Source organism: Anguilla rostrata, chromosome 4, assembly GCF_018555375.3.
Source record: "Anguilla rostrata isolate EN2019 chromosome 4, ASM1855537v3, whole genome shotgun sequence".
NCBI classification, from domain to species: Eukaryota; Metazoa; Chordata; class Actinopteri; order Anguilliformes; family Anguillidae; genus Anguilla; species Anguilla rostrata.
This window is the reverse complement of record NC_057936.1, coordinates 39,660,570-39,791,335: the sequence shown is the minus strand read 5'-3', so window position 1 is coordinate 39,791,335 and position 130,766 is coordinate 39,660,570. Positions and strand designations below refer to the sequence as shown.

The 130,766-nt window shown below is 42.8% G+C and overlaps 5 protein-coding genes across 19 annotated transcripts; 3 read left to right on the top strand and 2 right to left on the bottom strand.

Moving 5' to 3' along the window:
* Positions 1-6,291: 6,291 nt before the first annotated feature.
* cldn11b (claudin 11b) lies at positions 6,292-9,972 on the bottom strand. Its single transcript, XM_064332619.1, has 3 exons — positions 9,429-9,972; positions 8,630-8,794; positions 6,292-7,368 (listed from the first exon to the last, which is right to left on the bottom strand). Exons 1-3 carry the CDS (start codon positions 9,652-9,654, stop codon positions 7,106-7,108), a joined length of 654 nt encoding a protein of 217 aa, XP_064188689.1. The 5' UTR covers positions 9,655-9,972; the 3' UTR covers positions 6,292-7,105.
* A 2,343-nt stretch (positions 9,973-12,315) lies between these two features.
* LOC135253386 (polyhomeotic-like protein 3) lies at positions 12,316-40,505 on the bottom strand. Of its 15 annotated transcripts, none has more exons than XM_064332604.1 (14): positions 40,044-40,505; positions 27,147-27,323; positions 25,073-25,174; positions 23,814-23,963; positions 22,797-22,886; positions 21,523-21,649; positions 19,887-20,653; positions 18,253-18,460; positions 17,348-17,649; positions 16,872-17,022; positions 16,415-16,529; positions 15,389-15,512; positions 15,074-15,278; positions 12,316-14,075 (listed from the first exon to the last, which is right to left on the bottom strand). In XM_064332604.1, exons 2-14 carry the CDS (start codon positions 27,294-27,296, stop codon positions 13,921-13,923), a joined length of 2,646 nt encoding a protein of 881 aa, XP_064188674.1. In that variant the 5' UTR covers positions 27,297-27,323; positions 40,044-40,505; the 3' UTR covers positions 12,316-13,920. The 15 variants fall into 15 exon arrangements, with proteins under 15 accessions (XP_064188674.1, XP_064188671.1, XP_064188676.1 ...); XM_064332601.1 differs by lacking the exon at positions 40,044-40,505 and adding an exon at positions 30,995-31,150; XM_064332606.1 differs by lacking the exon at positions 40,044-40,505 and adding an exon at positions 30,995-31,150 and having other exon boundaries at positions 17,396-17,649.
* On the top strand, positions 38,900-71,143 carry LOC135253387 (protein kinase C iota type-like). The gene is made up of 18 exons (XM_064332618.1): positions 38,900-39,699; positions 55,284-55,405; positions 55,675-55,764; positions 57,678-57,728; positions 57,898-57,983; positions 59,664-59,801; positions 60,075-60,132; positions 60,540-60,589; positions 62,575-62,751; positions 63,434-63,531; positions 63,883-63,969; positions 64,120-64,255; positions 64,565-64,652; positions 64,821-64,946; positions 65,033-65,112; positions 65,406-65,495; positions 66,758-66,873; positions 67,972-71,143. Exons 1-18 carry the CDS (start codon positions 39,620-39,622, stop codon positions 68,057-68,059), a joined length of 1,761 nt encoding a protein of 586 aa, XP_064188688.1. The 5' UTR covers positions 38,900-39,619; the 3' UTR covers positions 68,060-71,143.
* A 7,713-nt stretch (positions 71,144-78,856) lies between these two features.
* Positions 78,857-106,968, top strand: LOC135253390 (ski-like protein). The gene is made up of 8 exons (XM_064332621.1): positions 78,857-78,969; positions 81,333-82,690; positions 98,564-98,653; positions 99,437-99,528; positions 99,907-100,097; positions 100,386-100,594; positions 101,387-102,091; positions 102,800-106,968. The coding sequence occupies exons 2-8, from the start codon at positions 81,521-81,523 to the stop codon at positions 102,998-103,000; spliced, it is 2,658 nt and encodes an 885-aa protein (XP_064188691.1). The 5' UTR covers positions 78,857-78,969; positions 81,333-81,520; the 3' UTR covers positions 103,001-106,968.
* Positions 106,969-114,894: 7,926 nt separating this feature from the next.
* On the top strand, positions 114,895-120,603 carry LOC135253385 (probable G-protein coupled receptor 160). The gene is made up of 3 exons (XM_064332600.1): positions 114,895-116,483; positions 118,059-118,187; positions 119,152-120,603. Exon 3 carries the CDS (start codon positions 119,176-119,178, stop codon positions 120,046-120,048), a length of 873 nt encoding a protein of 290 aa, XP_064188670.1. The 5' UTR covers positions 114,895-116,483; positions 118,059-118,187; positions 119,152-119,175; the 3' UTR covers positions 120,049-120,603.
* Positions 120,604-130,766: the final 10,163 nt, after the last annotated feature.

Below are 130,766 nucleotides of genomic sequence, written 5' to 3'. Positions count from 1 at the left end.
ATTACAGTGATGTTATGAGTGCACATTATATGTCAGCCAATTTTCATCCAGAGCAGGAGGTCACAATCTCTGTGATTGCTGAAGATTATCTTTGAAAATTGACAAGCTGACAAGTTGGCATGCTCAACTATGTGTTTAGCCAGAAAACAGTGTGTATGTATGACTGAATGGGAAACAGGACAGGACTTGATTAACATTGTTCTTGATGTTCTGACATTACAGTAGGGGGATTGTTACAGTATAACGGAAGTTTACAACATCTACACCCTTACAGTAAAGGTGTGTTTCAGGAATGGTTTTGGACAGTTGAATGGTAATGAAGGGTTCAGTGCATAATGTCCAGACAGTATACTAAAAGATACAAATTGCTGGTCTCTTGAAAAATGCTCACACCCTTATCTGTTTTTATGGAATCCTTCCAAGAAGTAAACCAAAGTTGGAAATCCATTTGTCAAAACATAACCTGATTAATTTCCATTAAATTCCAGTTAGGTACAGCAAAGAAACTGTTGGATGCAATAGAATTAGCAATCAGAACACTACAAATGGGTGGAGCTACCATATTCTACCAGTAATTCATTGATTTGTACCAATGATTTATTATTTTTTGTTAAGATTAAAATATGTTTATTGGTTTAAACAAATCAGTGACTGACAGGATATTGTAACTCCACCCATTGTGATTCCTCATTTTCCCATTAGTAGAAGAGACCTTTGTCTTTGGGTAACATGGGGTGCGAGTGATCACTGTGTTGGGTGGATTTTGGTGAGAATGTATTAGAAAACATTTTGGACTGCGCCCCACTTGCCCAAGCTCCCTGTAAAGAGAAAAAAGCTTATTTTTAATAGTCTTTCCTGGGGGACAGTATAAACCTCCAATGAAAACATTTTTTCTACCTGATTACAGAACCCAGATTTTTCCAAATGGAAAGAATTTAAGTGAAACAGACAAATAAACTTGTGTAAGCATACAAACCTATTTTGTTACTGATCATTAAATGAAAATGTTAAAAAACACTTGTCACTATTGGTTTTAAAGTCAGCTACTAAAAACTCCAAAAAAGACAAAGAAAATATACAGTATGTATGTCTTACCGTTGTCATCTTTGTTTGGCTTCCCCATTAAATTTAATGTGTTTTTGCTGTATATTTTGTGAATCTGGAATGAATTTGCTGTATGCTGATTTGTTGGATTTTTTCCCTTGTGTGGTTTTGCCCCCGTGGTTCATATAAAGACATGTTGAAGCTGCCTTCATGCAACAATGAAATTTATTTATTGCAGATATGTTATCAAGTGTATAGTGTGTCTCTTACTTTACCATTGTTTGATCACAATATATCATAAACACTTGAAATAAATATTTCATAAAAATGTGTATATTTTACTAAAGCAATCACCAGCCCAGATCTCTTCCTTACTGTGTGTCAGTGTGTGAATTTGCAATAAACCATAGCTTTACCATTCAGAATTTTCACACAGAAGAATCACTTTTTCATGAACGTGGTAAAAGAGAGGTTATTCATTCTGACAAGTTACTGTCGATGTTTCCAATGCAAATCAGGCTGACTCTAAGTATCTTACTTCAGTCCATAAACACAGTTTACCAGGGCCTTTTGGAATTAATGTGATCAATTGTATGACCATCAGAACTACCTCATATTTGCGTGTCATTAAGGTGATGAAAATACTATGGGATAAATAGCACTTGCTACTTTGTAGTCCAAATCAGGTAGAATATTACAGCTAATTAATTGATTAAGAACTTACTTCTATTTCCTCTTTTTAATATGTAATATTTTAAGTGTTATGAGAAGAGAATTTCAGCTTTCTTTGATGCTCCTTACAGATTCAGATTCATTTATTCAACCCTTGTGCTAGTACAAGCACTGCTAACCATAACCAGGTTGGTTATCTAAACAATGATATCAAGTAATGACATCATATTTTCAGTGGGGTAGTCCATACACATGCAGCTTTGGCTCACCTGTCTCCCACAGATGGTAATTAGTGTCTTATATTCTCCTTGTAGCTATTCAGCTCCAGCCAATCAGGTTTACTAAAGACGTAATCATATCCTGTCAGAAAGACAAATGTATACTAACGTCTCAGGTATAATACTGAATGCAATCTGTGCATTGAATTTACAGAGGCTTGACTTTTGGAATTGGAATTACATATCTGCAACACACTTCACGTAAATGGAATGGCCTCAGAGAATTACATTAGAAAAACTCAAGTTCAAGTTTGTTGAGAGATAATGTATGCATTAATTATAAGTGCCAAATAATTATGCACACTTCCTGGAATCAATATAGATTAGTCATGGCAGTTAGGTTACATCTGATACATTTGTGTGCTAGTTTCCTTTATAAATTTGATTATATGCTTATCGCAGGGGAGACACAGGAGACAGTGAGTGGGCGATATATATATATATATATTCTTTTCCAATGAAATTATACTGACTGCCACTGAGAACCGGGGCCAGATAAATTGTGTAAAATTATCATAAAATGGTGCCCAAGATGGCTGCCTTATGTGCATTGAGTTTTGGAGTGTGAACCCAATAAATACATTTTTTAGAGGTGCCATTAGGTTGCTATCTTTATAGTTTTATATTTATGCTTGGCAGTTTTTTGGCTGCATATTGACTGACTGAGTTTTTTTTTTATAGTGAGTTTGCCCTTTATATGAGGAAATAGTAGAAATGCCACCTGTCCTGAATATCACTATGGAATTCCTTGAGAGCTTCAAGCAATCAGCTTTTCCAGCAAGCCCCCAGATAAGGAAGATCTTAACCAAAGAGGGGGTTATTTGGACGTCAATCAAAAGAGGATGTTGAGGGTGTAAAACACCATGCACAAAATTAATATTATTGTTGGCAGAAGATTTGACCTTGTTAGGCCTCAACCTCGATCTTAGAATGTTAATGACTCTAAACTAACCAGAGTCAAGATAGTGAACAACATATCAGCCAACCATGCTAGGTTCACAACTGTCCTCATGGCAAACCCCAGATAGCTTCTAAACCCCTTAACTCCAAGAATTTATAAAAGTAATTTCCACCTGGTTTGCACTACTCATAAATAAAGCCTTACTTTACTTAACTTACAACAAAACACAGAAGAGAGATTGTGGCATTATTTAAAGGGCACAAGTGTACCATCAAGATTATGCATCAAAATTTAGGAAATATGTGAATGGCTGGACCTATTGGGCCAGTCCCAAACAGACCCATTTGAGCTTGCAGTCTACAGATTAAAAGGGTGCATTCCAACCACTTATTTTTTACCTTCTTGCTTCCTTTCTTTGCCTCCTTTCCTAATATGGAAGGTCAAACGGGTCAAAAATACATGAAATTGACATCTGGAACCATACGTTTTCAATATGGGTGCATTCCAATCGCTTATTTTTTTTCTCTGAGGTCCTTGAATGACCCAGAAATTGATCGAGGTGTGCCATCTTTAAGGACATTCCAACCTGTTAAATGCTCCTTCAAGGAGCTAGGAGCTAGTATGCAAGGTCAAACAGGTCAAAAATACATGAAACTGACATCGGGTATAACAGGTTGTCAACATCAACTCATTCCATTCTCTTATTTTATCTTCTTGCTTCCAAGGAAAGGACACAGGGATGAAGGAATCAAGGAAACTTTTGTTAGGCAATTGGATTGTAATGTAATGTAATGTAATGGATCGTCCTGGCTCTTTCAAGCGTCAGTTTGAAGCCACATCAATTACAGATGTGGCAGATGGGGAGAGGTGGATCCACAAGTTGATCATTATACATTGTACATCACACGTTCTGAAAAAATACTGTACTTCCACAAAGGATGCACTCATGTTTCCTTGCTGAAGAATTCATCAGGAACATTTAACGGGTTGGAATGTCCACAAAGATGAGATACCTTGATCGATTTCCGGGTCAGCCAAGGACCATGGAGACAAAGGACTAATAAAATTGGAAGGCATCCATGTTGACAACGTGTCATTCCAGATGTCAATTTATCATATTTTTTTACTCATTTGACCTCCCATACTAGGAAAGGAAAGGAAGCAAAAAGGTAAAAAAAAAAAGTAAGCAGTTGGAATGCACCCTTTAAACTTGGCTTCTCGCCTCCTCCTGCGAAGGATACGTCGATGGATGTATGCTACTGCAGAAGTGTTTTCATTATTTCTAGGAGACATCATCATGCTTACACCCAAAGGGATTGAAATACCAACCCACAGAAACTGACATAATCCAAACTTTAGAGCAGAGATGGCAGAGAACTTGCATTTTCCCCAATAATGGAAGCTATTTAGCCAAATTTGTGTGTGGTTCAGTACATTATCAGACTTCCTACCCAATAACTAGATAACCAACAAGAGATAACAAAATGTAAGTTTTTTTTTTTTTGTGGCCCATATCCTACAAATTCTGCAATTTAAGAAGTGGAAGCAGGTTAAGTTATTTGCTTGTACATGGATGTTATAAACAAGCATGACTCTAGACATAAATAATCAGGAAGCTGCTAAAGTCCAACTTCAGAGTTTGGCATTTTTATACATTTTCGTTTGGTTTATTCAGTAGCCCCCATTTCAGGGCACCATAGTGTTTGGGAGAAACAGTTTCTGATTAGTCAGGTGTGTTCAATTATTTCTTTAGTGTAGGTATAAGAGAGCTTTCAGGATCTAGGATTCTAGGCTTCTGATTTCCTCTGGAGCCACTTATTAGCATTTGTCAAAATGAAGACCAGAGTTGTGCCAGTGAAAGTCAAGGAAGCCATTATGTCAGGGCAGTGTAACATTTGGAACATATTAATGTTAAGCAAATGAAAGTCCTGTTTAGTACTTAGTTGCATGTCCGTTGCATGCAATGACTGCTTGAAGCCTGTAACCCACAGACATGACCAGGTGCTCAGTATTTTCTCTGGCGATACTCTGCCAGGCCTGTACTTCAGGCATCTTTAGCTTTTGCTTGTTTTGGGGGCTAGTTGCTTTCAGTTTTCTCTTCAGCATATGAAATGCATGTTCAGCTGGATGACTTTTCAGTTTTTGGCTTTAAAAAACCCTTGTTTTGGATCATTGTCCTTGCTGTAGGATGGAGCATCGTCCAATGATTTTGAATGCATTTGCTTTAACTTGAGCAGATTAGCTGCTTCTGTACACTTCATAATTGATTCTGCTGCTGCTATCAGCAGTTATATCATACACCATACCACCATGCATACCCAAACCATAACATCCCCGCCACCATGTTTCACAGAGAATGGGGGGGGGGGGGTGCATTTGATCTTGGGCAGTTCCTCTTGGCCTGCACACTTTTCTCTTGCAATTTCTCTGAAACAAGTTAATTTTGGTCTCCTCTGTACACAAGACCTTTTTCCAGAATTCTGCAGAATATTTTAGGTGCTTCTCAGCAAACCTTAACCAGTCCATCCTGTTTTTGTGACTAGCTAGTGGTTTGCATCTTGCAGTGTAGCCCCTGTAGTTCTGTTTGTAAAGTCTTCTGTGGACATTAGTCACAGACATATCCACGCCTGCCTCATGAAGAGTGTTTCTGATCTGTTTTGGGGTTTTTCTAAATTAAGGTGAGAATTCTTCAGTCATCAATTGTAGAGGTCTTCCTTAGCCCACCAGGCCCTTTACGATTACTGAGCTCCCCAGTGCTATAGTTTCCTTTTAATGATGTTCCAAACAGTTGATTTTGGTAGGCCCATGTCTCTGAGTTTTCTTATTTCTCAGCCTTATAATGGCTATCTTCACTTTCATTGACAGTTCTCCTGTCCTTATGTTGTCAAATGTTAATAAAAGACTCCAAAGGCTATCAAAAGCCTAGAATCAAGACACAGAAAGCTTTCTTATATTTGCACTAAGGAAGCAATTGAACATACCTGACTAATCAGAAATGCCTGTAAATCCATTTGCCCCAAACATAATTATTGTGAAGCCCTGAATTGGTGGGAGGAGGGGGAGGGGGGGCTATATATAAAAAAGTGGTGTAAATTCTACATGGTGAACTGAAATGTAAAGATACCCTATAATAAAACGTGAGAATCTGCACTTAACCACATATGAATTGTGGAGTACAGAGCCAAACATTACTACTATATATATATCACTATATATAGGATAATACAGACACAGTGTGTATATGCAATATAGAAGCAATCAATTATTACAATTATGAACCTATTTCTCCACTCGTGGATATGTAAAAAACATACAAACTAAAATGTAAATGGGTCTAGAGCATATGCAAATATATATTTAGCCACACGCCTACAATAAAAAAACACTGCTATTGCAGTTTTTTGAGAAACATATCTTTAATAAAAGAAACAACATACTGAGCGTAACTGGGCTAGACATATTGCAATAAATAACGCCCTTCTTGGATGTAAAATTCAGAAAAAAAAGTTGAAGAGGAAACGTCTTTTGTAAGTGAGTCGCTCCAATAGACTGTCTCCTGTACGAAGCACTGGCACCACACCCACTAGAGCTATGTGTCAGTCATGGGTCAGACAGTGCTGATTATGGTAATTTTCCACACAGAGACACAAATACAAGCAAAGTCCTCCATGGTGGGAAGTTCCCAAATGTATCACTTAAATCAATTAAACTGCAGCTATTCAAACTGTACATATTTTATCATTTGCATTCACAATAACTGGTTTAAACATAAAATTATACATTCATAAAAAAACAAATATTTCCAATGGAAAGTTAACATTTATGACAAAAATATACATTTGTATCAAAATGCAACAGTCAGGAGAAAACTGAAGTTTTTGATAAGTTCCCTTTAAAATGTGCACCCCCCAATGCCATGTAGATACCAGTTCAATGGGCGGACCAAGATGCCGGTGTGAGTGATCACATAAAGTCTGTTGGGGGTGAATGTCAAATCAAACACCTTTTACCAGAAGTCTGACGTAGTTAAACAGATCTTCCAGAAAAGTGTGGAGGTGGGGGGATATAGTCTCTGCATTTCAGTTCGCTGTACATACCATTCATATGTACAATGGTTCTCCATAATTCCACAGGCTCCTGACCCATGAAGTTCATTTTCCCTTTGAATGGGAGGTGTTTAGGTTGACTCAACCCACCCCGCCCATCCAGCTCAGACGTGTGCACTCTTGGCGTGGTTGGCAGAGGAGGAGGAGGTGGGGGCGAAGTTGGCTCCACCCTGCTTGGAGTAGTAGAAGCGGTTCTCTGCATACTGGACAGGGCGGTCACTGGAGCAACAGCTGATCACCGAGCCCCCCAGCAGACAGAAGGCGGAGCCTACCCAGCCAGCGTACAGGGAGAAGCCAAAGGACATAAGGCCTTGCTCATGGTGCGCACCAATTGGGAACCACACGGTCGACACAATCCCACATAGAGCTAGGCAGAAGGGCACAGACAAAAAGGCATTACCAATCAATCCCTGAACTGCGGGCCATCTTAAAGTTTCACACATCACTGCCTCTCTGTCTTTTTTGGCTAACTTTCACTTTGCTTTAGCCATTATGGCCATGATTCAAACAAAATGTGTCCTTAATTTTGATTAACACTGAACTCCACAGTTTTTTGTGGCTTCTTCCCTGTAGTAGTCTGGGGAAAAATCTGTTTACATTGTGGGGAAATAGAACATTTCTGTATGCACTTGTAAGTCAACAATAAAATAAACATTGACTTAATCTAGGCCTGTGGTCCCTTGTGCTTGTCCCCCACCTACCCTTCTTACTGAGAAAGTTCCCTCTATTTTACTTAAAGATTTGATTACTGACAATCAACACAGTTGGTTTTCTGTCTGAAAGACTACAGCCTAAATGCAGTCAACATTTACCATGAACTTTGGCTTTAAAATAATATCAAACATCAGTATTTTTCTTAATGGACGGTTTTGCAAGTTCTGCAGCCACCAACATTAATTCAGCAGTCTGAATTTAAGAAAAATAAAGAAATACTCACATGTATTCCTAAGTCAAAAGACAAAGGACACATTTACGGTTTGCATAAATGCCACTTTACAGATGAAGTAACATTTTCATTTTGAGATGAGTTTAACAGTTAGCATCAATCATTCCCTCAGAGAAGGTGGTACAATAGTTCCAGTGTGGTAAAACTCAACGGCCCCTGGACTAATAAAAGTTTGAACCACACATTCACAGTATGCGCTATTCAGGTCCAGTGAAGTTTAACCTGATCATGCATTTATGATTAGGAAACCTCTCTCTTTATGAAACAGGATGTAGGAAGCCCGTGGCTCATTTGGGACTGAGTAACAGGTCATCGACTACAGTTCAAGGCTTAAGGTGGGGCAGTGATGAGAGAAGGCCTCCGGTAGGAGACAGCTGGGGTGGCAATTAGGAGGGTTAAAAAAAAAAAAAATAATTAAAAAAAAAAATATATATATATATATAATTAAAGCATATGCCTTCAAACTGGTATTATAGGTGTCTATGGCTTTTAAATCTACTGAGGATATTACAAAATATAAAAACAAAGGTGCTTTTTAATTGAATAGCTTAACTAAATTCCTATATATGTATATATAAAATGTACAAAATTATGCATGCATAGCTAAAGGCCGGGTAAGGATGAAAGCGACGCAAATATAAAGACATAACAAGCAGCATCCTGTAGTGAAAGGCGGGCTCACCCATTAGGAGAATCAATACCCCTCCCAGAACCGAACGCCTGTGCTTGGCGCTCTCGTGTTCATTTCCCAGGTTAATGCAGGGCATGGCCATCAGCACGAGCACCATGGCGGGCAGCCCGAGAATGGAAGCCGTGATCATCAGTGCGCGAGATGTCTGGATGTACGCTGCGAACAAAATCGGGTGCAAAAGGTTTTTTTCAACTGAACCCAGTTTTAATGAAAATCTCACAAAATTTATGGGTCCTATCTCATTTTTCAGAGTGAATATGAAGCTATAAGGGTTCACGGAAAAATGGGTGATCTATAAGAAAAGTTACCATTAGGCCTACTCGCAATTATCAACAGCAATTATATAAGAAAGGTTTCTGCAAACCCATGCTGTGATTTTTGTATTGCAAGTAGCCTAACCTCAAGTACACGCAGTACAAACACAAAAACCACAAAAGGTAAGCACCACAATAAAGGTTTGTGTACAAAAAAGTTCTAAACTATTTGCAAAGGAATACGTTTTTATGAGAGCTGGAATAAATAAACTTCCATCTCCCCTTAAATGCATGTAGGCTAAAGGAAGATGATTAGCTGAACTCGTTTCGAAATTAAGATTTTTCACCAAATGTATTAACAGCCCAATAACGGGGACAATGCTTTTTCTTTATCATTTATTTTAATTAAAATACTATTAAAAAAATAAAGTTTAATAAATTAGTCCACATTTAAAATTAGGCGAATGATATTTGCTTGCTCAGAACGCAATGCCCTCATTGAGATGAAAAGGTTAAAAGTAGGTTAAAATTCTTACCAGGTAAGGTGAGGATCTGATTTAAAGCAATGCAGTGATATAGGTCCGTAGAAATGACACAATCGGCCCATAAACCTTTGGCGCCCAATTCGTCCATCTTCTTGCAGGTGTGCATGCCATATTTACAGGTCACAACCCAGTCGTTGGTGGCAGTCGCGATAATTATTCCGACCCAGCCTATACAGCTCACAGTAAAACCGCTGAATTGCAGACAGCTTTGCGACATGTTGCTGCTGGACACTAAGGGGGTATACTGTAGTCAATACACTCGGTAGCCTAGGTGTTTTTTTTTTTTTTTTTTTTTTTGTTTTTTGTTCTTTTTTGGACAAATGCTGTGGAAAATGATGTCTGAAATCTCCAAATACAGATAGAGGAAATATTTCAGATACTGGTAATATTTAAATAAGTGGATATTGCGACGAAAAGCCTATAGTATCCTTCCAGAGTCCGTCCAAGTCAGGAATATACAACTGCAGTATTGGGTCGTGATAATTCCATTCGATGAAACCCGTGCAAAGACAAAAAGTTTTTCTTCTCTTGAAATATAATATCACGGCTTTTATACCCAACCGGAGACTCGACAAAGCCCCCAAAACTTTCTGCCAATAGGATTGAAGAGAGAAAGATGTTAACGGTTATGCCTTTCTCCCTCCGGTTTTTTAAATATATATATTTTTTGGTTTTCCATAGCCTACGTGTTTGTAATACAAATAAAAACCAGCAGGGCAAGTTCATATTTTAACTGTACTCCAAATTATTTAGACTCAAAACTGTATAGGCCTATTTTATTTCAATGTCATGTAGGCTAAACTCTAAAGCACAAGCATCATACTGTTTTCCCACTGGATTTTCTCAGTATTTCGTCTTGTTTTTTGCACAACAGCTTGAATTGATCAAAATCATTATTTTAGCAAAATAGCTCATCTGTTCCTCCCAATTCTGTCACTAGAATAACCAATAGTGAAATTTATTTAAAGATCCCGTGCTTTTCAGTGAAATAACATCTTGAGGAGTGGACTTCTACAGATGTTTTATCCATTCTTTAAGCACGGCTACCATCTAGCGGCTGAAGCCTATAGCCGCAGCCTGCGTCTGTGGCACTATCTGAAGTTACCGTTGCACATTTTATGAAGGCTTTTATAAGTGCTTTATTACGTATTTAAACTTAGACTACGGACTTGTGCCATGCTCGGAATGGCGCGATCAATTAGAAACACCTATTTATTTCAAATTGACATAAATTGTTTTCCTTCTCTTTCTATTCTATTTCGTTATTAGCTGATTGATTAAAGCACTTATACAGGACTCCTGTAACCCCCTGAGACCCGGCAGAAAATAAGTTAAAATAGCCATTTTTAAAAAATATAATACAAGACACGCTGAAGTGAAAATATTTTCAAAAATATTAGTTGCTTGAATTTTTATAAAATGTTCCTAGCAGTGTATGATTCAGCAGAGTGTATTGTTGTTGAAATTAAGACCAGACACACATGCCCCCCAAATGTGACAAAGAATAATTGCCGTGTTTTAAGTGGGCAATACAAGTAATCGAGGCCTAATAACAAGCAACAGGAATCAATGACTGTGTTAATGTGAGTGAAGAAGAAAAAACCTGGGTTCTTGGAAAAGTTTTTTGAAAGTAAATTATATTTCCACTGATGTAAAGAAAAATAATCTTGCCAGACATCAAGTGACTGAGCAGACAGATTATTTTCATTAGCTCATTTGTAGGTCGGTCTATTGTTCTTCCACAAACCGCAGTATCCGTAGTTTTCATTTGTCCTGTCTCCGGAGAAGGATGACTCACGTGATACCAGTACGTTTCCTTAGGAAGTGTTTTCTTCTTCAAAATGACGTGCGCTGATGTTACGCAACTGTTTGATTTTAGCTCGTGATTAGAAAAAATGTGAGTATAAACTAAATTTTCTTTCATTCCCACAGACAAAAGGGAAGATAATAAGAAGCATATAAACATAGGCTATGGCCTTTATTAAGTAATATTTTTAAATCCACCTCATAAAGTCTGTTATTACTTTCGGATTAATGTTAAATTTCTAGTTCTTTGGACAAATATCTGGTTCTAAAAATGTTTTACTGTCTACCTACTATACTGCAATTTCAAATAAGTAAATAAATAATTAGAAGTGTATTTATTTATTGTGTAAATAAATAGAGTGTTTTAAATAAAGTATGCTGCCATTTTAATCTTGGAAACCCGAGAAAAGCAATTCTCTGTTCTACCTGATATGAGCGGCTTATGAAGTTATTTTATGTAAGCCAGACATTCAAGAAAATGAGTGTTTGTAAGGAATACTTGCTTAAACAGTAAAGGCGATGCATTTAATGACATATTAATTAAACTGTAACCAAAGCACTATTAGCAGTATAAAAAACTGTACTTGGAAATCTTTTTAAAAAGTAATCTGTATTTGGATATTTTACTTACTTAATCCCCCTGTCCACGCTCCGTATAGGACTTATTTTTCTGAAGGAGCACATTGCTCAACACACACTCTCAGGCCCATAAATACACAAAACACACACTAACAGGCACAGGATTTCTCATTCTCTCAAAGACACACACATGTACACAAGCATGCCCCCACACCTAGATGAGCATGGACACGTGCAATCATGATGATCAGATCCATTTTCATAAACGCACAGATGACCCCCCCAAAAAAAGTACTCCAGCCAGGATACGACTGATCAGTTTTCATGTTGTGTGAATTACCCTGACCATGCAGCCTCAGGCAAGATGTCACAGATTTTACTACAAAACTGTACATAACTGTTGTAACATAGTGACAGCTGTGATAGGAGAGGTTAACACAAAATTAAGTGGATATTGTAGTAAAACAAGATACAATGAAGACAACCATTAAAATATTGTATAATATATATTTAATGATTAAATAAATGCATGCATTTTTATTTCATGAAATCTTTTGAGGAAGCAAGGCAGATATTGTGCTCAGTACCTCTTTCAAGCTTTAGAGCTGGTGCCATGCTGAACTGGAACCAGGCTGGGGCCTAGCTGACTGCCCTCGTACAGTATGACTGCCTTTCCAAGCCATTACCTGTAACCACGGTAACTGCACATGATGTCACATTATTCTGTGTCAATTATTATGCACTGAATACTATGTACTAAAATGCAATTATGATATTTTATGATCTCTCTATTCTTACCATCAACCACCCTAAGCAAGTATTCTGTAAATGCAAGTTATTTTTTCAAAACAAAAAGCATGTTTCTTCTGAAAATATATATTATAAATTCTTCACTCGTGATATATGTCTACACACACAAATCCACTGCCTTGGCTTATATACAGACAAATGCATATGCATTATAGAAAAATAATATCTGCAGGGGTCTGGAAAGGGTATTGAATAATATTTACAGGACAACTAGCTGGTGTCCAAAGCTGCCAAATAGAAAACCCAAAGCTATGAACCCAAGTAGACGGGTCCGCTGCTGAAGCCAAAAATGCCGGTAATAATTTATTACAAATCACAAGGCGTATTTTTCTTAATGAAAACACACTTTACACTGCAGGAGCTCAATGTTTATGTTTTCTCTTTAGAATATGCACAAATAAAGGTAAAGAGAATCAGTGAGAATCAGTGGCTGGTTCAGGGTGACACAAATACAATTTGGATTAATGATGTAATTAAAGTGCACAAAATGGCTCTGCTATACTGAGACCCAAAAGTGGATCTAGAAGGGCCAAAAACTTCAAGCTAGCTGCTCATATCATCTCTATAATCTTACATATCATCTCTTTACTTTTATAGAATGTAGATTCAGAACGAAGAAAATGGTGCAATTTAAGAAAAATAAATAATATGAATTTTGTGCATCACACACTTCAAATGTTTTGCATAAAACACTACAATTTCCACCTAGTGCTACATTGGAAACACGCAGAGGTAACAGTTTGGCGTAAATGGCATTGTGGCAGCTGTTCCAAGCGTACTTAATGCTGTCATGTGTTTGCACCATGCCTTAATATCTTGACCGTCCAAACACAAGGTAGGAGACAAACTGAAGGATTTTGATCCAATGAGGCAAGCCCTCCGTCTGCAGACATGCTCTCCCTGAGGACCCGCCTACATTCTCAGTGGACACTCCCTCTATATTGCTGTGGACACACCCTCTTTTTGTGGACATGCTTTCTAAGACAAGCACACATTGTCAGTGGACACATTTTCACTCACTCACACACACACAAACACGCAGACAGACACTCACTCTCTCTCTCTCCCTCTGTCTCCCTCCCTCTCCCACCCTTCCTTTGTGCCCTCTGTGGCAGTGCTGCTTCTGTTTCAGCTGATGCATAAGCACAGTAATTCAGCCAAGCCTCACTCACTACCTCAGGGTGAGAATAGGAGCATTTTGAGGGGTTTAGACCTAAGGACACCCCAAGTGGAGACATGGGGAGAGGATGCTGAGGGGAGAGGATGGGGTTTTGGTCTCTCTCTTTCTCTAGGCTTCCTTAAGAGAGTTGATGCGGGCACAGATCTTGAGTGCGGGCCCCAGCCGGATGTTCATGGTGCTCATTAGGTGATCCTCGGTTAGCAGCAGAAGGGCCTGGCCATCGATCTCCTGTGAGCGGAACTCCTCAGCGATGTCCTGGCAACCTGCAGGGAAACCAGGGTGGTGGTAGCCAGTTGTCAATTTTAGTAATAATAATAATAATAATAATAATGTTATTGTTATTTTTTTCTTCTTTTCTTCTTTCTTATAATTCTGCCTATAATAATTATAAGCAAAATTATAAGAAGAAAAACAACAGCATATTATAGTTTAGCTGACACTTGTATTAGTTTTAGAAAAAAGTAAAGTAATGTAGAGTAATACTGAGCCAGGGACTCACAATATTATTATTAATCTGGGCGGACGACGCTCTACCCCTATACGAATACCCTCGTGTGAACAGGGATTCGATTCCCCACCAGTACTGTGATCCTACCTACATCTGAAACCCTTTCTGCTTTCATCTTGCCTGAATAAAGTTCAAAAAGTGCATGAGGATTGTGGATTGACAGCATAAGTTTAAAAACGAAAGAAAAAAGAAATTGCTATTCTAAGGCTATTTCCCAGTTATAGAACTACATCAGCAGTGGTGGAACCTAATAGTTAGTTATCGTTCACTCACATTTTTGCTCGAAGGAAGCTTACTTCAGTTTGGCTTAAAATTGCTCCATCCAAGTAGTCTGTCTGTTAATTTGTGCTCATTCATTGCTTTTTTAATTGCCTCTTTAGAGTTAAGAGTTCTGTTGTAATGTGAAAGTTGCAAAGTTTTTGGCACTTAAAATTTAAACAAATGAGCAACTGTCAATTAACCATTAATGGTTAAATTACTTGTCCAAGGCTCCATTCAACAGCTAATTACACTTAGTCAATAATTCTGAACGTATGTCTGTATTGCTAATTTGTTTACAAAGCTTAAATGAATAAACACGACTTGCTTATTTGCTTCTGTTAGCGCAAACCCATCTCCCCCAACCCCTGTCTTTAACACAGAACTAATGGCTGACAAATGACATTGATTTCAAATCCAGAACCGTGTTTACTTAAATTAATTTACAATGAGACCTAAAGGAGCGGGAGTTTGGCGGGAAACATGCGGGCGCACCTGGCAGCGTGTACACGAAGGCGCACACTTGGTCCACGGTCCACAGCACAGGGCTAGATGGCGAGGTGGGCGGGCTCCCGCCACTGTCCGCCGTTTCTCTCTCACGCTCCAGCTCCGCCTGCCGCCGGAGTCTGGTTGTCATGGGAACGGGAGGGTCCTCCTCCTCCTCCGCTTCCATCGGCCACCAACTGGTGCTCTGGGCAGCCTGGAACACAGTGTAGGATTCCTGGTCCATTATTGTGATTCACACTCCCCAACACTTATCAGTTGAGCAGGACTTGCCCCCCCCCCCCCCCCAATTTCTGACTGATTTACCTGTCTGTGAAAATGCTCCCTGGAGCTGCTGGGCCTCCGGCTCCGCCCCCGTCTGCGGTCCTTCCCACGGCCGGTCCGATTGGCTTTCAGCGCGCTGATGCGTCTGGTGTTGCTGACGTTAAACCTGAAAGGGCAGAGCAAGCAGGGTTCCAGATACAGCAGTCGAGAGTCTGAAACCTCCCTCACACACCCTCTCTCGCTTTACTTTTCTCTCTCCATCTTTTTCTCTCTCCTTCCGCTCTCTCTGAACTTTTTTAAAATCAGAAAAACAGAAGTTTTGGATATAACTTATATATATATATATATAATTATATATATATAATTTAAGTATTTTTGGTGGGTTTGCATACATGCGTGGGTCTCTGTAGGTCCTTCAAGACCAAACTTGACGCATACATCCTCTCTAAAGTCAAGTCAGCGAAGATGGATTGAATGGCCTGCCTTCATCAGCATGCTTTCTCATGTCCTTAAAGCAAAACTACTTGGGTGAGTTTTAAAATGAGAACAACTATTCATATAGCTAGCATCCATGTAACACCACAAAACATGCTATTACAAACCTAAGAGCAACACATGAACAAAAAGTGGGAAGTCTATGAAAATTGAAACCTTATTACTCCCAGGGGTAACACAACGATACCCCCAAAATTTCATTTCTTTGCAGGCTCTTCTGATGTCAGCATTGTGAACAAACATGAGCTGCAGTGGAACCATTCCTCTGAAATCACCACGAGACGCCAAAGAATATGGCTGTGCATATGCTAGTTCCATTTTGGGCTATTTCTAATGTATTTAATTTGAACTCTTGATGTTTTCATTCATTTTTAAGGGCTGCGAGTCTTAAATTACCTTAAATTATTTTAAAAATCAGTCAGACATCCTAAAATGTTGCAGATCTCCTTTAAAGTCCACTATCACACTCTGTTCGGTTCTGGACTCAAGAGGCTGAAGCAGTTTTGGGCTCAAACCCTATGAAAGCCCCAGGCTTGGGCGTGGCTTTGATTTTCCAGCAGGAGTAGGGCTCACCTTCGCACACATGTGGTAGAACAGAAGCGGTTTGCCCTCAGGAAGGTGTGGGCATAGCCCCTCTTTCCACAGAACTCACAGTGCAACATGTCCACCAGCACCTCGTCCATACCATCTATGATGAAAGAAAGAGAGAGGGGAGGGAGGGAGAGAGAGAGAGAGAGATAGGGAAAGAGGGAGAGAGATGAGAGATGAGGGAGAGAGATGAGAGAGTAGGGAAAAGGTTGAAATAGACAGGAAAGAAGTAGGAAAGCAAGAAACAGAGACAGTAACCAGAATCATTCATAAAATACAGCATTGAACATTTTACATATATTGGCTGGTCTTGAAGCCAGTTTGAAGTTGACAATGCTGTACAAAATGAGAACAGCACTACGCCCAGCAGGGAAACATACCCATCTGTACCATTATGGGAAGTGATGAAGGTGGCAAGTGATTGCATCCAAGGGTAACTAACCGTCTGTGGCAAAGTCATCCATGTCAGTGTCTGTGGAGTTCCAGGGGTGCTCCACGTCCATCATGGGGCTAGTGACCTCACTCCCCCTCATCTCATGGAGGGCCCCAGGATGTTTGGCCTGCTTCTCCACCATCAGTGAGGAGCGGTTCACCTGGGGGGGATGAAGCAGGACACAGTGTCACGAGGGCACCTTCCAAAAACTTACAATAACTTTCAATCACGCCACCATCTTTTAGGTTGTGACATTCCCCCTGTGGCTCTGGTGTCTGCAGGAGCTCTGTGTGTAAAACTGCTCTCATTCAGTTACTCACTAACGTATCCAAAATGCTTTCCCGTTAATTATTTTTATTCATGACTGGGAAATGCACACTGGACATTGTATTACACTTTGGGTGCAAAAAAATAAGGAAGTGTAGACATAATTCCATCATATTTAGGTCATGTGGGCAATTTTTTCACGGTTTTTGGAAAGAAACCTGCAGATTGCCTCCATGTCCTCTTGACAGCTGTTCCACTGGACGTACCGGAAACGGCTTCAGCCCCTCCTGGATTACGAAGCCCTCGATGAGATGTGTGAGGACCTGGGGTTTGATGATGGCCTGTGGGAGCTGGCTCTCAGCAGCACCCCCGAGGTGACTGGCAGGGGGGGGCAGGCTGCCGCTTGGCCCCCCGGCAGGTGGGAGGGAAGCTTGGGAAGAGCTTGTGTGAAGGGCCTCCACAGAAGAGTTCTCCGTGTGGGCATCGCCTTTTGGCTCTGTGCTCGATTGGCCAGTGCCAGCTGCGTGCCCAGAACAAAGGAAAAGATCAAAGGCTTCCAACCCAGGTCCTGTAGACCTTTGTTGGAATGTGTTTGACGCAAACCTGAGTGTTAAAACAATAATAACCTAAAACGGCATTTCCCAAACATAGCCCAGGGGGCATACTGTCTACTGCTGCATTTAATAAAGTTTGATTGACTTCTTATCTGAAGACCAATCTTTATTTGGCATCCTCTGCGTTTGTTCCTTGTGAAAGACAGGAGCTGGTGGAGTCATGTTTGTATTAATTAAAAAGACAAAGTTGTTTGTTCAGCACACTCACTGTAATATTTGTGTCCCTGAACAAATTCAGGTTTCTCAGATACACTGATCTAGATCCCACTATCAATAAGTGATGCTTAATTTACTTATTAAATTATAAATTATACTTATAATTTGCCTGTACCACTGTCTGTTCTTATCATTTGTTTTCGAGACTCAAATAGAAATAACATGTTGAAATTCCTTTCAATATGAGATGCTATCGTATTAATCTAACTTATGCACAGGCCTAAGTTTTCATGTAGGATCCTAAATGAGTGAACAATAAAAAATGACTTAATTGACATCAAATACTACAATACCCATACTGGTTAAGTCAGTGGAGGTGTCTCTACAGTCTCCCTCCTGTCCAGCAGGTGGCAGCAGAGTGGGATGTATCTGGGTACTGTTCCCAAGTGGAGGCTCCATGAGGTTTGGCATCTCCTCATTGCCTGGCTCTTCCTGTTCTCCATTGCGCAATGCACTGTCCATTTCACGCCGGGACACCATTTGATATACTGTGGACAAGTCCTGAAAACATAATCAGAGTAATTACTCATCAATTGCAGAAGTAATTTTTGATTATCTATTCCAAAAATACAACAGAAATGCCTGAAAGGCATATTTCACTTTGGTATAACACAAGTAATTGTGTTGACCTTACCCTATTGTATTTGCTTAGTGTGAATGCCAGCAACATTAGATGTCCCTGTTGACCACAAACGGCAGCATAATTTCTCTCGGTTTTCCGGTTCCCATTCATTTTCGAACCACATTGAAATTAATAGTTTCAAAGCACAAACTAACTACGGAGAATAAAAGGTTGGTAAAAGAGAGTAGGCCTACAATGTCGTAAGATCTGAAGTTTTTCGAGCTGATGGCTGTTTTCAAGTTAAGGTTAGCTATAAAAAGAGAAACTACTTTCAGATTGACTATTGTGTAGAAATACAGCAAGCCGTAGTAAGATTTTTTAAATGCATGTGCCCATATGAATACTTTATCATGCCCAAGGATACGTCATTTGGCTAAAATAACTGTTTCCGGATCTTCTTTTTCTTTTATAAGGCAATAGAGTGTTACAGTTTGTAGTCCTATTTTGTAGTCCCATTTTTGAGCCATGGGTTCGCTTGGCAGACTCCAATGTTTTTTTCCATAGTGATTTCGTTTTCTGCAGAAAATAAGGTCTGTGGTTAATGTAAACCTAAGAGTGCTTCACGTTTTGTTCTACGAGATAAATTACGACCATTATTATCTCAACCGTGAATTTTGAAGCCGTTATGTGCTTTAAAACAGTAAGTTGCGAACAAGTTGCAACACAAACTACAACAATTACGTAGTAATTTATCTCGTAGAACAAAACGTGAAATGCTCTTAGGTTTACATTAACCACAGATTTTCTGTAGAAAACAAAAATCCCTGTGAGAAAAAAGCACTGGAAATTTGCAGAGGGAACCCATGGCAGAAGAAACTTCCAAGCTGGCCTACAAAAAGACGTTATCACTGTAACACTGAATTCACCCGCAATGGGGGCTCCAAGGGATAATTGTGGGCAAGCCACAGAAAATCCACATGGGGGCCCACAGGTGAAAAAACACTGTGGGCCCAGCACCGAATATTCAAAAGACCTTATTTATGATGTTAGTACTTTTATCGACCTATTATCCTCCGAAAAAACAGGAGGAACAGCGCTGCCGTTAATGGAAAACAGAGACATTTGATGTTGCCAGTATTCACACGATGCAAATACAATGGAGTAAGCTCCACAAACTTACTTGTGTTATATCTAAGTCATTGTACTGTACTCATTTTAAGGTCATGTGTGTCTATAATTATTGAATTATAAGCTGTTTTTGTGTTTCTTGGCATTTATTTCCAGTTTTTCAGGTGAGAAAACATAACCTCCCACTTGCTGTGTTGTGGAGGGTCCAGCTGTGCTTCGAGCTGTGGGGTGACGCACCTTCGGGAGCTCAGATGGAGCTGCCAAATGGGTTTGCGGGTCCTTGACGACCCTTTGCGGAGGGGGCGGGTCCTGATGGGGCACCTGGACCAGCGTCTTGGCTGCTGGGGTCTCCTCTGAGGATTGCATCTGTCCTGTCAGCCCCTGCACTGACGCAGGGGACAGGGGCTTCAGTGGGCGGGGTGAAGTGGGTCGTGAGGGTGAGGACGCGAAGGTCCTAGGGCAGGGGGCAGACTGGAGGCCTGTGCAGGAAGCTGGCAGGGAGGGAGCAGGAGAAAGACTGGGGGGCTTGTGGACAGGGCCATGCGCAGGTAGCTGGGCAGGGCGAACAAGCTGCCGGGGAGGAGACTCCGGTAAGGCTGAAGGCAGGGATTGGACGAGATTTTCAGGTTGGGTGACAACAGGAGCTGGAGACTGGCTGGTGGGGGACTGGGTTGCCACAGGGAATGTGGCAGGAGCCTTGTGTTGAGCAGCCACCTCACTTTGCTTGGTGGAGGAAGAGGGGGCTGAAGGGAGAGTTCGTGTGGTAGCGCAGTGCTGGGATTGGACGTCGAACACAGAAGACACAGGGGTCCCTGGGGTCTGACTGGATAAGAAGAGTTGGGAGGTGGGCAGAGAACCCGCCTGGAGAGAAACTGAGTGAACCAGACTGTGGCCCTCAGCGGGCTTTGGGTTGATGAGTCGGTTGCGGTGCGCCATCTTGTGGCTCAGTCTGCATCGCAGCTTGTGCATCATCAGGGTGTGTGACGGGACCGAAGAGTACAGTCCTGAAAGAACAATATACAAAAAAGATCTGAATAAGTACATATGTGTAAAGTTGGTGTCAACCATCTGTGTTTTTGGTGATGTTGCTTGAACTCTGCCAGCAGGTTTTTTTTTCATTTTCACTAAGTTTCATTAAAGGAGTTCTGAGGTATTTCTATAAAATAAGAAATAAGGGAGTAAGGGAGTATCATTTTCAAATATTTCATCCTTGTCTGAACAGCTATCCATACTCTCCCCCGCATGCTTATTTAAGACATGGGTACGCAGGTCAAATTTACATTCACATAGCTATGTCCTGCATACTCATGGAAATACATTACAAAACACATGCATGTCATAACTTCACCAACATTAAAACTCACGTAACATCACAGTCCATGTCAGAGTTACAAGTAGTAGCCTCCACAGTGAGCATGTATACAAGATTATAAAAATAGAAGGACTGTCTACAATTGGGAGGTCAGTTTGCGTTTAAGAAACAGTATCATTTTTTGGAATAAATTAAGACAATATCTTGATTAAGATTAAACATAAAATTCAGCTTGCACTTTCCAACAAAGACAAAGTTTAGTGCATAAACAAGCATCAGTCATCATCTTTCATTTATTAAAATTTTAGATATTTTTACTTATTTCTTCTTTTGTGTGTATCTTTGTTCCTGATTTTACTGTTCCCTCAACACCTTCATTGCAGGAAAATGTGGGGCAATGACTACATAAATAAAATGTATGTAATACATTATTAAACATAATAATAATCATAATTATCATTCTATTATTTTTTTGCTGTGGTAAGTCACTCAGACAAGGGGTTAGTTATGTGGGGTTAGGGTTAGGTTAGTGTTAGGTGCAAGGCTTGCTGGCCGTCCCACCTTCTTTGGATGCATCTGATTGCTGGGTGGGCTTTGGGGGGCACAGAGACATCCTGTGGTGTGCAGGGGTTTTGGAGGGAAGACTCTGCACGGCAGGACGGTTGGTCTGCTCAGCCTGATTTTGCTCCTGAAGGGGAAGTTAATCAGGTTTCAGATTCAGTCACATCATTTTTGATGTAATACGAGCATCCAGGATAACAAAAACATGTTGCAGTGAAATTGTTTCAAAAAATATAATTTATTTGTTTATTGAATGTCCCTTGTAGTGTAGGTTTCAGTAGAATCTTTAGTTCTTGAGATTAAGATCAGAGAATCATGTACCCTATAGGAGACAAAAATTAATTGCTGGGTCTCACAGTAACAGATTAAGTAAGATCATGGCTGATGGTGTATTTTTAAATATATGCTTTCCTTCATTTGAATGCCCAATCGTATTTTTATGAACGCTCCCCTATCGATTTGAGAGACTGCGGACGAGCGCATGCTCTCCTCAGAAGTGCGCAATGACAGCTGTCGCATCTTATCACACTGCAGCCCGAGCTTGCGAGACGGATGGCTACGATTTAAGGGCAACTCAACAGGCGGACCAGAAAGTGCCTGTTCCACCTGCCGGTGTGCTGTGAGAGGCTGTCATCCTGGATGACTCAAACCCTCCCATCCCTGGGCAACGCTGGAGCCAACGGTGTGTTGCTCTGTGGAACTGCCAGCTGGTCAGCACTCTCTTGCTGTATTTATGTCTTGTTCATAGATCTGTATATGATTGTTTTTATACTGAAAGCACAAAAGCTGAATCTTCATTGTCCGTTAAACATGTGTTTAATGGGTGCTGAAAGTTTCTATTTTATTGTAATTACATATGCATTGGTGTGTAGGAAAATAATTCCGATCTTATTCCCAGCTATTGGTCCATTGAAAAGGACTGAATTAAAGAACACAAAACACACAGCTGATGTGCGGCACAATGATAGGAATCTTATGAGACCTGTGTTTTGTAGTTGTTCCAATGACCTTCGGTATGGACTTATTGTACGTCACTTTAGTTAAAAGCATCTGCCAAATAAATGCAATGTAATTATTGTAACTGGCCAGGACTGGACTGGACAGTGCTGTTCCACTCCAATGGATTTGTAAACTAACTCCAGTTTTGGATTTACACATTTCAAATGTCTAATCTTGATCACTTGCTGACAATGCTCTCGCTATTATACTCACCTAACCACACCCCCCCTCTCCCCAACACACCCCCAAGCCACACCCGATGGGTACTGGCTCACCTGTGCAGAGGGGGAACGGGTTGAGGCAGAGGTGAAAATAGGCAGATCGGGCTGTGCCACACCCGCAGAGCTGGCGGGAGTGAAAATCAACTGCCAGAGACCAGGATAAAAGGAGAGAGAAGAAGAGAGAGAGAGATGCGAAAAGAACGAGAGAATTAGAGGCCGCCTGAGAAGTCACAAGAATGACAAATAACGACCAGAGGTGAGAATGACAGAGAAGAACAGAACGTAGGAGATAATGTGAGAAAGAAAACCACAAAGACCATGAAAAAGGAAATGACAGAATGAGAGAGTGCTTGAGAGTGGGGGTGGGGCGGGAGGGAGAGAGAGATGCAGGCAGCGAGCTGAGGACGTTCAGGTGGAGAAGAGCAAAGAGAGTAGGCTAAATCAAAAGCGTGCATGTCAGCCGTGGCTTCTTCGACTGCGCCTTTGATCGAAGCAGCCACGACTACTTCATTCACACATCAAACGAGTTTTGGATGCGAACTAGAGATTCTCGGAAAGATAGAAAGAAAACAAAAACTTTTTGTTGTGGTGCAAGAAAGTGCATCTGCTTCAGAGGTAGAGTCAGCGAGTAAGCACATAAAGACTCAGCTTGTTTTCTCGCAGATTTGCAGCAAACCTTTTCTCACTAATGTATATGACTGAGTTTTATCTGTAACAACATATCCCACCCCTGGCTTAAAACCTATAATCTGTTTTTCTAAATGTTAGGGCATTGATCACTAGTCCAAACTACTGACTGTGCTGCTATAATACTCATTACATTACAAATTTCATGACCAGAGTCCAGCATTGTAACCATTACTCCAGTTATATCCAATTTATTACAGCACTGTTGGAGCAGTTACTGGAAAGGGGGAGGGGGTGAGTCTATTTATTTATTTATCCTTTGTTTTATCAGGAGAGTCCCATTGAGATTAATGTCTGTTTTAAAAGAGTGTCCTGGCCAAGCGGCAGCAAGCAAGACAATAGTAATTAAGTAAGACAATACAAGACAATGTTCCTCTTCCTTACCATCTGGGCATGCAGATACACATGGGCCTGGTTGGTGCTGGAAGAGCCATTCCCTGCTAGCCAGGCCTGCTGGGATATCATGCTCCTGCTGGTTGTGGAGCAGGAGACCTGGGCGCGGCTGTCCGGCTGAGCTGTGGGGGGCAGTGCTACCTGGGGGAGAGTGACAGGGAGGTGATAGGAAAGAGAGAGGGGAAAGGGAGGGGTGCATAAAGAGAGAATGGTGTGATGGTGTGAGGGAAAGAAAGGTGAAGTTTGTATGGAGGAATAGTTGATGTGTAAAAAAGAGGGATTTGCACAGAAAGAGCGAGGAACAGAAAGAATGAAGAGGGAGGTGGCAATGTAGTATATTTACTGTTAAATTGCAAGTTGTGTTATGAGTGCAACAGTATCCACCTGGTACACTGCACACAGATGGACACTTGTGCTCATTTGAATGTTTTTTGTAGTGTGTACATTTGATATTCCATCCATGATCACTTTCCTTCTTTTCACTCCCCCTGTATTAGGTCAACCAATGTTTTTTATAAATATCACAAATACAGCCACTCAATCGTATAAATTAGAATGTGCCTTTCCAGTGTCTGCACAGACCCCTGGAGGATACCAATTCAACTACTTGGTTTACATCCCTGCAGGTCACAAAAATAGGGCTGTAATTAAGCAATAAAGCACCTAAAAACTGAAAGAGAAAAACTGAGAATGAGAGACAGCTATGTGCCAACATGCAAACCGCTTCACATAATGCAACATTTCCAAAATAAGTACACCCTTTTGTCTCTTTGCCTACAGCATATTAAATACTCAGAAGTGCAGATAGTTGCATTGCATTTGCTGACAGCGTACAGCCACTCACTTCCTGAGTAGAGTTTCTGCTTGGGTGGCACCTGCTGACATGAAACCTGGCAGAGAATGTTCTTCGAAGGCCTCGAACAACAAACAAGGGTCCTGTTACACTAGGAAATTGCATAGACCTCTGCGCTTAAATCATAAATCACCCGACAGACAAAGCAATCCATAATTGTCTTTGCCATTTGAGAGACGGCTTTGGAAGAGAGACTCACCTCCAGGTCCTTCATGTCTGGTGTCAGGAGCCCAGAATTTGCTTGTTGGTTTGAGAGCAGGATGCTGCTAATGCGCTGTGGGGTTTGAGGCTCTCACGCTTGTGAACAGGAGGCACAGGGGGGAGGGGTGTGAAAGCGCCTCGCCGGCGTGCCTGTTGGTCAGAGTGCAGGGGTGTAGAGGAGTGGGGGTGTACTTACTGAATGCTCAGATGTATTGGGTGACTGAGAAATGCTCCCTTTGAGTGAGGAGGAAGAGGAGGGGGAGGAAGAAAGCAGTCGTCTGTTTCCTGACCCCATGGCCTAAAAGAGCGACACCCACATTCATTAGAGAGGATTGGTACCCTCTCACGCACATGCATGCATGCACATACACACAAACACAGGCGTGCATGCACAAAAAAACACACTGGGGTATCATACGCCGGGTGTGATAGACAGGAAGTGACATTTGCACTAGGTTTTGATGTGATGCTTGCAGATGCAGATGCACCTCACCTGCTGTGCCCCACTTCCTCTCCACATCAGCCACTGCACATACCTGTCTGTATTCACACACTGAGTATACCTATCTCTACTCACCCACTGAGTATACCTGTCTCAACCCACACATTGAGTAAACCTGTCTGAACTCACACACTGTGCAAAGCTGTTTATATTAACAGACTATACGTCTCTCCTCACACACAGACTGTATACAACTCTTAAAGCACAGAGGAAACCTGTCTCTACTCTACTCACTCACCGAGTATACCTCTCCACTCACACACTGATTATAACTCTTTCTACTCACTCACTGAGCATAACTCTTTACTCACTCACTGAGTATACCTATCTCTACTCACTCACAGAGTATACCTCTCTCTACTCACACACAGAGTATACCTCTCTCTACTGACATACTGAGTATACCTCTCTCTACTCACACACTGAGCATACCTATCTCTACTCACTCAATCACTGAGTATACCTCTCCCTACTCACTCGCTGAGTATACCTCTCTACTCACACAATGAGTATACCTCTCTCTACTCACACATTGAGTATACCTCTCTCTACTGACACACTGAGTATACCTCTCTCTACTCACACAGAGTATACCTCTCTCTACTCACACAATGAGTATACCTCTCTCTACTGACATACTGAGTATACCCCTCTCTACTCACACAGAGTATACCTCGCTCTACTCACACACTGAGTATACCTCTCTACTCACACACTGAGTACACCACTCTACTCACACAGAGTGTACCTCTCTCTGCTCACACACTGAGTACACTGCTCTACTCACTCACAGAGTATACCTCTCTCCACTCACACACAGAGTATACCTCTCTCTACTCACACACTGAGTATACCTCTCTCTACTCACACATTGAGTATACCTCTCTCTACTGACATACTGAGTATACCCCTCTCTACTCACACACTGAATATACCTTCAGACAGAACCTGGCCTGTGTTCATCCCCAAGCTCCCAGCACTCCCGAGAGAAGCAGTCACTGGATTTGGGGGAAGCTGAAGCAATGTGAGACACACAGTAAGAAGAGCCATGCAGAGGCTATGTCAGCTGTTTCTCATCCCTTACCCACCCACCCCACATCTGCCAAGCAGTGGCCTGGACCAGAAGCCGGTGCTCCTGGGCTGTGCATGCCTGCCGCAAGTACTGTGCGGCCATGCCCAGAATCCGTGGCACAACCTGCTGGATCACCTGCAGGAGGAGGAGGAGGAGCAACACACCAGCACTACAGCGGGGCAACAGTCTCCCTGCCAACAAGCAAGCACACAGCCAGAGATCCCACAAGATGGAAAGCACACAACACAGTGGAGCGTGGCACAACAGCAGTAACATTATAATATTACACAAGCTAGCAGTATAACAAACAGCACCACCTACTGCATGGATGACTAAGTTATTAGTCGGGCGTGTTATTTCATCTAATGTTCAGTAAAAGAACATGACAGTTACCACATGTGGCTATTTGCAGATTTGCGGAACTTCAATGATGTGGATTATGGGAGTCATGAGTGGAACATGCTCATGGAACTAGATGCTCCTAATTTAAATAAACTATCTCTGCAAGTGCTTTTCTTTTCTTTAACATTTTCCTCTTTTTTAGTGAATGGGGATTCTCATGAGGGCGTGAAAAAGTGTCAATGGTATAATGTTGTTATGCCCCTTATTTTTTATTTCTTCGTTATTTTTACTTTATGTCTCCTGATTTAGTTCAGTATCTTAGTTAAAAAACATTTGGGTGGAAGGTGTTGCTACCTGGACTGTGTGCCTGTTGCTGAGGGTGCTGCAGGGGAAGATGGGAGGAGCCTGGGTGCTGCAAGGGGAGGATATGCTGGCAGGGGCCGTCTCCCTGTCCGTTTCTCCTGAGCCCTGCTCATCTGTCTGCCCGGAGCCCCCTCTGTCCATCTCTTCAGGGTAGGTGGGCCAGGGGGGCTAAGCAGCAGGGATGGGGAGAGAGGGATTAGCTCTCCATCTGTGCCATTCAGTTCTGGTTATGGGCTGACTGATGTTGCCTAAATTAATTGATCCATTGATTGCTCCTTTGCTTTGCTATGACACTCAAAATTGAGCTCAGGTGCATCCTGTTTCTATTGATCATACTTGAGATGTTTCTACAACTTGATTGGAGTCCACCTGTGGTAAATTCCATTGATTGGACATGATTTGGAAAGGCACACACCTGTCTATATGTAAGGTGCCACAGTTGACAGTGCATGTCAGAGCAAAAACCAAGCCATGAAGTCGAAAGAATTGTCCGTAGACCTCTGAGACAAAATTGTGTCGAGGTACAGATCTGCGGAAGGGTACAAAAAAAATTTCTGCAGCATTGAACACAGTGGCCTCCATCATTCTTAAATGGAAGAAGTTTGGAACCACCAGGAATCTTCCTACAGCTGGCCGCCTGGCCAAACTGAGCAATCGGGGGAGAAGGGCCTTAGTCAGGGAGGTGACCCAGAACCTAGAGTGGCCAGACGGAAGACACTCCTCAGTAAAAGGCACATGACGGCCTGCTTGAAGTTTGCCAAAAGGCACCTTAAGGACTCTCAGACCATGAGAAACAAGATTCTATGGTCTGATGAAACCATGATTGAACTCTTTGGCCACAATGCCAAGTGTCATGTCTGGAGGAAACCAGGCACCGCTCATCACCTGGCTAATACCATCCCTATGGTGAAGCATGGTGGTGGCAGCATCATGCTGTGGGGATGTTTTTCAGTGACAGGAACTGGGAGACTAGTCAGGATCGAGGGAAGGATGAACGGAGCAAAGTACAGAAAGATCCTTGATGAAAACCTGCACCAGAGTGCTCAGGACCTCAGACTTGGGCAAAGGTTTACCTTCCAACAGGACAATGACCCTAAGCATGCAGCCAAGACAACGCAGGAGTGGCTTCGGACAAGTCTGTGAATGTCCTTGAGTGGCCCAGTCATAGCCCGACTTGAACCCTTTCGAACATCTCTGGAGAGACCGCAAAATAGCTGTGCAGCAATGCTACCCATCCAACCTGACAGAGCTTGAGAGGATCTGCAGAGAAAACCCCAAATACAGGTGTGCCAAGCTTGTAGCGTCATACCGAAGAAGACTCGAGGCTGTAGTGTAATCGCTGCCAAAGGTGCCTCAACAAAGTACTGGGTAAAGGGTCTGAATACTTAAGTAAATGTGATATTTCAGTTTTTTATTTTTAATAAATTAGATAAAATTTCTAAACCTGTTTTTGCTTTGTCATTATGGGGTATTGTGTGTAGATTGATGAGAATAAAAATGAATTTAATCCATTTTATAATAAGGCTGTAACATAATAGTGAAAATAGTGAAGGGGTCTGAATACTTTCCGAAGGTACTGTGTGTGTGTGTGTGTGTATGTGTGTGTATATATATATATATATATATATATACATACACACACACACACACACACACACATATATATATATATATCTGTGTGTATATATATATATATATATATATATATATATGGCCCGCATTTTTCATTTTCATATCAATATTGAATTTTATTTCATGCATGCATAGTATCTGACAAATGTGGTTAGAGGGTAAAGCCTAACATAACACTATTTAAAATTAGCAGTTTGTAAATTTCTGGGATTGCAGCTGTGGTTGACAAACTTTATAATGGCCCAGACGGTTGAAACACTGGCTTTAAGTAAGTCACACGGAAAGTCATGATGTGCAACAGTGATATGGTATACTCATGTTATTCATTAATTATCTTCAGCCATGCAGAACTGGATTAAATGCACATGTGCTAGCTAATTTATTTATGTCTTTACCTCTTCTGAAGAGGGTAGGCACGAGTTTCTATAAGGTTTCTGTTATATATTTTTCTCCATTGCAGCCCGAAAAAGTATTCGGAGAAATAAAGATTTATCTTATTTCAGCTAAGACAAATAGGCGTGAGTGTTTATATCGGCCTCTTGCGTAATGAACAGCCAACAATTTCCTTCTTTTTAGGGGAAAACAATAACCGGTTTATGTTATATTTTGAAAGACAATCTGATAATTCAGTGTTAAATTTCAATTGGTACATATATGTATGAACAGTATTATTAGGATATACTAATAATTATAATTATGTATCCATTATAATTTATCTCTAAAATGCATCGGTATGCAAGTCGATTCATTCATATTGAGTTTGCCGACTCTGTGAGATAGGCTAGATCCAGCTATTCCATCGCAAACTCAATTTCTGTTCATTAAAAATGTCAATTAATTAGACTATTAATTATCAGATATGAACTGCAGACTTAAGAAAGCCTATAGGATACATTGCAACTAAATTAATGATCTAGTAAACATGCATTAAAAAAATAAATCTGTGGAATCTGAAAGATAGGTCTATAGCGATTTAGCTAATAAACGCATAACTAGCCTAAAAAGGCTAACTTTCAATTAAATCATCTGCCCGTTGCAACATATTCTACTCATGTTACATTATAAAAACTGCACATAAAAGGAAAATATGATTTTATATGTGTCATTTAGCATTGGTCAGTCGTGCAAATGTTTTTTTTTTTATTTATTATTTTAAATGTAGGCCTATTATAGGCCTACTTTAAGAGATTGAGTGGCATCATTCCATGCGGCGTACATGCGCTACGGAATATTTTAAAACCCTGTGCAAATGTTCATAGCCTAAATGTGCACAGGGTTTTAGAATATATACCCATAGAATTTAGTTATTTGGACCTCATATCATGACAAACGGAAACGCCAGAAACTAAACATATAGCAACAGCTCAAATATGTATTTCAATTCATAGACCGATGGAATGAAATAAGTTAAGGTAGAACACAGGCTATATTGTTACGGATGTTACTGAGGTGCTAACTGCGGGAAGTGTTCAATCAGTAGTAGCCTATACATGAAATTATGTTAAGTGGACAGCTTTTTTTTTGTAAAATACCGCATTATTTCGCAAAGACAGCAACCATGTATGTCCTTCATTGAAGATGGTCGTATAACTTTAATAATAATAACAATAATAATAATAATAATGTTGGTATTATTATTATTATTATTGAAATTCTGAGTAGGCCTATATACCCCCGATAAGGAAATATCGTCTAGTCAACATTAGTAAAAAGGTGTTCGTTTTGTTTTAAACTAAATCATGTCAATAGTTACCAAAAAAATTCACATGGGCACACTCATAGCGATAGCCAGCGCCAATCCCCCGTAATTTTCATAATCCAAAAATATGTCATGCCTGTTCATAGTTTTGCCAAATAGCCTCCTATTAAACTACTATTGGATAAAAAATGGGCGTGTCTAAACATTTCTCACTCATTTCCTTGTAGTCGCGCATCAGCAGATATAAAAGCACAGCCATGGCGATTCGTTACCCTCCCAGAAAATAATAATAATTATAATAATAATAATACAAAGTATAGCCTATAGCTACAGTATCATATATGGCTTACGTCCCCTCTTATAATAGCTACCTTTAATAGGAAGTCGCGTTAACACACGCACGGTATGTCTAGGGTAGGCGATATTCAGAAGAACGACTGCGCATCAATGACAGCTTTCAAAGCACAAACATTAAGTTTCCTCACATTGTTTTTTTTTTTTTTTTTACCTGTCCGACATTAATGTAGGACACGGTCCATTTCAAAGTGGCTGCAAAGCTGTAAAGCTGCCGTTTCAGTCCTTCGCGGTACCAGATATACAAATGCGTCAATGTTCTCTAAAATGGAGATTAAAAAAAAAAATAAAAAAATCTGGCACAGCAAGAATAAAACAGACACAGCACCGCTTGCAGTGTAGGAGGACTTTATACATGCTCACACATTCAAGTTTTTAATGCAGGCAAGAACCTTCATTTCCACTCGAGACAGTTTGAGCTCTCTCTCTCTCTCTCTCTCTCAATTCAAATGGCACTTTGTTGGAATGAAAAATAACAGTGTTACCAAAATATAGTACACCGTTTTACAAACGTAAATAAAAAACAATAAAGAACAATTAACAATAGCTTGCATGTTGAAAAGAATTCTATACAATACACATATATACCTAAACACACATATGTAAATATTATATATGCATACATGCATATACACATGCACACACCATACCACACACATATACGTGCATGTGTATTGTAGTATTCATGAACACATACACACATACTACAAGGCACACCATACACAGTGCAATATACTCTTTAATATGAATACTGTAAAATATACAGTAAGTAGTTGGCAGCAATTAGCTTGTAAGTTACTGTAATACATTTCACAGAATGTTTACTGTAATAACAACTACATTACTGAAATGATTCCTGTAATAACAATTACAGTAAACATACTGACAAATATATTAAAGTAACTTACAAGCTAATTTTGCTTACTGTTACAGCAAGTTACTGTAAATTTTTACAGTAACTTGCTGGCCGGCAGACTGGTCGCCAATCCACCGCACACCATTCACTCAATCTACAAGCAATTTAGAGTCTACAATAAGCTTAACTTGCATGTCCTTGGGCTGTGGGAGGACATCAGAGTAAACCCACACAGACACAGGGAGAACATGCAAACACAAAGAATCCCACATGGGATTTGAACCAGGGACCGTTACGCTGTTAGGCGACAGTGGTATCCACTACACCACCCCAACTGCCCCTGTAATACCCCTGTCGGATGACTGACAGGTCTTTTGAAAATGAAAATGTAAAGGTGAGTTTGCATTATTTTAAAAATTTTGTCTGGATAGATGCGTGACAACACGGAAGTAAAATTTTAAGTGGCAGAACTACAGCCAATTTTAATTTATATCAGCCTCGTACCATGAGAAGTTGGTTGGCCTTCAAAAATGAAAAGATGACCAAGTGGAATTATCATCAATCATGTGGTCACAAGAAAGAAATGTTACTTCAAGCATACAGATTTTATGATTTCCGGTTGCATTTTAATTATGATACGGTTGTGTCATATACAGTATGGTATGAAAAATGAAAAGTCAAATGAATTTAAATGTGTGATGTAGTATGATCACATGACAGTTATTTTTTCATGTTACTGCCACCTGCTGGTAGAAGTTTGTAATTTTCACTAGGTCTGGAAAGGGTTATTACAGTTGCACAAAATCTGTCTACCCTAACACCAATCTAATTCAGCAGGGCAACGTGCACATTGAGTCGAACAAAAAACCAACACAGGGCTTCTCCCACATAATAAAAATATCACTGTATCTACACATTTATACAAGTGTTTGTGATTTTAAAATTAGTCCTCAAAAAATCACAATGTTGTTACAGCTGTTACAATTATGCATCCTCTGAGTTCCTATAACTAACAACATGCTTTTTTGCTGGTTTATGTTTACAGAATGCCATCTAAAGAAAAAATGAGAGGGTTGGTACTCAGGGAGGTCATTGCGAGGGCTTCAGATTTGGAGATTAGGGACACTAGATGGTGTTGAAAACCATCTACATGTAGTGCCATTTTGGAAAGACATTATGCATTTTATATGGTGTTTAATATTTGTCAAAGTAATTAATTGTACTTATCAACATGTATGACTTTGTTAATGTTCAGCTAATTTTCTTGCTGCATTGACATAGCATCATCTTCTGGATGCTCCAAGTGATTAATGGAAAAGAAACACCCTGGTCACAAGCATTAACAATAAGCGCACACCAGACTGTTCAGTAGGCTATTTGCTTTGGTGTTAAGGAACAAAGCCAGCACCTGTGGCAGCCATACATGACCAAACTATAACACCCCACAACCATGTTTCACGGATGAGGGGGGATGATTGGGATCTTGGGGATCTTGACCCGCACACTTTGCTCTTGCCATTACTGTGATATAAGTGAGCCTTGATCTCATCTGTCCACGAGACCTTTTTTGAGAAATCTGCAGGCTCTTTTATGTGCCTTTAGCTAGGCCTTCCTGGTTTGCGGCTAATTAGTGCTACGCATCTTGCAGCGTAGTCTCTGTATTTCTATTTGTGAAGTCTTCTATAGACAGCAGTCAATGGCACATCCACACCTGCCTCCTGAAGAGTGTTTTTGAACTGCCAAACAGGTGTTCCCAATAGGCCTGTCAGAAAACTTAGGTAATCGATTGGAACAAAAGTCAGCATGCAACCCAGCCCTCCGGGACGGGAGTTAGGCTATGCAATGTACATAAACTCCTCAAAAAAATGTTTGGAAATTTGTGATTGGTCGATCATATCTCTGTTGTCACTGTATTATTAGCATTGTATCTTATATCATTGGAAAGCCTGTTCATTTCCCTTTACAATGATGTCCCATTTGTAAGGATCATGCATTTGTGGGATGAGCAGCACAGCTGATTATGTGGGTGAGGTCCCAAGTGAAATGTGGCAAATTTCCCTGCCAATGCCAAACAGTGTATTCTCCTGTTGGTGTTGACCCTATTGTTTTGAGCTGTTTGGGGGATTAGATGATTGAACTCTCTATCAGTAACAAGGAAGAAACAAGACATATTGGTAATTTTATGCTTTGTTCATTGAACAAACAGTCTGGAGCCTCAGTAGTGGGTGTAAGAACCATAAGCAGCCACCATACGCAGCCACTACACTAACCCCATCCTCCAAGATGACAACGCTCGCCCCCACAGAGCCAGGGTTATCACAGACTACCTCCAGAATGTGGGAGTAGAGAGAATGGAATGGCCTGCCAACAGCCCAGACCTCAACCCAACTGAACACTTGTGGGATCATCTCGGGTGTGCTGTACGTGCTAGAGTGACCAACGCAACCACGTTGGCTGACCTGCGATGAATCCTGGTTGAGGAATGGAATGCCATCCCACAGCAACTCGTGACCAGGCTGGTGACCAGCATGAGGAGGAGGTGCCAGGCTGTTGTGGCTGCGTATGGTTCTTCCACCCGCTAGTCAGGGGCAATTCCAGGATTTTTTAAAATGAGGTGGCACAGGGGGGACCAAGAACCAGTCAGGGGGCATGGGAAATCTGAAAATTCTATCAGAAATAAATACAGCATTGAAAATTGGCTTAGAAAACACTGGGCACGATTTTAGAAACACTGTGCCCTAATACAGGTGGTATTACATGAATCAGGCAGCGATTGACAGCAATCAAATCCAGTGGCGTTGGGCAAATGTCAGATTGACAGTACTCTAGCCCAATGGCGTTGGGGGGGGCACCAGGGGGGGCCAATAATATTTCAGGGGGGGTTGGTGCCAACCCGTGCCACCCCTTTGGACACGCCTCTGCCGCTACTGAGGCTCCAGACTGTTTGTTCAATGAATAAAGTGTAAAATTACCAATATGTCTTGTTTCTTCCTTGTTACTGATAGAAAGTTCAATCATCCAATCCCCCAAACAACTCAAAACAATAGAGTCAATACCAACAGGAGAATACACTATTTGGCATTGGCAGGGAAATTTGCCACATTTCATTTGGGACCCCACCCACATAATCAGCTGTGCTGCTCATCCCACAAATGCATGATCTTTACAAATGAGACATCATTGTAAATGGAAATGAACAGGCTTCCCAATGATATAAGATACAATGCTAATAATACAATAACAACAGAGATATGATCGACCAAACACAAATTTCCAAACTTTTTTTGAGGAGTTTAGAATAAACTTCAACGCCCAGTATGCTTTGCGAAAGTAAACTTCACGTTAATCTGTTTAGCTACCGTCGTCAAGGTGTAATTTAACCCGATTAACCATGGCGTCCTAAACCCAGCAACTGGTATCACGGAATAAGAGCAAATGATCGGGAAATTCGTTTAATTAGGGATATGAAAAAAGCAGACGTAGGCTTAAAAATATATAGGTATAAGCGACAGTAAAAACTATAAACGCGTTAGACTAGACTAGATGGTAAACATTAGGCTACTATGTTAACCGTTGGTGCTCAAAGATTAATTAGAAACCAGCTGTGCGTATTCTACTATTGCTAGAATGTCAAACGCAAAAGTTAGTACATCTAAAAATGTCCGAATTAAAACAAGATCTACTGAAACAAAAGTGAGAACTTTAGAAACTAAACCAAAAGGGAAGACGGACCCCCGCGAAAAGAGGGCATCGAGTTGTCAAAGGTGTCACCATAGCAACGAATCCGAAGCCAAGAAGACACCTGATGACCATAGGATAAAAAATGTAAGGAAAACCGAACCTACGGTGGCTTCCAAAAAACATAAAAACACAGCATCTGATCATAAAGAGCATCAAGTGCACAAAACAGCGTATGCATTTCCAAGGTAAGAATACGTAGTCTATTCCGCTTTATTGCTGTAAAAAATTGACAACAATCTGTTACTAATTTTGAGTGAGTCTAATTCATAAATTAAATTGTCAAAGTTAATTTGTCACAGGCCATGTTTTTAAAGGGTTCTGACTTTCGTCTGAAGTAGAGATTTATTTTTACGCATAGAACGCATTTAAATACACGTGAGACAAGTTTTGGGCTCATAACGAGACGTGTGAGTTGGGTTGAAAAGCCTTAATTAGCCTATATTACAGGGTAACTTACGTGTGTTGAGGATCCTTACGATATTTTAATTTTTTAAAACTTTTTTGTGCCGCAGTCAGAAGGCCTATACGGTTATTGCTCCAAACCCAAAGAAAAGGAATGAGATACAGCGAAGTAAGTGGCATTGTGTTCTATTGTCATTTATTTCTTTGCCCAGGCGTTGTATGCAATGTGCCACCACTCGCCAGTCTGTGAAGTCCACGTTGTGTTCACGCGTTTGGACTTTGTAGTACACACACGATAAATACAGCTAGGGATGCTTGTTTGGGTGTAATGTAGCGGAAGATTTATTATCATCATCATAGTAACAATATAGAGTACATAGCAGGTTAGCTATAGTGAAACGTTAGGCATAGGCTATTATTGTTCTCGTCACTTTTGCTTTTTCAGAGGCCGAGGCTGAGCTGACAGCTCTGGAAGATTTCAAACTGAGACACGCGATGGGCTACGTGTCTATCGCCCCCAGAAGAGTAGGTAAGCTTAATTCCAGGCTAGAACACTTAGGCCTACATCGTTAGTAAAGTTGTTGCAGTGATTCGCAATTAATTCGAAATTAATTTATTATCTGATATGTATAATATATTTTACTTTATCGCAATATCACAAATTTTAAACTGCTACCTTCTGGATCTGCTCCAGTGTTATTTTCCTACTTAAAGCCACCGCAAAAAGTGATCGTGAAGCTGGAGTAATGTTAGCTTTCTAACATTTCTAATTTGTAATTTCCCAAAGAAGCTTGTATGTATGGGCAGTTGGGCACAGGTGCATGTTCAATGTGGTATCTAAACTGACCAGTTAAGAATAAGCTGTCCAGTATGCATTATAGCATAGCAGATTTTAAGTTCACTGCCTTTGCAAAATCTTAATTAAAATATATGCTTACAATCAGTGATTAAACACAAAAGCTTATGTGAAGAATTGTACATTACCTAAACCAGACAGATGTTTGTATCAGTCTTGATAAACCGAGGACAGGTGAAATCGAAATTTGAACGTGTAATACTGAAAATCCCCACAGCGTTGCGCAGTAATGCAACCTCCCAACCATTAACTTCGTTATTAAAATGAAAGGCAAAGTGTTATATTTTACTTTGATTTAAATTAGCTGCAATATTCATGAAGTAAGCTGAATCTAAGTCAGCACCAAATTAAGTTTCAGCCTGTGGTCTCTATCCAAATAATGAGTGTGGTGCTACTGTGGGTCTTCTGAGTGACACTTGTCCAGTTTAATAGTTTTGGATTGTTTTGCTATTTCAGGAGGATGCTTAACTTTGGAAGAGGTTCGGAACAAACAACAGAAAGAAATGCAAATGAGCCAAAAGTGAAAACAGGTATCATTATGATAACACAATGATAAAAAATTCCCTAACACGTTTCTCACATTGAACTAATTTATTTACATGATTATTTATCAGAATACTCATAGTCTTTACACATTTTCAGCGCATTACAAATGCAGTGCAGCAACTGTTTAATTGCAATAGGCCCTACTATCTTCAGCACACAACTATCTTAACAAACCATTGTAAAGAGATTAATTAATGAAGCATAATATATATATATATATATATATATATATATATATATATTATTTATTTATTTTTTTACAGTAGTTTTTAACAATGTCATTAACATAATAAACTTTGATTTGTGTCTTTTTTTTCAGGTGAAAGGATTTATGACTAAAGCTGTCCTACATAAATGATAAATGAGGTTTTAACAGCAAGTTTAACTCACTGTGGGAAAAGGAAAAAAGAGTGTGTACATCAGGGCTTATAATATTTCTCAAACTTGGTCCAACAAATCCCTGAATTACTGAATTACGATTTTTATTTTACATCTCCACAATTTAATCAGTATATAAATTCTTTAAAGAAATCCACTAAGGCTGTTTGTGCTAATATTTTTCCACATTTTTGTTAATATATGCACCTCCTGAAAACTTTGCTAAGTTTACTTTGTTGTCCAGTAATTTGGTTATTGTCGCACTGAAAAATGTTTTCTTTTAATTGATATCCTTACATCCTGATTGGGATTCCATTGCCAGATCAATCAAAACTGATAAATTGATAAATTGACTGATAAAAAGCTGGACCAAAAACTAGGATATACTGTGGTCTTTGTACAAGAATGAGAAATGCAGATTTGTACATACATGTAACATTCTGTTTCAGTTGTTTCATCACAATGACCAGTTTGCTTACAAAAACATACTATCCTACATACATGGTGAGATTATAATTAAGTAATGCAGCCTTGTATGACATACAATGCTGCATTTCTTAATTATATCACCATAGGTATAAATTAATACAATGGCAAATATATATTAAAGAAGCACAGATTGTATTGTAATACTGAGGTTATCTTCTATTATTGTGCTAAATTGTTTTGCTATGAAGGCTTAAGTGTCCTTCTTAGTTGCACTTGTACTTTTGAGTAAGTCCTGTAAATTATAACAGCTAATAAGGGATTCGTATGGACTGAATCTTTTGTAATGTGTTAAACAGTGTTATATCTTGCGCTGTTGTAATAATTTCATCTTTTTATTATTGTTATTGAATTATGAACATTTAATCCATTTAACATTTAATCCATGTACTGTACAAGGATAAATACCAATTAGCACTGCACAAGGATAAATATCAATTTGCTTGTGTCTGAGTGAGAATATTTGAAAGGTTGTAATTGCAACTGTAAAATAATATGGTTAACCAAATCGTTCCAACTTTTTCAATGGGACAAAAAAATAAAATTAATTTGGTTCTCCTGCAATTTCTCACCTTTTACATAGGAGCCTTATAGGAGTGCTGATAGACATCCTTGGTTTCACATGAATTAACACAACACGTTAGTTAACCTCGAAAAAGTTTTGAACGGGAAAGTAACTGTGATATGAGGTATGATTTATAATTTGCACAACGGTCCTAAACGAGTTAGATATGAAATGTCAATTCAATGTATTGTTGTTTTACTAGTAAACTACAATACCCAGAAGTCAGGAAGGACACTGGACACTGCAGCGGAATGTTTTGCTTCCAGAATTTGTCATTGACTAAAGAACGCAATTCCCCAAATATTACATTAGCTAGATATAAATCACATTTGCATACTTAATATTTTTGTTTTCATATACATGTAACAAAATGTATTTCATTTGTTTGATCTACGATACTTTATATTCATAGTTTGATGTAGCTACCTAACGAACTGCTAGTTAGCTAGTTGAATAGCTACTATCCATATTGGCGCAGAGTGACACGACAGCCCACGTGTATTCGTTGTTGTGTTATTGTTTTTGTTGTTATCACTTATTAATTGTTTACGTTAATGAATAGTTAGGTAATTTAGTTGGGTAGCCATCCGTTATTAGTTTCAGGTACAGCCCTCCTCCCGTCGCATTCCAGTGTTCGATTGGCTAATGTTACTTGAGAGGCCTCTGCTCTTGAGTTGGGAGTGTCTTGCTAGCTGCCAACCCGAAACTTAAGAAACAACCTGGGCTTCCAAACAAATAGTTAATTAGACAGCATATTGAACATCAGTTTTAGAGGGGCTTTGCTCACTTTCTGTCATTGTTTTTTTAGCTAGCCTACGCTAAACTGCTATCACAGCTCTCTGAAGACTCACGTCAGAACGGCGTGCGTTGTAAGGTGCTGTCTGAAGTAAGAACTTCCTCGATTCCGTTAACGTTGGCTAGCTATTGTTAGCTACTAGCGGAGTTAAAGATGCCAACGTTGCGGGACAGCACTATGTCCCACCCCGGCGACAATCCTCATCAGGTCCGAGTGAAAGCTTACTATAAGGGGTAAGTGGAAACCGCGCTTGACGGTGGCTGCGTCTGTGTGTGGGACACTAGTTGACTTGGCTGCTAGCTACGTGCTATGTGAAACGACCACTGCTGCTTAGCTACCTTGCTGGCGACCTAGCCAGAAGTATCTAACGAGAAAGTTGGCCAGTAATTAACGAGGTAACTAGTCAGACGAAATTGAACTTGACTAACGCAACTGATTTCTTAATTTACCTCGTTAGCCATGTAACGTTAATGTTGCTAAGCCTCACGTAATCACCACTGTACTGTAACGTTAACCCCTAGCACCAGGCTAGCTAATGTTTGTTGAACTGTTAGTACAAAGCCTTTTATTTACTTACCTGGCACTGATTGCAAGTGGGTAGGCTACTTCATATGAAAGGGAAGTCCCATAAGAATTTATGCGTAACTAACTATGGATTGGCTGCTATCTGTTCAAATAATATGTTAGTTAATAGCTAACGTTATTTCTATGTAGCATAGTAACAAGTCATATTTTGTTATGCTTGTAACGTTGACAAAGGGTAACTCTTGGTAGTCTATTAGCTAACTAGTCTTAACGTTTGAGGTAATTATGTTAAGCTAGCACCACCGAGGTATTGATATGAAACCAATGACTAGTTGGCTCGTTATGCTACTATGCTGGCTTTGGTTCTCCTGTCTTTCTCATTTCATCATTGGAAAAGTCGCTGCTGGTCACAATGATACCACATTCCACTCTTTCATTTCTTAAAGCTATGTGTGAAAAGTCCCATATGCAGCCTGAAATGGCTTGCATTTATTTAGACATCACAGGTCGCCCACGTACGCGACTCCATGCTACCGTTACTGTCAATGACAGTGATGGCTGTGGTCTGTGGGCTAACTAGTCCGGAATACACCACTGCAAGGCGTCACTACATAGTTAGTGTTATGGTCTTCAGCGACTTGTTAATATCCTTAAGAGCAGGGAAGAATATTCCATAAGGGAAGTACTATTCAATAAAATCCAATGAGGTCTTCTATTCTGAGCTGACAGATAAAATCAGGGAGTGTTCGGTTTGACAAACGAACTAATTTAACTAACTAACACGTTGTCTCACAAGGACTGCCAGCTTAATGATTACTGTTATTGACCTAGGTGAACTGGGCTGCAGTCTTTCTTAATTATCTAATTATCAGAACAGCATCATATTAGTAGAGTAGCTAAGAGAGTTGGAAACCATCTCACCGCTAACTTGCTAGGGTGTGACCTCATGACATTGCGTGGGGTTATGCGTAAAGAAGGATTATAATTCTTTGTAGAATAATTATATTCTGAAATGGAAGTCATCTGTATATGACGTCTGGCTATTGACTGTCATCTGTGTGTAAAGATTGCGTTCATGTTTTGCCGGAACTGGACAAACCAGTAATGCCAGAGGGTGTGTTCTCCAATGGTCCTGACACACACACACCCACGCTCACTCTCTCACTCACTTGCATGTGATTTTCTGAACGGAATCATCTAGCTATCGCTGGTACACTGGCTGAAAGAAATTTCAGCTATGCCTGCAATGCGCTGTTAATCACTGACTTCCATTTGTGCAAGGGTTCATTCGTTTGTTGTCCCTGTCTTTTTTTTCTGCTGTGAATCGTGAAGTTGTGTATGTTTGAATCATTTTTCAATTAGGCACTTTTGGATTGGAGGCCCATTTGTTGTAATAAAAGTGCAATGACATGTTGGCTGTAAATTTAATAGGAAGGTGAATAAATTTGTCTCCACATTTCTTGAACTTCTGGCTTCAGTTAATGGGATTCATTTGAATAACCTTTTACCTAGGTTTGTGGGCTACTCATGGAGTGAGCGTGAATATTAAAGCTATTAATACTCTTGTTTCTGTGTGTGTGTGTGTGTGTGTGTGTGTGTTTCATGTTAGACTTAGTCAGTTGTGCAGACTGCAGAGGGCAGAATAGTTAATTACCTTCCAAAATTATTTATAATTACTCAGTTTATTTTTCCTCAGAAAACATTATTTGCCTTCAGGGTTTGAGATGTCAGTCCTGTTATAACGGTTGCTTTTCTTTTCCCATTTGTTACGTAAGCTACTGTTGGCCATTATCCATTAAGTGACATAATTGTTTGTTGCGTACAGTTTTAAAATACAAGTTTGTGAAAAAACATTTTTCAGAATCATGAAATCTTTCAGGACGGCACAGTGGTGCAGTGGGTGACACTGTCGCCTCACAGCAAGAAGATCGTTGGTTTCAAATCTCGGCTTGGGGCCTTTCTGTGTGGAGTTTGCCTGTTCTCCCCGTGTCCGCGTGGGTTTCCTCCGCGTAATCCTGTTTCCTCCCACAGTCCAAAGACACGCAGGTAGGCTGATTGGAGACTCTAAATTGCCCATAGGTATAAGTGTGTGAGTGAATGGTGTGTGTGCCCTGCGATAGATTGGCGGCCTGTCCAGGGTGTATTCCTGCCTCTCGCCAAATGTACACTGGGATAGGCTCCAGCACCCCTCATGACCCTGCTCAGGATGAGCAGGTATAGATAATGGATGGATGGATGAAATCTTCCACTTTCTGAATGGTTAGAAGAAAGAAGTTAAAATCTTTGACCTGGTCTTATCGCTTTCCACACAGGGTATGAATTAGTGAGGAGTCCTTATCAGCATTTACATGTAGTTTACTTCGACTCCATCTCTCTGTTTTCCCCGCAGAGATTTGGCGCATTTTCCAGGAACATTTCGAGTGTGTATTTGAGACACTTGTGAGAATGTGGATGCACCTCATACCCTCTCAAACCCTTACATTCTCATGGTTACGCTCTTTATTCGCTTGGCAGATGCTCTTGTATCGAGCGAGCCTTTAGCCTACTGTTCGTCTGTGGATACGGCGAGATCGAGGCGTCCGGTGGAGACCTTGTGGGAGGCCGGTGGCCCAGCTGAGCGCTGGCAGACGTCGGAGAGCAGGGAGCATCCCAAAAACAAGCGGAGTACCTGCCAGGCTTCTCAGAAGAGGCAGCTGCTGCTCTCACAGAAACCCTCTCCCATTGGAGAGGTGCTAGAGCCTGCCCTGTGCGTGGCTCAAGTGGCTTCTGTGAAGCACAAAGGCCCCCTCTCATGGCCCTTACCCACCAGCTTGTAGGAACTGAAAGAAGGCAGGAAATATCCACAACGGAGACCAGTCACTACACGATTTCTGGAGCATGTTCATGTTTGCTGCCCCACCGCACCTCGAATACCGTGAAGATTAGGCCAGGAGGAAGTGGCAGTAAATGTAACTTGTTACAGTTACATTTACAGTTAAGACGTCTATTTTTTTGTAATCCTGCTTCAGTTTTTAAAATATTTTTCGGGGGCACTATTTAACTGAGTGGTTCATGCCCAGTTCAGCTAAACACAGAAATCTTTTGGCAGACCTTTTCGTTACAGGGTCTGACTCAAACTTTCTCTGAATGTCGTCCTATGACCAGATACTGATTGAAGCTGGCACCTCGTTGTTGTTGGCACCTCGTTTCTCTGTTTTACTTTTCCATTTCCATTTAAACTTTTTATGAAGACTCGCTTACTCTCTACCTGCTGCTCTTTAAATGTTGCTGGTACTTAAAAATAGTGCTTGGTCTGCTTGGCGATTCTCTCAAATATTGTTTTCCACTGATGCAAATCGGTGGTGTTCAGTTCTTGGGTTCTGGAAAAGGTTCCCCCATTGGAAAAGGGCCATTGTACTTTCTATCCACAGTGTTCAAGGGCACTTCATTGTACCTCCCCCTCCCCCCCCACTGCATGGGTTTTTGAAGGTCTGTTTTTTGCATTTACAAGGGCATATTCACCATACCCCCCACCCCTCCCCCCACCTATGAGTGTGAGCAGCTGGGTGCTGTGAATTTGATCGCACGCACGCTTTCGCCCGCACACCCCCTTCCTCATTGTGGCCCGCCAGGCCTGATGCGTTGTGTTTCCTGCGTGCTGATTGGCTGTCGATGGAGAGGCTTCTCTCCACCCAGCACTGTCTCCTTAATGACAGCTCTTTGCAGGAGTGGACACAAAAGATAGTGTTTTAGCCGTGGTGAATGTGCAGGGTGGCTGCCTCCTGTCCTCATCCATGGCTTTATCTGGGAGTCAGAGCCCGGAGCTCTAAAGGGAGGAGAACAGAGGCAATGTGCTGCTGTGTGACGCTGCATTGTCGTTGCTCTGTCAGCGTGAGAGCGTGCGTATGCATCAGTTTGTTTGTGTGCGTGTGCGCGTGCAAGAGCGAGCATATGTGAATATGCGCTTATGCAAAGTGGATGTGTACTTATGCCAGCAGTAGCACTGTGTGTGTAGGCGCTTGTTTGTGTTGGTTGTGTCTTTGCCTTTGTTAGAATGTGTGTTTGAGAATGTGTGTGTGTGTGTGAGACTGTCTGAATCTGAGTTTCCATATTGGGTGTATACTTACATCAGCGGTAGGTGTGTGTGTGTCGCTGCCTCTACTTGTCACTTAAAGCACAGCACAGTAGATGTCCAAACTTTACACGCAGTGCAATGGTGCCCCCGGTGGCTGTTGTGGACCACTGCAGCTTTAATCTCCGGAAGCTGGCTGCGTTGTCGTAGCGACTTCCCCGGCTTTGCAGCCCTATGCTCGGCAGATGAGGTGACAGAGCTCCAGAGGCTGAATTAGGCACTGTGGGCCTCATGCCTCCCTGGCTTTTACGAGCTTATCAAACACCACACCCAGCCACGCCCCCTCTACTACTGGCCGTCCAGGCCAGTCGTGCTGCTGGTATTCATTCTTTCCCTCTAATCAGGACTGATTTAAACCTGATGCACCAGGTGAGTTAAATCTCTGGCCCAGTCAGTGGCATTAATCGATCAATTAACTATCCGGTAGAAGAAAAAACCAGCAGTTTTACTCGCCGCAAGGGCCAAAGTCCCACACTCTGTCACCCTGCCTGTGTGCTGCCTCGGCACCGAGCCCAGAAGGTGTTCAGCCTTGAGGGCTGGGGCATCACACACAGTGTGAAACAGCTGGAGGAGGCGGCGGCGGCGGGGGGGGTTCTGCTTGATGTCTTATGCGGAGGAGGGAAGGGAGGAGGAAGAGGAAATGGTGGAGGTGCGGGCAGATGGAAACGTGCAGTGCATTGTGATGCGCTTTAATGCCGTCATGGAGCTGCTGCTCCTCGCCAGCGGTCACGGTCTCGGTCTCGGTCCCGGTCCCGGTCCCGGTTTCCCTGGTTGGCCAGTTGGTCCCGTTCACTTGCCAAAGACTGTAATGAATAAGATTAAATGCACCCCCCGCCCCACTTTGAACGGCTAGTACGCTGCCTAGGAAACTTGTGCCGTCGGCAGTCGCTGCCATGACATTACTGGGTGTTATTTTTCCAAGCAATGCGCCAGATAAAACTGAAAAACAGCTATACCCCCCCCCCCCTCCTTTCTAATCAGACCTGAGTCTGATGTCACCTGCCCAGTCAGCGACATTACTCAGTCAATGAACTGTCAGGTACAATAGAAAGAGCGGCAGTGCTACTGGCCTTAAGGGCTAGATTAGCCTATCTCTGCTGGTGTACTGTGGTGTTTTATTAAGCACTGCTGCTTGTGATGAAGGCTGTTCTGAAATTCCACTCCTCTCAATCAAAACCATAGATTCCACTGGAACTGTGCGTGTATTGAAGCCAGTGTTCCCACAGGTCCCTGAAAACCTTGAAAATGCTCTATTTTGTATTCAAGGTTGTGTTTAAAGGCGCTTGACATTCTGTTGGTCTATGCATTTTGCATTTTTTTTCATTTTTCCCCCTGCTTTGTCCCCAGCTGTACATATCCTGCGTGATGAAAATCCAATCTTGCAAATAAGGTGACAGTAATATTCAGTTTTTTCTTGAATGGTTAGCCTACATTGTGAGGGTGGGGATTTTGTCAATTTGACAAATTCTTGTTTGATTTTTACTAATATGATCAGTTATTTACAAATGACTGTGAAAACTCACAAAACATCCTTGAATAATATTAACCTCTTAAGGCACAAGCCAAATTTTGCCAATCCTTGCCCATTTAGGGGGTACCCTATTTAAAGCTTTATAACTCCAGATGTGAACACCACAGAGACTTGAAAATGGCTTAAATGAAGCAAGACATTTGTACAATTTACAATACTAACACAGATTAGTTTATATTCATAATTTTGGAAGAAATAAAGTGCCACAAATGCAATTGTTTTGACAAAAAATCCAAAATAAATTTGCACTTTTTAAGTTCGCAATGAAATACTGCGAGATTGAATATATGCAGGAGGTTAAACTATACATGTGCTAGGTCAAAAACTTCTTGACCACAAGTTCATAAAATCTAAGGGTGGATATGTAGAACTACTATAGATGTATGAAGCAAAAACTAAGCAGTGTACCCAGCATCTCCAAATCTATCCAAAATGTCTAAATTATGCATTGCTGTAAATCATAACATATCCATGTATTTCACTACAAATCAACTGTTTTGACTCAAGAAAATCACTGTTGCATAATTTTCAAATGGGAATTACAAGCTTTCAGTCAGTACAGTGGTCTAAAATAGCTAGGTGTCCAGAAACATATCCAAAATGTCTCCAAAATTGAATAAAATGTTTTTTGTCCATTATAAAGCATATAAATGAGCCCCTTATGAGGGTTTAAGATGAAACATTGCTATCAGATTAAAAAAATAATGCAAAAACATTGTCACACAATGCGGTACAGTACCTAAATGTGTAATAATTAACTCGTGTGTATTTCTATACTCTGTACTCTCGTATGTTTTATTGTATGGGGATGAGACAACATGAAAACAATTTTCACCCGTCCACCACGTTTTGGCAATGTTCCAGCTCTGTCATCACTGTTGCATGCTTCACAAAAACTCTTACACTTCCGTCTAACGCTTACATTACAGTGTGAAATATTTACATTATATAACACCACTAACCTATTTAAAAATACTCAATTTCAAAAAGAACGTATATAACCGAAATATTTTGAACGATAATACTTACATAGCAATGGTGAAATCTCCTCTATGTTCAGTAGATAGAGACAGAGAGACAGTATCAATTATATTGTTCTATTCGCTTCTGTTTTTCTCCAGAAAACGATGTCAGCTAGGTCTATCAGCAAACATATGGCTTAGCTATGTTCAGAAGTCCTCAATAATAATAGTATTTTTCAAGAAATTACGAAATATCCTTGAACATGTTTCGTTAGGTGCATCGTATTTGTCTGCTAACAGAGTGTGATTGCGTAAGTGAATGCTATGCTAAGAATATTTTCTGTTACGCTGACCTATAAAACGCTATTCCGAAAGCAGAATTAGACATGTTATACATCGTTAGAAAGCTTATACTCTCGCCTACCGAATAAATGAATTGTAAATCTAGTCAGACTGTACTAAAAAGTGCGACGACGCCGTAAACAACAGGTGTGGTGTTACGCACAGCTATTTTGGAAGATACCCAGGCGTCACAGATGCGCCTATATTTCCCAAACGGATTGTCCAAGACAATATATGACCACGCAGTCTCAAAAGGGACATCTCTACACGTACTACTAATGAAACTGAAACAACGCGTTTCTGTTTTCATCTCACACTTTGGTTGCAGTAGCACCGAATGTTTGAGTTTAGTAATTTAGGCACGCGGGCGTGCCCACCACTAGGGGCTGTGCGCTAAGAGGTTAATAACTTTATATATCACTTCTCATACAATAGTCTGCAGCCCAAAGTGCTTCACAGAAGAACGTTTGAATGAAAAAAATGGGGGGGGGGGCAAAAAAAGAAATGGAAAAAATAATAACAGAAACAACACAATGATGAGAGGCAATGTGCATAAAATAGGAGAATGGTAAGATAATAAATAAATCATTATAAATAAATAATAAATAATCCAACATAAAATCCATAATAAAAACAAATGTACTAATTAAAAGCCAACGTAAATAAGTGTGTTTTCAGCAGAAGACTCTCAAACTTGAAGGTCCAGGCCTGGTCCAGGCCCGGTCCAGGCCCGGTCCAGGCCTGGTCCAGGCCTGGTCCAGGCCCGGTTCAGGCCCGGTTCAGGCCTGGTCCAGGCCCGGTTCAGGCCCGGTCCAGGCCTGGTTCAGGCCCGGTTAAAGCCCGGTTCAGGTCCGGTTCAGGCCTGGTTCAGGCTCAGTTCAGGCCTGGTTCAGGCTCGGTTCAGGCCCGGTTCAGGCCCGGTTCAAGCCTGGTTCAGGCCCGGTTCCGGACGGAGCGTCTGGTCAGAGCCGCAAGGCCGGGAGACCCAGGGCTCAGCCGCCTGCTCGTATTCAGTGATTTCATCACTAAGGCAACGTTCATTACTTCAGCTTTACACAAGATGGAGGAGGATTTGTCCATTTCTTTTTCCCTACTACTCAAAATTGCAGTTTGCAGTTTTTTTTGTTGCTGTGGGCAAAAGAGAAGGAAATGCATTTTGGTAGATCACTGGCTAAATAATAATATATATAAAAGAATTATTTAGAAAATATATAAAATATCTATTCATACTGTGAATCTTCAAAGGAAATTTTACCCCTGTTCCATTTCCTATGTTTACCATATGTTCATGTTGTTTCAGTCACTCCAGTAAGGGCAAAGGGAAGCATAGGAAATAGAATATGGGTAGAATTTCCTTTTAAGGTCCACAGTATAGGCTACATCCTTTCAGAGGAGATGCCTTATGTGTGGAAATGCACATGAAGGCAGCAGAAGACCCCTCTCTGCATCCCCTCAGCGTTTCCTGCAGCACGCCCTCCTGTCAGGGTCACTGGGCAGACTAACGCTTTTACCCCTCTGCTTATTTCACTGCTCTTTTCCCCCCTCTCCGTTTTACAGCCATTCTTTAATGAAGTCCGGTGTGTGGAAGTGCAGGTTCCCTTAATGAAGGGGACATAAAGAGTTTGTGGGGCTCTGCCCAGGGATATGGCTCCTTTTTATGAGCTCCCGCGTCCCTCGCCAAGCCCCCTCCCTCCTCTGCAGTGCAGCTGCTGTTTGTTTTGCTTTTCATCAACCGTCAAGCGAAAGACATGCTAATTCACAAGCGTTTTCCTGGCGTCCGGGCCCAGTGCTCCATTTTCCCGGAACGTCTTTCAGCCGAATATTCCCAGGGAATAGTTTGTCGTTTTTAGTCTCTCCCCCCCCCATCCCATTGGCTCCCTGGTTTTCCCGGGTTTTTTTAATCCCCTCTGGAAAAGGTACGCTGTCAGCTGCTTCGCGATGGCGCAGTTGTTAAAATGCACTATAGCAAATAAACGCTGATTGATAGATGGAAGGATTTATTGGTAGGCGCTGGCCCCTTGTAAATGCGGGGCCTCGTAAAAGGCGAGCAGGGGGGCAGGAGCCTCGTTCCCCGTCCTGGCCCACGCGTGGCCTCCGTGCACCCCCATCGCCGCGGTTACGGCAGCGCTTTCTGAACCCGGGCTATCCCAGCACCCCCGCGCGTCTGTAGCCGTGGCTTCAGAAAACAGTCTCCTCAGATTCAGTGTGGAATTCTTTGCTCACACCTTTCGTTTGGTGAACACCGCTGCGTTAGCCTTGTGAATCCCTGTGCCGCTGTGCAGCCTTGCTAACCTACCCGCTGAAAGGGCGTAGTGCGATAAAACGGGTTTACGGTCTGCTTTTCGTTGAGCGAATTGGCCCCCCTCCCAGCTGTAAGTCCCGCTACAGCAATGACCCCAGATGGCGAGTGAGGCAGGGTGGTTGTGTGGGGGGGAGCGGTTTAAGGGAGGAACTGGGTGTCTATGGCTGCGGCTTCATGTTCCCATGCAATCCTGCCATTTTGTCCTTGAGCAAGAAACATCTGACTAGCCTATAGACGGGCATGGCGTACACCAAGTTCCTAATTGACTCCTAAACCTTCCTGCTAGACCAGGTATACTCAAATCTGGCCGTCCAGGCCAGTAGTGCTGCTGGTATTCATTCTTTACCTCTAATCAGGACTGATTTAAACCTGATGCACCAGGTGAGTTAAATCTCTGGCCCAGTCAGTGGCATTAATCGATCAATTAACTATCCGGTAGAAGAAAAAACCAGCAGTTTTACTCGCCGCAAGGGGCAAATTTGAGTGTCCCTCCCTCAAGACGGTACCATTTAGATTTGTGTGTTTACTTGTCCCTGTATAAGGATATCCTGAAACTAAGTTTAGAGAATACAAGCCTAAGATTAGAGGCTGGTTAGACCCTTGAATACTCACTGCAGAGGTCCTACAGAATACTCGCCCAGGATCCATTTATCTGAGCATGGCGCCTGCGCGTTGGGTGCAGAGGGCAGAGGAGAGAGGGCACCAGGTAAAGGATGATGGGATAGCAGCGGTGTTCCTGTCCACCTTCCCGTGAGGCAACAGAGGAATGTGCTGAACTGAAATGAAAGCATGTACAGACTTTTCATTTGGGCTTTCCTGGCTGTCACGATGGCGATAAGATGGGAGGTGGCAGAAAAGTGGCTTGATACTAAGAACATGCTTTATATTTTACCAACGGAAAGTGTGTTCCATATACTTTTATAACCTCTTTAGCTGTTTTACTTTGTGAGGGGCCTGTGTTTGATGCCAGTAAAGTAGGCTATCACAACGACCGGCGCTCCTTTGAGCAACTAGGCCCTAGGAGATGGTTTAAGGTACCAGTTCGGAACACAGAGTTAACCACCTGAGTAACATGGGGAATGCCGTTCTTCTGCCTCCATGAATAAACTGCTTCATCGCCCCCTGGTGGTTGGCCTGCTTTTCTTTTGTTTTTGTTAGGGTGGTTTGTGTTTGGTTTATCCATTTCGAACTTGCTATTAGCCTGGGCTGACACAACTGATTCCCCTGTCTCTGTACATTCTCATCACTGCTGCCTATTAGATATATGGTCTGCTGATTTGGTGCACATTAATTCTACCCCTGGTACTGGTTAGAGCTCTGCGCCTGTTTTATTTAGATTGTTACAGCTTGGTTTGGGTTTGCTAACCAGGATTTCCTGGCTCAAAATCTCTGAAAGTCACAACATGTTCTGTGCCTTCTTCTGGCCCATGCACCATATCTGTGCAGCTAGAAAATCAATCACTGAACATGTATCACAACTTTCTCTATTTGAACATAACCAAAAGCTGCAACAGTTTGGCAGAGAGATGACCTAAATATGGTTTATGCAAATCAATAGTTTAATACATTTAGGAGTAAAAATGTATTGTGAAGTGGGTTATCAATTTAGGGTTTAAATTTTTTTTTTTTTTTTTACTAAGTAGTCCCAATACAATGTACTGTGATGTAACAGGAATTTACTAAGGAAAGCCTGTCATTTTCTAAAGATGGGGCTGCAGTGTAATATCATTTTGTCGCATTTTGCGACCGTTTGACTTTGCCGTGCCAGTAAACTTTTTATTTTATCACACAGAAGTGAGTTGCAGACTCCAGCTGGTCAGTTGCACTTTTTTTCTGTCTACACTAAAGCCTGTGAGTTTAATTCCAATACAGATTCTCATTTCAAGTCAGTGACACAGAACAGTGACATGTGGGTAAGATAATGATACTGCATCAACCCATGTTGCTTGGATACAGATATTGTGTAGTGCATTCTGAATCCTTGCTGCCAAGACGTCATTGTAAGGTGTAACAGTTTCTTGATTTTGATAGGAGCTGTTAGAAATAGCTGCCATTGGTGGATGGCTGGCTGTTCGCTCACTCCTGCTTGTCCAGATCAGGTCTATAAAACCGGTTGTTACCCTGCTAAATAAAATGATGCTGATGTGGCTGTGATTAACTTTTTTTGCCTGGAAAACATTATAGTAAAATGAAAATTGTTCAGGAGTTGCGGCAATAAAACATTTAGCCTATTATTTAAGCTACATCAAAGGATATCCCTTTTGTGTTATGTGCTGGGTTATGGATGAAGTCAACACCGATAGGATCATAAAAACCCTATCTAAATGCCAATTTAGTATTGGTCTGCTGAAAACCAAGATTCTCCCTGGAAGATCACCTGATTGGCGTTACTGATTGGCATTCATGTCTGACAGTATTAACAAACACACAAATAATCTAAAAACTGTTTTTTTTTCTACTGATAGTCTGATTGAATCCTCTTTTTGCAATCTCTTTTGATCTTTTCCCCACTACTAAGTGTAATGCATTTGCTGCTGCCTTTAATGATAAGACTATATAGACATCACAGTCAATATCTGCAAAACATGACTATACTCAAATGCTGAGTTCCCATCTCCATTTGTGGAGGTGCTTCTCATGATAGTCTGACACAAGTTACCATAGTTGATTTGAAAATGCTTTGTGAAGTTTTGTCTCTGTTGAGCCCTTCATCCTGTCCCCCCATTCCTATGACCTTTTTAAAACCCTTTTAACTGTGTCAGAGGATGTGTTTAACATAGTGAATTGCTCTTTACAAGCTGGCACTTTTCCAAGCTCATGATTGTTAGACATTTGTTAAAGAAAGATAATCTTGACTCGTTGGTAATTAGTAATTGTATACCTATCTCCAACCTTTATTTTCTCTGCAGAATACTTGAACAAGTGGTGTTAAATGATTTTTTTTAACACTCACTGTAATTATGAAAAATTCAAATCTGGATTCCATGCTCACAATATCAGAGAGACTGCATTGGTTAGGGTGGTAAATGATTTAAGAATCAATGCAGACTGGAACCCGCTTTTTATCGTGGTGCTGCTGGATCTGAGTGCCACTTTCGATATGACTGACCGAAAAAAAAATTTAAAATATTGTGTGGGGTTCATCAGGGGTCTGTTCTTGGGCACCTCTTGTTTAATTTGTATATGCTTCCTCTAGGCGATGAAGCATAACATTAATTTTACCTGATGTCTTGGGTTCTCTGAGTTCTTTATTACATTGTATTGAAGATATAACATTATGAATGTCCCACTACTTTTTACAACTTAACAGATAAAACATCCTGGTCCTTTGTGCATAAGCTTTGAGAGGGAAAACTATGGCTATCTAGGCTCTTTGCAAAGTGCAAGTTAGAAATTTAGGAGTAAGCCTAGACTCTGACCTTGATTTTGAAGCTCATGTTATAAAGGTGACTGCTTTCTATCAGTTAAAAAACATTGCTAATTTGCAAAGCTTCATTTCAAATGCCAATGCAGCAAAACTTGTATAAGCTTTTATTTCAAGTTGACTAGACTGTTGTAATGTTCTTTTCTCAGGTCTCTCTAAGAAAATTATTGGTTGTCTGCAGCTGCTACAGAATTCAGCGGCACGGGTTTTAACAAAAATAAGAAAGACTGAACTCATTACACCGGAAATTGATTTTAAAATTATTTTATTAGTTTACAAATCCCTTAATGGCCTAGCACCGAAGTACATATGTGATGTGCTCTTAGCTCTTTTCAGTGCAGCTTTTGATTAAGGAAATAAAATTGGTTTTATTTTGATATTATGGTGTTTGCGTTACTATTACTGTCTTTGTTGTATGGTTTAAATTTTTTTAATGTTGTATCTGAACTGCTTGTGTGTAGCTCATTGAATTGTGTCCTGTATGAAATGTGCTGTATAAATAAAATTTGATTTGATTTGACTTGATTTAGGATAAGCTATCTAACTAACCTGCAAGCTAAAACTGCATTATGCACATTTATACGTTTATACACTAACAGAGCTTATACATTTATTTATAGCAACAGGTTAAATGTAATGAAGGCAGCACATAGCTTCCTTCTTCATTGTGATCACCTTGTCTTGTGTCTGTTAGTGTTGTTTACGCTACAGCACCACTTCGGAATGATGCTGCCATTTCATGTTCAAATGATAGTAATCCACTGTGTGCAATGCTTTTGTAATAGTCTTTAATATTGCCGACACCGGTCACATTTTTGTCAAGGCCGAATGGAAAATGGTCAAGGTGGCCGCTCTGATTCTGTACATAGGGGGCGGAATCTACTCTAGACACTGGGAAAAGGTCAGTGTTGGAGAGGTTGGGTTGTTGGATGGCCAGCTATTGCCTGAATTCTGTCCAGAACACCGATCCTCGGGCCCTGGTCCTGGAGTGCCACAGAGTCTGCTGGCTGTTGGTTTTGCCTTAAGATCAGCCACCGATTCAGACCCAAGAAACCAGGTGACCTGATTTAGCGGTGTAATCAACTGTTTGGACTGATCAGTCTGCTGTTGTGCTAAGAACAAACCCTGTGGCTCACCAAGACCTGGATTGAGGACCACTGGCCCATAGATTGCTAGCGTAATGGCAGATCGACCGTGGGAAAATGGGAGACATTGCGGGTGTACTGTTTGTATGGCGCATGTGTGCATGTGCGTTATTTAAACATGACTGGTGAGTGTTGTCATGGGCTTTCCCATGCTGGCCATGCAGTTTCTCAGTCCAGTAATATAGGGTCTGATAGAGATATGGGCTAACTGAATAATTGAATTTCATATGCTTGGTATTTCATCTCCTGTTTACGCTTTGCGATACACAAGCACTGCCAGAGGTGTATCTGGCATCAGTGTCTAGGCTAGATAAAGTTATGTATCCTACATGGCCTAGGCCCCATTGAGCCACTGATTACTCCCAGTCAATGCCATTGAGTACCTGTCCACCTGGCTAATTTGTTGAGAGGGATCAGAGGGATTGTAATAACCTACCGAGACACTTAACTTCAATCCTTCTATTACGCCGAACGCGCTCTTACATTTGTAATGAGCTGGGGAAATCCAAACCTGTTTTTAGTGAACAGCTCAATCAAAAGCAGTTACCTGAGTTGCCAGCTGGAATTGATGCCAGTAGACACAGTGTGCACTTGTAATGTTTTTATTATATAGGCCTAAAAAGGCACAGAAGAGAGTTGTACCATCCTACTGTCTGTCTGCTATCAGGAAAGTGGGATTTTGTCCAAATTTAGGGCATGACAGTAATTTCTAATCATCCCCTTTTAGCAGATTACCCTTCTGAATGGAAACCCAATGGAACAGGCAAGAAAAGACTCCTAATTGGTGTGCATGTGTTTGCAATTTTTTTTCAAACTTTCAGTCGAAAGGCAATAATGGCCCTGTGGTATGGTACAGCTGCGCTGTGCCCTGATTTTCTGAATAGCTTTGTGCTCTGGTGTTTCTGCGAAACCTGCGGGAGAGGAGACGTCGCAGCACCTTTGATTTGTTTGCGTATAAGAGTCTCGGTGTGTCTTTATTTGCCTCAGGAATACCCGTGAATGTTTGAGGAAGGCTGAGAGAAATCATCAGGCATGGACTGATGCTCACAGAATGGACCATGAACAGATGGAATGTATTAAAACATATTCTCTCTCTCAAATGACATATTCTAAATAGGAAGCACTGTCCTGCTGGCTGAAATGCAATTTGAGGAAAAAATGCTGTACTTACTTACTCATTTATTTATTATTTATTTACTATATGATTAAACAGGACTCTACAGTGCTCCAATTTTAGGAGCATTTGGTCCTGGAAATGGATGTTTGTTGACTGGAAAAATAATTTAGGAACATATCTACTAATTGGGATGCATTAGTGTGCTCCTAAATTGTTAAACTCTGAAGCACGTGCTCCTTGGAAAGAAAATATTCCTGTTAAATAAGAATGTTTCAGAAGACTAGATGGCTGAAGCATTGGAGCTTGATTGTATCCTGTTCCTCTTCTGTGTAAATAATCTGGATGATGTGTTTTGCAGGGACATCATGATAAACCACTTTGAGCCTTCCATCTCCTTCGAAGGGCTGCAGGTTAAAGTGCGGGACATGTGCAGCATGGACAATGACCAGCAGTTCACCATGAAGTGGATTGACGAGGAAGGTACAGTTATGTGTGTGTGTGCGTGCGTGTGTGCACGTTTTTATAACTGTGCCGGTACATACGTACTTGTGTGTGGGCATGCATGCGTATCTGTGACTGGAAGCGTCCTCTTATCAATCTGTTTTATTGCAGTTATCCTGTAAGTTGCTATTGTTAGTTCCTCGGTTAGAGTTTCAGTTATAGAAATTTAATGTAGTAAATGTAATTGCATCCTGTTGTGTTGGTTTGAATCCCTTCATGTGTCCCCCGGTGTTACTCTGTCCCCGTAGGCGACCCCTGCACCATATCATCCCAGCTGGAGCTGGAGGAGGCGCTCCGTCTCTACGAGTTGAACAAAGACTCGGAGCTCATCATACACGGTGAGCCACCGCGTAGTGTTCCGCGTAGGGTCCTGACGCTTTCCGGTACTGCCCAACGGCTCGGCGCTCAGCGGTACCGGGGAATGGTCCTCAGTACCGGCAGCACCGTAACCGTGAGCGAGCTGTGCGCGTGCGCGGTGCCCGAGCATTTAAACTTAAAACGTCACCGTTATGTCCATAACATAAAAAGGGTTTTGCAGAAATAAAATGGTATTGTGTAAACAAAACAGGACTGCACAAATATCACTAGATACCCTGCCCGACTGCATTCTGCTCTTTGTGATCTATGAACCTGCCAGGCGTATTTTTACCTGACGTGCGTGCTTGTCGTCTTGTACCGAGAAAGTAGTAGTGGAATGGTTATGATTGATTTAATATGAAAAAACTAATTTGGTAAGATTGAGAACTGCAGTGCTTTAGGCCCCGGTCATTCGGTCCTAACAGAAATGGGCATCTGCTCAGCCCTCGCTCCATGTGGGAGGTGGTCTGTTGTTATCAGTCCCTGTTTGTTTGGCCAGCCCCCTGCTTTTTAGGGCTCCTGTTTGCTCAGTCGGGCCCACGCAGATCCCCGAACGCAGAGGCACCTCAGCCAATGTTACCCAGCAAGCCTAAAACAAATCTCCAGGGATCTGCGCCTTCCTCAGATCGCATTTGGCAAATAGGATGAAACTTGGCTGGAAAAAACAAGAACTTGGCTCTGAGCGAGTGTTGCTATCTTTGGATGCCTCTGTTTTTATTTCAAGTGCTGCGGTTTCCTGTAAACCTCAGCGAGGCATGTGTGTGCGTGCGTGCGTGTGTGCCTGTGCTCGCAAGACTTTTCTGAGTGTCTGTGAGTGTGACCTCTCTGAATTTGGGACTTTTCTCTGTGAGAATATGAGTGTGACATCTGTTTGTCTCTATGTGAGCCCAGTTTATGCGTTTGAATTCCGTTGACGGTAGTGTACTGTAAGCATTTGCTTTTTGCCTGGCTGTGGGGTTGGTTAGGAGGGCAGCCCTCTCTGTGTGCTGTCACAGTCAGTGAAAGGATGAGTCATGGCTGTGCGCTCAGTCAGAGATGAGAGGTCTGAGCGCTCGTACAGAGGGAGTTTGTGAAATGTGCAGGGAGTGGAGGAGGGGCACAGAGGACACGAACAAGGCGAGGGTAATGAGGGTGAGACTCTTTTTAAAAGGTTTGACGAAGCTTGAGCCGGTTAGCCTTGAACTTGCGTAGCTCCAGTACTGCATCTCTTGCTCCCTGCATTCTGCTTCCTGATCCTGCCGACACGCTAGCAGGCTAACGTTCCCGCTCAGCCTCCTGTCCGCCGACTGCGAGGGGGGAGGGGAGGGGCGATTTACTTTCCCTGTGAAACCCCTCACTTTGAGGCCAGCCGCCCCGGTAGCCGTTTGAGCGGAACGGCGTATTTCAGCTGACTGCAGGACGGGGAGGAGCTGATAGCCGAGCTTCTCCAGTGCCGAGGCGCTCTCCTTCACGCTTGTGCGTAATTCTGGTGCCACGCTCCCAGCCCCAGCTGTGTCCCGCTGTTCAGACCTGCCCCAATTTAAAGCTGCTTTGCTGGTGGTAGTGTTTTGGCTCCTCAGTTAGGTGTTTTTTTAACAGATAGTCCTTCAGCCATCTTTGTTAGCCTTAATTTTCCAATCTGTTCGAGGTGGCTTTAATGGTCTATCTTGTTTCTCCCCTTAGTCAGGCAGTACAGTAGACGTAAGGTGGTCTGGTGAATAACCTATATCTCTCTCCTCAGTCAAGTGACAAAAGTAGATCTTAGATAGTCTGTCTCTCTCTCTCTGCTGAAGTAGATTTAAAGATCTCACATGCTTATGCTTATCCACTGCCCCTCGAGTACTGCACTGGTAAGGCCTAACATGCGATTTTTTATTCTGCTGAATAACCCTTCTGTCTGTCTGTCTCTCCTCAGTGTTCCCCTGTGTGCCCGAGAAGCCTGGCATGCCGTGTCAGGGAGAGGACAGTGAGTATACTCTCTCAGAGTTTCTGTCACGCGGGGGATGCGGGTGGTGCGGGTGGTGCAGGGGGTGCGTCCGGGGATGGAGAGCGCGCTCCGCGGTGGCGCTGCAGGCAGGACCCAAGTGGCCCCGGTCCTGGGAGCTAAACCCCACAAATCTCTCTCTCGTCCTCAGAGTCCATATACCGGCGGGGAGCGCGGCGCTGGAGGAAGCTGTACTGTGCCAGCGGACACACCTTCCAGGCCAAGAGATTCAACAGGGTGATGCTTCCTTACGCCTGCAGCCAGAGGCTCTCTGGAGCCGGAGGGCCGTGCGCAAAACCAACACCGGCCGTTTGGATTTGTGAAAGGCTGTAGCGACGGGAACTAGGGGTCTGCAGCCCTGGCCCTGGAGCATCATGACCTCTGCTGCTTTTAGCGCTCAATTGGTGAAATAGAACATTTGATTGGATGGTTAATACACCTAATCTGGTTTCTTGGGTCTGAATTTGTCATTGATTTAAAGGTGAAAGCAAAAGCTCTTTGATTCTGTGACTCTCCAGGGCCAGAATTACATTCACCACTGACCTTGTTTCAGAGCACCTCAGTTGCAGAAATTGAAAAGCAGTAATTATTCTCAACATTCGCTGGACAATCTTTTTAAAAAAAATTTTTTTTGGCATGGTGCATGCCATTGTAGACTCTTAAGTTTTGAGGGGGTGTGCTGATGTTTTTCATGGCTTATGCGCGGTTTAGTTCTGGTCTCCTACTGCTGATATTTTACTGACGGAACGGTCCTGAGTTTTGGCCGAGGGTCGGTCAGAGGCTCGCTCTGCTGAATGGCTAGCCTGGTCAAAAGGGAAAATTACCCAGCCTGCCTTGTGAGAAGGTACATCCATTAACTTATAAACCTTTACAGAAGCTGTGCATCTGTGAAATGAGTAGAGATTCTTATTTGTAGCTGTACAGAAATTAATTGAACCTGTTCTTGTGAGAAGCCATGCTTCATTTAAAACGACAGTGGCTCTGTTTACACACAAATATTTGGTCATTCAGAATGAATTCACCCTGAATGAGAATGACTAATAACCTGTATGTATGTTTGTATGACCTTTAATATGAACAAACATTCACATGTTTACATGCATTACATCCATTGTCCTTGCAAAAGAAACAACAATTCCGTTCAGAATGAGATCTCATTAGAATCAGGCTTGTTCAGGTGACTCTGTTCCAACAGAGCTTTATTCCCAATTAGTGTTTTTTTCTGACAGATATGATAACTGATTATAAGGCTGCATACAGAGGTGGAAAATCCATGTTCAGAAAGTAAAAGTCCTCCCCAGTATTTTGTTCCAGTTACCTGGATTTGATAATTGGCGCAATTCTTCAGCCAGGAGGTAGAACCAGTCAGTGAAGTCAGCAAGCTGAGTTCATGGGTGGAAGATCTGATCCCTGGATTGTTCTCCTCTGGTTGCGTGGGAAAGCAGTCTCTGACTCTTTATAGAAGCAGTGCCAGAGTGTAAGCAATCAGCAATGCTAGTGCGGAACTGTGATTAAGCAAAATGATTGCCAGTGATTTAAAAAATAATCATAATTTTTATAGAAGCTGTGTGTGGTAGATGCTTATTTATGATGGTAGAGCTTGATTAATAGATGTTCATCTAGAATGGTAGAGCTGTGTATAATAGATGCTTATTTATGACTGTAGAACTGTGTATAGTAGATGCTTATTTATGATGGTAGAACTGTATAGTAGATTCTTATTTATGATGGTAGAACTGTGTATAGTAGATGCTTATTTATGATGATAGAACTGTGTATAGTAGATGCTTATTTGTGAAGGTAGAACTGTGTATGGTCGATGCTTATTTTTGACAGTAGAGCTGTGTTGGGCTTATTTAGGGACACTTGTGTCAGTCTGACTGATGGTGGCGCTGTCTCTGCTGGTATCTTTCTCAGCGGGCACACTGTGCCATCTGCACAGACCGGATATGGGGCCTTGGGCGGCAGGGCTACAAGTGCATCAACTGCAAACTGCTGGTGCACAAGAAATGCCACAAGCTGGTATCAATGGAGTGCGGCCGGCACGTAATCCAAGTGAGAACACCGAACTCACATTTTACACACAAGCTGGCATCTGTGGAGTCCACACACAGGACAGTTTGAGCTGTATGTTGCAGAAACAGCTTTTAAAAGTGAAAGTTTCTATCTCTCATGTCCCCTCTCTCTCTGTCATGTCTTCTCTGTCTCTCTCTCATATGTCCCTCTCTCTCTCTCTCTTTTTTTCTCTCTCTCTCATATGTCCCTCTCTCTCTTTTTCTCTCTCTCTCTCATGTCCCTCTCTGTCTCTCTCTCTCTCTCACTCTGTAGGAGCCAGTGATGGGTCCGTTGGCTCCAGCAGGCACTCCATCAGATCACCTTGACCCAGGTACACAGTGCAGTGTGTGTGCAGGAGACCCAGGAGAGGGATTTCTGTCTCAATCAGCAGGGATGCGTGGTCCTGCCCGTGTTTTTGAACTAGGGCTCCCAGAAAACTACCAATCACAAATAAACGTGTTAAACGTGAGAATTGAACACAATGTTGGACATCTGATAGTCTCAGTTCCCCTGAATTGGCAGAAAGTGTAGTGGCAGTGGAACAGGCTTACAAGAGTTAGTCCTCATGCCAAAGCTCCCTGCAATTGTTGCGTTAAAAACTAGTGGTGGAGTAATGGCATGTTAGCGAGTTAGCAGGGTCCAAAGGTTGACTGCTAGTTAGTCCTCATGCTCTGCATATTTGTGTGGCTCTGTGTGTGTGATGGGGAGTTTAGAAGTGTTTCCCTTCTCATTCTGCAGTGGACAAATCATCGAGTGAGAGTCTGAACCACGTCGGAGAGGAGAAAGAGGTGAGGGGAGCTCTTTGACTTTCATTTCTTCTGTTGCTGCTCTTGTTCAGTCACCTGAGCTTGTTCTCGAGAAGTGTCACCTGAGTAAGAGTGCTGATCTGAGATCGGTTTTTCCTTTTAGCTCATAATGGATAAGGTTTGGGAAAAGGGGAACCTGATCCTTATTCAGCATCCTTAAACTGACAAGCTCGTTGAGTAGGGCTCTTGGTCTTTCTCTCATAAAGACAAAGTAAGTGGTTGGGCACAAGTGTTTGTCTCTCTAAGGCCCCGTTCACATTTGCATTTTGAGGCTCGACAGCCAATGTTATTATTTGGAGTCGCTGCGTCCATACACACGTATATTTAGAAGACCGCTTGCTTATATGAACGAGCGACAGGACTTGCTCCTATATTTACAGCGCTTACAGTCACTAAGTTTGCAATGGCAATGTTGGCTCTGAATGTAAATCTCGCATTTCAGATATCACGTGGGTGTAAACGTCATCTCCAATGTCGAGAAACATTGACGTGTTCATTCAGTTTTTGTTAGCATCTGCCAAGAGAAGCCGGAGAAGGCGTGTGTTTGCACGTCTGATCTGGCAGTGAATGCAGCGACGTGAAATAACTTTTTCTAAGACTACTCAACAGTGCGCTTTATGTTGGAAGTTCTTCTGGTTTCAGAGAGTGAAAGGAAGTGTTCAGGGAGCATTAGAGTTAATCACTGCGCGTCTGCTACCGGTTGCAACTCCTGTTCCCGTCCGTACTTGCACAACCACGCTCATTTGCTGTCGTAGAAATGCTTTCATGCTTTAAAGTTTTCTCAAGTGACTTTTCCCCCTGTGTTTTCATTTAATTAACCTGTTCTTGTTAGGTGATGTTAATGATATTCAGTGAATAAAAACGCTGAATTCTCCACTAGATCTTGTTTTTGACTTCTAGTTCAGCGGGTCCTCACCTTTGAGTCTTCGACCCTCTTAATGAGTGGATCCATTTTCTACAACCCCCACCTTTTTTAATTGAATAAACTCAGTGTAGAATTTTATTCTGGACATTTTAACATATGTCAGAAGAACTGTACACTCTAGCTTGTGATGCTTGTAGCAGGTGCGGTGTGTAATTTGACTGCCACAAACATCAACATGAAAAGGTTTTATATAAATTAACTTTTTTTTTTTTTTTTTACCATACGTCGTCTCACAACCCACCTCAGCACCTTCCACGGCCAGACATTGGAAACCGCTTGTCTGCCCGATCCTTTCCTTCTCTCTCTTACTCTGTCTCTCACGCAGAAAGTGGGGGCTGGTGGAGGGAAGAGAAACAGCTTTCTGTAGCCGCCATATTGATTTCTTGGGGAAGAGTTGATGGGGTGACCCTTCCTGTGACCCGCTAACCGCGGCTGGCCAATTTAAGGCTCTCTTGTAAAAGGCAGAGTGAGGGGAGGAGTCAGGGTTTGTGGTTCTTTAGGAGCAGACTTGGGTCAAATAAATAATTTAACCCTTTGTACACCAGCAAATTTCCTGCCTTACTGACAGTTTTAAAAGACGCATCTGTTTTCACTTGCATTCAGAACCATATTCATGGTTCATCTGATTGTATGCAGTTAGTAACGTTTCCTTGAAAATTCTCTGGGATCAGCAGAAATATCTTATTGTGTTTGATCCAGGTCTGGTTAGGGGAGTGAGGAAATTAAAGACTTTCTGCAATCACTTTTTTTTTTTTTTTGCTTTTAAAATGTTCATTTCTTTGGGTTTGGGTTTCTTCGGTTTTGATTATCCATAAGTTCTCTTTTGACAGACAGCCAGCGGAGTAACACTGGCATTTAATTAGCTAGTTGGCAGGTCATGGAAGACTGTCATTGATGACTCTTAAAACCAAACAAGTCAGGAGGACTAGAGCGATACAAACAGCACAGTGAGGGTTGTGTTGCTGTTAGTGCTTGCGACGGTGCCTCCTGTGGCTGTTATGTATGAATGTGTGAGCATGGTGTCTGGTCCCCCTGCACTCAGGCCATGAACAGCAGGGACAGCGGGAAGGCCGTGTCCAGCCTGGGCCTGGCAGACTTTGACCTGCTGCGGGTTATTGGGCGTGGCAGCTACGCCAAAGTCCTGCTTGTGCGGCTCAAGAGGACCGAGCGCATCTACGCCATGAAGGTGGTGAAGAAGGAGCTGGTCAACGATGACGAGGTGAAGTCACCCCCAAAAAACGCCACAATACCCATCAATCTCCAATCGCTATTCAGTTATTACTGTCTACACTCGGACACACTCCACACAGCTCAGTGACCTCACACACACTCCACACAGCTCACTGACCTCACTCAAACACTCCATACAGCTCACTGACCTCAGCCTGATGGTCCACACAGCTCACTGACCTCACTCTGACACACTTCACACACTCACTGACCTCACTCTCACTCCAAGCAGCTCTTGGAAAATCCTGTCATCCAGCATATGACCCTCCCCTCTTTCCAGCGCATTTCGCCCTTTCATATCTGAAGTGTAAATCCCTCTGCCTGTGGAGAGCGGTGTGAATGGTTGAGGCTGAACCCTAATGATCCATAGCATCCTCTGTCTCCATGGTCTCGCCTGGGAAACTATTCTAACACATTTTCAGGGAAGGCTTGTAATGATGATCAATTGATTTGCTTATGTGCTGCTCCATCATCTTTCTGTCTCTCCCTCCATCCTGAACTCCAATTCTCTTATTCCCTTCTCTGTCTCTCTTTCTTGCACTCCTAAATCTGATACTATTTTGCATCTTCTCTCTTGCCAACTGTCATTTCTTTCTCTCTCCTCCCTCTCAGTGTTTCCTCCTTCCCTGTTTTCTTTTCCTTTTTGACGGCTTCTCTCTGATGGTGTGCAGGACATAGACTGGGTCCAGACGGAGAAGCACGTGTTTGAGCAGGCGTCCAACCATCCCTTCCTGGTGGGACTGCACTCCTGCTTCCAGACAGAAAGCAGGTGAGGGCGGAGCCAGGCGGTGACCACCACCCACAGTGGGTGGGGTTTTGTTCCATCAAAGTTGATAGTCTCTCACAGGGCTCGATCCAAAAAACTTGCGCCACGCACAGATACTCGCGCCATCTGCACACATACGCAGCACACATATAAACACACGCACACACACACACACATACACGCATACACACATACACACACACTCTCTCTTTCTCTCTTTCACACACTCACACACTCGCACCATGCATACACTCTGATGCCTCTCCAAACTGACACCCTAGTTCCGGTCCTTGTTAATGAAATTGACTGAGCACGTTAAGTAAAGTTTGAATATGCTTTCCTCTGCTCTGTCAGGCTCTTTTTTGTCATTGAGTATGTGAACGGTGGAGACCTGATGTTCCACATGCAGAGGCAGCGGAAACTTCCGGAGGAGCACGCCAGGTGAGTCACGTGCTGTGAGTAACCGAGTTACTGTAACTGATTAATCATGGTTTTGTAAATCGGAGATATCGTTAAATCAGAGGTGTGATTAACTCCTCCCCTTTCCGGGTGTTCTGTCTTTAGTTGATTATGTCCCCACCTCTTTCTCAGGTTCTATTCAGCAGAAATCAGCCTTGCCCTGAACTATCTTCACGAGCGAGGAATCATCTACAGAGACCTGAAGTTGGACAATGTCTTACTAGAGTCTGAGGGGCACATCAAGCTTACCGACTATGGCATGTGCAAGGTCTGCTTGTGCTCAGCTGCCGTTAGACTTCAACTTTGCACTGAATGCAATTCATTGAAAAAGTACACTCACTTTCAATGTTAATATATCCACCTTGATGCACATCACCATCCTCTTGACATAATTAGATTTTCACTGAGAAGTAGAATGAACACATGGATACACTCAACATTTGTAAGATCCCCGCTCTTGCAGTGGCGTCGACTGCCGATCTCTTCCCAAATGTGACGTTACACCTGAGCGGCTCTCTGAAGAGGCTCATGGGTAGTGTAGTCTCTGACCAGCGGGGGTCTTTTCTTTGCTTTACAGGAGGGGCTGCGGCCCGGGGACACGACCAGCACTTTCTGCGGGACGCCCAATTACATTGCCCCCGAGATCCTGAGAGGGGAGGATTACGGTAACCGAAACGCACGTGGACACACACACACACACACACACACCCCACCTTCTGGCTCTGTCTGTCTGCTAGTCTGGCCTGCCTAATGTAATTCATATTGACCTGGGTTCTGAGAGGTAATGTAGTGAAGCAGTGAAGTCTGTGCCAAAGCGTGTGTGTTTTGCGCAGGCTTCAGCGTAGACTGGTGGGCGCTGGGCGTGCTCATGTTCGAGATGATGGCGGGCCGGTCGCCGTTCGACATCGTGGGCAGTTCCGACAACCCTGACCAGAACACGGAGGACTATCTCTTCCAAGGTACATGCAGCAGAGAGCAAGGTGTGGGTTCCAGTCACAGTTACAGCATTCCTAAGCTTCTGACTCCCGTTTTCTGTTTTCCTTAGTCATTTTGGAAAAGCAAATCAGAATCCCGAGGTCCCTGTCGGTGAAAGCTGCCAGCGTCCTTAAGGGCTTCCTCAACAAGGTGCTGGATACTCATTGTGCCTGTAACATTGATGATGATGACGATGATGTTGATGGTTGTGGTGGTGGTGGTGGTGGTGGTGATGATGGTGATGATGGTGATTATGGTGGCAATGATGATGGTGGTGGTGATGATGGTGATGAAGATGGTTATTGTGATGGTGATGAAGATGATGGTGGTGGTGGGGGTGGTGATGATGATGGTTATTGTGGTGGTGGTGAAGATGATGGTGGTGGTGGTGGTGGTGTTGTTGATGATGATTTTAGGTGACCTCCCGTCTCCCCTCTCCTCAGGATCCAAAGGAGCGGCTCGGTTGTCATCCGCAGACGGGCTTCGCTGACATCATGGGTCACCACTTCTTCCGAAGTGTGGACTGGGACCTGGTGAGCCAGCCGTCATTTATTTTCTCCTTTCTCTTTCTATCTCTTCCCTGCTCTGTCTCTCACACGCACGTTCAGTTGCCTACTGTAATCACTAAGAAGCGATGTCTCAACTTTCACTTCAGGCTGGCTTTGGATTTGAGCACAGCGTAGAACTGAATAATTTGTTTTTCCTATATCCCTAGTGTTCATCCAGCACTGCACATCATTGAGATCAACCCTTTGAGGTGTATGATGCAACGAGCTACAACTACAACCTGTTGCAAAACTCACAGTTTGCAACATTCTTAACTGACCCTTTCGCATCAAAGCCATGAGATTTTCTTGTTTATAATCACTTCCTTGTTGGTTGCAGTACTAATCTGCAAAATATCTATAGGTCAGTATAACGAAGAGCAGCGGTAGCAGCAGTTTTGCTAAAAAAGAAAAAAACCAGGCACATGAACATAAGAGCCAAAGCACTTGAGCGCCCAGTACACCGAGCGTCCACGCGGTTGTGCTAGAACCTCAGTTTAATAGGACCTAGGACCTCTTTTAATATCACACGTCTTTTCCCTAAGCTTCGCTGATTGGCTTGATACACTAGCACTGATACACTGTACATTGCCTTCTATAACTCGCCACCTGCGATTAGAAAAAATGAATCGCCTGCAGTGGCAAGCACTGATATTAGTCCTTCTGAGACAGGGTAGTTCTTACTCATCTTTACAACATTCTAAAACGGTTTCTTCATGCCACAAATATTTAGTCTGAACTGGCCTGAAGATCTTAAATATGTCATTTGAATGTTCTTAGCTGAACAATGTAACAATCACTGCTGTTAATTGAAAGCAATGAAGTTTTAGAACATGTTGAAAAAACTACTCTCCGAAGGGTTTTAATAATAATTCTGGGAAAAAAGGACTACCTTGTAGTGAACATTGGCCACATGGCCTGGGGTCTCCACTATCACCCTGCACCTTATCTGGAGAGGCCCAGATAGACCGGAATCCAGAGATCAGCTAATACACTTCTGGGTTATCTGTTGGCGTAAACCTACCTGGTCTTCCATATCCAGACGTAGTCACAGCAGAGAGCCTGCAGGGGGAGCCATGCTGGTCTGTTCCTGTCTGTGATCATCTGTCAGTGCTGCACCAAAGTTAGAAGAGTCACAAATTAATTAAATATGCAGAAAGGCTAGGGAATGTGTAGAGAAAGCTGGACACTTTTATCATCCAAGTGCTTTAGGTTGAACCCCCCCTCCCCCTTGTGGTTTTTATTTACAGATGGAGCAGAAGCAGGTGGTCCCCCCCTTTAAGCCCAACATTTCTGGGGAGTTCGGCCTGGACAACTTCGATGCACAGTTCACCAACGAGCCGATCCAACTCACGCCCGATGATGAGTGAGTTCATTTAAATACATAAAAATGCCTTACATTCAATGCGCATGTGTAATAGCGTCTTTCTGTTTTTACTTTTATTTAAATCATTTTTATAATGAACATAATGCCAAATAATTTGGTGACTGGAAGGTAGAGTAGGATTTCGCTGAACAATTAAAATTATGTACAGTATGTGCACAAATGCCAATCATAGGTCAACCTATTGCGAACTTCGGCTGATTTTTTTAAATTGGAAGTGCTACTGAATGGGAGCTGTTTGGAAGTTGGAAGAGGCGTCTCTTATTGGTGAGCTGAGCCAAACGATCTGACTCACTGATAGGAACCAGAATGCCATCACTAGACTAGAAAGAGCACATTGCGCACTGTAGATTGTGACAGATGATACCATCACTGCCAGCATCTAAAGCTGCATAAAATGAAGCATACAATAGACTCTTTTTTTCAGTATGAAATCTACTGATGTTAGGCCTGCAGTGCCCATTCCATCTGTCTCTCCCGAGCACAAGATAACACCAGAGTCAGATGATGAGCTTTAAGTTATTCCTGCTTTAACAGTTATTTTCATGTGCTGTGACTAAATAGCAAATGTGATGGAATGAAAGAAGGAAGAGTTTAATTCCTTTTTGTGTGGAGCCATAGCAGATTTTAGAATTTTGTGCTGGTGCTAGTAACTGAAAAAGTTACAGGCACCAGTGCCACCTATGTAAAAAGTTTGTCTGGACCCCTTATTTTAGTGTGTGGGCTTGTTCCCTCCACACACACTCACACACGCACGCACACACCGCCCTGGGCATGTCGAAGTGTCCCTGAGCAAGACACCTAACCCCTAATTGCTCTGATGAATGCGAGGCATCAATTGTAAAGCGCTTTGGATAAAAGCGCAATATAAATGCAGTCCATTTCCATTTTCCACACACACTTACACACAGAACTACATTGACATACACAGACACTCGCACTCACAGACACATACACAAACACACATAGATACTCGCATACATTTACAGGCATACGCAGACACGCATTTAGACGTGCAGAGACACAAACACACATACTGCTTCCTACTTGTCCTTATCACCTTGTCACCCTGCCCCTCAGGGATGCTGTTCAGAAGATTGACCAGTCAGAATTCGAGGGCTTTGAGTACATCAACCCGCTCCTTATGTCTGCGGAGGAATGCGTGTGAAGACCCCCTGCTCCGAATCCAGCCGTTTGCTCAAACTCTGCATGGGTCATGACGCTGTCGCTGTTAGGAGATTCCGTCTGTGGTCTCCTTCGAAAGAAAACCTGTATGTAAAACCTGCTGGCCAATCAGCTGCTTAAAAATAGTTGCCAAAATTGATATCATTACCTGCCACTCAGCAATTGATGACCACGTGTCCTTAATGTGTCCTTTTTTACTGTATATTGTGTTTTTGTATGTTCTAAACTGCTACTTTCTGGCTGGTGACCAATGAGTGTTTAAGGTCATTTGGAGGTTACTGGATACAGAGAAGAGCCATAAAAATATGGAATATGCGTTGTCTTATGTGTCTTATGTCTTTTGTCTGAAGTTGTTGCCTGTTACACTGAATATGTTCTTTTTTTATAAACAGAATTCTGACCCTGTTCAGTAAATAGAAGATGGCACTGGTAAAGACCAATTTATTGTTAACTGGCGCAGTAAGTGGAATTCCTGTTTGCTGTCTCCAAATAAATGCCCGTCCTGTCTGAATTCCTTTTCCTCCTTGTAAGCACACAGGCTTTTTATTTTAAAAAAGAGCATACGGAGGACACCTTTCTTGTTTTATCTAAGGAGCACAGAGCACAAGCCTAGCTCAGAGTCTGGTTTCTCAATCGAGTCTGAATGGGTTTTTATGGCTGTGGAGCAGAGTACTGTTGGGCGGGGGCGTGGTCTTGGAGCACGCCATTGTCAGTACTCACACTTTACTATTGTTAACACTACCCTGGGGGGTAGGGGAAGGGGTTAGGGTCTGGGGTGTGTCTAAGGGGGTACGGAGCAGGTGCATCAGAGCATCTTTTTTTAAATTAAAAATCCTTAAGACACTGGGCAGTAGCAACAATGGTTGCTTTTAGTAGGAGGGTACAGTCATAGCTAATAGTTTCATAAATACATAATTTTCCACGGTATCTTTTTTTTTCACTGCCAGGAAGTGTGGTGGGGGTCATTTATCAAAGCTGCTGCTGATTTTCCACATGCATTATCAGAGTTGCTTTCAACTTTTAATTAAAAAAAAAATATATAATTATGTTTAATTATGACTAATAAATCTGTCAGAATCACTAAAGCCTTGGTCGGGCAATAACCAGTTCCTCTTATTATTATTTTTTTTTTTTTTCCACTGTAGAGATGCAGTGAAGCAAGATAGGCTAAGGTTTGTTTTTCAGCCCACTTGTGTTTCATGTGCCAACCTACAGTATTTAAATACAAGCTGTTGGTGAGGATTCCAAGTTTTGTAATTAAATACTGCATTCATAAAGAACCAAAGGAAAGAAATACAAGCAGTTGTTATTCACTTGATTTTTTTTATACTGAAAGCAAAAAATTCTTACTCTGCTTGGATTTAATTGGTCATTGAAGACCTTGTTTCTGATGTCATCAAAAGTGATTTGCATATTTTTTTCCACAAATCAGTAGCAATGGAAAACTGACTCATTACATAAATATGGTAATATGTCAGCTTGGCTCATTACCAATACTAACTGTACCACAGGGAATGTCGGGCATTTTGGCTTCTAGCATACATGGTTGTGGGAGCATGTCAAATTTGGGAGTAGTGTGAAGGTAAAAAAGCTGTGTAGGGAGTGGCATATTACTGCTCGGATGTGGTAACATTTTATCACAAGTTAGATGGCTAACACTGCTGCGTCAGTACAGGATTAATACGGAAATAACGTAAAGATTCAAAAAGATGGTTTAGTATGACTTCACTATCAACTCAAATTAGCTTGCTAGCAAGCCAGCTATCTAACCTGGTTTTTGAATTTGGTAAATGGCTTGTTGAAAAGCTGACATAGTTTCAGTGACTTGCTAACATAGCTAGCTACTCAGACAACAAACAACAGGTAAAGATTCCGTAGTTGAGCTCAGACGTGTATGGGTTGAATTGCTATTCTCTTGCGGTTGGTTTTGCTGTCAGTGATGTCAGAGTCTGTGTTGTCTTCCATATAGTTATACATATTCTACTAGCTAACCAACTACACTGTATTGTGAGACTCTTTAGTGTGCTGTCTCAAAAAATGAACACACTCCTTCAGTCCTGTAATTCTCCTATTGAGAAGTACTCAATTATTTTTCTGTTTATATGATTTATAAGTGTAAATACACATCTTTTTCTTATGCTTTAATGAATACTGAATGGAAATTAAATAAATTTAATTTGTACAGCATCTTTAGACTGGCAGGTAGACACAAGTCCAGGCACAGGTGTCATTCTGCTGCTGTCAGTACACTTGGTGTGCCGTCATGTACCACGGTAGTACCAAACCTCCTGTCAGAGAAGGGAACTAATACTCCTGTCCCCACCCCACCACCCCAACATGCCAGTGTCTTCTTGCTTAACTAGCATCCCCTGTCACGTTGAACTTTGACCCCTCAAGTGGTCCAAGCCAGGAGAGGGGTAATTTAGGCTAAGATGAGGTCAGCCAGCCATGGACAGGTACAGAACTACTGTTTTTAAGAGCTCACACCCAGCATGTGAATGGTCTTGTCTTCACCCACTGCAACGCTACACCAGCTGTCTGAGGTGACAGGGTGGGGTGGGGGTGGTGGGGGTAAGGGGGGAGCGCAATTGGCTTTACACTCTAATAAAAGCGGGGGTGGGGAGTGGCAAGGCTAGGGCTCTGTCAAACCTTGACAATTTATTGCCTCCCAGTAAATCTGCCTGCACTATTTCATACCAGGCTGCTTTTCATTCTTTAAATTATTAATCAAGGAGTCTGAGCTGAAGGGGGGACTGAAAGCGCAAGCCATTTTTTCCTGGATGTGGAAATTATCATGTTTGGCAAATACTGTTACAATTAAGCACAATTAATTGTGGGAGACCTTTGTGTAAGGAATGTTGTAATGTTGTTTTTTTTGTTTTTTCTCATTGTTTTCATATATGAGGGAAAATCTTGAGCCCCATTAAGAGTTGAAACTATTTTTTACTTGTTCATTCATAGGCTGTTAAAAATTTCACCATGTTGTGTTTTTTTATTGTATTGTCGGGTGAAAAGCATTGATGATTGTGTATTTTCAAAAATAAAATATGACAGTATAAACTGGAAATTGCTGTGCTGTGCTCTGTTATGGTAACGGCAGTAGGGAACTTAATGGTGTTCTTGGGGCTGTGACGAAAATGTGTTCTAAAATGTGCTCTAAAAATGCTGTTGTACGAAACTTAGATTTATCTGTGTTTTCATGTTTCTCCTGCTCTGGGAGGGGGTGGGGGGGTGGAGGGGATTCCCATCCAACTCATCAGTTGAAAGATGCATTCATTCTGTGCTATGAATTTTAAACATGCTGTATCTATGCAGACGTCTGAACGCAAGCACAGGCCTTTGTGGTAGGTCAGAGAATTTTCTCGCTCTAGTGGTGAAAAAAGGGTACTGTGCTCTGGGGGAGCCATTTGCTTGGTTAATCATAACAGACTCCCCCCACCCCCCCCCCATGAACCTCCCTGTGCTGACAGTATGCTGTGGCCATGGTCTTAAGAGGGGGGTCAATCCCACTCAGGTTGGCCAGTCTTCTGTAGTAGCAGATGCTGAAATCCATAGCAATTTATACATTTTTTTTTACATACGTTCTATTCATCCAGCGGGATATGTACTGATGCAATTCAGGTGAAGACCTTGCTGAAGGGAACAGCCATGCCGCACTTGGGAATTGGCCCAAGAGCCTGAGAGTTTACGTGCCCAGTTCCCTAACCAATGCACTGCGCTGCCGTCGCTTACCTTGCATCTGCTGCATTAGATACAGCTAGTGCTGCATGGAGATTCAGACCTACGCATTGCCTCTGCTGGAAGCTTTGACCTTGCGGGGACGGTGTACGATCTGTCAGCGCACATGTGCCTGCGTACTTTTGTGTGTGGGTGTGTGTGTGTGGAGCATCTTGCTTCCAGCAGAATCCGAGGAGCCGTGAACAAAACCACCTTTCAGAAAGGCAAAAGAAACCAGGATCACCTTGAATTTTTATTGTAGCAAGAAACCTAAATGGAAAGAAAGAGTACAAAAATCAAGCGGTCATCAAAGAGCCTGCAATTCTGCGTCAAAGCAAAGCGTTTAATACAGTGGCCTGTGCGCACATGTCCAGCAGACATTCCATTCACAAGCATTAACTCTTTGAACAATGTTTTTTCTCCAAAATTTTAAGTCTGTTCTAGAACTCCATTGCTTTCAATTACCAGTAGTGATTGTTACGTCAGCATTAGAATGTTCATTTAATAACATTAAATCTCACTGATTTCACTCTTTAAAAGGTTAATATCCATCAGTGCAGGAAGCTGCTGCCATGTGTCCAAAACCACCTTGGCAAGTTATGTTCTATAGAGGTTAAAGCAGCCTGCCCAACTCTACGTGGTACAATGGCAGATATCCACCCCTGATGTCAGAAGGTTGAGTCGAGGTTCATTCCTCTGCTGAGCTTAGTTTTTTAAGCTCAGTGACTATTAAAAAGGTAAGTAAAACAGATAAAAACTTGACATTTTCATGTTTGAATCACTGCATAAATCACTACAGAAATGCACTGGCGTTTCCTGTTCTCAAGGCAAAATTTAAGCTGCTTCAGAACATTAGAGAACAAGATAAATAGAATTCTCAATTATGCCACTGTAAATTGCATGATTATCACTGAGTCATGGGGCCTTACTCATTTTCATTATTTTATTTACTACTTTTTATAACACCAAGGCATATTAAGTACTACTTCAATAAATGCTCCATAAATTAATGTTAATTCTACACTTGATTTATAGTGTTAACCAAACAAACTATTTAGGATTGTAAACAAAAGTAAATAGCACTATAAAAATAACTATACAATATTTACACAGCTATACCTATAACTACCAGAAGGAAATGAAAAAATAAAGAAATGATAGCTAAAGGGGGTCATGGGAGCCATGGTACAATCAGGTACAAAAAGGCTGGGTCTTCAGTCAGCTTCAGAAGATGGGCAAGGTTTTTTTTTCTGTTCTTACTGTACTTGGAAGCTTATTCCACCACTGGGAAACTATAACAGGTTCCATGACCTGGAAGCGGCATGAGAGGGGGTGGGCAGGCACCCAATGGTGCAGAATGGAGAGAGTGCAGCCATGCAGAGTCTGATGATCTTCTAAAGATGCAACAGATCTGTCCCTTTAGCTGCCCAAGAGTCTAGCACAAAGGTCTTGAATATGATGTGCGCTACTGTAAGCAAAAAGAGATGAGAAGTAGACCGACTTTGCTGAGCATGGGGAGGTTACAGACCAGGTAAGCAATACCTCTTCAGGCTGCACCTCTCCCCATCCCTCCCTACCTCCCTGTAATCTCTTAAATGACTAAGCTTAGGGTTGTAACTAGGTAGCTGTTTTGTAGGTGACTTAGTTAATGCATCTGTCTTAACTACTGCTTGTATTTTTTCCATAGACCGTGTTGTTGCTGTTCTCGTTGTGTTAGTGTTAATCAGTTTAACCTTCAGGGTCCAAGTTGAACTATGCGGTTGTTCCCTGCACTTGGACCGGTACTTCTCTCTAGGGTTTTCGTCATACATGTTCCTGGTTATGGTTATACACTTTGTTGTACGTCGCTCTGGATAAGAGCGTCTGCCAAATGCCTGTAATGTAATGTAATGTAATGTAATGTAATGCAACAGCACTGTGGGTGAGATGCAGAGGTCTGACGAAGAAGCCTGGGAGGCCAGTGAGGAGGGAGTTGGAAGATGACCAGCACCTGAACTAAAAGCTGGGTAGTGTAAGTGGTGGGGAAGGGGCAGCTTTTCCAGATGCACGGGAGAATCTGTATGTCTGACATACCTTCATGCTGTTCTCGCAGAGGGACAATTCATTGTTCAGGACCTCTCCGTGATTCCTGGAGGGTGATTGGTCATCCAGAACAAGTGAAGGTTTTACTGTCTCTTAATGCTCCTCCTTTACCCAGGAATGTCTGAAATTGTCATTGTCATTGATCTGTGGAAACTGAAAGCATTCTGGGACAATCCCATCATTACTTTCCCTGTGTCGGAAATGCAGAAAGAATTACTCGATACCGAGGGAGACTTCCACTTTACTCTCGTACTTACATCAGAATAAACCGCAAGTAGACCTTAGTGTCCTATAATGCATTTATCATGCCTCTTCGTCTAAAGGCATGCTCTCATGGGTCTGCTTAGCACAGTGGGGACACTAATGGAAACTGCTCTCAGACCAGCACATAGACATCCACCAGCATTAAGACTGATTTAGTTAAAGATTACTTGCTTGCAGCTGTTCCTTGGCTCTAGACAACTGAAAAATGTGTGTGTGTGTCTGTGTGCATGCATGCGTGCATGCATGTGCATGCATGCATGTGTGTCTGTGTGTGGATGTATACCTGTACATATGGTGCACACGCAAGATTAATTCACCAACATAATGCAGAGTGATTTCATTTCACACAGTCAATGATTTCGATGCTCATCTGTTTAGCTTTTGTTCACAAGATTCTACGGCTAACTTTGACAGAAAAAAAATGCCCTGATGGCTGTTGTTTGCAGAAAACAGAGTGGACAGCAGAAGTAACCATGTTAACTGTGATTCAGGAGTTATACTACATTGCTGAAAGTATGTGGACATCTGACTTCCAACATCTTATCCACAATTATGGCCATTAATATGGAATTGGTCCACCCTTTGCTGAAATAACAATCTCCTTCTGGGAAGGCTTTATACTATATGTTGGAACATAAGCCTATGGAGGGATTTGCCTCCATTCAGCCAGCAGAGCATTAGTGAGGACGGGCACTGATTGGGCGATTAGGCCTGGCTTGCAGTTGGCTTTCCAATTGATCCCAAAGGCACTGGATGAGGCCAGGGCTCTGTGCAGGCCAGTCAAGTTCATCCACAACAATCTCTACAAAACCATTTCTATATGGACCTTGCTTTGTGCCCAGGGTCATTGTCATGCTGAAACAGGAAATGGCTTTCCCCAAACTGTTGCTACAAAGTTGGAAGTATAGAATCAACTAGAATGCCATTGCATTAAGATTTGCCTCCACTGGAACTAAGGGGCCTTGCCCAACCATGAAAAACAACCCCAGGCCAAGGGGTGTCCATAAACTTTTGGTCATATAGTGTAAATTTACACTGATCATGCATCACTCCATGCTGCATTTTTGCTATTTAATAAATCATTCTTTCTGAATTTGTTAACCACCAGGTGCATTTCACAGCTCACAGTACACTTTGTTAAAGAACGTAGTAAAAAGGCACAAAAGAAGCTGGATATGAGATATTAAGGTTAATTTGTTTTTTTGGTGATGAATTTTACAGAAAATGAAATCCACTTCAGCTCTCACCAATGTATAGCACCCACCTGGGTGATGCGTGGCAGCCATTTTGATCCAGATCGCTCACCACCCTTCAGCTATGGTGGAGGGGGAGGGGAATAAGCCAGTTCATTCAGTTAAGCTGAGGAATGATATGACAGTGGTGCATGTCATCCCCCAGGGTGTAGGAACAGCGCATGTCATCCTATATATAGGAGCTGAACCTACAACCATCTTAAAGACCCAGCTCCATATCCAGTCGACAACACTGCTGCCATATCCTGAATGGCAGTATATTGTGGAATTTGGGTGCTACAGCCCAATTATATGACATACATAATGAACCAATGTGGATGGCTCATACTGGATTGGTAATCACATAAATAACATCAGGTTGTTATATAAAAAATCGACAAATAATGCTAAAATAAAAATGTATTGTGAAACATACTTAATGGCTACCCTTAAAGGTAAGACTTTAAAGGGAAATTCATATGGCAACAAAACAATTATATATAAAAGCCATGTCTTCTGTTCTGGACAGAAGATGCTCTCTTGTTATGTCCAATGTAAAGTAAATTCAGTCATAATTTCCATGGCATTCCAATGATTCATTCATGTGAGTGCACTAAATATAGTTCTAATCATTCTAAAGAGAGCCAGGTTACTTCTCGAACACTGGCATTGATAAAGTGAAACACAAGAGCCCATTCTTATGGCTGTGACACTATATCATAAATTATATATCCATAAATGTGCTCTGAAATATGTAGTCATCTGGGTGAAAAAAATGAATGGTCGTACATTCATTATGTGCTTATGAAAGCAAACGCAAAGTGTCTCACTGCTAATCTTATTAATGGTTATTATTTGTTATCTGTTGTTAAAAGTTCTTATCAGTGCTTTGAGTTGCGTGAAAATTGATGTTTAAATCATATATGTGCTTTTGGGGGTAGACTTCAGTCCTTCAGTTTCCATGGAAATGGTGTGCTCCTCACTGATTCACATTACCCCCCCCCCCCCCTCCCCACACCACACATACTCATTTAAACATTAAATCCATTGAGAGAGAGAAAGAGAGAGAGAGAGAGAGAGAGAGAGAGAGAGAGAATGAGAAATCCATTGATACAAACTAGAAACAGAAGCACAAATTCCAGAAAGAAATTTATGATCAAGAAATTCAAAGACATTTAGACAACTGTCTGGATACCACGTATTCGCAATACAGAAGCAGTCAATCTGATAATGTTAAAAAAAATGTCAATACTACTTTGAAAAAATGACAGAAAAATCATGATTAAAAATTAAAACTATATTGAAATCTCAACTCCAAAAAAACCCAGTTTGACCACGCATTCTTTTTGGACCACCAGATTACAGTCGCCATTTCACTATAGTCAGGGGAACTGGTTTCTCTCTAACCGTATTGAGCCCTTCCTGTAGTTCTAGTGCACTTTTCCAACTGTTTCTTTCACTAGACACTACAGAATATTTGTCTATTGCTTCTTGATCTTCCTGGTCTTCCCTTTTAAGATTACTGCCCATCAGGTGGACCCTTCTGAGTTTGTACTGAACACTGCACCTGGAAATCTTAAGCTTCTTTGCAATTTATCACGGGGAATAGCCTTGCACAAAAACCTTGCCGCAATATCTTTACTTTGGCTCGGTTATCTAAGCCTAACGCTTCCTTCTTTGTCATATTTCTTGCAGCTTAGATCAGGTAGGTCAGATTTCAGTCAATTTAACTACCCCAAAATTATTGGATACACTTACAAAAATTTGTTAAATTGTAATTAAAGCCAAATGAGGTTGTTTTGAGGAAAGTCTCATGTCTAAGATTTTTTTTAAGTAAAATTCATCTTTTTGTGTTATTGTAGGTAGAAACTGAAAAATGTTTATACTTTGATTTGTAATTCAATTAATACACATACACAAAAATACACACACAAAAAAACAATACACGTATATGTTTTCAACATTATTAACACATTTTTCATTTTGTCTGCCTCTGTCCTGCCTTTAAGAGTTATTAATTGCTGGTTTCCTCTGCAAAAGTTTCATTTGTGAATACAAGCAGGGACATTCCGAGCCATGGAGGAGACCCATTTCAAAATGACATCACAAGACATCTCCTCTCCTTTTACTGCCCCACCAGCCACTTGCCTACATGAGTCTACAGAACACATGAATTTAAACACCACAAAAAGCTTAAGAAGTAAATGCTGAACCTTATTCACACAAAAAATGAAAGCTTTGGGATTGTTCTTTTAAACATTCATAACTGTGTTTCAAAGCTGTATTTCAGAAAACAAACATTAAACGTCCATTGTGTATAGGCTTTGCATTTTAATAGCTTTTGGGAAAGGCAGACACGGTGCTTGCCCTGAGGACCTTGTAAAATCTTTGTATTATATGTGACTTCAACTGATTAACTTTAATATGTCACATACTTGCATTAAACCACTATCCATAATTTTACTAATTAAATCCAAAGATTTGTTTTTCATTTTATGAAGTAAAGGCCACAATTTATATTTTGAGTGTCCATAATACTGTTGCATATTGCACCTTTTTGCTGCCATGCATTAAACAAGACCAGGTTAAAACCTAGTATATGGCTGGACCTAACACACGTGATCCGGCCGACCAATGGTGTAACTTCATCACTCACTCAGTCACTCACTCATTCACAGACATTCACGTTTGTAGGGCTGGCCCCGCTGTTGGGGTCCAGCCAAAAATAAGGTTTGTGGTTAACATAAGCTTAAGAGAATTTCACATTTTGTTCTATGACATAAATTATACCCTTTAATACATACATTGTGAATTCTGAAGCTGTTACATCCTTTAAAAAAGCAAGTTATTTACAATTTACTACAATGAAACTACAACAACGGTCGCATTCTGCCAACTAACACTCAAGTTTGGCCTGCACGTGACAACCGTTCTAGTTCGTATAGCATCTTGTCAGGAACTTACTTTTTAAAATCACATAACATTTTCATTTGAAATGGTTGAAACATCCATGGCACGCCTCTGTATACAAGCTGCCTTATACTGCACCAAAGATACATTTGGACAGGGTGATTTAGATTAATGAGTGGCCTTTTTCAAAACATTGCCTAATGATAGTAAACCTACTTTATTATTTTGTTAAAAGGAAGGATTAATTAATTAATTAATTAAACGTATATTCATAATAAAATCAATTAAAATTTTATTATGAATATACGTTTAAAAACAGTCAACAAAATGATCAAGAAAACCCACCATATTACACCGAATTTCATTTGGGGTTGTTAAAATGGGTCAACTTCAAAAGCATCAGAGGTCACGACAAGCGCCAGGACTCAAACAGACACATCAAAACGAATTTACAGACGGCTGGGTCAGAGCGAACCCAGACTGCGAGACTGACACCAGAGACTTCGCTCTGTGCTGACACCCCCGCACTGTTTCCGACCGTGCGTGACGTACACAGTTGGAGTGGATTGTGGAGTGACGTCACATGTCTGTGCGTAGTGGTGTGTCTGGGTGCCTGAATGTTGTGGATGGTTGGGCTCAGAGCGGAGGGGACACCGACGGAAGGAGACGAAGCAATTTCTTGAAGCAGGTAAGGTTATTTATCAATTCTGTTACCTAGTAACTTTTCACATTGCTCAGTAATTCATTGGGATGGTTATAAAGCATGTGGCTGATTAGCTTATTCAGCTATAAAAATAAAAGAGCTAAGCCGGTTAGCTGGCAGGCTAAGCTTGTAAACAACGTGTAGTAACATTAGCTCGCTAGCCAGCAAACCTTACGGATTTCCGAGGGTGTGTAGGGAACTATCAGCTAATTATTATTTTATATCGGAAACGTGATTGCTACACATATGGCTATCACGAAGAAACCTATTATCTGACTATATAGCCTCAACATTATTTAAAAAGTGCGTTATTTGGTGTTTTGCCACCGTTGCTTCAGTACGAAAATGGAATTTACGAGGATTTTTTTTTGCAGAAAAAGGGTGGTAAGGTAACGCTAGCTGGTCGACTATCTAGCTTTATTGAGAGCTTGTAACATGATTAACGACGTTGCTAGCAAGCTACATTTGCACTTCATTGTCCTTTAAGCTTGAATCGCATTGCATTTTAAATGAGCGCCCCTTCGTTGACTGCATTCTGGACGTTTGGTTAGTGTCCTCTGTTACTGGGGGCGATATTTTGTTTTGAAGATGACCCCTACCAACATCGATATTGCTGGGTAATTTTGGCGAGGGGATAAGTGAGAGAGAACAAGCCAGCTAGTCGTGGTTATGAATGTCATTTAGTAGCTAGATAACGGTAGCTACATAGGTGAATCCGGCATCACACAGCTTGCAGAGGGAGGGGTACGGGGCACGGACGGTAGAAATGAATAATTAGGGAGGGATGTGTGAGCTTCATTCCTGCTCATACAAGGGGGCGGAGTGGTCGGAAAACAGCATCTGCAACGACGCACGTTTTTTTTGGGGGGGTAGCACCTTGTGAACACAAATCAGGTATGCGAAAACTATGAAACGAGCAAGGATAATTTGCCTATTAACAGAGGAACACAACTGAACTAACTAGTGGGATTTGATTATTGACCCACACCCAGCCGCGAGCAGGCTCAATCTCTCTCCGAAAGCTGAATGATGGTGAAGTCTGCCAACCTGGCAAGCTAATTTTCTCTGTCAGGAATTTGAGCCTTCCGTGTTTTACGCACGGTGCCCGGTGCCATATGGGCAGTGTTTATTACTGTGCTATACAGGCTTTTCGTTGCGGTTTCAGCAGGAACATCTGGTGCGAATAAGAGAGCCCCAGTTTGTGCGGTTGGTGGATGAGATTGTTAGTGTTGGAATTAATCTGGAAAGTATAAGTAATAAAGATCGCACTGGACGTCAGATACATTTTGAAACAAAGGCGGATGGATGAGTTTTAAAATCTGTAGCATTACAAGCCATTCGTCTTAAGCTCTCGACAGACCTCGGCAGTTTATTGGCTGATGGTGGGCTAAATCATGCTTTTTGACGAGGTAGTATGCTAAAATGTGATGAATGGAATGGAAATCTTAGATTTTGAAATGGCATAATTGGATCCTAATCTTTCATTATGTTTCATAAACTTGTTAAACAACCCCCTGGGGACACTACAATTGCTGTAATTTAATTCTCTTTTACATTGGTTTTTGTTAAATGTAAAATGATCTGTGCTTTGAGCCATGTTTGTTTGGCTTAATATGTGGGCAGTGCATGCAAAAGTTTGACACTTTCATATAGGCTAACTATTTTATTTTAACTGCCATTTTAACTTATTCAATTTCTTAATAATAATTTATGGCTTGGTCGACAGCTGGTCTGTATTTAGGGACATGAGTCTATTTTCGGTAACGTTACAATTAACTGAACGACAGTCACCAAGGTGAAGTTGACACGTTCCCACAAAATGGATTAACCAAGACACTGGTACAATTTTGTTGGATAATATGTCGTACGCATATTTAGCATTTTTAGCAGTCTCAGGTTTTTACCAGACTGAAGTAGTATACTAATCACATTAATTGCTTTCAAGCAACACCCAATTGGCTCAATTTTCTACACACTGGGACCTCGACTTTTCATCCAAGGGAATAAATGAGCATTAGGACAAGTAGAAAATATGTAAATTAGCCCCAATACAGGGCACTTGCTCAGTATTTTGAGGTCATGTGTTCTGGTGATGTAAATGCTGGTTTTAATATTTACAGTCTTCCAAAATCTAAGTACAGTAATTCTTCATAATTATGCAGTTTTTAATCATTTATTCATTTTTGCGCTATACATCATTGTAAGAAACCTTGACATTTTTGTTGGGTTAACATGTCATAGGTGGATAACGGACAGTATTTTTGCCTGGCAGTAGAACAACTTGTGGTTCATTTTAAATTGGAAGAAGCATACGTATTTGATGTGAAAATCTTTCTTATCCTCTCCAGGGAAAAAAAAAACTTATACAAGCCTGTTGTTGGCACCCTTCATAACATCCGCATGGACGTGTCATTGGGATACCTGAAAATTTTGTAAGCAGTGGAAGAAAAAAAACCCGGAAAGTTCTCTTTCCCCAGAGGATTCAGCTTGTCTTGTAGGAGGCGGCAGAGCGTTAGACTCCATTTTGCCGGCTAACATGGCGGGCGCTCAGGCTGGTGTGAATACCCTATGCCGGGAGGCGGTGCCCTTTCAGGGGAACCTCAAAAGGCAGAGCCGCGAGAGGCCGGTGGACGCGCCCATCAAGAAGCGCGTGATGGCGGAGATGAACCTGAAACGCAAGCATCTGGAGGTGCCCTTCAGAACCCCCAAGATTAAGAAGGAGCACCTGGAGGAGGAGGAGGAAGCGGAGGAGAAGGCAAAGAAGGAGGGGAAGCGGGAGGAGAGGGAGAGGAGCGAGCGGCGATGGTCTGAGGAGGCGGACGACAGGAGCGGGAAGCAGTACTCCGGGGGCGGAGCCTTGGACCTGAGCCCGGGGCTCAAGCACACGCTGGCCCAGTTCACGCTCAGCAGCCAGAGCTCTCTGGGGGGCCCCGCCGCCTTCTCGGCCCGCGGGGCCCAGGACCTCATCGCCCCCCTGCCCTCCCCTCCCGTCCTGGGCGGGGGCCCCCTCCTGGTGCCCTGCGACAGCTCCACGGAGCTCACGCACTCGCTCCTGGAGGGGGAGTCCATCACCTCCTTCATGGTGGGCGGGGTGAAGAGGCTGTGCCTGCCGCAGGTGCTCAACTCGGTGCTGCGGCAGTTCTCCCTGCAGCAGATCAACGCCGTGTGCGACGAGCTGTACGTCTACTGCTCCCGCTGCGACGGCGAGCAGCTGCACATCCTCAAGGTGCTGGGCATCCTGCCCTTCAACGCGCCCTCCTGCGGCCTCATCACACTGACCGACGCCCAGCGCCTCTGCAACGCCCTGCTGCGCCCGGGCGCCGCCCTGCCGCCGCCCCTGGACCCCGGCGGCGGCGGGGGCGGCGGGAAGCTGAGGGAGGGCGAGACCAGCTTTCGGGTGGAGCACCAGTGCCTGGGGAAGTGCCAGGGCGTGTTCGCCACGCAGCTCTACACCCACCCGGACGCGCCCTGCATCCAGTGCGTGCAGTGCCACCTCCTGTTCGCCCCGCAGCGCTTCGTCATGCACTCCCACCGGTCGCCCGACAAGCGCACCTGCCACTGGGGCTTCGACTCCGCCCGCTGGGCCCGCTACCTGCACCTGGGCAGGAAGCACCTGGGCTCGCCCCGGGAGGCGGAGCTTAGGCGACTGCTGGAGGAGGTGAAGGAGAAATTCCACTGCCCGCCGAGGAGGGCGCCTCCGGACAAGGTGAGCGCCATCCCTGCTTTTTTTAATCCGCCGTATTTCCGTACAGAGGGAGGAGTTGTGCAGTGAGTTTGGGCGTTCTCCAGATTCCCATATTTCCTGTCATTTTGCTCAGCTAGTGATCTGCGTAATTTAATGGGCCAGTAAGTCTTTGTCCCTCCATCTGTACTGAGGAGGTGTTCGTTCGTGAAATTACTGCACGTGGGCGCTACGGTCAGCCCATCCAGAACTGCACAGAATAAATTCAGAATGGTTATTCATTCAGTCCTCCATTCTTCATACTGCAGCCTGCTCTTTAGCGAGGTTTGCTGCTCTGTACAGTGCTTCAGTATAACGCGGAGCTTTAATACGGACTTTCTCCCGGCTTCTGATTCTGCTCACGTTGTGCCTCTGGTTCCAGTGCGCGCCCTTTGCTCAGAGAGCTTATTTCAGTACCCGACCGCAGTCAGCCTGTGAGCGAGAGACCCTCCTGTTTCCAGGGCTGCCGCGGTCGACCGTCCACAAACTAAAGTTGGAACACGTTCGGAGGGTAAATGTAAAAGACCCACAGATGGCTCGGTTTTATCGTAAAAAACCATCATGGAACACAGGGTGCATGACATGCACTGTACCCAGACGGTGGATTGTGAAAAAAGTTTGTCATCTGATCCGGGAAGTGAGATTTATTGGTATTCATGTACATTCCCCTGCTCATCGTTGTACAGGACTGGAGTTTTAGGGCCGGGCGTTAAAAGTGTGGGTTTTGAAAGTGGCACTGGCAGATGGTGTGATCAAAGATTTAAACGACAGCCCAAAAACATTGTGGGTGTGCGCGAGGCATTTTTCCCATCGGTGGCTTTGAGGCGGTCTGAAGTGAAAGAATGGAGGAAGGTTTCCTGCAGTTTGAGTGTTTTCTTAAACCACGGTTGACCCAGACGGCGTGCGAGAGGTTATAGCCCCTGTCCACGTGTAGTCTCGCCTGCCGAGGGGTCGGGGGGCGGAGTCCAGACCGTTTCCATGGGAGCAGTGGCGGGGGGAATGGGGGGAGGGAACCAGCTGGCTTGTTTATGACCTGCAGGGGTGGGTCACTCAAAGGTCACTGAGCCGTAACTCAAAACTGAATGACGTTTTGAGATGTTTTTTCCCAGGCTGATTGTTAATTTTCTGTTAAGGTTCATTATTATTTCATTGTTATTAATGGGTGGTATTGTAGTATAATAGTTAGGGAACTGGGCTTGTTAGTCAGAAGTTGAGGGTTTGATTCCTGGCAGGGCTGCTGTCATGGTAGCCTTGTGCAAAAGTGCTTATTTACTCAACTGCTTCAGTAAATAAATATCCAGCTTGATAAACGGGTTGTACGTAAAAATGTAGCTGATCTGTGTAAATTGCTCGGAATAAGAACATCTGCCAAGTGCCAAGATGTAAAGGTCATTTTTCTCTCGTCAAGTCAAATATATTTTCTTCCAGGCAACCAAAATTCTGCTTCGGTTATTGTACCAGAAGTTTTTACATGTTAATTTTCCCTAAGAAATGGACCGTCGTCTGAAGTGGAGTGAGCGGTCTTTTCCTGCTTCTTTAAATGTCACCTTGAAAAACGCAAAGTCACTAAATGGTACTCAGATTTTGAAAGGGCATTATGGGATTATGCTGTTGCCACGGATTCAAGCTAACTGACTGGTGACCTCGCTGGCGGACTGCAGTGCATCCGTTTATGTGTCTGTGGGTTCTGCTTTTGTCGAGAGCCTCTCGCTACTGCCACTGTTGGAAAATGGCCACCATGCCAGACACAAAAGCAGAAGCGTTTCTGTCCCAGTCCATTCTTGTCCCAGCAGGCTTTGCTTTTCTCAACACCAAATGCTGTGTAACCCTGGGACTTCTTGCAACACATTGAAATTAATTTGCTGTCTGCATGCACATCTTGCAAACTACAGTTTTTCCGGCGACGATTTCTGTCCGAATTTGTTTCTGAGGTCTGTTCGTGAGGCAATGAAAAATGGAGCGAGACTTCGACATGGTAATGATGGACTCCTACCATTTCAGAACTGAAATCGCCAAGATATGAGCTTAAAACGAATGCTGTTGGCAGGTCTTGTGGTAAGGGAGAGGGTTTGGGATTTGGTTATAGAAGCTATGGGGGAGAAAGCACCGACTGTCTAATTGGTGTGTTCTATTGGGGGAAAAAAAATCTTTGACCTAAATGGAAATGTGCCCTTAGCGTAGATGGCACATTATTAAGGTAGCACGTTTTCACAGCGTTGCAGCAACGTTGCGACAGCGTTGGCTGTTATATGGCCATTTTATTGCACATTTGGTTGTTTTTGGCCCTCGAGGGGCTAGGACTGTTTTGAGGGGTGCCTCTGCACTGAAGCTGTAAGTGTTCTTGACTGACTGCATTGTTGTTTTCTTTGTGTTTATTTAAACCAGGGAAAAGCACCAAAGCCGCGGTCCTCCGCTAATGCGCTTCCACATGCCGCTGTCGTGTTGAGCGTCAGCTTTGGCTGTGTTGGTGTGGTCAGCACTCTCTCTCTCTCTCTCTCTCTCTTTGGAGCTCTCTTTTTGCTCTGAAGCTGTACAAGTGCTGTGGTGGAAATGCTGTCTGGCAGGCAGTCTGGCCTCTGAGCCCTCTGTGCCCCTCCCAGACCATGTGGAGCCCCTCCCACATCCTCAGAACCCACCTACTCTCACCCTCACGCTTGACTACTCTGATTGGCTGTGAAAATCCCTGCCTTTCCTGTCCACTGTGGTTCCTCGGGTCATCACTGTAAATACGTTTTTTTCTTTCTCAAATCAATACAACAGCAAGACTCAAGTACACAACAAGGAGTCTACAGGCTTCACATAACCAACAATGCCGCACCCCTCCCTATAAAGCGTGCACTCATGACAGGCACCACGTATTAGCCCTAATTAAGAGGAAATGACTGAATTAAAATCCCACCCCTGAGATGTAGCCTACACCACAAAGTCGATGGAAAAACAAGACGGGCAAACTTAATCCCATACCGTGAAGCATCCTACAATAGCATGCCCTCACACAGGCAGGTAATCATTAGCTGTACAACTTTAAAAGGCTAAAACATGTAAGCAAACAAACAAACTTTTTTACTTGATATTTCTAGTGACAAACATTAAGCACCTGTTACCATACAAGACAGCACCTTCAGTGACCACATTATGGTACCATTGCCCCGGTGGCCATGAAAAATGTAGAACTCTAGCTTACCATTGACGGCTTGTTGGAGGAGGTAACGTATCACACACTGATTTGGAATGCACTTCTTTATGCAGACGGCAACCTTATCGCAGTACTGCTAGCCTTTTCTTTAACCGCAGGAAGTAGGCTACATTTTTTTGATGTTCCTGAGTTTTAATTGGCTGTAGTACAATGATGACATGCACAGAAACAAATCAAGTTCCTTATGTTAAAAGGCTTGCTATAGCGCAACATGCCTTTTCTTTGAATCTCGCAATGCAACCAATGGCTGTGTAATTATGATCATTAAACACAAATGTCAGACCAATGTCTGCGCTTATAGAATGCATTGTATATTTTTTCTTGTGTTTCGGCTCTTCTTGTCACCGTAAAAAACGCGGATTCCCGCGTTAACGCGACCTCTGCTGTACTGTTGATTTTGTCCTCTATCATTTCAGTGCCGTTTGTGTAGCATGTAGCTACATATTTGGTTGCTTTTTGTGCCATCCTAATCAAAGTCCCTCACTTATAACCTAGTTAAGAGATGTTTCGGTATGGCGTTGCATAAATTGTATTTTTAGTAATATTCTTTGTGTAAAGCGGAAAGAAATGAAAGCAGGCCCTTGAGCAGGGTCCGCTGCACTAGCGGTGAAGTAGGTTGTGGTAGAATGCACTGTAACGTGTGCATTTTAATCAGGCTGACTCACTGTGTGTGAGTGGCTGGAATGGTTGCTGCGTGAGGGAAGCTCTCATATTTTCCTTCCTTCCTTCCTTCCCTCCCTCATTCTTTTCTTTTTTTGATTTCTCCCTTTGTTTCCAGCTCCCCACTTTACTCTCAAATTCACATTGAGTGTTGTGGCCAAGACAAACGTCCATAGAGGTTTCGCTGTTTTTCGGAAGGCATTCCAGCAATTATACAGAACAGAGAGAAATGGGAACAAGTTATAATAGTTAAACACTTCAGTAGCAGTAAATAGTTTTTGCACAGCTACACTGCCAGTGCAGTAACAATAATAATGTAACTCTAAATGACTTATTCCTGCTCTGTCTCTTTCTCTCTGCCTCTCTCTCCCCCTCTCCCTCGCCCTCTCAGTCGCTGTCTTTTCTTTTACTTCAGTGAAGTTTCCGAGAGGAATGCGTCGATAGTATAGTAATGGCATAACACACAGATGGAGTAATGCACCTCAGTGAAATACGCACCAGCCTCTCTCTGTCTCTCGCCGTATAATGAGTGTGACACATTAGTCTGGATGTACCTAACACCTCCCGCCTGCCTGCTGTTTTTCCTTTCATTTTAATGAGATACGGGGACGTGCAGGGGGCGCGGCTTTGTGTTTTTCAGACCGTCTCTGGCTGCCGGTTAACCTTTCTCATAGTGTGAGGTTGAGGAGCGGCACGTTTGAGCGGAGAGAGCCCAGCCTCGTTGTGTCGTTTAATTGGGAGCACAGCGGGAAAGCACTGGTTTCACAAATTATTTTTCTGGAAGGGGTTTTCCGCTTCAGTAGTCTTTTCTTTTCTGCATTACACGGCTGGGTGTGTGGGTAAACTTCAAAGACGCTGAATAAAATAAAAATATTCCAACATTTTTGGAAGTCCAGCTCACAGCAAAATCTTGTTTTATTTCTTAAACTAATAAAAAAATAGGTCAGATAGCTGCTTAACATTTTTACGCAAGTGTGTGTTCAGGAATCGGATGTAATATTGTTCGCAAGTGGTAACAGTCAATCAGTTGGTTTCAAGACAACTGTCCTGAGTTTAGCTAATAGCGAAATGCTTCAGTGGGGTTTTAGGTCAACTGAAAGGCATTCCAAGAAAAGAAGCTTCTAGCACAGGGGAGAGCGGGAACCCTTCAGTCTGACCCAGGGGTGTTCGGTCTTATCTGAGTGGGGCTATTGTGGGTTCATTTATTGAGCCAGATATTAAAACCGTTCATTTGACAAATCAGGATTTTTGCTGCAAACCGTATGGTTGATGAGCCGAATCAGGATTGGTTTCAATGCTGCTCTGGAGGAGAAGTCTGCACCATCACCAGCCCTGTTCAGATGATTGGGTGGCCAATGCAAATGTTGACTGGATTGTTGACCTCCGCCAGATGTGCCGGACGGGCGGCTGGACCGGTGAGCAGGGCACCCGCCGAAGAGTAGGCTTGGCTGTGGAGCAACCCAGTCCCGCCCTGCTTCTTCCGTTACGGTTTTTACCGGCTGTGGCTCACCGAGTTCAGGTTTCCGGTGGTTCTTCAGCATTTTTGCGTTACCACGGCCGGCCCTCTGACTCTCTCGTAGGCAGAAAAGACCGAGGAGGCTGACACGAAAGCGAACGGTTCACTCGTCATGATAGCCGGTGAGACGGCGTGATGAACGTGGCGGCATCGTTTAGGTCCGTCGTTCTGTGTGAGATATCGTAATTTGTTACTATGGTTACAGATAACCTGATGAAGAAGCACCAGGTGGGCCAGCGTGGGCGTTGGTGCCGGTCCGGCCCAGCCCGGTTTCGGCTCTCTGGTGAGGAAGCGAGGGTGCATCTGGCTCAGCCTCTCAGGCCTTAGGGTTGAAAGGGAAGTGAAATGGAGTTGTACATTTACATTTAAGCACTAGGCAAACAGAATGACTTGCACAGCTTACATACATTTTTTGCATTCTATAGGTACTGCTGGATATATTGTGAATTGAATTGAATTGATTTTGGGTTGAGTTGAGTTGAAGTAGATTGAATTTAACCTCCAGCCTCTGAGTTGCAAGAATTGAGTTGAGTTGAGTTGAATTGAACTTCCAGCCTTGCGTTACTCAAGTTTAGTTAGCCTAGGTTGAGTTGAATTGAACCTCCAGCTTCAAGTTACACAAGTTGAGTTAGGTTGAGTTGAATTGAACCTTCAGCCTCGTGTCATAAGCTCAGACTCTGTTCACAAATTTTACTACACTGCTGCTCATAAAAATGGCAGATCTCTCAAAAACTTGACACTGCACTCAAGGCTTGTGGGGGTGTTTGCAGGATTCTGTTTCATGAGAGAGAGGGGGGGGGGAGGGAGAAATAGAGGAGGGATGGAGAGAGGGATGTCGGGAATGAGAAAGCGCTGGTGAGAGTTCACTAGTTGGCTGCAGGCTTGTTAGCATTTGGGCTTTGAGTAAACAACATGTTTACCTGGAGAAGCCTGCTAGCGCAGCTGTTGCTTGACTCTGCTGTGCTCTTTAAAAAAAGGGATGTGTGTGTGTCGTCATGACAGGTGCCAGTCAAATCACCTGAGTGGTGGTGAGGGGGGCATTACACAGACAGACAAGTTTCTTTAGTACTTGTGTTTATGTTATATATTTATGAGCATCAGCTTCTGGAATCCAGACCCCGTACCCAGCACACACGCACACGCACACACACACACACACGCACACACACACAAATGCACACATTCATATGCAGTTATGGTTACGTAGGAAGTGCATTCTTACACCAGAGGTGCTCCTGTGCATTTACTGTGGATCATGCTCATGACCACAAATGGTCTGCATCAGATTTAAAAAAATGCAAATATCTGCATTACTTACAGTGTTGATCAGTCATGACCACAAACAATCTGCATCAGGCTCTATGTGGATCACGCCAGTGTGGATCAGTCAGGACCACAGATATCTGCATCAGAAACACCATGGATCAGTCAGGACCACAGATATCTGCATCAGAAACAGCATGGATCAGTCAGGACCACAGATACCTGCATCAGATACAGCATGGATCAGTCAGGACCACAGATATCTGCATCAGATACAGTGGGGATCAGTCAGGACCACAGATACCTGCATCAGATACAGCGTGGATCAGTCAGGACCACAGATATCTGCATCAGATACAGTGGGGATCAGTCAGGACCACAGATATCTGCATCAGATACAGTGTGGATCAGGCTCAGGACCGACCACAGATATCTGCATCAGATACAGTGTGGATCAGGCTCAGGACCGACCACAGATATCTGCATCAGATACAGTGTGGATCAGTCAGGACCACAGATATCTGCATCAGGTACAGTGTGGATCAGTCAGGACCACAGATATCTGCATCAGGTACAGTGTGGTCAGTCAGGACCACAGATATCTGCATCAGATACAGTGTGGATCAGTCAGGACCACAGATATCTGCATCAGATACAGTGTGGATCAGTCAGGACCACAGATATCTGCATCAGATACAGTGTGGATCAGTCAGGACCACAGATATCTGCATCAGATACAGTGTGGTCAGTCAGGACCACAGATATCTGCATCAGATACAGTGTGGATCAGTCAGGACCACAGATATCTGCATCAGATACAGTGTGGATCAGTCAGGACCACAGATATCTGCATCAGATACAGTGTGGATCAGTCAGGACCACAGATATCTGCATCAGATACAGTGTGGATCAGTCAGGACCACAGATATCTGCATCAGATACAGTGTGGATCAGTCAGGACCACAGATATCTGCATCAGATACAGTGTGGTTCACGCTCAGGGCCTCACAGTCTGCCGGAACGCAGACATCCGCTGTAATCCGCGGGTGTGTTTTAGCGGTAAGCGCCCGTGGCTCCCATTAGAGAGCAGCAACACGCAGCTGGCAGATGAGCCGATAAGCTGCTCGTCATAAAGCAGGATCCCTCCGGTGCGCCCGTCCTCCGGGGAGAGAAGCCCCTTTCGCTATTGATCGGTCTGTGGCTGCGACTGATCAGGGCTGAGAGAGAGCGCGTGAGTTACTGATGTCCTTGCGCTCGGAATTCCCCATCTCACTCACCGGCCGCTCTCATTGGCGCGACCTCCGCTAGTGTTTCGCGGAGCGCCGACAAACGCACGCTCTCCTCCGTGACGCGCGCCGTGAACTCGCCGGTGTTTTTTTTTCCAGCTGAGCGTCGCTCAGGTGCGAGTCCGAGGAAGGCGCTTACGCACGCGAAGCTCGGACGAGCGGGGCCGCGAGCGATCGATCGGCCAGCAGGGGCCGCCGGGGGGGCAGCGAGACACGGTCAGGTCACCTGACGCCTCCCCAGAGAGAGCAGCCTGTTGGGCAGCTTAAAGATTTTACTGCTCTACGTCCTCCTCGCAGGACGTCAGCCAGTGACATCACACGGTCCTCATCGTGCCCGCTGACCGCGCGATGACCGTCCGGTCCAACTGCTGATTTGGTAAATCTTTAATGAAAATGTGATCTGTGCGACCCTTTTGGGCTGATCCGGATCAAGGCAGTTCACATGCAGGGCAGACCCTTTCAATTGGTTTGAACTTACGATGGATGGACAAATTAATTAAATCGCTTTTTTTTTTTTGTTTTTTTTTGTGTGTAAATTTTTGTTAGCTGTTTTTTATGTACGAGACAAACCTGAAAGTGATAAGTGAGGAGTGGAGTAGGTGTGTGCGCATCCCAACGCGGCTTCTCTGGGGAAAGGAACTCCACTAAAAACGATAAAACGGCAACAGTGAGAAAATTTCCTCAGGCTTACCAATCCTCGTTTTTTCTCTTCTCTCGTTTTTTCCTCTACGTTCTTTCACCCACATCTTTTCCTTTCTCTTTCTCTCCTTCCACATCCCTCAACCCCCCTGTTCTATCCCCCCCCCTTTCGCTTTCTCACTCTGCTGAATTTTGGCTTTTGTCCAATGGTTGCACACCGCATCCCCCGAGCGTCACTGGGTCATTGCGCGTCTCACTTACGCACTCCCTCCCTCTCCATCTCCCTCTCCCTCCCTCTCTCTCTCGCTCTGTCTCCCTATCCTCTGTAATGATGTGGCTGAGATTCCTGACGCACTTGCACACGCGCTCACACACACACACACGCTCACACATGCTCACACACACTCATGCACGCTCACACATGCTCACACACACACACAAACACACACACAGGCAGTGGATTCCCTCTAAAGTCGGTGACAGTGTTGAGTGACAGGGTCCCAGTAGAGGCAGCAGTCGTGTTGGCTCATACTGTACACATCGCATACAGATTGCATCAAATACCTGTGATATTTTCCCTTGGTCTGCTTGAACAGATGTGCATGTTTTTGCACCTGTAATGTGTCTGTTTACAGTGTGGTCTTGGCCGTTTGCTACAGAGATTGGAGGTGTGTGCATTGAATGAGGCTTGTGTGCGTGTGCACGTGCGCATTCGTGTGTGTGTGTGTGTTTGAGGGTAGCTGGTGTGTCTGTGTGTCCGTAAGCACGTGGGTGTGTGTAGGCGAGTGAGGAGAGGGGCAGAATCAGAGAGGCTGCTGGGTAATGCTGGCTGACAGGGGTCAGAGTGGCTTAGGGCTTCGTCCTGGATTACTGCACTGACCCCAGGTCAGCGGGGGGTTCAAGCAGAGGCCAGCCAGTGCGGACAGGAAGTGGAGCGCTGCAGCAGCGGCCGCTGCCGACGGCCACCGGCCACCCTGCGTGGTGTCGCCTCGTCACTGCAGACAGAACAGAGCCGCTGTGGCTGTAATCAAAGCAGCGTCTGTCGCTCTGGCCCACGGACAGAGGTTTTTCCTGGCTCAAAATAGGTGGTGACTTTGTGTGACAGTGACCGCGGTTGGTCTGGCTGTACCACCGTCAACATTGCCGCATCATCTCCCTTACTTTATTTATTTCCCTATATTTAGCTACATTTGGAATGTAAAGTTCTGGTCTTCAACATCTACCACAATGTGTTGAGATGTAGACTATAAAAGATGAAACGTGTCACAAAAATAAAAAGTTGGAAAAATTTTAATATTTATTGAAGGGAGTTACATATTGAAAGTGCCAGAATTGATGGGAAAAATATAGCCTATACTCAAGGATTTACACATTGTACAGGGGCCATTCTGCAAGAATACTAGTATTTGGAATTGTAATATGTCTTAAAATGTAGTTCATTTTTGTCACTCAGAACTTTAGGTACAGTATTAATTAACCTTTAAACTTAAAAGAATTCACACAAATGTCAGCTTACTGTATTTAAATTATTTTTTATAAATTCACTCAAAGAATGCATACACCATCCTTTTTTGTCACTGGTGTTAGGCTACTTGTACCCTACCTACACAACAGTAAAGGCTTTTCAAAATTTTATTTCTCAGTTAAATCTGCATAGACAAGCAAAAACAGTGTAGGTTCATACAGTAGAATGCACTTAATTCCATTATGGATTATCACATAATTCGGGTATTTGTATAGAATTGCCAAATCCCGAACCTTTTCTGATTCATTCTGTTGTAAAGCAACTGCATATTTGCATATACCATTAGCACATATTTTCATGGAATTATGTCCAATTACATCGCATAATGATCTATAAATATACATTCAAATTTGGCGTAAATACACTGACAGTTACCCTATAAAGACACAAAACCGCAAAAATGTGTGATGGTAGGCAGTTTCTGCAAGTGGCACCCGCGGTATTGAGCAGTCTGTCTGTTTCATTCTTTAATGCAATTTAAGATGATTCTACTGTAGTTAATTTAATGTGTTTAAGGTTGCACATAAACTTGAAAGACAAAACTTTAAAGGAGTACCATGGTGATTTTCACACTTTCTCGGTTTTATGTGCTATTTGCACAAGAGGCATTGAAGAAACACAATAAGCAAAGTATTAAATATGTCCGTTCTGTATTTTTGAAGAAATATGCGTTTTAAATTCATCGTCCTATTTTCAACCGGTTGAGAAAGTTGTCATTTTGCTACGTCACTAATACAGTAACTACTCCCATTTCCACGCCCCGTAAAGAAATCTGACAGCACACACCGTCCTGCTGTTCAGACAATGCAAATATTTGACTAACGTTAGGTTCACTTAAATTAGAGTGCCTTTAGATTATTTCTGGTTATATTCATTTAGCTAGCTAGCTAACGTTAGCTAGCTAGGAGGTTTGCTTTCATAATACAATGTTATCGATAACGTTAGCTTGCTAGTTTGCTTTTATGAGGACGTTATAGTTGTGCTTTTATCTTAACTTGGCTAGCTAGATATCAAAAATTATAATTGGATATAAGTCAACGTCCTTACCTTAGCTATCTACCGATACTTGATATACTAGCCCTACTAAGCTAGCTAGCTTGTGAAAATTCAGTCTCCCAAGAGACGCGTATCATGGGGGTAGCTATGGAAAACGGGCACGGTCTGTCAATCATAGCTAACTGACAGTTATCATTACCACGCCCAGACGGTTCGGGTGAATTTTTATCGTGGGAAATTTAGGCTTAGAAAAATACGTTTTAAAGTGTATTAAAATGACTTAAGAATTAAAAATTATGCACCTTTGTTTTGTTGTTGCCTGAAGACAACTGGGAAGTGTCACGTTCAACCACCATGGTACTCCTTTAAGAACTTTGAAATGCAGTTTCATTCACGACAAAATTGTACCAGTACATTCGCATTTCTAATCATTTCACTGTTTTTTTTTTTGCGTGGTTTTTCCTATAGACGGCTTGATTTAATTGCAGGGAAAACCCTGTACGTGTGTGTTTGTGCGCACATGCACATTTAGATACCAACATGTATGGAGTTGTGTTCGTGTGTATGTAAGTGCGCATGTGTAGATACAAGTGTGTGTTGAAGCGCCTGTGCATGGGGATGTAAAAATGTCTGTGTGTGTCTGGATGTGTGTAGATAGTGTTAGCGTGCATTAGATGCTTGGGCGTGTGCATAGGTGTGAGTGTAGATATGTGGGTGTGTTTGTCTTGCACACAGAGACACATCTTTGTGTAGCAGTGTTGCTGTGCTGTGGAGAGGATTTTGCCTAGCGATGTCCTTGGTAACACTTTGTGTTCTCATGGCGTTTCCGTGGCGTTACGGAAGCCATATCACGGCGGCACAGTGCTCCAGCGGGGATCAGACAGGAGGTCGTGCAGCGGGCTGGTGCTGCTTTAGCATCGTCGCTCATTGGACCAAAGCACTTTCTTATTTTATCACCAGCACTGTGGGGGCTGTCTGGAGGAGTAGCTAGTGATTTCACCCTGTCCTTTCCTGTGAGGATTCGCCTTATTGAGTGTGTTTGTGTATGTGTTTGTTTTTCCTTTTGTGTGTGTGTTTGTTTTTGTGTGTGTGAGTGCATGCCTGCGTGCACTTTGATGTGTGTGTGCATTTGTGCGTGCCGGGTGTGTGTGTGTGTGTGTGTGCACGCTTTGATGTGTGTGTGCGTGTACCTGTGTGTGTGCGTGCGTGCGTGTGTGTGTGAGTTTGATGTGTGAGTGTGTGTACGTTCTTGCATGCCGGCTTGCTTGCGTGTGTGTGCGTGTGCGTGTGTATTACCTGAGTTAGTTGATCTGGACGGCGTGCGTCTGAACCCGAGCTTGCACTGACAGCTGGGTAACGCTCCCAGCCTGCAGGGTCAGGCCGTACTGCAGGGAGCTGGAGAGCAGCCCCTCTACAGCAGCCTGCCACAAACATAAGGCTGCAGGTCGGAGAGAGCAGGAAGGGGGCAGGGCCGTGGAGGCAGAGCCACAGAGATAGAGAGAGAGTGAGTCATAGATAGAAGCACTGAAACGAGTGAAGGAGAGCACTAGAGTGCGTCAGAGGCACAGTGAGTCAGAGAGGGAGACTGTAAATCAGGTCCTGACTCACTGGGCCCATTCCCGCAGCGCATCTCAAGAGCTGCGGTCTTACCCTCAGTTTCCTAATCAATTTCTTGCTCTTTTAAACCACTCTTGGCCACTTGAACTCCTCCCCCTGCAGCTGATTGGCTACACAGTCGCCTGGCAACGCCCACATGCCTGACCTGCCCTGTTTCCTCAAGCCATCACTGTAACTCAGCTGGGCTCTCACTTTCTGTCCTGCTGCATTGAAAGTTAATAAATTCATTTTACTGTTAGTGCCATTTGGGACATTAGTTGTTGATTTATTAGCACAGCGATGTGTTATGCTAATATATGATATTAAACTATTTGCATTCATCCAGCAACTGTCTAGTACAATTATTGTTACACGGTGTAATTTTGTGTAAGTCATTATAACGATGTAATTATGTCACCTTACCTTTTAGACCTTACTGGTCCATGAATTGTATGTGAATTAATTGTAATGATTGTGTTCAATATATTAGTCTGAGATTGAGATTGAATTTGCTTTTTGAGAAATGGTCACAATTTATTTGGCTAAACTCCATTGTGAGGATAAATTGGCTCCCAGGAGCTGAGAAGCAGGTTCGAGCCGGAATGGAGCCCAGGCATTGCAGATGGTAAATGGAGTGTCGTAATGGGGCCACGCCACTGTCCCAGCTTGGAAAAGACACAACGGGAGCTTTGCAGTGCTGGCCCAATGCAGTGTTTATCAGAAGGCCGCATGCTAAAGTCAGTTGGGCCTGAGTAAAATGAAGAGGTGAAGTTAATCAGACTTGACACGTGTGCCGGTGTCTCCAAAACGAAAAGGGCCTTGTGGTGCCGACTGACTTGTCAGGAGGGGTGCTGAACATTGTCTAGATATGATTCTCCTCTCACACCTGAAAAATACAGTACCCCAGGTTTACTACTGTTTGTGTGTGTGTGTGTGTGCGTGCTTGTGCATGCATGCACGTGTGTGTATATGTGTATGTCTGTGTGCGTTTGTGTGTGTGTGTGTGTGTGTGTGTCTCTGAGCGTGCATGTGTGTGTGTTTGTTTGTGTGCATGTGTATCTGTGTACATATGCGTGTGTGTCTGTATGTATGTCTGTTTGTGTTTGTGTATGTGTGTGTGTGTGTCAGAGTGTGTTTTCCTGTATTACCAGTCTTGCGTTGGTAAGGAACAGAAAACTGAAAATGCAGGAATAGCTGATAGCTGGCATGCTCTGGCAGTACTGCGAGTGAGGTCGTGGGAGACGGAGGCACCATCAGCCTTCATATCCCCACCGAAAGATGTGGGGGTGGGGGGGAGATGCGGGAGAATGTGCCGGTACCAGGGAGCGGGGTGGGGAGGGCTGAACCCCTCTGTGGTTACTGCGGTAACCGCAGACAGAGCCGCTCCTCCTGCTGCGCAGTGTGTGGTGTGGTGTGCTGGGGTGGGCGAGCAGGCTTCCCTCTCAAAGCCTTCCTTTTATAATGCGCCTATGCGTGCGAGGTGTGACTGAGGTGCCATGCTGTAATATGCATTTGTCCCTCTGAGGATATGAAGAGAACGTCACTGGGTCAGTGTGCCTCCCTCCCTCCCTCTCTCTGTTCTTTTCTTTCTGTCTCTCCCTCCTCCTCTTTCTCTCATCCCCTTTCTCTCTCTTGCACGACCCCCTCCCCCCACTCCACTTCACTCTGTGTGTATGTGCATGCGCGTGTGACTGTCTATAAATATATATATGTGTGTGTGTGTGTGTGTACACATACAGACACTCACACGTGCATACATGGTGTTTCATATTTCATGCACTGCATTGAGCTTCTCTCATCCCTGTTCTCTCTGTCTCTCCCTTTTTTGGATTTTCTCTTTTTTCTGCATTGGCAGGACACGACGGGCACATTGGCAGAGCAGTTAGCTGAAAATGGAGTCTTGCGTATTTATCCATCTGTCTCCTCTCTGTCCGTCTCACTGCCCCCCTCCCTCTCCCTCTCACGCTCCTGCTCTCTCTCTCTCTCTCTCTCTCTCTCTCTCTCTGTCTCCTCCCCTCTCCATTCTGCATTCTGCTGCAGTGAGATTCCTCTCAAACCCTCCGCACGCCCACGCGATCTCACCCCCGCGCGCACGCCCACACGCTCGCTACTCGCGCCCGCCGCGGCGCAGTTACGCACTCGGGAGACGTCAAAAGGCAGAACCGATAATTTTGACAATAATTAGTGAAGTAAATAGGGGAGTTGGGTAGGAGCTTTCAGAGGGGCCACTCGGGCTGACCACGTATCGATTTTCCTCTTCGCTCTCTGAAGAATCACGTCCTTTTTTATTTAAAAGAGAACGTTCCTTTTTTTTGTGCTAGGGAAATGTGTTTTGTTAAGAGTTGATTGTGATGAAAACAGCATGCGTTGTTTGTGCCCCGCCCCCGCTCTGTGAGTCCAGCGTGTGTTCTGAGAGGAGCGGGGGGGCGGTGCTGCTGTCTGTTGCCGTGGCGGCAGCTTTAGCTTCGGCTGAACCCCTGCCTCTCCGTCACACAGCAAATCGCATCACCACACTGAGCGTGGCACTCTGCGTGTGTGTGCACATGAGTGAGTGTGTGTGTGTGCTTGTGTGTCTTTGTGTGTGTTTGCGTGAGAATGTGTGTGTGTGAGAGTGTGTGCACGTGTGCGTGTGTGTGCGCGCGCGTGTGTGTGCGTGTACGTGTGGGTGTGTGTGTAGGTGCGTGAGAGCGTACTTGAGTGTGCGTGTGTGAGAGTGTGAGTGTGCGTGTGTGTGTTTGTGTGTGCTTGTGTGTGTGAGTGCATGAGAGAGTGTGTGTGTGTGTGTGTGTGTGTGTGTGTGAGAGAGAGAGAGTGTGCGTGTCTCTCTTGCATGCGTGTGTGCAGTACTGACAGGCTACATGCAGAGTTATTGTTATTCTAGCGGGAGCTGCTGTCACTGCATGGGGCTGAAACTCCACTGTGAATCGTGAGGTACAATGGGGAGGAGGCTTCAAACAGCCCCCTCTCAAATAACAATTCTCTTTCTCACTGCCTCCTGTTTTCTTTCTCCCACAAATTCAAATATGCTTTATTGGCATGACAACAGCATTGCCAAAACAGTCATTTTCATAAGATCTCAATCAGGAATAGTAACATCAAGCTACATAATACTCTGTCTCCTCTTCTCTCCTCTCCTCTCCTCTCCTCTCCACCTCCCTTTCGCTCCCTCTCTCGCTCACAGAAGGATGGTGCAGATGACAGGGCAGTAAAGAAGGTCTCTGATGTCTGCTCTCAGAATGAGAAACTCTGTGAAAGCGAGCCAGACCAAAAGGTAATCTCCTCCCCCCAGATCCTCTTTCCTGCCCAGCTGACTCCTCCCCCTGTCTGGAGGGATACATTGTAATGAAAACCCGACACATTTTAACACTAACCCCGCCCCACTCCACACCCTGCACTGCCTGCCTCTTGCTGCTCATGCCCTGTTGAGGAGAGCCATTTAGTTTAGCTCTATGACACCCTCCACCTCTGATCTCAAACAAGCCATAGCCAGTTACAGTCACTGAGCATATTCAGGGTTTAGCCAGTTACAGTCACTGAGCATATTCAGGGTTTAGCCAGTTACAGTCACTGAGCATATTCAGGGTTTAGCCAGTTACAGTCACTGAGCATATTCAGGGTTTAGCCAGTTACAGTCACTGAGCATATTCAGGGCTTAGCCAGTTACAGTCACTGAGCATATTCAGGGCTTAGCCAGTTACAGTCACTGAGCATATTCAGGGCTTAGCCAGTTACAGTCACTGAGCATATTACGGGCTTAGCCAGTTACAGTCACTGAGCATATTACGGGCTTAGCCAGTTATAGCCACTGAGCATATTATGGGCTTAGCCAGTTACAGTCAGTGAACATGTTCAGGGTCATTATGGCACAGGTCATTATGTTACATTTCAATGGAAAGAATATGGCAATATACCTTTTGCCAAAACTTGATTCGTTGAAAGGCATATCCAAAAATACAGCAGGAGCTGGATGCTGTTCCTTACCTGTCAGTATGTCTGCCCAGCCCTTCTGCCATGACGTGTGATCGGCCTACTTGTTCGTTTGTCACACGTGCAGGCAAAATCCCACCCTGCCCTCATCCTCAAACCCCGGCTCTGCCCGGACATCAAAGAGGAGGCCGGCCATGCTACTTCAGTCCTCCACCGCAGGTACTGTCCTTTTCCCAGCATGCATCTCTGTGACCTTTATGTCTGGCTCGTAGCTGTTGTCCTAGCAGTGAAATCTGGAATGGAATTAGTGAGGACTATATTAATAGTGATGCTGTTTTCCCCCTGCACACATACATAGGTGCACACACACACAGACACACACTGAGTAAAACAAATGCATTTACTAATGTACAGGTGGAATGGCAATAGAAAATGTACATGGTCTGCAAATCCATGCAAGGATGACCATACCTTTTTTAATATCGTTTGATTTTACTTGTGCTGATCGATGTCTATTTATAGACTTTAAATCACAATGTTGCCAAACTCACTCACTCTTTCTTTCTCTCCCCCCTTCCCTCCCTTATGGGCTTCCAGCTGCCTCCTGTACATGTATGATAAAGTAGGGACTCCAAACATTTCTCAGGCCCCACCCTTGGGGAAGGAGGGGGCGGGGCTAGGTATGGAGGTTCTGGAGGCACTGTACAAACAGCACTACAGTGGGGCGCGAAGGAGGGGGCTGTCCCAGGACCCGGAGGACACGGCAGTGATGTCATCCCCTGCATCTGGTCAGTGGCACATGTGCCCACGTAAAGCACACAGATTACACACGCACTATACACATGCATAAATACACAGTGGACATAAGCGCTTACACTCACAAACGCGCACGCGCACACACACACACACACACACACACACACTCTCAATTCTCCTTCACAATGTAGCTGCAGTGCATTACCTAGCAGTGGCAGTGTGAACACAGAGGAAACTGGTACGTTTGCTATCAGTGGCCGGTGTGTGTGTGTATGCATCTCTGTGTGCCGTTTCTCTTACCCTTGGCCTCCGTGTCACAGGCTTGCACACGACATGTGGCTCTGCAGCAGGTGAGGTGAAACCCCCGCCCTGGCTCGCTGCCATGGAAACGCCCCAGGGTGAGGACAGCTGCTCTAAGCCTCTGAGGGAGGAGGACAAGGACAGGATGGTGCTGGAGGTCCTGCAGATGTACTGCAGGCAGCAGGAGGTGCTACAATCCACCCTGCAGAAACACAGGCAGCTGGAGATGGCAAGTACCACTGCGCGCGCGCGCGCGCGTGTGTGTGTACACGTGTATGTGCATGCACGTGTGTGTGTGTGTGCTCACCTGGGTCAAACACGAGTATTTGTATTTCTAGGTTTTTTTTTTAATTAAAAAAAATATATATATATATATTTCCAAATGCACTGGCCAAAGCAAATGTTTTGTTCTTCAAGTACCTAGCATCAGTGGCGGCCAGAAATTGCTCAAGTTTGAGAGAGAGGAGAGAAAGTTTCTTTTAACTCACTTTCTGTAAGGCACTCGCCTCCTTTGTGATAAGGCCCATGAGCTGCTACTGCCTCGCATACAAATTTTTGAGATTTTAGATGTGACCTATTTTTTAGACATGCTGATTAATTTAGGAAAATTACTTGTATAAATTGGATCAATATCCTCTGATGAACTCTTTGTAACCCCAGTGTTTTTGAACTATAGAGTGTCGTATTTTCCTGTTTGATGTTCAAGTTTTCCTGTTCAAGTGTGGGTGAAGGTTGTGTGCAACCAGGTTTGTGCACACGTGTGCATAAGGTTCTCAGTTCATAGCAGTTTGAAGCATTTCGGTTCTTTCTTCAGGTTATTACACTGAGCTGAACCTGCCACAGCATCCCCCTTTTTGTAGTGAAACCTGCAGCAGCTCCAAATGAATTGGGTTTAATTCTGACTGACATGTAGAGTGCTGTTTCTGTCACTGGGGTGTGTGTGAGTGCACATTTGCATGTTCGTTTGTGTTCGTGCACACACACAGCTGGGTATTGACAGAGCTGTGTATGTGTGCGACAGGAATTGGAGGCAATGCGCAGAGGTGGCCCCACAGTCCAAGGAGAGCTACAAAAGGAATCGGAGGAAGTGCATACTGAGCATGTGCAGGAGAAGGAGGAAGGCACTGGGCATGCTCAGAAAAAGGAGGAGTGTTCCGAGTCTGGTCAGAATAAGAAGAAGAGCACCACGGCAGCTCAAAAGAATAGAGAAGAGCAGACTGAGCATGGTCAGAATAAGAAATGCACTGAGCATGGTCAGAGTAAGGGGGAGGAGCAGACTGAGCATGCTCAGAGTAAGGGAGAGGAGCATACTGAGCATGCTCAGAGTAAGGGAGAGGAGCATACTGAGCATGCTCAAAGTAAGGGAGAGGAGGTCACTGAGCATGCTCAGGGTAAGGGGGAGGAGCACACTGAGCATGCTCAGAGTAAGGGAGAGGAGGACACTGAGCATTCTCAGAGCAAGGGAGAGAAGCATACTGAGCATGCTCAGAGTAAGGGGGAGGAGCACACTGAGCATGCTCAGAGTAAGGAGCTGGTGCACATTGAGCACTGTCAAAATGAAGGGAAGGAACGCACTGGGGATGCTCAGAATGACATGGAGGGGAGTACTGAGCATGCTCAAAATCAGAATGAAAGCAAGCTGGACACAGTGGGGAATCTGAAGCCACAGACGTGCACATGCAAGCAGAACATGGAGCAAAGCCAGGAGGCCCACTACACCTCTCAGGTACAGTACCAGCCAGGGGAGACAGGGGGCATAACTGAGACAGACATAAGAAATGAACATCGTACAGTGGATGATACAGGAATAAGCCATCCCTGAGTTGTTACCATGTCTTGACAATTCTTTTGTAGAAATAATGTCTCCGTGAGTTGAGCTGATATGTGATACAGGTATTGGCTCTGTGATACTCCTCCGTCACAGTTAGAGTCTGGCCCCAGTGCTGTATCTCATACAAGCTGTTGGTAGTTCTATTTCCAGTGTCTAACCCCGCCCACAGTCAGGCCCCAGTGCTGTATCTCATACAGGCTGTTTGTAGTTCAATTTCCAGTGTCTAACCCCGCCCACAACCAGGCCCCAATGCTGTATCTCATACAGGCTGTTTGTAGTTCTATTTCCAGTGTCTAACCCCACCCACAGTCGGGCCCCAGTGCTGTATCTCATACAGGCTGTTTGTAGTTCAATTTCCAGTGTCTAACCCCGCCCACAACCAGGCCCCAATGCTGTATCTCATACAGGCTGTTTGTAGTTCTATTTTCTGTGTCTAACCCCGCCCACAGTCGGGCCCCAGTGCTGTATCTCGTACAAGCTGTTTGTAGTTCTATTTTCTGTGTCTAACCCCGCCCACAGTCGGGCCCCAGTGCTGTATCTTGTACAAGCTGTTTGTAGTTCTATTTTCTGTGTCTAACCCCGCCTCCCTCTCCTCCTCCTCAGCTGCTGGAGTTGCGGCGCAGGCTGGATCAGGCGGAGCAGGACAGGGAGGAGCTGCAGGAGGAGCTGCGCAGGGAAAGGGAGGCACGGGAGAAGCTGGAGCTCATGATCTCCCAGCTCAGGCAGCAGATGTCCCAGTCCGGTGGCTCGGGGGGCCTCCCCGCCCCCGAGACGGCGCCCCACGCCAGCCCCGCCCAGGACTAGGCCACCCAACCAGGGGACCTCCGACTTCCTGCTGATCCCCAAACCACACGCCCTCTCGGCTTTCCCAGTTCTGTACAGGACATTGCTTTCTTCTTCTTTAAACGGACACTTTTTATCATTGTTTGTGTTTTTAAATCAAGATGATTATCTTTTTATGAGATCTTGCAAGGAAAAAAAAATCTTATGACTGATCCAGGGGGTGGGTTGAGGTTTTAACTTTTTTTTAATTTTTTTGCGAAGGCTGCTGCTTTATGGGCCACTGGCCACACCCACCCCATTAATTCCCACAGCCTGGCCCCATGGTCCCCCTGATCCCCCTTGTGGTCCCCACTCCTTGCCCCGTGTTACAGCACACCCCAGCAGTCCTGAGGCACTGAGACTTGGACCCCAAAACACTGTGGATGAACGATTCCATACCCGTCCCAGGGGTTGCTTTCGGGTCAGCTGGCTGATGCCATCACTGTGGCTGGACAAGTTTGACAAGAGTGTCAGCGATGCCCCCCCCCCCCTAAAGGATTCCATTCTCATCATAGCCCCCCCCTCCCCAAATTTAAGCAGCAAGTAGCGCACAAAGATGGCAGAAATTTAACCCCCAAAACTCCCACTGTTGGGAAGGAAACTCTTGGGCGTTGCGAGGGTGTGGTCAGCTTCTCCGAGAAGACCCCGACTGTGGCTCCCGTTCACTTCCCCACCCCCTTTTACAGGGAGCCCAGACTCCTGTACGGCCAACCAGAGCCACAAACTTCCCTGCATGGGAAATACGTATCCTTCCCCACCCTAACATGATAAAATGATAAACAATGTGCAGATATTTATATAAAAATATGAATATGTAAAGTACGAAGATTTGTACCCTTTTGAAGAGGAACCCGTTCAGGAGGAAAGGGTTGTGGTGGGGCGGGGGGCGGGGGGTAGGGGGTTGGCATACATTTGGGACAGGCGCCAGAGATGGCAGGAAGGAACCACACAACATTGGTGTGCTGGGAGAGAGGAACTTTGGAATGTCACTGTGCTGAGGGGTGAAGTTGTTTTACCCTGGTGTCCCCATGTTGGCACAGGGTTGCAAGGAGCAAAAACCTCATGTCTACAGCCAGTCAGAAAACTACACTCTGGGAAAAAATGGTTCCAAAAGGCTCCTTTGTGTCTGCAGGCTTGGTTCAGTCAGAAAGCTATCACATTTTTCCCACTTGTTATAGGGTTCCATAAAGAACTAAAAGGTTCCCCTATGGAGACAAGCCAACGACCCTTTCTTTCTGAGAGTGTAGACTGCTCCTTTTTCTCTGATACAGATTAATATATGAATGCGGTTATATATCCAAAATATTAGGAATGTAGCCTGTAGCCTCACTTGCCAGGCTCGTAACATTACGTACTGAGCTTCGATAGGTTTACATGCTGATGGGAGCCAAGTCCGCACAGCATTAAAAATATGACCTGGTGTTAGGTGGACCTTCCATTCGAAGCTCAAATTCAGTCAAGATAGTTCTTTAGTGGTGCCGGCTGAGTAATTCCTAAGTAATGTTCCTTTCCTAGACACCACAAAATATGTAATTATTCTCGATAAAATTTTATGCAAATATTGTAAAATATATTACAGTAATTTCACAAACTGTTCTACAATGTATATTTAAAGATTCATATGAAATGTATGAAACCAGACATATGTTAAGACATTATTGTATTTTATACTCCCTAACATTTATTTCTAATGAGCTAATCAAAGCATACAAAATTTGTGCCGAATTGCTGCTGTCTGGCTGCTATTTAACGAAGGCCCGATTTGGTATATTTTCTCATTTGTATTGTTTTGTATGTCTTTTCATGTCATGTTAATGAAAGCAGATGTTTTGGTGAAATGAGTCCGCCTGATCGGAACAATCTGGCAGCCCGGTTAGTCTTTCTGTTTCAGAAAAGGAACAGAGATCCAACTGGGGAGAAGGGGACGGAGGAGTAGACTAGGTGCCTCATAACAGCAATGGGCAGGTGCTGCTATCGTTGTGTAGCCTAACCTAGAGACGAGACCGCTCCACCTACATATGCACCAGCTTTTTATCCATTTATTTTCTTGCAGGCTTTTTAGACTGGTGGAGGACATTGCTGCTTTGCCAGGTGCCGTGGCGTTGTCGGACACTGTTGATCCTTGAATGCCAGCAGACCTGCAGTATTAATAGTTGTGGTCTCGACCTGCGTGAGAGTTACTCAGATTCATGTACGATTCTAAGGAATTTTTTATATTGTGATATAAAATCATAACTCTGCAACCTTTACATCTTATAGGTTAAGACCACCCCTCCAACAAGATTCATAACTCTGCAACCTTTACATCTTAAGATTCATAACTCTGCAACTTTTACATCTTATAGGTAAAGACCCCCCCTCCCCCTCCCCCTCCCCCTCCAACACCAATATAACACATATTTTTTGTATGGTAAATAATTTATTCACACTGGAAAGTTTTTCCTTTTAAAGTGTATTTCAATGCCAAAAATGCAAGTCTACATACAGGAAACTTTGATAAAATTACACTAAATGTACTTAAGGTATGCACGAATGCAGATTAGTATTCTGTTTTGTAAATATAATGTAATCGTAAATATATTAGCTTTGTTAGTTCAGAAGAAAAAGAAATCTCCAAAAGTTTATGCAGACATAGGGGTGCAATCAACAAACACAATCCCAATCACTTGCTAATTAAGCAAATTCAGTTTTAAAAGATTTTTTTTGAATCTCAAGAAGTTTTCTTTTGGTGGCTGTGTTCTCAGATCGATAATGACAAGGGCTGAGTTTCATTCTCTTTTTATGACGTTCACATTCAAATTTATGAGGTTTTCTTGCTTGCAAACAGATGAAATACATTTTACGAAAAATTAAGCGCAACACGCAACAATTAGACAATTTGTATCTTTTCATATAAAACACGTTATGTATTTGGATTTAACAACAAAACAAAAACGGTAATTGCTACATCCCCATGTGTTGCACTGCGATATTCGTGGAAGGGACATTATCAGGGTTAGTTTTAAAATCTGTTGCCGGACTCTGTGCATGCGCTTGGAGTCCAGAACATTTTGTAATGTTTCAATTGTGGATATTTTTTGTCTGCAGTGTCACATCAGAGTGTTAGCCCCGGCTACCTCATGGACATATGGGTTGATTTGTGTACATATTCACAGTGCATATTTTATAGTTGAGCAGGATTTATGTATATAGCTAATTGAGACTCGTTTATGCCCGTCAACCCCGCGAGCACAGTGCAATGTAAAAAATGATCATAGTAATAAACAAGTTTGCCTGTTTTTTTCTTTGACATTTAAAATAACCTTGAGCGATTGAAGGATGACAAATGTCAGTCATAAGCTGAAGCAAGCAAAGCTAGTGTGCGTCACAGCTGAACTTGACAGTTGGTTTGTGGATATGCTGGTCTTGGGCGCACAAATGACGTAAAACAGAAGGTTAGATGGGACTGAAGAAATACGATCTGACAAGTAAATCGAAAAACAGATTGGTGCAGTCTGTTTACAGTTATGAGAACAGAAATATCTAGACTTTGCAAAACAAACAAAACATATTATTCGATGGCTTTGTAACATTTAATGAAATATATATTTTAATTGCTGATATGAAACAAATCGCAACAATGTCTGTGTATGATCATTGCATACAGTGCTATGTTGCCAATACTACACAGTGTGTTGACACATTTGTTCTAGTGTTGCATGAAAAACACTGTTCTCCTACCTCATGTTGTGATAAAAAAAATAATTTTTAAGCAAATGACACTGCACCTCAAACCGTCTATCACAGTACATATTTACTAGAAATGCTTTTATGCTTCTAGCTGATACCTCAGTTGTATTGTAAAGAGTTCTCTGTGTTTCTGTCCCCTCAGATTTAGATTCTGTAAATATATCCTTGTATAGACCATTGACTTGAATCAAATTCGAGTAAACTTCTGTAGTGTCAAGCAAGCTGTTGTGTTGGTGTGGTTTTTTTGTTTTATTTTTTCTGTGAAAAATATTTTTGTTGGCAGCTCAAATGTTTATGCATAGGCTATACCATACTGTGCAAAAGTGAGATACCACCCTTTTTATTTACTTTCCAGTTAAAACAGCTATTAATTGCACATTAGTTATTTTTCAGTGTCAGAAAATAATGCAGAAATTACACCAAAACCTCCACGACTATGTACAATATCAAGTTCTTCAGTATTTAGTGTGTCGACCCTTTGCCTTTATTACAGCTACCATGCTTTTTGGTAAACTTGCTTAGAGATTTTCGAAGAAATCTGCAGAGATATTTTCCATGAATGTTCTAAACACCTCCAAAGTTCAGAAGTTGGTTGCATTTTCTTCATCTCTTGGATTTTTAAGCAGTGTCTTTGTGATGGTGAGAGTTTTGGTGGTCTACCAATTCTTGCATGGTTGTTAGGATTTAGACGTCCCATTTTCTCAGTATCTTGCAATAATCTTTTGAACTCCTGTTATGAAATCTACTGTTTTTCACTTATTTTCCTTTGACTTCCACCTTTAATCCAGTTGAATAATCTTATATCGAATTTCATCAGAAATATCTCATTTGCCATTTTCAATGCACATGACAAAGAAAGCTAGGGACTGTTGGGGTTGTTGTTTGAATGTTAGAGTCACTTTTGAAGGGTTTTAACATCATTGACACTTTTGGGAACAACCTTTGTTGGGAGGACAGCTGTAACTTGTTGGTTGTAAGAATGGGAGACTTTGGTATTAGGGTGGACAAATACTGATAGATTTGATATATGTAGTCACTGTAATTTTCTATTGAATATTTGTTTCCTGCATTATTGTCTGACATGGGGAAAAAAAAAACATTCACAGAATGGCTGGTTTGACTGGAATTTTTTCTATATCCATATTTCTGCCAAACAGCTTGGAAACTATTGCTTATCCAGAAATCCCATGGAGATTGGGCATCACTATTTCTGTGGTTGATTTCTGAGAACACTAAATAAAAGCAATAAATCTATATGGTTTACTTTTCATTTTAACCCCCTGCGTAATGGTCTACAATGGCCTCAAATACACCACATAAGTTGTAAACAAGCAATACTTTTTTTTTTTAATTAAGTTTTACAAGGCATTGATTCCTCATGTTGTTTCTACTGTATACTCACAGTCAAGCAAACTTTTTATCCTGCATGTGAAATATCAAGACTTACTGTTATATGTCTTGATTACTTTTTATATAAAGCTGTTGTTTCCAAGTACAGGAAAATGAATCACTGTTTCACCATCTTGGATCCCTCTATATTGCTGGTCATGGAGAGACGGTGTCAGCAGAGGGCGCTGTCTTCCATGGTTTTCCACTCTGCTGACGATGCCTGGGATGCTTCCTGTGTTTGTCTAAAAAAAAGAGGCCGAATATGATTCTTAAATAACATACTTTTTCAGCTTGTATTTGCAGCTGCTACCTGATCAGTAATTGACCACTTAGTCGTATTCATTTTGTATTATTAATTATCAGATTTCAGCACCAAAAAGGTTTAATTTTCTTGTGGATAAACTTGATAAATGTAGTTGAGCATATCTTTACACATTTTTCTGTGCTGTGCATGCAATCTTATGACAGGACATGGATTTACAAACTGTGTCCCTGGTGTTACTACTGAGAATACACAAATCACTGTGGAACATTTTGTAAGGGTGGTACCACACAGGACATCTTACCTAATATGTGTTCATTCTCCACAGTTCTTGGGTTCAGGGATTTTTCCACTGGTCTGGGAAAGAGGGATATAGTTTCAGAATACACAGTAAGTAGCATAAGAAATGGGCATTCCAAGCTTTGAGGCATCTCTAGTTGAGCAGTCTGCCCTCAAGTATTTTTTTCACTTAATTCAGCTACAAATAGGAATGGGGTGCAGAAAGTACCAGGGTGGGGAAACAAACCACCAGCTGTATTGGGGATCTGTATATTTGTTGGGAATTGGTGTGGACTGCACCACACTCCCCATTTTGGGATTTTAAAGATTTTGGAATGTCAAGTTTAGCTATTCCATATTCCAGGTCCAGTTTCCAGTGATGGGCCCCATCTGCCAGAATCAATGAAATGGAATAGTGGAAGAGTGACAACGCAGACTATGGGAAAGTTGTCAATTTACCATGTTGTATACAGTCATTGCTGTCACTGGGTCTGCGATGCTGTTGTGAGAAGTCCATCAGGTCATAGAGAACATTGAATGAGCAAGGGCACAGTCCAGCAACCAACGGCCAGACAGTATTCCACTGTGTCGTATTGAAATCTTTCTCGGAGCATGCCCGCCATTTCCTTATATTTGCCGGTTTACCACAATCATTCACATTTAGGTGCTCAGTGAGCATTCTCTAGTGCCTCAAAGCCCCATAGCCAAACACGCCAGCTTCCACGAATTGGCTTCATGCGCCAGTGGGCAGCTCCCATAAGAATCCATGGAACCAGCAAACAACAGCTGTCTCCAGTTCTTGTATATCTCAAAGTATGGCACACATATAGACACTTTACTCACCCGTTACCTTTTTGAAACCCAAATCTACACTAAGTGGCCACTTAATTAGTGACACCTGCTTGTCAATGCAAATAGTCTGCTTCTCAGAACAGTGAGTCATGCGGGCGCAACTCAGTATGTAAAGCATGCAGTCACGGTGAAGAGGTTTACTCGCTTGACTAAACATTAGGGTAGGAAGGACGCATGATCTTAGCTCTGACTGTGGTATAATTGTTGGTGCCCTCCTGGGATTTTCATTCCAAAATAGGGGGAGGGGGAGGGGGAGGGGGGTGTAACTGTTACACTACCGCCGTTTGTGGTGTTCACTCGCTGAGTGACGCTGTCATAAAAATTTTCCCCGACCCTGAAGACTGCCTTACATTTTGGACAGGATGTGGCTCGTGGGTAAATCTATTGCTGTTTCCGTTGCAGCACTTTCGACACAAGCAATAGTGGAAGCGCTATCCTAAAATTTCTTCTTACCGTGAAGAGTGCCTGACCCGCAACCGTAGGAATGTGTTAACACTAGCCTAAATTTTACGACAACGCTAGCTAACCTTTCGACAGTCACGTCAAACAAGTAGAAATTAACGCCATCAGTGGTGATTAACAAATCTACCAAGTATTTTAATAATGGATTTTCAGGCGTGGATTTCAAATTATTTGTATTTTCTTGTAGACCATAAAGAGCAATGGAGAAGCGCCGACGTCCTAATTGTCAAATTGTCTGTACCCACCGCTTAGCTACAGCGAAGTAGGCTACTAGTTATTTTTGGCTGGACTATAGGGGGGCAGTCCACAAAACCATATACTAGGTCTTGACCTGGTCTTGTTTTTAAAGTGAAAGAAAACCACTGGGTGCCCTAGTGACGAATGCTGAGCTGATGAGCAGGCAGAAAATCCCTTAAACTGATTAACGTTATTATTAGTGTCAACTTGTGCTTGATTAGAAATTACATATTACTAAATATGATAGAGACAGTTCTCCTCAATTAGTTTAGACATGAAAAAACATTCTATTTGCGTCGCAAAATTGTGCACATTTCAGTCGACATTAGCATATTAAAAACTGAATAAACGTAGGCCTATACACACTCCGAAAATGTTCATGGCAATGATCTGGAATAGGCTACGCAGATTTTGTCATTTGAACGAGCACAGGTTAAATGGCATTTTTGAGTTTATAATGTATTAGGGGTCCAAGCAGGGAAGCTGGTGGAACCCTATTGTATCTGTTAGGATTATTAGGGGTCCAAGCAGTGAAGCTGCTGGAACCCTATTGTATTTGTTAGGATTATTATTCTTATTTTTCTCCGCTAAAAGTGTAGGTGGGTTCCTATGGCCCCCCGCTACTCAGGCACTACAAATCACCTATGTCGGCCAGATGGTGGCGCTATAACAAAGGGTCATACTTTAAAAGGCCATAACTCCCACACCATAAATCAGATCAACACAAAACGTCATCGACTGATGCATCTGAATAGGCTCTACAACATTGCCATTGGGACCATAGACGTAGACTATGATTGGGACCACCTATGTATGCCATATTGTTTGCCTGCCGTTTCGCTTTTTTTATTAGTTGCGATGGGTAGCTCCACATCTAAAGTGTTAAGACATCTAGTAAACTCGTTTACGGCAAACGGCTAGAAGACATCCATGGCGAGGCAACTATAGTAATCCGACACCGTTGGGCCTAGTTTTTATCAGTGAGGGGAGGGTCTGAACTTCATAATAGACAATATTATCTATCTGGGCATTCATAAAAAGATTATTTCGCCACTCAAAAATCGTACTTCGTCATAGCAACAAGATAAACCCGACAATAGTCCTAATATATGCCAATAAGGCCTTGAAAACGCTGCTCACTGAGAAACTAAATAAACGAGACAACGTTTTAAAAAATGATACCGTGTCATTCTACAGTCAATATCTGGGACTAATTATTGAACAATCATACAACCTTACCATTGGTTTTATGCGTAGAGATGTCCATTTTGAGACTGAGTGGTCATATATTGTCTTGGACAATCCGTTTGTGAAATATACGCGCATCTGTGATGCCTGGGTACCTTCAAAAATAGCTGTGCCTAATGCCACACCTGTTGTTTACGGCGTTGTCGCCCGTTTTAGTACAGCCTGGCTTGATTGACAATTTATTTATTCAGTAGGTGAGAGTAGGCCTATAAGCTTTCTAACGATGTATAAGATGTCTGATTTTGCGTTTGGAATAGCGTTTTATCGGTCAGCGTAACGGAAAATGTTCTTTCATCGCATTCATTTACGCATTCACTTTGGGGTAGCAGTAAAAGACGCTGCAACTAACGAAACGTTGTCAACGATTTTTCATAATTTCTTGGAGAGTACTATTATTATTGAGGACTTCTGGGCATAGCTAAGCCATAGCTATGTTTGCTGATAGGTCTATCTGACATAGTTGTCTGGAGAAAAACAGAAGCGGATAGGACTATCATGATTTACTGTCTGTCTCTATCTACTGAACACAGATAAAATGTCATGTTAAAATGTCATGTTGCCATGTAAGTATTACTGCTCAAAATATAACAATATGTATTGTTATTAAAGTATGCTGTTTTTAAATCTATTTAAAAGTGAAAGACCTGTTTAAAGATAATTTACTTTACAACTGTTTAATTTTTGAAATATATTTAATATATTTTTCTATTGTTTAGTGTTGTAACACTATAGGCCTATGCTTATTAATATGTTGAACAGGCTTCAACTTAAAGGTTGTTAATAAACCAGGTTTTTAATAAGCCGTGGATTCGAAAATGAGGTCAACCATTGTGGACATTACGTTTCTGATCTATTAAGGTAATTTCAGTATCGTTAGGTACCGAGTATTGAATCAGTATTGTTTCAGTATCGAGTATCGTGATACTAAACCTGGTATCGGTATCAAAGCCAAAATTTTGGTATTACTAGTCTGACGCCTTTTTTAGTTGCAGCGTGGAAGCACTGCAGCTCTACATACGGGCCATCTAAGTGTTACGACATAGTAAAGGCCTTTACGGCAAGCGGCTACGACACATCCATGGCGACGCAACTAAGTAATCCGACAGCGGCTCTTAGCACAAAATGGCTGTAAGTCATCAATATTTTATACAATCATCATGATATTCAGTAGATATGTTGGGTGAAGGTCTATGATCATGAGGACAAAACCATTTTAAAATCTCTCCATAGGGGGTGCAATAGTGCCAATGCTTGGACCCCTCACAACGCCGCTTGCGCCTTTAATTTAGAATTTATTTGATCTTCATAGCATGGCGTGACGAAGGAAACTGTGTTTATGTACAATTTAATTATTCACATTGTGGGCAGACTTGTTAATCAAGGAAAATGATTGAAAGTCAAGACTAATAATCAGGGGAAGTTTTCTGCCTCCTTGATTTTCAGCTCAGCAGCCACCACTGTGCCTTAAGTTAAACTATCAGTACTTGTGAGGTGGTGGCACCTCTCACTCTGATTTCTATGGGTTAATTGTCCCTGATGAGGGGCAGGTGTGGGAGTCCTATATCTAGGCCCCTGATTTCTTTCTTTTGTATTTCAGGACACCTACGAATGTAATGACCCGCTTTCCCACAAAACAAACGGGACCCACTGCTCATTCGTTTTTCTCTCTCCGCCCGAGAGAGACGCGTGCGCCCTAATTGCATGGGTTCATCGCGGTCCAGGGACATGCTGAGTGATTCGGGCGTTTTCTGAGGGATAGTAAAGCCCAGCCCCAAAATGGAGCGGGAGTGAGCTTTATTTCTCTCTCTGTTGCGTTCACGGATCCTATTATCAATCTGAATGGCTAATGAAATCAATTCCTAGTGTGTGTCAGGAATGTCACGGGTGACTAATTCATCTTTAATTTTCTCTGACAAGGCATGCATAAAGATTGCCGTCAGGGCTTCCCTGTTCCACCCTGATTCAGCAGCTAAGGTGCGGAATTGAATGGAGAATTCTGAGCCCTGTTGTAACCCAATAAGTCGTTTAGCTGCCTCATGGCTGCTTATGTCGTGGTCAAAAACTCTACTCATTTCAGCCACAAAAAGGGTGGAATCCGAACAGATAGGAGTTTGCTTCTCCCACACAGCTGTAGCCCATGAAAGAGCCCTATCTGAGAGAAGTGATATTATGTATGCTACCCGGGCTCGTTCTGTGCGAAACATGGAGGGTTGTAATTCAAACACCAAGCTGCATTGGGTGATAAACCCTTTACATTTTCCTGGATGTCTGTCATACCGACCAGGTGTCGGCATTTTGGGTTCACGGTCTGTGGTTTGCCCATGGGGCGGGGCTGGAGGTGCTTGTTGGACTGCAATGGGTGGAGCTGGCTTCTGTAAATGGGCCAGTATTTCTTTTAACAGGTTGGCATGAGAATTCTGTTGTTCAGTGATGGTATGAAGGATCTGCTCATGGGAGCCTAACATGACTCGCTGTGCGGCGATCGCCTGTCCATGTGCTGCTAGTTGGTAATCAAGTGCAGAAGGGTATGCTGGGTACGGTCTTGACAGACTCATTCTGCCACAGTTGAGGAAGGTGGGACGCAATTGCGGACCGTGGGGATCTAAAAGTTAAGTAACCACAAAACCGCCGAGCGATAGAAAAGGACGGGAAATACCAAATAATAAAGAGAGCTAAATAATTGCTCCCTCCACTCACTGAAACTTCTGTCAGTAGACTCAGAAAACTAAAAGAAACGAAACACCGCCGCAGCGTAGCTACCCAGAAAGTAAAACCCCACTAGAAAAGTAGAGTGGAGTAACTTAAAAAAGAAAAATGACACTCGCAGCCTGGCGGGTAGAAAACAAGGAAAACTAAAGAGACGAGGGCAAAATGTCCTCCACAGCACAAAGAGATAATCAGCTCAGAGAAGACACTAAATGGCGATCAAATCTTGCAGATAGGATCAATGCGGTAACTTCTGCAGATTCTTACACACCAAGAGCATGACAAACAATGAGTCTGCGCTGAACCCCAGAAATCAGGGGCTAGATATAGGACTCCCACATCTGACCCTCATCAGGGACAATTAACCCACAGAAATCAGAGTGAGAGGTGCCACCACCTCACAGTACTAGTCAGTTAAATAATGTGTGTAATAGAACACACCTTGCCGCACCATATTGCCACTATAAAAACTCTCTCTCTTTCTCTCTCTCTCTAACAAAATATAACATAAGCTGTGTTTTCCATTTGATTTGTCAGTTGTTGTGCATATTGTGTTTTTGTTTTGTTTGATCAACTTTATTGTATAGTGGATACAATGCATTTTAATACCATTTTGGACCCGGCTCTGCACTCTCTTGACTTTAAATTTTTGGTGCCCTGAACTGATGTCCCCCTCACATTACTTTTGTAATGTAAGGGGGACATTAGCCGTAAGATTACATTAATTCTAGGGTGAGTTTTTCCCTATATCCTCATGCTAAAATCTACTGTAAATCCTCATTTTAAAGCTGAAAATTTTCTTCCCGTGGGGGCATGCCCCTGGACCCCGGGTTCGCATCTTTGTCACCTTTTTCACCCCTGATGAGTTTGCAGGTCTGAATCAGAGATCAGGTACATCTGTGGAGAAGGCCTTTTAAGAGGGCAGTTCTTCCTTGATGGGGCTGCTTGCCACTGCTGATATTAGTCAGCTAGGCACCCCACTGCTTTTATTAATTTCTACTTTCCAGCCCTTTGCTCTTTATTATGTAATACATACTCTATTTCTTACATCTGATTTCGGGTATCAGTGTCTTTTTATGTTATGGTTGACGACAGGAGGGTTCATCGATAACATAAAAATTGGGGGCTTGTCTGGTGTTTTTTCTACGTTCTTCATGCCTCTTTTGCATTATTACCGCTTTGTCGTACATTTGTTTGTCGGGCACCCTGCTACACTGTGTGGGGTTTTCCGGTTGAAGTGTGCCAATTGCCAATGTTGCCAAGGACGTTTGACGAGTAATAACTACATTTCGAAATATGTTTTGACTAGTCATAACCTCAGTTCAAGATATCTACAATTGTGATTTAGCTAGTAATATCTTAGTTTCTAGAATCTGAGATATGACTAGTCATAATTTAAATGGAGATATCTGGAATTCACGTTTTAGATAGTCAAAATTGAATTGTAGATATCTTTAATTTGAGTTCTATGGCGAAATCTTGTCAAAATGGAATTAGAGCTATCATCAAGTTAGCGTTTTGACTAGTCATAAATGAATTACAGATATCTGTAATGTTAACGTTCTGACTAGTCATATATGAATTACAGATATCTGTAATGTGAATCCGGACATCCTAATCGATATTAAAAGGGTTTACCATAGTCACATTTTAATTAAATTAAGTTTAATTAAAGCTGGACATTTTACTGTGTACAAGGAATCACAGCGACGCTAGTCATGTTGCGTGGTGTCTCACTGCTCAATACGTGTTCATGTTTTAGCTATGCTAGATCTGGGATCAGAAGTTCTTCACTCACGTATGAACCTCTATTTTGGTGTACACGAGAAAAAAATGGGATTACTGTGTATTACGGTCTTCCAAAATCACCCAGTTCAAATCGATTTTGTGAGGAAGTTTGCGGTCTTATGGGAGGAAGTTAACGTGAATACTATGCTATTACTACTAGGCTAACGTATTAAAATAAGTTGCATGCGAATTGTATTATATAGTTATTATACGTTCGATGTTTTGTACAATGCGTTATAAATTGAACATGCCTTAACTGACCACGTTTTGGACGGCCTTATGTGTATAAAATAATAAACCTTTTTGGCTCCGTCATGAATAGCTGTCGATAGACTTCTCTGAAGCTGGAATGCGTTGTAATGTTTGCTGAAGGTATCGGTGACGGGTACGGCACCAGTCCAACGTGCCACTGTATCATACTGTATTACAATGTTTGACGCACGTAGGCCTACATGTTCCATATTTTTATCGTTACACTGAACAGGATTTCAACAAAGGAATGGGAGCGAAAAAGTGAGTTTTTTTTTTTGTTTTGTTTTTTAAAGTGCAAGTTGGGTAACTTGGGTATGAAGAAAGGGGAAATCAATAAAAAGTTGTATGTTTTATGTTTCTGCAATTTTCTCATATGCCTGCTGAAAAGTATTTTCTCTTGAAGACAAACTCATCTTTCTGTCTTTCTCAATGTCATTCTCAGATAATGTAAATGAATTTGTTTTTATATTTTTTGATAGATTCCATAGCCTATGTGTCAGTACAGGGTTTGGATGGGTAGAGAGGTGGAGGGTAGGTGATGTAGGGAGGTATGGAGTAGCTCTTCAACCTTGTTTGGTTGGCATGCCTCATCTGCACCCCACACTCTAAGACACATTTATTGCACATTTATTATATTTGCATTTAATTATGTGTCTAAAAATAGAACATTTGTGATGTATTTAATTCACACATTTGGCTATTTTTCATGGTTTGGGCTTGGCCCCTTAGTTCCAGTGAAGGAAAATCTTAATGCTACAACATATAGTAACATTCTAGACGATTCTGTGCTTCTCTACTAGTTTGAGGAAGGTCTTCACTGTTTCAGCATGACAGTGCCCACAGGCACACAGTGAGGTCCATATAGTAATGGTTTTGTTGAGAATGGTGTTGAAGAACTTGACTGGCCTGCACAGACCCCGCACCTCAACCCCATCCAACACCTTTGGGATCACTTGGAAAGCCAACTGTGAGCCAGGCCTAATCGCCCAATCAGTGTCTGACTTCACTAATGCTTCACTAGTGCAAGGCATGCAAGAGGAAATAGATGAGGCATTGGTTGATTTGAGGGTTTTGAGAATATATGGCTATATATTAGCATTGATATTCAAAAACTGACTTTTACAGTCAAATAACAAGTGGTAGTGTTTGGCTCATTTCAATTTATCACTGCTGTGGAGAGTAATGACAGGCATATTTATTGGCAGGAAATGTCACAAGAGAAGCAGCTGTCAAATGCTTAATGACACGAACGCTTCAACCATCACAAACACCTGTGTCAGCTGTGGGTTCGGAAAGCTTCGCTGTGCCCATCACCACTTTCCAGCCCTTTGCTCTTTTGGACAGACTCCTCTTTTTTATTTTTCTCAGAATCTTTTTTTTACAGCTTATTGTAGTTTTTCTTATGTACATAAATCCATTTGTATTATTTAATAAATACTCTATTTCTCGTACCGTATTTTGGGTATGAGTGTCTTATATTTTATGGTTAATGTCAGGTGGTTCGCCGGTAACAGCTGTGTCAGGTGTAAAATTTAAAAACGGCTGTGCTGCTACTCAGTTGCAGTGTTTGACTTTACCTTTTTCTACCATATGCTTGGAGGACTGGCTGCATGGACTCCTGCACATGTGCTATGCAGGGTGTCGGGTATCACTTCCCTTAAATGCCCTGCCCACACTTGAAAATATGCGATTTGTGTGGATAGTGGCGAGCCTCTGCCCTTCATTATCGTGATTTATCACAACGCCATGATTAAGAAAAACAGAGTGTGTGTCCCCTAAGGGCACAAGGCTGAACTTCCTGCTGACCGCATTTATATATATATTTTTAATTGTCAGAAGTCGGCTGTCACCTGTCTTGTGGGGTGGCAAGTATTGTGCTTGTGTGCAGAGATGGAGAAGATTCTCCTGGCCTGACCTTTCAGAATATCTTCAAATGTACATGCACTTGGAGACAGTGCCAATAAGGTAAAGCAATCATTTTTGTGTTGTTTTATGCCTAAGGTGTTACCCTATATTACACTGATATATTACCAAAAACCATTGTGTATGTAATAGCCTATGTTAGTGTATGTTAAGACTTTAAAAAAAAAAAAGGGGGTTCTCTCTCAAAACTGCAGTTTTCTGCATGGCTCAGTCAGCTCTGGCACGTTGTCTATAATACACACAATACGAGGGATGCAATGCGTGCCCTAAAGGGAATTTGTAGAAGAACCTGAGCATAAAAACAAAAAATGAAACATTGTGACTGACGATTTAACAGTTAAGATTTGGTATAAAAATAAACATAGGCTATGTCCTTTTTTAATTGTTTAACTAATCATGTTAATTTTTATATAGATTACAGTTTCATGTGAGCTTGAGAGAAATTGGAATGCGTTTTTTACAAGCCGCTTACTATTGGGCAGTACTGTGAGGTATAAAAACTGTGGCTTGATCTCTGAAGGCTAAAATTTTTATGTTTTATAAACTGGTAAGGCAATCAGAACTCTTACCGCATTTTCAGAACTGAGCTTTGATATTGTAAATACCGTGTGTGTCTGTTTATTCTGTAGGTGTCCTTATCCAAAACAGCTGAAACAAAGATACCTTTATATCAAAGGAAAAATAGCACTGCCTTTGTTGTAATTTCCGCATGTGTGTGTGGTTTTATACATGACCACTTGCATTTGCATGGATGTGTGTGTGTGTACGTTCATGTTTTTATGCATGAATCATTTGCAAGTGCTATGCTTGTGTGTGTGTGCATGCGCATGAGCATGTGTGCTTGTGTGTTTTTACATATGAACCCATTTGCATGTGTGTGTGTGTGTATGTGTGTGTTCATGTGCGTGCTTTTATATATGAACCCATTTGGATGTGTGTGTGTGTGTGTGTGTGTCCATTTGCTTATGTTTTTACTCCTAAGATGCTCCCTCACACTGTCGTGCAGGCTCAGACTTCACACTGAGTCACAATGGACATCCCCATCCCCTCTCTGCTCTTGGCTCTTGGCGGGAAGTCCCTGCTGGACTGCACCGTGGTATTGGTCCAGAGGAAGCACATGGGCAGGAGCTTCCTGGGCGCCTTCTGTGTGTCGCTTGCAGGGGTGGACATGCTGCTCCTCCTGTCCGTCTCCGCCATCTTCCTCCTGGGCGACGTGCGCATCCTGGGCCTGCGTCTCACCCGACACCACATCTGCGCGCTAGTGCACGTTGCCTGCCTGGCGTACTCCGTCCTGCACTGGCCCGTCCTCCTGCTGGCCGGCCTGGACCACTGCTGCACCCTGCCCCCCCGGCCCCGGGCCCAGGGCTGGGTCCGCGGGTGCGGCTATCCCTCAGCCGCCTGCCTGGTCTGGGCCGCGGCCCTCTTCCTGGTCCTCGAGGGCCCGCCCCCGCGCCTCAGCCCCGAGCCGGAGCCTCCCCTCCTGCCGCCGCGGGAGTGCCGGGTGTATCGCGGCCCCCAGAGTGCGCAGGTGTGCGCTGCTCTCCTGCTGCTGGTAGCTGGAGCACTGCTGTGCCGCTGGGCGAAGCTAGCGCTACGCGGGAACGGCGGGGGGGCCCGCCAGCGGCCTGCCATTTACCGGAGCCTGGCGAGCTTCCTGGGTGCCTGGCATGCCTTCGTGGTCCTGCTGGTGGCGCTGTCGCTGCTGAGGGTGGAGGTGCCGGGGTTCCTGGACATGAACGTGCTCTGGCTGTGTTTCCTCAACAGCTTCCTGATCGGCGCTGTGTCAGCGTGGCGCCCCCCGGGGTGTCCCCGCGAGGGGGACCCTGAGTTCCCCGCATTCCCGGACGGCTTCTGTGACTGGAGTTCTCTTGCGGCAATGCCCCCGGGAGCAGACGCCATATAATTCCCAGACTGCTCAGTACAATTCCCACTGCAGGCCTGGTAACAATGGATAACTAATTGAACAAAACAGACATAACCCAAAATTTCTATTTAGTACTGTGGATAAATTAACTAAAAAACAATCATCAGAGTTTTCAACTTATCCCGCCAATCTTAGCAGCAATGACTTTATTAACTTTTTCGATCAGAAGAGGCTATTAGAGACCAGATTTCCAAACTGTCTCCATCATGCACTATTCCTGTTCATGTTAATGAACAGCCCCGCACCTGGTTAGAACAGGAAGATTTACAGACAGTGGTACTAAACTGTTTTACGCCCATTAGCATGGTCGAGTTATCCAAATTAGTTATGTCCTCAAAACCGACGATCTGTCTACTCAATCCTATTCCTTCAAATTGGATTAAAGAACTATTTCCGGTACTACTCCAGCATATACTAAAAATCATTAACACATCCTGATGCAACCCACCTAAGGGTCAGTTAGCAGTAGGTAAATATTTTCACGTTAAAGCTAGGTTCGTAAGGAGAGGTTATGAATGATGAGATGGACACAATGAACAATTCTTACGAAGCTAGAAGTTGTACAGAGGTTTAGGAGATTATGAATGAAAATGACATAACGACCAGAAAGTAAGTGCAGAATGGTTAGAACTGTATTAAAGAAAATATAATGACAATATGTAAAGCCGCCATTTAGTTATCACATTCAAACACATTCATTTGTTTTCATATCAATGTCCTGAGTGTTGTAACTGTATTCATTGTCCATTAAGTTCTGAATGTCTTCTGTTCAGTCTGGTTTAGTTCAATTGGTCAAGTTCAATTTAATTAGTTTCAAGTCAGTTTTGCTGGTTGGGTGCACCCTTTTTACAAAAAATAAAGTATCAAATAAAATTGTGTAATTTCTCAATTACAATCCTACCACACCGGAGTGGGGTTGGGAGAAACAAGGGGTATCAGGGGGTCCTTCCTCAAATGGATGAAGATGAATCAAGTTGATCAAGTTGGTCGGCTCGACATCTCCCTCGTCAGGGAGAGAATCCTAGGTTGTGGCTAATGCTATTTCCCAGGAAACACAGAGTTAATAGCACACGTGTTGCTGCTACAGTTACGATACTTTAGCAAATTTTAACATTTAAACTTACCAAGATCCCAAGGAAAGAGATTGAAGTATGCAATATGGAAAATATTTGGTCCCTGTGTCATTTAAGGAGCTACTCTTTAGGTTCACTGCATAAATTAACGATTATGATTTTCTACTTCTGATCGTCTTTTTCTCCCTCCCGTTCTCCCCTCTTGCTGTGCACTCTCCTGTGTGACAAACAGTCTCAACCAAGTCCCTGGGGTGGGCGGGGCTGACTATTTTCCAGAATAATCTGAAGACATTACTGCCTTACAGCAGAGACTGTAAAAAATATGGACAAAGCTACTGTGACGTCACACATTGACTCTCCGTGGGTCTCTGAAACACGTTTTGAAACTCAATGGCGGGCGCGGCCATGTTGTCGATTTGGAGCCAAAACCATAGAGTTAAGCGGTCTTGTGATTTTACAATGTGATTGACAGTTTGGTGCGGAAAAGCCCATCCACCTGAACGAACTTGAGGCTAGCTGCCGTTATGTTTTAAAATATATTATCAAATGTTTACGGAGTTTAATTTCCATCCGTGACTGTACTGTGTCATGTAATCACGTTATATGTATGACATTAATAATACAATTATGTTCAGTTATCTTTAATTTATGTTTCTCAGCAAAACGAATATGCTTAGCTAGCATACCAGCTTGCCAGTGAGCTAGGTAGGCTATCCGTGGTTAGCTCACGCATTAGCAATATGAAGCACAGGGGAAGAACATCGACTACACTGATGGTCAATCAATCAGAGATGTGTAGGCTACTGGTGATTTTACTAGGCTAGTAATTTTCGTATAACTGTCTGGTAGACCTGCTGTTAACCGAGCAAGTTATCGTCGTAGGTTTTCGCCACAGTCAGTTAATGAGCCAGTAACTGCTACTAGCTATACTCCATCCCCGTTTGTAGTGTTCACTTGCTGGGTGACGCTAGCTGACCGATCGTTTGCAAGTCACTTTCTACCGAATAAAAATTAACACTGTCAGAGGTGATTAACAAATCTACCAAGTAGGCTATTTTAATAACTGATCTGCAGGCGTGTAAATATGACAACGCACTTTGTACAGCAAGTTTCCCACCTGGTGCATGAAGACAAAAATAATGTAGCCTACATTGAATTTCTAATTATTATTAGGCTATTATTATTATTTTCTTGTAAATCATCAAAACCAATGGAGAAAAGCCAATATATGCAAGGAGCCCCCAGGACCGATTCTGAGAACCACTGTCTTAAATGCTCTTGTCGGTCTCTTAAATGTTAAAAACATGTTCCTTTCTAAATGCCAGTCTTACAAAGATGGTTAATTTCGTTAAATTCTGTGTGTGTGCTTTCATCGTGTGTTGTAGCCTGTTATCCACCAAATAAACCGTAAGACTTTTAATTCGCTTCGTGAAACTGAAAATTTAGCAGTGTTTATCCCAGAATCGGGATTATAGTAGCTTTGTCACATGCGTGAAGCATGGCCCAGGTAGACATTTACAGAATGTACACGACTGACAAGCCATCAAACACGTTTGACAGATTGAATATTTGCCGGTTAGGGTTAGCTAGCTAGTCAAATGGCTTGGTAGCCGAAGTTGCGAACTGTTTTAGCATAGGCTACTGGACTACCAAATATAGCAAGCTGATTACGCTTTCTGCCAACTAATTATTTGGTTAAGTAGGCTAAAGGAAATAGTAAAAATGACTCGGCTACCGAAAAACTTCAGAGGAGGATTATTTTATGGTCGTCTAGTGCAGCTGTAAATAGCACACTCCATAATGAAATCACTACGAAATGGGATGCCTGCATTTTCTGACTTCGCACAGATGGACCATGGTCGGAGCCACAATGTCAAGGCCAAGAGGCGCCACCTCCCACCCCAGTGACCACTGTAGCCCCTACTGTAGCTTAAGCCGCGTTTCCACCAAAAGTACCCGGAACTTTTAGTCCCAGGAACTACTTTTCAAGGAACTGAAAGGTTCCTTCAGCCCATGGTTGTCCGCGTTTCCACCGCGGTCTAAAGGCCCGCGAAGATTAGGCAAATTAGCCCACTGACGTATGAAAAAGCGACGTTGTCGTCCGTCCATCTGTCCCATGATTTCTTCTGTAACCCCATACTACCACCGAAGTAGCCTACATTATTTTCTAATAACCGGGACAGCCCGGAGGGGTTTATTCCACTTATATAGCCTACAACGAGTTACCAACACTGACTATATATGGTTACTTTTGTATTTATTGATTTTTATAGATTTAATCACCTGGAATTGAAATATTCTTCTGCAGCCGTTTGGGCATATTTTACCGTTGTCAAGCAAAACTGTCGTTGGTAGTTGAACTTGGACCGTTGTTATGCAACCAATAGGATATAACAGGCCAATAGTCAGATTGTAACAGTTTTATATATCCTCTCAAACACATTCATTATGTTTTTATGCGAACATTCACTTTCATGTCTTGACATCCGAAGCGACAGAATGCATTCACATTTCCAATATAACTGGCAACAACAGCAGAAAACATGCACACGTTGTAAACAATTTGCCGTTTGATTACTTTCTCATCGTCAATTCCATATAGGCTAATCGCAAAATGACAAGAATAGAACGAAAACTGGGACTTGCGTGAAAATTTAAGTTATCAGTGGTAAAGCCACCGTTTGCTTTCCTTCAAAGTTTCTGCTAGCCGAGCAGCGAAGTGTGCCCTCCAGATGCGAACCATGCACCATAAATTAGTCCATAGTCTTCCTGGTCTTTCTGTGGAATTGAAGAATGGCAGAGTAAAATTACAGCAGTCTGAAAAAACTAAAGGGACGATTACTAGAATTAACCTGTTATTTTACCCTGACAAAAAGTACGGAAGGTGATTTCCAGTTTGCTTTTACTGTATCACCAATGTGAATTACGCAGAACTACCGCATACCTCACATAACTGTATCAAACGTTTTGAGTCAATTACAACGGGCTAACAAAGAAAATCCGAAAGAAAATATTCAGCAACCAAATTAATCCGTTTGAATGTTTTGGTACGTAATATGCTGTCCCAGCACGAATGCTTAGCATTTTATAAAACGAATACTAAAGCAAGAAAAGAACAGAAGAGTCATCTGCAGTAATCAGGAAGTGACGCAAACTGTACCTCATTGGTCCACAACAAATATTATAACAGTGCCCAAATGACACAATAAATCATGAAATCGACCCATGGACAGTCATAAGACGAATAAAATACACATATTGTGACTATTTGTACTCATGAGAAAAAATGATTGACTTTGTATTTTGACCGCATTTGTACCGTAGACTTACATGGAAACCGGATGAAAACACCTATACTGGAGCCAACCGTAGTGGCGCTAGTGAGCAACCAGGAGCAACAAGACCAGGAAATGAGCTTCAAAAACGAAGTCTGGTTTTGGCAGCTTGGTTACAGCCAATAAAACTAATTAGGGATGCAAAACAAGTCCTCCTAACATGTTAGGTAGGGAGCCTCCCTTTCTTAAAGCTACAGGACTCTTTTAAAGCGTTGCTATTTTTCTAACGGGTTACACTGATTTTTTAAAACAAAGTTCATTTCTGATTTCTTTTCTCCTAAATTAGGAATGATTATTCATGATTGCATATATAAATTCCTGACATGTCTTTTTGGAAGGGTACACACTAGCGACAACTAGTTCCAAACCAGTGCATACTGTAAGTGACTGACTGTCAGTCAAAAAAAAAAAAACCTTTACATTCATTGTCAATGGGAAACTGGGGACAAAAGACAAAGACATCAACTTAATCAGTAATGCCAGTTTTTTTTTAATTTTTTTTTTTACTGTGTATAACAGTAAAAAAGTGCTTTTTACACAACTTCCAGTTCTAAGTCTCAAGCCTCTCTTTCTCTCTGTAGGTATGTGTGTTTGCACATCTTCTGATAAGAATTCTGAATAGATAAATAACATATAACTGCGGGTGTTTCTCAGTACTGAATTCAAGTTTGGACTTGAATTCTTGTGAAGAATGTTCTTGTCAAGTTCTCTGTCACGAAACGGGTAGGGGGGACCCAAAAGCAGAGGGAAAAAAAAAAAAACACAAACTCAAAAAGGGAAAATTAACAAAGACTTTACTAACAGTTTACAGGGAACAGAAAAGGCCACGAAGGACAAAAACACAAACTCAAAAAAGATCTAAATAAAACAGAAAACAAGAGGAACTCTCAAACACGGGCAGGGCAGAACACGGGCTGGGCAGAACACAGGCAGGGCAGAGCACAAGGGCAGGTCAAAAACACAGGCAGATACAAACGGTCAAAAACAAGCACAGATCGGGGACAAACACAAGTCAGGAACAAACACAAACAGGTCAAAAACGCAGGCAGGTACATACGGTCTGAACATACGTCGGAAACAAACACAGGTAGGAAACAAACCCATCTCAGGAACAAACACAAACAGGTCAAAAACGCAGGCAGGTACATACGGTCTGAACATACGTCGGAAACAAACACAGGTAGGAAACAAACACATCTCAGGAACAAACACAAGGAACCAGCACCTGAGTCAAGGGGACAAAGAACTTAAATAGACAGGGGGTAACAAGACACAGGTTGGAACAATGATGGAATAAAAACTCAAAAAACAATCAAACCAGAAGGAGGGGATAACAAGACACAGGTGGGAACAATGATGGAATAACGAGACAAACAATAATACAATTAACAGGGGGGAGCAGGACACAAAACAGAAGTGCTGCCATCTGGCGGCCCAACAAGGGAAACACAGACAGGAAAACAGAACCATGACAATCTCGGGAGACCAAAATTCCAAAAACACATGAACACAAAATGCTTCTCTATGTATTTGAGATGCAATACATGCTTGTGACGTGATGTCACACCAGCACTACAAAACAGACTGCAGCAGCCTTACCTGACTGTCTCCCTGTGCCCAGTGTATCTGATTTATTTGCAAGGCTGTTTTATTACCCTATGTTAAGCTACAATAATTTCAGTTATCACTCATCTTGATACACAATAAAGCCAAAAGAAACTCCATGTATGTATCTTCTCACCATCATTTATACAGTACATTTTCCTGCAACAACTACACAAAGCACTTTACAATGAATGCCTCTCATTCACCCATTCACACACAGTCGCACACCAATGCCATGCAAGGTGTCAACCAGCTCCTTGGGGTCAATTGGGGGGTTAGGTGTCTTGCTAAAGGGCTCTTTGACTCAGTCAGAAGACCGGGGATTGAACTGACAAGCTCCTGAGCTAATGTCACCCCCCAGGTATCTGGTTCTTAGCAGCACACGGACACATTACCAGTTAGGAAGCTATAACAAGGAAGCGGGCAACTATTTAATGTCAGCTTATCGGAGTGAAAATGAGAAAATCTGTCTGTTTCACGAGGAGGTGTCACTCATTTTCGTTCAGCCTGGTTGAAATAATTCAACATTGTCTCAGAAGAGAAACCCTGCTGGTTTGGGTGGGGGTCTCCTCTTCTAGCCACTGGGCATCTGGGTGCTTGGCATGTGACACTGGCATGCATCACTGTGGGTGGTGGTGCAGTAACTTTACAGTCGCAAATGCATTGTATAACATTGCAATTAGATCTGGTCGCATGGTTACATAATCAATATTCTGGGGGAATCAAGAACACGTCTTGTTTCTTCAACTGTTCTCAGTTATTTGCCTTCTTACTTTTGGAACAGAACTTGATTGGGCAGTTAAATATGTCATGCGAGTTCAAGAACACAAGAACAAATACTGAGAAACACCCTGTTTAACTATAACATGGGCTGTGCCCTTGCAATACAATACAAGAGGAGAGGGACTGAGGAATGACCTTAGAAACCCTTTAAGAAGACATTTCATTGTCGTTTGGCCGCTCAGGTACTTTCATAGGAGACCTCTATCTGGACTTAGTTTGAATGCAGATCTTGTACCACTCATAGGAGATCTCTGGCTTATGAAACTCAGATTCACAGATGGGTATCTGTACAAAATATCTGTCTGAAATCACACACACACACAGACAGACATTATGGAAGATGGGTGGGTGTAATTTAAAGGGAAGTATATGATTGCATAGAATTTTCCCATATATTGAGCATATGTTTTATTGTAATGGAACATCAGTAAAGCGACTTAGGGTCTCCAAATTTCTGACTGATTTAGATGGCTGGGTTTATGGAAATCCTAGTTTTGTGTCACCAGCATTTAAATAAATAGTATCTAACTTTATGGTAGGCTGGTTTCAATGCCAGTGCTATATGAACACCCAAGCACCAATGCAACAAAGAAAATCAAAGCAAAAACTCTGGTGAACAAAGAGGCAGAAATTATGTATCATAAAACACAGTGCAAACATTGCTGGTTTTCATTTGCAGAGAGTGAGCGTAGGAGAGAGGATTAGCGAGCTTCTCACCTGGAAAACGGCATGTATGAACACGATTAGCCAACACCTTCATTGTGGTGAAATACCTACAGGGGGCAACGGGGAGACACTGATTGTGTAGAACAGGGGTCCTCAATCTTATCCAGAAAGAGCTGGTGTGGGTGCAAGCTTGCAGAATTTGGCAAGTGAATGCCTCAAACATTTAAAGTGAGAACTATACAAAGTAAACCTTATAAAGGATTTTTCTTGTATCTTGGTTTTTTGTTTGTCATTCATTTTTGAGGGAAACAGCAATTGACAGAAGGACGGCTGAATAAACATAGACAGCAGCTAATAATGTGTGAGAAGACGGGCTTTTCATACAGTAGCTGTTGGTTTAACACACATATTCACATATGGAGTACTATTGCTCCACCCATGCGCTCGTTTGCTTAAGAAGATAATTTGCTGCACAGAGGACATAATGTATTTTCATATGTTGACAGAGCTACTGCTTCCCTGTTGCTGATTTAATGTTTAACCAGTGGGAATTAACTGGTGGTTATATTAAATCCCACCCCCACCAAAACTGAATGAGGGAAAATAAAATATGCATATAAGTATCTGCAACACATGTGCAAATGAAATAAATTCGTATGTGAAAATTAACACCAGGAAAGCTCTGGATTTAACCATGACTTCAACTCATATGAACATTGCAATAAGACATGCATCAAAGGATTTGCTACAAGCCGCACAGAACCCTACAAAGAAACCAATACACATTCAATGAGTCACATGAACTCTCAGAGCCGATTCCTTGTCCTATTCAGATATTAACCAGAGTGCTAAATAAATACATTACTTTTCTGCCATTTAGCGGACGCTCTTAGCCAGAGTGATATAAACAGATCATGTTTTACATACAATCCGTTTATTGGGCTGGATATTTTTACTGAAGTCAAGTAACTGAGGTTAAATACCGTGATGATTGGTACAACAGCGGCCCAAGCTGGGAATCAAACGCACAACCTTTGCATTACAAGCCCAGTTCCCAAACCGTTCCACTACACTGTGGCATGAAACACTTCTCCTAGTTTGGGTTGGGTGTTTGCTGATCAGGTTCTGTTGCTCTTGGGTCCCCTGCTGGTCCGGCTGCAGTACGGCTTCCCAGGGTCTGTGCACTGCCGTGGTCAGCTAGGAGGGGGCCGGCCTCCGGTGTGCAGCTCCCTGGCTTCTCCCGGCCGGCATGTAGGGCAGGATTCGGCACACCTGTCACGCAAAGCGTGCTACGGAGATTGTGAAGCACCTGTGCAGGGAGGGTGCAGCATTGCGATCATGTAGAAAGGAGACAAGGGCAGCCCTTTAAGTCAGTGGTTCTCATACTTGGTCCTGGGAACTCCTGTGTATGTTGCTTTTGACTACAGCCAATCTCTTCCTCAGTTAAGGTTGCGGGACACAAGTGGTTCTTTCACAATGTTTGCTTAATCTTAGTATAAACACAATGCAGATTGGGCTCATAATTATTTGCTTTGCCTTTAAATTCTTCATTATCAACCAAATGGTCAGTTAGTAGCCAGGTGTCCACACTGTAGGAGCCTATTGATTAACTTCTATCTTGAATTTCTTCAGTTATGCAAGTTCAATCTGGTGGAGGCTGTCCTCTCAGCAAACACTAATATCTGTTTCTGTTAGGATGTGTTGATGAAATCACAGGTCAGTGCCTAATATTACTGTATGTCTCTCCCAGTTTTCTGATAGGTAAGAGACCATGCAAGGGTTCTTCCTGCATATTGGAGACTCACACACATATGTTTCTGGCTCACAAAAGGGTTTAGTATCTGGATCTTTCAAAGCCCTGACAGTAAGTTAATTTAGTTCTGAAACAGGCTGCTTTATGTGTAATGTAAATCATCAATTAGGTGAAAGTCAATGAAATGGCAGGCTACTGGTATGTTTCTTAAAATCAGAACACAGTCTGTGCCACAGTGGGGTGGGGTGGGGGTAGTGTACCTGAGATCTTATCTTCAGAGCAGGCCCCAGCTTAATGCCCAGGGTGTCCAGTAGGTGATCGTCGGTAAGCAGTGGCAGGGTCTCACCATCGATGGCGTGATCCTTAAACACCTGCGGATGGGACCAGCACTAATGCAACAGATGATGCTAATTTAAATAAGCTGTTTTTATACTGTGCACTAGTGTCTATCAATGTCCTGATTGTTACATTACAGTAAATTACACATATTTAGAAGGTGCTCTTACCCAGAGCGACTACATATTTTATGTACAATGGCAACTTTGGAGTTACAAGCCCAGTTCTCTGACTGTTATGTTACACTGCCACCCTATTTATGCTAGTAACCATAAATATAAAATAATTAAAATGTTTCATGCAATCACCACCCACCTCAGCATAAACAGAGCAGCCAGGGATGTCCTTAATGAAGCTGTAGACATCTTCCACTGTCCACTTCCTGAGTTCTTCCATCATCACACCACTGGGGGGTGACCTACGGGACCCTAAGAAAACAGAACGTGGCCATGGCATTAACAGGGACCCTAAGAGAACAGAACATGTCTGAGGTGTTAACAGGGACCCTAAGAGAACAGAACATGTCTGAGGTGTTAACAGGGACCCTAAGAGAACAGAACATGTCTGTTGTGTTAACAGGGACCCTAAAGTTCTACAGATTTTAGGATGAGGGTGCACAAAGTAGCACATTGCCATCTAGTGGCTATGATTACCTAGAAGCCCAATAGGCTGGACAAAACACCTGATTATCATCTTTTAATATAAAGAACTATAATGATGTGAAAATTCTGTTAGTTCTTTTTTATTTGGGATTAGAGGCAAAGATTGTAGATTGGTTTTAGTTTTGTTTCTTGGACAGAAGTGTTTTTTTTTTCAAGTTTAAAAATATGTTGTTTTATGGCTAGTTTTGTTTTAGTTTCAGTTTAAAATGATGTATGCCATATGGCAGCTCCACCCATTTTAATTCCAAGAATCTACATCCACACTAGTTTACAGGGAATGTTATTTTCTGGATTGACTGGTTAGTGTGCATGATCAGTCCCCATCGTAAAGGGGTCAGAAATATATTTATTGTCGAGCAGCACTCCCATGGTAAATTGGCTTGTCCTTTAAAGGGATAATTCCCTTTCTGGGTTTTTTCAATATTATGTCATGTTAAGTGTGTGTGTTTGATTGGCCCAGTTTTAATGTGATATATTGATGGAT

What these genes read in the sequence shown, in the direction of transcription:
- cldn11b (XM_064332619.1), bottom strand. Translation starts at nt 9,654, where the DNA reads ATGTCGCAAAGCTGTCTGCAATTCAGCGGTTTTACTGTGAGCTGTATA. An exon ending in TCAGATCCTCACCTTACCTG is followed by an intron (nt 8,795 to 9,428) that starts GTAAGAATTTTA and finishes TTTTGTTCGCAG; the next exon opens with CGTACATCCAGACATCTCGC. An exon ending in GGTATTGATTCTCCTAATGG is followed by an intron (nt 7,369 to 8,629) that starts GTGAGCCCGCCT and finishes CCTTCTGCCTAG; the next exon opens with CTCTATGTGGGATTGTGTCG.
- LOC135253386 (XM_064332604.1), bottom strand. Translation starts at nt 27,296, where the DNA reads ATGGACAGAGGGGGCTCCGGGCAGACAGATGAGCAGGGCTCAGGAGAA. An exon ending in CTCCATCTGAGCTCCCGAAG is followed by an intron (nt 18,461 to 19,886) that starts GTGCGTCACCCC and finishes TTATGTTTTCAG; the next exon opens with GACTTGTCCACAGTATATCA. An exon ending in GGGAGCATTTTCACAGACAG is followed by an intron (nt 15,279 to 15,388) that starts GTAAATCAGTCA and finishes ACTGTGTTCCAG; the next exon opens with GCTGCCCAGAGCACCAGTTG.
- LOC135253387 (XM_064332618.1), top strand. Translation starts at nt 39,620, where the DNA reads ATGCCAACGTTGCGGGACAGCACTATGTCCCACCCCGGCGACAATCCT. An exon ending in CCGACTATGGCATGTGCAAG is followed by an intron (nt 64,256 to 64,564) that starts GTCTGCTTGTGC and finishes TTTGCTTTACAG; the next exon opens with GAGGGGCTGCGGCCCGGGGA. An exon ending in GAAGTGTGGACTGGGACCTG is followed by an intron (nt 65,496 to 66,757) that starts GTGAGCCAGCCG and finishes TTTTATTTACAG; the next exon opens with ATGGAGCAGAAGCAGGTGGT.
- LOC135253390 (XM_064332621.1), top strand. Translation starts at nt 81,521, where the DNA reads ATGGCGGGCGCTCAGGCTGGTGTGAATACCCTATGCCGGGAGGCGGTG. An exon ending in GGAGGGCGCCTCCGGACAAG is followed by an intron (nt 82,691 to 98,563) that starts GTGAGCGCCATC and finishes TCTCGCTCACAG; the next exon opens with AAGGATGGTGCAGATGACAG. An exon ending in AACACAGGCAGCTGGAGATG is followed by an intron (nt 100,595 to 101,386) that starts GCAAGTACCACT and finishes TGTGTGCGACAG; the next exon opens with GAATTGGAGGCAATGCGCAG.
- LOC135253385 (XM_064332600.1), top strand. Translation starts at nt 119,176, where the DNA reads ATGGACATCCCCATCCCCTCTCTGCTCTTGGCTCTTGGCGGGAAGTCC.